The following is a 144,179-nucleotide window of genomic DNA, read 5'->3' on the forward strand; positions in this document are numbered from 1 at the left end:
GCTTTATGATAAAATATTAATTTTGAACATTAATCCTAATTTCGAATTTTGAAGAGATTTACAACATTACTCTATAATTTTAATGTGAACTTGTTCCCTTCTTGCTCATGCTTGTTTCCTTGATGTGCTTGACTCCATTGTGTAGACAACTTGAGCTTGAGACTTCTTTATTCTTTGAATTCATTTGTTATCATCAAAATCCATGTGTAGATTTATAATCACATGAAACTTGAAACCTTGAGTTCAACAACAAGGCCTCCCACCAATGGAACCACCCACTAGTTGAAGCCATTTTTAACAGTGCAGAAGCTGACATCCACAAAAGAATCCCCCTCAGCCCTTACCCTACAGCAGCTAGAATGATTTGGAGATGTACCACCTCTGGTGTATTCACAGTCAATTCAGCATACCACCTAAAATCTGAGATGGATAATCTAGGATAAGATTAGTCCTTTGAAGATACAAATGAAGTGATGCCCTAGACAAAGATTTGGCAACTTAAGACCCCACCTACAAACAAACCTTCCTGTGGAGAGCCTGCTTAAATGCCATCCCTACCAAAGTTAAATTCTATCAGAGGAAGGCTACCGAGGAAGAAGTCTACCCTATATGTAAGCTCCACCCTGAAATAACTGAGCACGCTTTATGGGAATGTCCCTCTGCCCAAGATGTCTAGAGTCAGTGTGGGAAGAAGATACAAAAAACTAGCTTCTTTTTTCAGTCTTTCAAAGCCCTGATGGAATTTCTACTCGAGACCCTGAAGAACAGGAGCTGATGGAATTTGCTCTTACTACCTGGCAGATCTGGAAAAGAAGGAATGAGCTTGTTTTCAATAACAATTTCTCACATCCAAACTCTATCATTCAAGCTGTCAAAATACTCATTGAAGAGATCCACCAAACTCAACAGCCAGCTCAGGAAGGCTCCACTAATTCCAATGCTTACTCCCAATGGGAAGATTCTCCACAAGGAAAACGAAACTAAATTGGGATGCTAGACTTGACAAACCAACTGCAAGTTGAGAGTTGGGGCTATTATACGTGACTAGGAAGGGAAGGTGTGTGCCACCCTGAGAATGAACCACAGCCTCTTCCGAGAACCCCTACTAGCTAAAGATTTTGCTGCCTATCAAGCTTCCATGTTTCTAAAATCACTAGGGTGGCAAGACGTGATCATAGAAGGAGACTCCTTACAAGTTGTTAATGCTCTCAAGTCCCCAACAGAAACAAACTCATATGTAGGCGTTTGGATCAGGGATACCAAGACTACTTTAAACTCTTTCACTAACTGGACAGCCAGGCAAACTAGGAGAAATTGTAACACTTTAGCACACGCATTATGTAATGATGCTCTAAGCATCAATAATAGCATCATGATTGTGGATGCTATTCCCTCTTGTATCCTGTTGTTGGTTTAATTTTAATGACAACTCAGTTTCAAAAAAAAGAAGAAAACCTACGTTCATATATTTTAACTATATGAAATAATACTTACGAGTCATCAACTCATTTTACTTTTATATGTGCCCTCCCAGGGACAAGATGAGCATGACGTGTCAGGATGGGCACAACCCAAGAGGAAGAGCACAAAAGCCTAGGCATGTTATTTGTACAAGAGATTTTAATTATGAAATTTAATGTTTTTCACTGTAACCTTTTTAATTAAGAAAACAAGTTTTATTTATAAAATATGGAGTCTTTTGTATCCTGGCATGAAAGGAAAAGAAATTTTTAAAAGGAACTGTAATTCCCGTTTATTTTTATAAAAATCATTTTCTAAAAGGTCCACCACAAGGACGGGCGTTAAAAGAATAGTGACCTAAAGTGTCATTATTTCATCATGGCCAGCAGCTAGAAGATGTCCATAGGTACAAGAGTTGTTTGATTTAGATTTTTGAAATAAAAATTCACAAGACAAGCAAGCCATAGCCCAAGGTTTTGGGTTTCCTTGAAAGCTGTCCAGATTTTGCTCTCTCTTTTGTCCCATCCTCTTGGTTTGGTTTGTGGGCATAATTACCATCATTGAGTGCCTTTCTCATGTGGGTAAAGAGGCATGAGTGGTGGCATGGGGAGGGTGGTTGATTTGGTGCAGAAAAAATCTTTGAAGAGCCAAGGGTACCTAGTTTGAGTCCAACTACACTTCCTAGGGAAATAGTTGGGTTTTTGTTTTTTTTTTTTTTCAATTTCTTGGAGGTACTTCGCCCATTGCCCGGTCTGTCCCATAAGTGATGAGATGGTGTGTGTTTGATGCAATTACAAATAAAAATATGATGAAAAAGGCATGAGCTAGGGAGTGATTTGGTACAATGCACATGAAGGTACGTCTAGGTGCTGATTGGTGATGACTCGGGTATTGACATGGCTTTGCTTCTATTGACATGTATTGGGTCTAAATTAAACTTCTAAATTAGTCTAAGAATAATCTAAATCAACAATAAAAACTAAAAATTTCAGATCAATAATGCGGGAAACAAATTAAAGAAAGATTAAGCTTAAAACATAGTTTAGATGTTACTAATCATGTGTGAGATGAGCAGTGATTCTTAACTCAAGTTAGAAGCTTAACCATGATTAGGTGGGAGCATTAATGGCATGTGGCACTTCTTGGACTTAAGAGAAACCAATGGTATGGTATATGTGGGTTCTAATTAAAAAAATGAAATAAAAGACAAGGCGTTAGGTTTTGGTTGGGCCAAAAGTGCAAGCCTTGGTTATGGGCTTTGGAGTGGACTTTATTTCCAGATTTGTGGGGCCTATCCATGGACTCAAAGACCTATTAGGTTGGATCCTAATCTTTGGGTCTTTCCTCAATTGGACCAAAGTACTCTTGAATCTTACCATGTTAAGCCCAATGGTCTTATGCTTACTAAGTTGTGCCTAATATCTTGGGTCTAATAAGTTTGACCAATTGTCTTGTGTCCAACAAGTGAGGCCTAAAATCTTATGTCTTCAAGTTAGGTCTAAGTCCTTCACTGATTCTAAGTTACGCCCAATAGCTTTATATCCTTTACAATGGACTTATTTTGTAGTATCCTCGAAGAAATGTTTAAAACTTTATATTTTCCAAGTTTAGCCTAAAGTCTTATTGTCTCTCATAAGTCTTTATACCCAAAAAGCTTGGGCCTTAATAAACCAATCTCTTAGACCTTCCTTAAATCCATCAACTATTTAACCCAAGTTATTTAGCCCAATAACATGGTAAAATCTCTAATATGCCTCTTGTCATTCTACCATTGATGTCTTGGCACCTTTTCTCGAAATTAATTAAACACTAAAATTTCTCTAAAATAATACTACTAAACCAATCAAAATTTAAAAATCTCATTTTCCTCAAAATCAATATTGCACTAGAACCTTGATAATTCTAAGTAAATCCAAAGTATATGATCTTTTTGCCAACTTAAAAAATTTAAAAATGTTCTTATTCTTAAATAGCTCAACTCCTAATTAACTAGAATTAAAGCTAGTAAGGTCAAGGTCTAAGAACTTTTTAGTCGGAGTGTTATAACATTTGATACCTAATTGGATGATGTGGCAGTATAATCTACGTGGCATTCCTACGTCAACGCATAAATGGGCACGTGGACTTATTAGCCATTCCCATTTTTCAATACACAACTGGTATTAAATGGAGTATATTGGAATCTTATAAATAAACCTTGATGTTATGTGCAAGATTGCAATAGTTTTGTCCAAACACCTGGGAAGCGAACGACCGGCTGGGAATTAATAAATAATGGGAGCTGCTACCCTGATCCTGGAATGGCCACTAGTGTAAAGAACTTTTTTTTTATAATTAAAAAAAAAAATTACTTTTTTATATTGGTGACAAAATGATCGATTAACTTGAAAGGACAAATTAGTATTTTCTATTGTTAATTGTGTGTATGATATGGGTGCGCATGCACTTGGCTCACATGGTAAAACTCTCGCATCTACATGTAGTTCTCACGCCACCTTTTCCACAGCTCAAACTCGTCAAATCACCGGACCCGCAACTATCTGACCTTTGTGATAACAAAGAAACAAGCGTGTTACCTTCACGCTTGTGATTAAAAAAATATAAACGTGTTGTTTTTAATATCTGATCTTTTAATATCTAACATTTGTGATTAAAAAGAAATAAGTACGTTGATTTCACGCATCATTATAATTTTTGACGTCTATTAACGTTAGGCTAAACTGTAATTTATTATTTATTATTTATATTTTATTATTTTTATTTTTTATTTTTTTATTTTTAATTAAAATAAAATAAGAGTTCATCTCTAAAACTTTTGTATGTAGAAGTTTGAGTTTTTTACTTTTATAAAAAATGAGGTTGAATCTTTATTTAAATAAAAAATATTATCTATTAGACGTTTGTCAGTAATAAATACTAAATCAATCATAAAAATAAAATAATATATTAATAAAGCTGTAATTAAATTATTTTAATTTGTGATATTATATTTAACATGGAGATGTCGTTGTAAAATATATACGTTGATGGATAAGTTTCATAAGGAATGATAACGACAATTTCCCTTAAAAACAAATCGGCGTTAGTGGCCTGTTTCTTAATCAATCAAAGCGGGACCCTGTCGCGGCCACGTGATTTTATTGCCGTCCATATATTATATATATATACACATTTATTGTATCTGTTCCGTGACTTCCGTCCTGATGGGGAATAAATATTCTCATCTACTAGTTTCTGAATAGAAGCTGGTCACGAGCTCATCTAACTACTTGCATGCGAAGTTACTAAATTGGCATGAAAAGAACCACAATCATTTCTTCCCTAAGACCACGTGTATATATATACATACAAATATATATATATATATATATATATATATATATATATATATATAGATATTAATGTTAAATATAATTTCAAAATATATAAACCTTACCTATACTCTCTTTTAAAAAAAAAATTAATTTTTTGATTTTAAATTTAATATTTACCTTTTTTAAATACCTTACGCAGAATTTATATAAAAATAATATTTATAATTTTAAAATATGCAAATACAGCCAACTCTTTTATAGAAAAATGGTTAAATTTAATATTCACATGAAATTTTTATTTTTTATTATTTATAGTGAATCCTAATTTTCTCTAAATACAAAAATTGTATCTATTATTATTAAAAAATGAGAGAGAACACAAGAATTTTTTTTTTTTTTATTTAAATTTGGATGTTGATAAGATCCTTCAGATTCATACCTTACAATTGGTATAAGTAGATACATATTATGCAACTCCACCTCCTCACTGGTTCATAGCATATAAATGAAATAGTGAAAAAGTCATAATGCGTACAACTTTAGGTTGGAAGATTTTTATATTTCCCAACAAGTAATTACCTACTCCAATTTAACCATCACTTTCTTAAACTTTCTTTAGTATAATTCTAAATTTCTAACCTTAACAAACATCAATATCATCAATTCATGAAGAAGTTTATAGTACCCGATCGTGTCTATATATATACGAATTATTTTTCTCATTATTTTTCCTTAGAGACGTTAATAAAATTTAGTAACTTCATCAAATTTTTTTTTTTTTTTTTTTTTTTTTTGTCCAAAGAAAAAAATAGAACCTACAAATGATGAAAATGGCAAAGAAGTCAAACCAAGTGTCTCCACTTTGAAGGACACGACAAATGACAATGCTAGTTCGGCGCAGACAAATACATCGTGTGTGAACGAACGAGCTGGATATAGATAATCTTAAAAGTGAGGATATATATAAAATATTTTTGTGTAATTATTTTTACGTGTTATTTATATTTTATTGATATAATTAATTGTATATTAAAAAATATATATAATTAATTATATCAATAAAAAATAGTGTTGCCGATCAGTTTCTTGCACGTTGTTGTACAATCAAAGCTGTTGCAGGCAAAATTCGCTGTGGGATGCTGGATTAGTTTAGCCCTCCACCTGTACCAGAGTCGCCTTTCCAGAGAGATTTGCACAAACAGACAGCCTGGCCCTGCGCGGTCCAACAAATCTCAATTGCCTCGTCTACGTAGCCTCGGTCGATACAGTTTGTATATTTATTTTTTTATAATTATAATATTTTTATTAAAATAAAATTTTTTTATATAGACTTAAATTTATTTCTCTTTTTAAAGAGAGTACACAAGACTGTATAATCAAGTAAGATTTAATTCGTAAAATTCTAATTTGAATTTTCTCTACCAATTAAATCAAATCATTTTACATTTCTCATATTAAAATATGAGTAAATGCAGTAAAGTTCATTTTATATTGCAAACTATGTTAACTTAAAATAAGTATAGTTGAAAAAATTATAATTAATTAACATTTATCTTTATACATACAACGTCATTCTGATAAAATATATATATATATATATTGGATAATCCGAGAATACAAATGGCATAAAATACCTAAATGTATTACAATATATCATGATATTAAAATTATTTATATATGCATTGGTTTTTAATGACACGACATCTTATATATACATAAGCTGAAAGTATCATTTGTCTATGGTCTGAATCTATCTAATCATTAATCACTCCATTCCGACTACCACACATACATACATGTATGTATGTTTTTTTGTAATAATGTATAGTTTTTTCATAAATTAAAGGGGCTTTATGCCCTTAATTAGGCCCGATTTGGTTAGCTAGATGTTTTTATCTCATCTGGAGTTATACGGTACTGAGGTTTCGACTATTCAAACGTAATATTTCATCTTTTAAATTTTTAAAACATTTATTTAAAATGAACAGTAAATTAACAATATAAAATAGTGAAAATTAATAATGAACAAAGCATATAAAGATTACAAAAATGACGTGAACAATGTGTAAACAGTATATGTATAGTACAAAATTTCAAGAATTCGATTAATCTATAATTATCGTGAAACCCATATCTTTTTCAAATCTCAAAAAGTAAAACCTATTTCATTTTATCTCATTATGCAAATACATATTTTTTTTATATAAATTATTTCATATCATCTTAATTTAAAAATTTTATTATTAAAATACATCATTATATTTTATCTGAACTACATAATCAAATGAGTTCTTAATTAATGAGAGGTACTACAGTCACAGCTTCCAGCTCCTACGGGAGCTACCGTTAGTTCATTAGTTTATTCTTTTTTTCTAATTTTTTACATGTACATTTTTAATATTTTAAAAATAATTAAATTCACAATATCAATAAAAAATACTTTCTTAATCAAAAAGTTAAATAAAAAATTAAAAAAAAAAAAAAAAAAAAAAAAAAAAAAACAGCAGCAGTAATTCAAGGGAGCTGGGAGATTTGATTTTAGCATTTTTCTGAATTAATTTGCTCGTGAAACCGTGAAACGTGAAGGCGAGAAGTACCTATGTTTCCAGAAAGCATGTTTTTTTTGTTGTTTATTATTTGGAATGGCTCCAAAAGAGCATTCTTTTTTTTTATAACAAGGCTCCAAAAAAGCATAATGAACTCTGTGAAATTCCTTAAAAAAAAATAAAATAAAATAAAAAATTGTGGAAGGATTCCCACGTGATTCTCCGATCTAAATAGACTTGCGATTTCTTTTTCACTGGAATTTAATTATTTTAAATTGATAGGAATGTCTTGATTTTTATTTTTATAATGGATCCTTCTAGAATATCAATATTACGTCACTACAAGAAACTTGTATTTACGACGAGTTACCACTATTAATATAGGTCATTCTAGAGCCATCGAGAGACTAGCCTTGGAAATTCTTATTGTGTAAAGTGTATTTTTTTTTTTATATATATCTTTTTCTTTTCAATATTTTTTAAATTTTTTTAAACATTTCAAAAAAAAAGTATAAATTCATTTAAAAATACTTTCCAAACAATTAAGTAAAAAAATAAATAAGGTTACGTATAATCATTTTTATGTATTTTTTATATATTTTATTAATTTGATTAACTGTATTATTTTTTTTAATACTCAATTTATTATATTGCATGAAAAAATATACAAAATTAATTGTATATAAAATCTTTATTTTCATAAATATATACCTTTTGACAGTGCAAAATGTTGTTCTTTTGCTGCCGATCGATCTTATTTTGCCTCAAAAAACTAATTTTTACAGGGAAAAAACAAAACAAAACTATATGATGAGGCGCCCCAAATACTCATGTGTTTCAGAAGGTAAAACGACAACAAATATATCATCATATATAATAACCACATTCATTAATTATATATTAACAATATCATGAGTTTACGACAGCATAGAAGACGTCAAACCATTACTAAAATAGTGGTTCTCATAACCTAATGATCATCATGGATTAAGCTGTTTTGGAAGGTAGGCACGTGAAATCATGATAAGCATCGACAATATTAATCCAAACTTCCCCTTTTTTTTTTCAATCTTCTCCTTAATTTTTCAGATAACCAAACACGATTCTGCAAAGGCATCTAATTCATGAACATGGTTTTCTTCTGTCTTCAGGAGCTCTAAGTACTCCTCATAAAGCTTCTCTAGAGACTTGTCTCCTGTAGCTAAATTATTAGAGTATTGGCACTGGTCAAAATCTAAGCCATTCATGTCAACAGTACCATGATCTTGATCTTGATCACCACCATCATTAAGAAGGCCAATTACCCCATTAATATTTTCGCCATTTTTGGAATCAAATGACCAAGGATTATCTTCCACTTTTGAACCAAAGCCAATACATGGTGATGATCCTTCTTTAATATTTTCTTGCTTTGAAGTCCCACTACTAGCAGCAGCAGCAGCAGCATTAAATATTGCATTGCGTTGGAAGCTTTGAATCGGTATCATTGAAAGAGAAGTAACCCGTACTGGTTTTGGGAGATGAACCTTTGGCTTCTGTGGCTGATCTACATCTTGAATATTAATATTTGCGATGCTCTTGTACTTCTTGTTCTTGACCACCAGCTTCCTGATGTTGTTCATGTTGCTTTTGTTGTTGTTTTTGTTCTTCTTGCTGATCTTTGATTGATCTTGGAGTACTGGCTCTTCTATGATCAACTTTTTGTGGGTGTTGGGGTCTGTTCCTTGAGCTCTGAGCTTTTTACGGAGATGGGTGTTCCAATAATTCTTAATCTCATTGTCAGTGCGGCCAGGAAGCCTGCCAGCAATAAGGGACCATCGATTGCCAAGAAGGGAATGTAATCGGATAATGAGGTCATCCTCGTCAGGGGTGATATTCCCTCTCTTTATATTTGGTCTTAGGTAATTCATCCATCTTAGTCTGCAGCTCTTTCCACACCTTAGGAGGCCTTGCAAAAACAGAGTTTTTCAGAACATGAAGATCTAAATTATTAAGATATGTAGTCATATTATATAGTAATAAATAGATTTTTTAGATCAATATTGAGAAAATCTGAGAATGAATAGCAGACTAATTCAGGCCAAAACCTAAAAAATGGTCATTTCCAAACCCTCACCACAAAAAAGAAAAAAGGCCATCGAAAAAGGCACTTGTTGGCTGTTTTGCTGATCAATTGCTTGTGTTTCAGGGGGAAGAAAAACAGAGAAATATATATCATCAAGGTTACTGTTATGAAGTTGGATAATATATATATAAGAGGAATATATAATTAAGACAGAATTTAATTCATGACATAATTATATGAATATATTACCAGCCTTTTTGGGCAAAGATCTCCAATGACCTTCACCATGAGCTTGAATATACTTGGTAAGCAATATGTCTTCTCTAGGAGTCCATGGACCTCTATGCAACCCAACCTTTGAACAACATGGAGCCCTTCCCATGATCTCTCTCTCTCTCTCTCTCTCTCTCTCTCTCTCTCTCTCTCTCTCTCTCTCTCTCAGTAATAATATCCCTGCAGCCGTCGTCGACTGCAACTCAAATCATGGGAGGATTGAGGAAGATATATATATATATATATATATATGCACGGGGCCCGGGGTCAAGGGAGCTGCAAACAGAGTGGAGGGATGCTCTATATATCTGGAGAGCACGAAGACTTCAAATCCTTGATACTGAGTTTTATAACTTCAAATATTTAAGATCGGTAGTTTTGAACATGAATAGAATACCGAGTTTAGTACGTGCATGCGTATGGCCAACAACCCTTCTTCCCTATCCGCCCTTCTCCTGCATGGATTCCACATGTCCACGTACTTTTATTAGTAGGGATTCATGCATGCTATGTTCAACATGAAGTAATAATGAGTACTCGGGGTTCTCAGCTTTTTGGTAGCTCCATCTCTACCCTACGACTTTTTACTGAATATTAAGCAAAAGTCAAATTGCATAAATATCATTCAATTAATCAAATCATGATCGATCGAAGTGCCTAACTTTTCTTTGAGACTTCATATAAATAGCACAAGGAAAAAGAAAAATTGGTCTCTATATGGGGAGATGATAATTTATAATGTTATAAATTAATTAATTAATCAATATTCAATATTACAATTTAAACATAAATAGAATATAGTATTTTTATTTATCATATCTACATAACGCATCATATTTTTTTAATATTTTTTTAAAATTAAATGAATTTTTTTACTCATCATCTATACACTATATATTTAATAAAATATATATATATATATATATATATGTAGTGTATGATGTAGAAATGATGGGTAAAATCTTTCAATAGAATTAGCCAATTATGAGATATGTGTTAAGAGAAAATGAACTGACCTGCCAAGATATATACTCCGAACATCGACAAGACCTCTTTTTTCGTCGGTCCATAGCCCGATAAAAATCGGATCGGGTTGCAGCTAGCCTTACAGTACGATGATTTTCCCATGAATTTCATTTGGTTCAAAAATATAAGCATTATCTATAAAAGTAAATAATAAATGATATTTACACTTTTAGGATGTATAAGTCTCGTGCACTCCTATTAAAAAATAGTTAATAAATATAAGATTTATATAAAAAAATTATTATTTTATAATGAATTTTACTTTTTTATAAATAAGTGTACATGGCTTACACACCGTAAGATTGTATTTAACATTATTCTATATAAATGCGGGGCAAGTCCTATAATAGGAAAAAAAAAATTAAGCAAAATTTTATATACATATATATATATATATATATATATAAACTCAAATTTTAAAGAAAATAGACATTTCACAAAAAATCCTAATAACAAAAAAGTTTATCTAATGTTTTAATTAAAAATCTTCCCAAGCTTTTTAGGGAAAATTAATGACTAAAAATAAAAATACTTTATTTATATTCTCCTATGTTTTAAACTTTAAGAGTAAATATTATTTTTCAAAAAATCTCCCTAAGAATTAAAATTTTCTCTATCAAAATATTATATGAAATTAAATTAAATGAGAAATAATGTACCTAAAATATTGAATTGTAGTAAGAATGGTCAAAAGTTGGATTGAAAGCCCCGTTTGGATATGTAGTTAGTCTCATCATCTCATCTTATATTATCTTATCTCATTTCATCTTATCTCAACATCCAAACACTGCTCAAACACAAATACATTTCAATTTCTTTTTCATACTTTTTTATCTAATCATTATTACTTTTTCCAACTTCCATATAAAAGATAAAAGATAATTTAATTTTTTCAAAATCTAAAACAAGAATAACATTAAAAAATTTTATTCTAATAAAATTTTTATTCAACTTTTTCTCTCTTTTTCCAAAATTTAATAAAAATATTAACTAAAATTATTTTACTATTATTTATAAACTATCTTACTATTATTCACAAATTTTTCATCTCATTTAACTATCCAAACGAAGCTTTTAACTTTGTACTTTAACGAGGCTTTAAGCATACGTTTACTACTATCCAGTACACATTATTACCTTCAACCAAATACTGAGATTTATCTCTCGAGGAAAATATTATGTAAATAAGTGCATAATTTTGTGCACATGGCTTATAAATAAGTGCACATGACTCAATTAAGTTTTGTGGTGGGTGTTGGATAAAGTACAAATCAATACAATGGAGGCCTATTATTCCGACCAAACATATATATATATATTTCCTTTCTGCATTATTTATATCTAATAGCTCATTGAATCCAATAGAAATGAACACCCTACGGCATAATAAAAATTCTATATGTAGTTAATTCTACGTTTTCTTTGTGCATTCTACCACTGTAATTAATTGTATCAATATTTTTAATATAAAATAATTTTTTTTAAAAATCACATCAGTGAAATGTACAAAAATTACATGAAAGTAATTATATGTAATAGAACTCACGACATAATTTGTCATTTGTTGTGACATTCAAGCTATCATAAAGAGTAATATTAAATATAATCATAAAATATATAAACACCGTACAGTCTTTTTAAAAAAGAGTAGAATCTACTATTAAAAAACTAATTTTCTTATATGAATTCTATATTTATTCATTTTTTCAAAATAATTACACAATACTTAGACACTCACGATTAAAAATATCATTTCTTTTTATATATACTACTAAAATAATTATTCACTGTCGAATAGGGATGCCAGTTCTATACAATATTATTTTTTAGGGGATGGCATCTTTTTTTATTTTTTAATTTATTTTGTGCTCCAGTATTGTCTAGAGTCTAGACCCAAGATACCTACCAGTCTACTACATGCCTGGCCGGGTTGAGGTATCACAAACCAGTCCAACATATACTGAAGCATAATATAACAACAAATTAAAATTTTGAATTAAATAGTTAGATTTTATTTAAAATTCTATTTTGTGCATTTTCATCCGGCTTTTCTTTTTCCAAGTCAATGTCTCTTTCTTCCCTGTCAGATCTTTTTTGCCAATCTCTTCAGCAATTTCATTGGCCATCATTTTTTGTCCACCTGCAGGACTAAGCTTTATGTCATACGCTAACCTATCTTTTTGTTTTTATCAAATCTTGGAGCCTCTTTCAAGAACCAAAACTGCTGGCATTTATTAGCAAAATAACAACGGCCAAAACAATCACTTTACATTGTAGGTAGTGTTCCACATTTAACGGAAGCATTATTCCCCCTCATTTGAATTTTCACGTTAACATTGCAAATACAGGGTTCTCCCAGCACAACATCTGAATCAAAAAAATTATACTGCACATATCTTTTAACTTAACCGCCTGAGAACAATATTTACAATTCATTCCGGGCTCAGTAGCGGCTCAATTGATAGGGGTATTCCACCTTAGAAACTTCTCTGCAACACAATCTGATTTCTCCTACAAAATCTGCATCAAATGTAACACAGATAGGATTAGTTCACCTTGTTGCTGGACACTATTGCATCCTCACAAACTAGAAAACATGCCAGCATGTCCTGTAAAATCAAAAGGTCTCATCTGTTGTCGGCAGTCATGGCCAAAAATAAATCAATTCCAATGATAGCCAGTTAAACATTTTTTGTTCAGACACAGAGAGAGATGAGCCAGGGACAGGATTCTCCTATCTATACTTCCCTATCCGGACCCTTGGGGAAGTTGAATCCTATCTGTTCAGAGATGAAATCTATACCTTAAACTTATTACAGCAAACAGCAATGTCTAATTGAAACCCATCTATAATCAAGTTGAAAATCTTACACGATCAAAACTATCTTGCAATCCACGGTGCTCCATTTGATGGCCCAGAAGTTTGTGTGAACAGAAAAACAAGTGTAACTACAACCCATGACAACCCCTACAAGTCGAAATATTCCAAATATACTTTTGGCTGTTCATGGCAATTAAACAGAATGACCCGAAAAACCAAATGTTAAACATCCTCTAATTCCTGGCACACACAACTCATCAGGCAATAAGTCAAGGAACATCAAGAACATTCTCATAGGGCATTAATTTAGGAATTCCAGACCATCCCCAGCAAAACTTACAATGCTGAGCCTTTTCCACCCAAACACAACAAATCCAATTTTTTAGGGTATTAAGAATTACGCCTAGTTACTTATCAAAAAAAGAATTACTCCTAGTTAAAAGATACAGAATAGCTCCCATAAATAAGAGTCGAATCTCAACAAAAGCAAATTCAATCAAGTGTTGTCATACCATTGCTGGTTTTTCCTGAACTCTGTAAGAACTGGGTAAATATTCTCAAAAGCCATATATGTCTCTTCTCTCACCTTAAGAATTGAAAATGAAACAATGCTTATTAGGTGACCAACCATAATAGCATACAAAATCAGGAAGGACAACAAAATAAGTCTATTGTCATCACCTTAGCTCCTGTTAAAACAATTTTTCCCGACACGAAGATCAGCAGCACAATCTTTGGTTGTTTCATCCGATAGATCAAACCTGGGAATAGCTCTGGTTCATACTGGCCATCACAATCAAAATACAGTCAGTATGGAAATCACCATTCTCTAAATTTTAAGAAGTTCAAACTACGGTTGAGATTTTGCTAAAGAAAAAGATCTACATAAAACATTTATTTCGAGAAGATCCCGCAATAAGGTAGGTGTGCACAACCCACACTCCAATCATTTATTTAGAGAAGATCCCACAATAAGGTAGGTGTGCACAACCCACAGTACAATGGTCAGGAAGGAGAAGACTCCAATGACTATCTTTCCAGAGAGCACATTCCAAAGATTTATACCTCAAACATAAATAATGACCCAGACATTTCATCAGAAAGAACACAGATGGACACACTGTCATCACTTACACTTGAGAAGGCACCATGGGAATAAGCAAGTCCTTCAAGCCTTATTGGGAATTTAACATCACAAGAACCAACTATGTTCTGAATCTTGAAATCCTACAACAGTGAAAATCATCAGTGTCAAACAAAGAGTAAAGCTTTGTAGCCTAATGAGCTACATATGACGTATCAATCATTTTTATATGAATATAAATGTGTTCATGCTTTGCGTGCATGTGTGTGTGTGTGTGTGTGAGAGAGAGAGAGAGAGAGAGAGAGAGAGAGAGAGAGAGAGAAGTTACACAAAAATTAACACCTTGAACTTAGCTGGAAAACCAAGCTTCTGAATAATTCGAGCATACTGAAAACCAGAGATACCATGTAAGATCGGGGAGAAAAAAAAAAAAAAAGAAAAAAAAAAGGAAAAGAAGAAGAAGAAGAAGAAGGAAGAGATCCTTTAATGTTTAAAAGCAGTATTGATGGCTCCATAAGATCTAGACAATTTTCAGGTTTATGGCGCTGACATTATGAGAAGGCAGTCAATTTTCCTCTCTACGAAGACCAAAATGCAATTGGAGATACTGGTTGGAACTGTCTACCTGTTATGGGTATGGGCATGCATAATTCAACATCCAGTTGTGAAAGAACTTAGGTGGTAATTCGAAGAGCCTAGATATCTGAAAAAGATGGCTGAACTAAAAATTTCAAAGCCAAGCAATGTACAGGGTGCTGGCCAGTCTTCCATATCTTCTAAACATACATCTGAAAAAACCTTGTGCATGTAGCTGGATGCAATTTTAAAGGCTCAATTACCTTCCGTGCTGCCAACTTTGACTGTTGTTCACTCTTAGCTCCAGTACAAACCTAAACATCATGGTAGCATGCCAGTTCTAACAACAGTTAAAACTTTTTATAAAAACAAACTGAAGAAACCAATTATATATTTCTGTTTAAAAGTAGAAAATGCAAATTTTGATTCATTTAATTACAGGAATAGAACCTCATCCATGCACCATAGCTTTACCTCATTTTAAATTCCAATTAAATGGCATACAGAGCTCAACCAACATTATTACTCTGGTACAAATGGATAAGGAAAATGCCTTTCATGATTAGGGAAAATATATACCAAATTTTTGAATTCCGTTTCAGTAACCATTTTGGTTGAGATACTAGAACGAAATATTTCAATACCGGTACGTTTCGAGACAGTCCTTATATGGACAATTATATATATATAGAATGATAAAATAACTACCCCTTTACAATTTTTCCACAACCTTCTAATAAAATAATACTTTTTCAAATATTTATTTTAATTTTCATTTTGATTTGATGTGTTTGCAATTAAAAAACATATATTATTTTATGATAGGTTGTAAATGAATTGTAGTTGGATTGTAAGGCTATCATCTCCCTAAATAATGTTATATATATAAAAATAATTATATATATAAACTATATTCCAAAATACTAAAAAAATTAACAAATTAAATTCTTCAATAATACTTCTTAATCCAAGTCTTTAAAACATACATTTTAGGGAAAAAAAAATGATACGATTATTCATTAAGATGATCTGCTTAATACGCATGTAGGACCCAAGGAAAGAAATTAGGGATTAGATTCATTAAAAAAATTGGGGATAATTTGCCTTCATGAAAGCCTCTGTGGGTAGGTGAAAAAGAAATCAGAAATTATAAGTGTCTCCCTCGTTTGCCTTCATCGTAGCCTGCTAGCTTCTGTGGGTAGTACGTCCCTAACACTTCAAGAAATTTACCAAAATGCCATAACATTCATTCCGGACTGAAATGCATATTCCAGCTGAAATACCAGAATTTGGCCGGAATTGACCGAAATATCCCAAAATGACTGGAATTTGACCCAGAACAGAACACCTAACTAAACTCTACCAGCAACTATTCCGGTGCGGAAAATTCCAGCCATTTCTGCCAGGAATGGAACGAAATTAAAAACCTTGGTATATACAGCAATTGCTATTTTAATCTGATCAATTCATAAAACTAGATTCTAAAGGGTCACAGCTCCAGCTGAATCTCATGAAGTCAAGCTAAAAGATTGTGGCAACCAAAGGAAGCTATAATATCCTATTTAAGTTGCGCCAGCTTTTTTTTTTTTTTTTTTATAGATTCCTTACTTTGGAACCTAGCACTTGACTAATGCAAGTCACTGCCATCCTTTATGCCATAAACACCACCCCCAATTTATACTCAATTCATCCTTCATCAAAGTACCATTGTGGCTTTTTGCATCATTTTTAAGGAATGTAAAGATATTTTTTTATAGGTAAAAATAAAAGGAATGTAAAGAGATTTTAAAAGGAAGGTGGGGGAGAAGTAGAGATGGACAAAAACGAATCCACGGTGGAAGTCTTTCATCAAGAGTTTTTTGTGTGCCAGTTGTGAGTTCGGGGCCTTTATATAAAGTTTATATTGCCCCAAATCTTCATGAATGCAGGATGCTCATTAAATAATACAAAAGTTCCCATGTTCATTTCTACAACTCCAGGCATAGAGATATTGATAATACACAGAGCTAACGGTATGTCAAACTAATAGATAGCAGCTCCTAGACACCTTAAAAGGATCTCTTTAGTTCATCTTAGAGAATGGGTTCAATAATTCTATTTTTGTCTCACTGTAGGTCAGTCATCTGTTCATCTAAAAGGATCCCTTTAGTTCATTAAGGAACCATACTTGTCAAATGTCACGAACAGAGCTAGCAAGAGAACGATATAGAACTAACACCGCACACAAGGCAACAGTAACAACAAAAACGAACCCGGATGGCAATTTAACTTATTAAAAAACAGCGTATGATATAAACTCGAGTTGTAATTTAAAAATGGGTACTATATGCTTTGCTTACCATCTTTCCAGAAGCAAAAATTAAAGCTGTGGTTTTTGGTTCCCTTATCCTCATAATTACAGCAGCAAACCGCTGCAAGAGCATAACAAAACAGAATTTTAAAACCTTTTTTTGATCGGTGATAACAAAATAAAATTTTAAAACTTGCAATACTTCAGGAAACTCATAATTCATTCCCTGCTCCCCCTTGGTTGGGGAAAAAAAGAATCTGCAAGGTAATTTAACAACTCAACCTAAGTGATCAAACAAATGATTAGAGAGACAGAGAGCTACGGCTGCAATGACAAACCTTAGGATTGTATTCAGCATTACGAGCTTGTAATGCAATCAACTTAAGTTCCAACTTGCAGTCCAAATTGACTGTTGACACAATGTTCCTGAAAGGTAAATACCACCTTAATAATCTCTAATGAAATAGTCATAGCAGCACAGTCTCATGTAGTATTCCAGATACTGTGAGGCATTAAATAGGCACAAGCTGATTTCCATATGGAGTGCATCTAGTTGGATTTGAACTATGTACGTGATAACAAGGAACCCAGTTGCGACTAATCCTTTTGGAGTATGGCATGGATGTGGTTAACATCCCCAAATTGTGGTAAATGGTATGAGAACTAACCTATTAACAGCATGTAATGTAGAGGAACTAACCACAACATGAGGACAATTCTAATAAGCCCTACATTTGCACTAGATGGGTGTAAAATACATAGTCAATAAAGAGATCCTAAGTTTGACAAAATCCGAATTATAATGCTAAGGCACAGATCTTAGCTTATCAAAACCTCAATACTACCTCATGCGAGTTTGTGTAAGTGGGTATGTCTTACATGGCTACAGGATCATCTTAAACATACTCCATCTTAAGCAGTCATAGATGATACATTATCAAATAATTCTGATAAAAATACATAAGACGTATGTGCACTCTTTCTTTTTTTTTTTTTTTTTGGTTAAGTATTGAGATTTATCATTTTTTATCAGCACCGGGTGTCCAAAAACAACATCCTGACTAAACCCAGGGGTGCACAGGCCCTCGGCAAAGAGTTAGGGGTTGAAATTTATCATTAAAAGCACAAAAGGTACAATCCCAAGTACACTCTGTAAAAGCTGTCCAGAGGAGTAGAATTTGAGGGAGGGGGGAGAAGAGGGGGGGGGGGGGGGGGGCGGGGGAAGTCTTTAGCTCCTCAATTGTCGCTTGTGGATTCAAAACTACAAGTAATAAAACAATTTTAAGAAAAAAAGGTTCAAATAAATCTGAACTACTGTATTGCAGCAAACCCAGATTTTGTGGACTATGAAGACATTGCATTGTTGTCTTGAATGTCAGACAATGTTCATAGTGGATAGAATTAGAATACACTTAATTATCACAACAATCTGAACAATGACTACCATATCCTCAATTTGTTACACAAGATGCCAATCATAATGACATATAGAAAACATTTCTGGTGTACAAGTGACTGTCATAAAACCTATGAGCCCCATAGCACCATATAGACAGCATCATCCTCTTCGTGGTCTTCCAACACTTGACCTATGTCTGGGTTGTGTTCTCGTGATTACAAGTGAAGCTTAGCCAACTAACCAAACAGAGTAGTCCATATGACCAAAGAATGCATAAAAAATAGGGACTCACTGAAGGGTAGGGATGATCCCAGAAGGATGCTTCTTGAGATCTATGGGTTGGCTCCCTTCCAAGTCTCCTTGTTCCGCCATTCGTTATAGATTTATTTGCTCTATAAAACCACCAAAACAAATTACAAATTGATCACAACCAAAACCCATTTCTAAACCTAGAAAGTTTCACGATAGCAATACATACATCAAACAAGATTTCTATACAATCATCCATACATAAAACAATACTATAAATGAGAGTATTTCATCTTCAAATCAGCTCAGTAAAAGCCATATAACATCTTTTCTGATCCACAAAGTTTTTCCTTAAAAAATTCAAAAGCTTTGTTCAAGTATACAAAATAGTATGAGGTGATGCAGATTTTTAAGGGGAATAAGAAAAAGTATCAAAGCGAAAACTAATTCTGATAAGTAAAAATAATCACGTTGATGTGTGAGTGTGTTGTTGTTTGGGGTTTTTTTTTTTTTTTGGGGGGTGGGGGGGGGGGGGGGGGGGTGGGGGCGGACGACGGGACATGGTAGTCAAGTGGGTATTCATTCTGGGTAGTCAGCATTTAATTTAATAATTAAAAAGAGAATGAAATCTTTAATTAGATGTTATATCATGTCATGGGAGCGAGAAAATCAAAGTAAAGAATCCAGGATCGCCAGTAAAGAAAAGCAGACAATCAGAACCACCAGACCTTCTTCACCTAAACGAGAGAATCCGAAATATTGGACCTTCATTGAAATGGAACTAAACTTGGTTTGGCTTCATCATGTTTGATTATAAGAATCACAGTTCTGTTTTTTTTTTTTTTTTTTTAATAAATATAAGAATCACAGATCTATAGAGGAACCATGTTTAACAAGGTAAAAATTTATCATATTAAAAGTGGGTGTTACTCCAGTACACAAGAAGCATATAAGAGATCCACTCAAGGAGCTGATCAATTGAGGAACACAGAATAGGAGCAGGAAGAATTTTGAAAGATGGTGATTGTAGCGTTTTTTAGAGGCTTCATATGAGACTTGTACTTGAGAGCTAAGAAAGGTGCTCGTTCCAATAGAGAGAGGGGTTGAGAGGTTGTAGAATGATCTGGGAGTTTTTTGGTGCATTATTCATCAGTTGGCTAAGCTCAGTCTTTGTCCTAGTCAAACAATAGATACATAGGAAAATATTTCTAATTTTTTAATAAAAAAATTAGAGTATTTTATAAAATAGAAAATTTTCAGAAACAAGAAACAATTTGATCAAATATGATACAAGTGAAAAGAGAGGAGGCCTCAGAGATCTTGGTGTATAAGAAGCATCACATGTGGATCATTTCCAATCAAGAGTAGCAAATATGATTTCTCACATCACCGGCCTCATACACTTAATCATTCTATCAAAAAAATAAAAAATACAGAAACAATAGGATAGAGTGTTGTCAGAAGTAGCTGCTTATAATATATATCAGGCATTAAAATCAGATAACTCACCACCTTCCAAATAATGTTCACAAATCAAAGTACATTTAAACAAACAAAAAACATGGGAGAGAGCAATAGATGGAAAAAGAATAAGAAAGAATGTATCTGCCTTGTCACCATGAAATCCTACAAACAAGAGAAAGGATAGTCGGAGCTAAAGGCAGAATTACGTGTTTTGTAACAAATACACATAAGAAGGAATCTTCTACATCAATATAGCCTAATGATAGATCCCATGACTCATAGTTCGGACGATCACAGAATTGCAATATTAGGCATACTACCCATTTTTAAATAAACCAAAAGCAAACACACAGGTAAAAGAGAAAAAATCCAGTTATCAAAATAAAAAAAAAAATAAAAATAAAAAAATAAAATAAAAAAAAAAAAGGAAACAATAGTAAATGGTGTTGTCAGACGTAGCTGCTTATGATATCATGTATTACAGATCAGTGGGAATCCGTCTGATTCTTTTCATCATCCAACATCATACAAACACCTCCACCTTCCAAATAATCTTTACAAACCGAAGTATATTCAAATAAAAAGAGAGAATTTATTTGCCTTGTCACCGTGAATTCCTTATGAATGGGAGAAAGGATAGTCGAAGCTAACGGCAGAATTAGATGTTTTGTAACAAATAAATGTAAGAAGAAAAATTATACTTAAATATAGACTAACGATAGATTCTATGACTCATAGTTCTGATGATCACAGAATTGCAATATTAGGCGTACCACCTATCTTCATAAATAAAACACAAAAAGCAAACAAGCAAGTAAAAAAGAAAAACTTCAGTCATAAAAAAATTAAAAAAAAAAAGGGGAAACAACAGGAAATGGTGCCATTTTCTCAAAGTAACTACTTGAGATATTATGTATTAAAAATCAGTTGGAATCCGTCTAATTCTTTTCATCATCAACGTCATATACACCCCTCCGCCTTCCAAATAATAATGAGGTGGGAGAAGAATAAGAAAGAGAATGTATCTGCCTTGTCACCGTGAGATCCTATGAAGGGAGAAAGGATAGTCGGAGCTAAAGGCAGAATTACATGTTTTGGAACAAATACACGTAATTAGAAAAATTCTGCTTCAATATAGCCTAACGATAGATTCTATGATTCATATTTCTGATTATCACAGAATTGCAATATTAGGCATACCACCTATCTTTATAAATAAACCGCAAAAATCAAACAGGCAAGTAAAAAAGAAAAAATTCAGTCATAAAGAAAATGAAACAATAGGAAATGACGTTCTCAGAAGTTGCTACTTAATCGTGTATTAAAAAATCAGTTGGAATCCGTCTAATTCATTTCATCATCCAACATGATATATGCACCTTCACCTTCCAAATAATATTGACAGACCAAAGTATAGTTAAATACACAAAAAAACACAACAGGGATGAAGAGATGGGAGAAGAATAAGAAAGAGAATGTATCTGCCTTGACACCATGATATCCTAGGATCAATAGAAAGGATAGGCAGAATGACGTGTTTCAGAAAGAATACACGTAAGAAGAAAAAGTCTACTTCAATATAATAACCTAACGACAGATTCCATGATTCATACTTCTGTTGATTACACAATTGCAGTATTAGGCGTACCACCTATCTTACAAATAAACCACAAAGAAAACAATTAGGTACAAAATAAAAAATAAAGCGACAAGGATAAAACACTTGGGTGAAAACTTAAGGGGGGTTTCAGAGCCAATCTAAGCATAGGATACACGCAGCGTCAAGAAATAAATGGCAATGTTTTGTGCTCGTTCTATAGAAGCAAAAATCACCCGTAAAGCCTATGAAAACCTATCAACGTAGGGTGTTTTTCAGAGCCAATTCAAGCATAGGACGCGGGCAGCACTAGGGGAAAAAAGGATACCTTGTGCTCCTTTTATGGAAGCACAAGAAATAATCAATAAAGACTCTGAAAACATATCATATTACATTCTTTTCAAATGTACAGATCCATAACCTTTTAAAAAAACAAGTATAGTGCATCATAACTTCGAACGGCACATGCAATTAAGAATAAGTACAAAGGTGAAACATGAAACCCACCAAAGTAATGGGCCTCATGTTGTCTATTATCCCCATAGAGGATAGAAATAACATAACTAAAAGTGCAGATTTCTTTAGTGCCGAACAGAACCTGAAAGCTTGGAAAGAAATACCCTTATATTATAGCGGGCTCTGACAGGCAACAGGACTTGGAGGTCGCCGAAATTTCATAAAGAAAAGAACAAGCGAAGCCAAAATAAAGCCATGACCCGGAGAGTGAAGAAGCATACGATGATTCTTGAAACAAAAGTTACCTTCTTTATATACAAGGAGATCCCTGATTACAACTTGGCGACGGAGGGGCACAAAAGGTATAGAGTGGGAAAGCCAGCGTCGAACGTAAGCGAGACGGTGCCAACGGAGAGCGGGCGGCTGTGAGATGGCGACTTGACGAGAGACGGAAAGAGGGCAACAAAGGAGGAGCGGGGGTTGATAATTTCGGGATTGGGGGACAGACTACAGAGGACTAGGGTTTTTATTGTTTCCAAATTATGAGCAGTGATGGGCTTGCAACCCAATCACAGTCAATTTACAATTTTTTATAAATTAATATTTTCTAAACATTTAAATTTTTAACTAATTATTAGCGAGATTTCCCGGATCTGATCGTTGTGATTCCTTTTTATTTTGCTAACATCCAAGCCGGCCCCATTGCATTCAAAATAACTCTTATTTAGTTCTTCAGTTTAGATTGGATGAGATGAGATGGGATAAAAAAAAAATTTTAATAATAATAAAATTTTTTAATTAAAATGATAAGAAATAATTTATAAAAAAATATTTAAATAATAAAATAAGATGAGATAGTTTTACTTTTTAAGATTTGAAAAATATGTAAATTCCACGATTTGGACAATATCCATTCGTTTGAGATTTTGCATTGTTAGCTTAATGTTCACGTACTATTCCTAGCAGTTTTGTACTATTTACTATCAATTTTACACTATTTTATGAACTATTTATTTTAGTGAATATTTTCAAAATTTAGATATGAAATACACTATTTGGATAGGCAAAACCTCTGTATTGTACTGCTTCATACGAGATAAAAGGCTAACCAAACCGAGCCTAAATCTTTTTTATAAATGTTTTAGTTAGGGAAGGATTCTATAAAAATAAAACTGTAATATGATATAAATGAAATAAAAAAAATTATAGTTACAATCGTTAGTGCGTAAGTGTCACGCAATCATTTCAAAAAAAAGTTAATAAATATGAGACTCACATGAAAAAAATTAATTTTTTAATAGTAGATCTCACTTTTTCAAAATAACTGCACAATATTTATACATTTCATGACTATATATAGCATTACTCAATGATCTATTACGTCGGATTATAAAATTATTTTTATTGTAAAATAGGTTTAATATATTATATAAAGTCATGACATTTGATGAGTTTGATTTTATAGAATGTCTTTATGACTGTAATACTTCTTAATTTTTTTAATATGTTTATAAAAAATAAAATCAATTTTTAACTTAATAAAAAAAATAAGAGGGCTACTCCTGGCGTCTTATCATCAAATACAAATGAATGAAGAGAATTATCATCAATCGATATTGATTGTTTAGTGAAAACAAAGGATACCTTACTTTTTTTTTAAGGGAAATAGTCATCATTCATGAATTATAAAAACTTATATACATGACCGGATACATTATATTATTTCTTTTTGTGATTAGTTTGATCTTCACTATTATTGATAGTCTCTACAAACAAATGTCTAAGAGACAATACTCTTTGCCTAAACAGAAACTTAACCTCACCCTTCATAGAAAGATATGACTCAACCTCTATAGAAAAACGTCCAAGAAACGAACTATTTTTTATTTTAATTAACAATATGGAAACCAAAAAGAAAATCAGTAAGATAGATGCGAAAAATGAGGGATTGCAATTTGGACCAACTCCAGTAAACTTAAGAATCTATGACGGCTCGTGAAGGCAACACACATGTCTCTTTTCAACCATAAATGTCAGATTTAAAAGGTTTAATGGTGGCGAATCGGGTAATCTGGCACATGTGTCAAGAAGAGATGTCGGAAGAGGTGGCGCGTAAGGACAATGAACGGTGATTTTCACAAAACCACCAATTTTTTCCAAACGATTTTCAACTTGTGAATCTGCTTGTATTGCATGTGTCTCTCAGGAGTTGTCGGAAAGCCGTATATCTGTTTTTTTTTTTTTTTTAACTTGAAGAAAGAAAAATAAAACTAAACAATTTTTTTTTAACTTGAAGAAAGAAAAATAAAACTAAACAAAAGAAACCTTGATAGACAATATAACACCACATTCTCATAGGCTAGGAATGTCACGTAATTTCCATAAAATATAGCCCGAAAAGAGATTTCATATTTAAGAAAATAAACATTTACTTCATAAAATTTTTTTTTAATAAAATCATGTCTCCAACAATAATAAATGAAATAACCGGATAAAATTCAAGTCATAACAACAATTTATTCTAGAAGGTTTGGGATTTAATTGATTACTCCATTTAATCATGGCTCGTTTGCTCGTGGTAATCAACTTCACCTTGATGGTTAAAAACATGAAATAAACTAAAATAAGTCAAAGACTCAATAACAAATCCATCACAACATAATGTAATAAATATAGGATTTTTCATATAAAAAAAAATTATGATGAGAGCTTAAATTATGACGATTCATGCTGATGCTTATGCTATACATTATTGATTTATCTTAATTAACTGATTGATCTGATTGGCCAATACACTTAACCCTATATACGAGGTTGTGCACCAATCTCACATCCTGCAATCATAAGAGGAGCTGCTGATAGTATTATGGCATACTATGGTGGACCACGCTTGAGTTCGTAGCTTGTACATCTACCCTGAAACTGTATTGGTACTATATTTGAATGACCATCTGATTAACTGATCTGATCTTATCTTGTACTCAAATTTAAAACAGCTTGCGAGTCTTATGTACATGAGATGCATGACATAATATATACATAATTATAATTTTTGAATCTGAACATGATACGAAATGACATGATCATATTCTATGTTAGATGACCTGTTTACATAAATCGTGACATGCAAGATACTTAAAAGAGGCTATCAAGAATTAGTTTTAATCATAATCTATCTAAACTAACGTGTGATGATCCTAATTTGTGAATCAAATTACATACCTCGTTGCATTACTTCCTAAATCACACTCTGTAGCTCGTCACCTATACGAAATATTAAACGTCACTAAATCTGTCTAGGAAAATGCGTCATAATATTCCACTTAATTAAATTCACACGGTTGGAAATATCAAATAAATATTCTGTTTAACACAAAAATCAATGACTATTAATATCATAAATTATTTAAATTCTAATAACATACTTGCAAATTATAATTTAGTAGAATACTTGGACTGTATTCAATTCTATTAAAATGAATTGTGAAAATCTAAATTCTTAAAATAGGATTACTTTCTTATACTTAACATAATTATTTAATTTTACAATAAATCTATTTAATTATTTATTTTTAATTCACAACTTAGTACATAATTATAATGAAACCTATCAAAGACAATCGCATAATCTCATTTAATAAAATAGACTTAATCTAACTTATCATGTTAAAAATAAATAAATTAGACTATTTACTACTAAAAGTTATTTGTAGCAAAAACAATAGTTAGTAATATATTTAAATAAAAATATAATTTATCGTTTCGGCTTGCTGAGACTCGCTCCCCTACTATTCAATTATCTACTTAAGGTAGCTTGCTCATGAAACTCCCGTTGACACATCGGGCGAGGTTATTTATATGCTCGACCATAGGAAGAGTGTTGTAAAATTATATTTTCTTTCAGTCAAAAACAAAATTCTTTGCCAAGATTGCTAGGAAAGTTGTAGGAAAATAGAAAAAAGGTAATTGAAGAATAAGAAAGAACACAAAGAATTACGTGATTCGATCCTAATGATCTACATCCACGGCAGGAACAGTCTAAAGTCTCTCTCATTTATGATTAGAAAAGTACAGCTTCTAAGATTACAAGAACACTCTTCCACTCTCTTTTAGATTCTTGAAGAATCTTCTCTACAAAAAATATACTCTCTCTAATCTCTCCTGTACTTGGTATCATGTATTACAAAAGAAAAATTACTTCTCAAAGTTATAAAGCCTCATATTTATACAAATGTATAGTTACACAAAATGACCCTGCAGCCCTCCACCTTAAAGTAATCTTTGTTACCCAAGTCTTGATTCTTGGCTACAAGATTTTAATCCATTCTATCATATGCAAGGATCTAATTGGTTGACATTTATTTAACAAATCTCCACCTTGGCAAGCATTTAGTCCTTGCAAGTTGTCTTCTTCCTCTAGTTATTCCTACATGTTCCCCTTAGAGGGTACTTAACAATTTCCCAGGTTATCAAGTTCAAGCAGTGCTTGAATTTGATTATTGGTAAGGACTTTATCATCATGTCTGAGAGATTGTCTTTTGTTGGGATCTTTTCCAACCTAATCTCCCTTGCTAATATGATATCCCTTACAAAATGTAATCTAATATCTAGATGCTTTGATCTCTCATGGTATACTTGATTCTTGGCAAGATGAATGGTACTTTGATTATCACAGTGAACCATGATATTGCCATCATACATGCCTAATTCATGAGATATACCTTGTAACAATATAGCTTCCTTTATTGCCTCACTGATTGCAATGTACTCTGCTTCAATTGTTGGTAAGGCTACTACTGATTGTAAGTTTGCCTTCCAACTAACAGTACCTTCGAAAATAGTAAACACAAAACTAGTCAAGGACTTTCTTGTGTCTAGGTTTCCAGCATAATCTAAGTCAACAAAGTCTTGGAGATCATATCCTAGATGTAAGTTTTCACCAAACTTCAGCCCCAAACTTCTTGTCCCAGAGAGGTATTGAAAAATACATTTAATAGCATGCAAATGTGGCTTACCTGAATTTCCCATAAACTTGCTGACTATGCTGATAGCATAAGTCAAATCTGGCCTAGAGCATACCATAGCATACATGATGCTTCCCAACATGCTTGCATATGGAATTTTATCCATGAATTACCTCTCTTCATCAATTTCTAGTGCTTGAGAAACTGATAATTTAGAATGTTTCCCTATGGGGGTACTAACAGTCTTTATTTGATCCATACCAAATTTATTTAAAATTTTGAAAATCTATGCCTTTTGGGATAGATAGAGAAGCCTTTTATTCCTTTCCCTTACCATCTCTATTCCCAACATTCTTTAGCAAGGCCTAGTTCTTTCATTTCAAATTATGATTTAAATATGCATTTAACTAGATCAATCTGAATTTTATCCTTACAAGCAATTAACATATCATCTACATAAAACAGTAGATAAATTGGAGTTTCTTCAATTTTTTTGTAATATACATAGCTATTCATAATTACTTCTATTGAAACCAATATTAATCATATGTGAGTCAAACCTTTTATACCACTGTCTAGGAGACCATTTAAGTCCATATAATGATTTTTTCAGTAAACACAGTTGACTCTTAGTGCTTTTAGTTGTGAAGCCTTCGAGTGGTTGTATGTATATAACTTCTTCAAGTTCTTTATGCAAAAAAGCTGTCTTCACATCTAGTTGTTCCAAATGCATGTCTTAAGAAGCAACAAATGAAAATGACAGCCTTATTGAACTGTGTTTAACCACATGAGAACAAATCTCATTATAATCCACTCCCTCTCTCTGTGTAAACCCCTTTGCTACTAACCTAACCTTGTACCTAGGTAGCTCAACCCCTGGTATGCCTTCTTTCTTTTTATAAACCCATTTGGATCCAATAAGTTTCTATTTTTCTGGTTTTGGAACCATTTCTCATATTTGGTTTTTGTTTAAAGATTCCATTTTTTCTTGCATTGCAAACATCTACTTTTCAGCCTCTTTACTAGCCATAGCCTTTTTAAAAGACCTTGGCTCTAACTCAATTATTTCATCAGCAACAGTTAATGCAAAAGCTATTAGTTCAGCTTGCCCATACCTCTGAGGTGGTCTTATTACTCTTCTTTCTCTATCTCTTGCCAGATTGTAAGAGTTTTCTCCACCTTGAGTTTTATGCTCTGTGCTTATACTCTCAGTTTTTATTTCTTGATTATCCTAATTACATGGAGAATCTATTGATTTCTCCACCTCAAGTTGCATATGAGTATTGGTAGGTTGTTGTCCTAAATTTTCTGGTTTAGATTTTTGTCTAGTCATTTGCCCCCCATTGAAGGTCACATCTCTACTAATGATAGATTTATGTATCCTAGGTTCATCTATCCATAGTTTATAACCTTTAACACCATCTAGGTAGCCCACAAAAATGTACTTAAGTGCTCTAGGTTCTAACTTGTCAATTTTAGTATGTGCATAAGCTACACATTCAAAAACTCTTAAATAATCATACCTATATGGTTTTCCAAACCACATCTCTTGTGGTGTTTTAAAGTTTAAAGCTAAGGAGGGACATCTATTTATTAAGTGAACTGTTGTGGTGGCAGCCCCAGCCCAAAATGATTTTGGTAATCCTAAGGTTGACAGCATACACCTCACTTTCTCCAAAATGGTTCAGTTCATTCTTTTAGCCAAACCATTTTGCTAAGGGGTTTCCCTCAATGTTTTATGCCTAGTTATGCCCTCTCTTTTACGAAAAATATTAAAATCATTGGATAGATATTCTAAGCCATTATCTGTCCTTAACCTTTTAATTTTCTTGCCAACCTGATTTTCAACTAGAGTTTTCCATTCTTTGAACTTGGCAAAAGTATCACTTTTATTTTTCAGAACATATATAAACATACCTTCCTTGAGTAATCATCAATAATGGATAAGAAATACCTTGCCCCACAAGTGAGTTGATCCTTGCTAGCCCCCAGAGATCTGAGTGAATGTAATCCAAGGTTTGCTTGGTTTGGTGTACTGCTGGTTTGAAGCTGACCCTTGCTGCCTTTCCAAAAATACAATCATTGCAGAGAGGTAGTTCTCCCAACTGTTCTTCCTTGGGCAGACTTTGTTTTCATAGTTCTTGAAAATCCTTTTGACTAATGTGTCCCAATCTCTATTGCCATAGTCTAACCTTGTCTTCTTTTCTGTTTTGCACAAGTGATACCTCACCAATGATAGTTTTACCTACTGGCGTGTATAGCCCATTTTTTATAATCCCCTTCACTTGTTGTAAAATTCTATTTTCTTTATAAGTAAAAAACAGAATTCTTTACCAAGATTGCTAAGACACTTGTAGGAAAATAGAAAAATAGTAATTGAAGAATAAGAAAGAACACAAGAGAATTATGTGGTTCGATCCTCATTGTCTACATCCACGGTAGAAACAATTTAGAGTCTTTCTCAGTCATGATCAGAAAAGTACAACTTCTAAGATTACAAGAACACTCTTCCACTCTCTTTTGGATTCTTGAAGAATCTTCTCTATAGAAAATGTACTCTCTCTAATCTCTCTTGTACTTGGTATCATGTATTACAAAAGAAAAATTACTTCTTAAAGTTATAGAGCCTCATATTTATACAAATGTATAGTTACACAAAATGACCCTACAGCCCTTCACCTCAAAGTAATCGTGGTTACCCAAGTCTTTGATTCTTGGCTGCAAGATTTTAATCCATTCTATCATATGCAAGGATCAAATTGGTTGTCATTTATGTAACAGAGAGGAAAGAGATTTTGGACTTGTGGCAAAAATGGGGGCATAGGTTTCATAATTCATTTCTTTCATTCTAGCTCTAGTGTGCCTAGGTTCCCCCAAATCTCAAGAAGGAGAGGGTCAAAACGAAAGAGTGTGTGTAACAGTTAAACTCACCGAGGGACAACGTGCAGTGGATATGGGTGGAGATCTACGACAACGGAGCACTGTGAGAGGTCTCTGTTCGAAGTGGAGTATTGAGAAGAAAAAAGAATTAATTCCTTTGGTGCTCACCAAGAAACAAAGGAATAGAGGGAGAGGATGAATGCGACGATCGTGGTTTACCTTGAAACGTTTTGCACGGTTGTTTCGAGTGGCTAGGCTGACGATGGCAGTAGCCTCGAACAGGATGAGATACAGAGATGAATGGATGAATTTTAGTTCTGAGTAAGATGGAGGACTAACTGGATTGTGGAAGTAGTTTTGTTGTTGCACGAGGATTTTCTGTGATTGAAATCATGGACTGAGAAGGGATAAATAGATGGGAGGAATTCAAAGTGGTTTAGGGAATTTGCAATAGAAAGACTCGGTAATCACATAAAAAATAGAGGGATAATGAAAGGGGTGGCGTGAAGTGTAGTGTCGTTTATCTATAGTTAATTTTGGCGCAGTTGAAATTGACTTAGGCACATTTTTCACATTTAGAGAGGATTTGGTAATCAAGACTTGATCAGTAGTGTTTACATCCAATAAATTAATATAGATTTTGGGTTAAATATTTATAATAATATTCAATAAATAAAACCTCAATATTATAAAATAATAATATTAATAATAATAGTAACTAAATGATTATATTAATTTTATATGCTCCTAATATATGTTTAGTATGTTACAGACAATGTGAATGAATGGATGAAGAAGGGAAGGAGAGGGAGAAAGAAGAGGAGGAAGCCGATCGAGGTCTCATTCCCCTACAGTGAAAATCAAATTTGGAGCCCTTGATTCTTTCTTTCTTTTTATTTTTTATTTTACAATAGAGGGGAGGGGTACCTTACTTGAGAGTACTATGAAGTTGGCTTTAAATTTTGATATCACCCTCTAATTGACTTCTTAATAATACTTTTAAATAAAGCAACAAAAATTGAAATCAGTTTAATCAGAATTGGGAATGTCAAATTCAATTAAATAGAAATAAATTAAATTGATTGATATATGATAATTTGTAAATTGGTTATTTCAGTGGAAATAAAAGAAATTTAAATATATATATACAATAAATCTATTCGTCATCCATTTTTTTCCATCTTCTTATCATCCCATTATGTGGTATTACATGATTGGTTTACAAGTGAAATATCATAAATAGTCTCCAATAATCTAATTTCATATTATGGGATGATGATAGAATGATAAAAATTAGGATGAAGAGTAGCATTACTCATATGTGATGCCCCCAGATTCAGCTTGGGATCGAACGGATATCTGAAGTTACATGCCCCCGTTCATGACATATAAGATGCAATGTTCCTAACATGCATTTAGCATTATGCAATATTCGCAGTGGATAATTTTTTTTTTCTTTAGCAATACTATGCATCAAACTAAAAATATCCCAAATACTTGAAACATACTTCATACATAAAGGCATACTAAATAACCATGATCACAACACCAGTCTCAAATGGTTGTGATCAAAAGAGTACTAGAGATACAACTCCATAAGTACAAGTAGTAACCTAAGTTAAATACTATGTCATCACCGACGTCGCACTGTAGCTTATTCGATTGTGTTCAGTTGGTCAGATTCCGATTCTCCTTCGTATCCTGTTACAAGATCTACCATTCAGGTGAGAATGGTAGTTGAGACTACCACAATGAGATTTGATTATAAATCTCAGTAAGTTAACAGGAAACTCCCACACAAGTTAATAATGCATGCATGGCAGTAAAAATATGAATGCATAATTAAAGTTGTAAGTAAGCATAGCATAACTTGACATATAGCATGGCATAACTGACGTAACCTGAACTGAAACGTAAACTGAATTTTACTTAACAGGACATGAATTTGAACTTAAAACATAACATGGACTAGGAATATAACATGAACGTGAACTTGAACATAACATGAACTTGAAACATAGTATGAACATGAACATACATAACATAAACATGAACATGAACTTAACATAAACCTGAGTATAACATGACATAAACGTGAACTTGAGATTTAATGTGAACGTGAATATAACATAACATGAACTTGTACTTGAACATAATATGTATGTGAACATAACATGACATGAACGTGAACTTGAATATAACATAAACCTGAACATAGCATGATATGAACATGAACTTGAAACTTAACTTGAAAATGAACATAACAAAACATGAACGTGACCTTGAACATAACATAAACGTGAACATAACATGATATGAACATAGACTTGAAACTTAACGTGAACATGAACATAACATAACATAACATGAACTTGATCTAAAACTTGACTTAACATGCACTTGATCTGAAACTTGACTTAACATAAACTTGGAATCTTGCTTCTTTACTTAACATGAACTTGGACTTGAAGTCTGACAATCAAAATGATTCCACCAGTCGTTTCGTCAGGAATATTGAATAATCAGAATTATTACGCCCAACATATTCCATCAGAGATACTCAGACAATTAGAATGATTCCATCATGAGTATTTTAAAATAGATACCCTAACAATCAGAATGATTACACTAGAAGTACCTAGTAATACTCTGACAATCAGAATAATTACATCACGAGTATTTTAAAACACGTACTATAGCAATCAAAATGATTACACTAGGAGTACCTAGTAATACTCTAACAACTAGAATGATTCTATCACGAGTATTTTAAAACACGTACCCTAGCAATCATAATAATTACACCAGGAGTACCTAATAATACTCTGACAATCAGAATGATTCGATCACGAGTATTTTAAATAAGATACCCTAACAATCAGAATGATTACGCTAGGAGTATCGGCATAACTGAACTTGAACGACATTCTGACAATCAAAATGATTTTGTCAAAAGTAACTTGTGTGAATTACAAGTGAAGATGCTCGGACAATCATAATGATTACATCACGAGTATGCTAGACATTACTGACTTAAACGTAACTCAAATGACATGACTTACTTGAGATGGAAACACTCCGTAACATGACCAAACATGTAACAGTTGTCATACTTGACATGACATACTTGCAATATTGAATATTACACAATATGACATACATGTAACATATGGCATACTTAACTTGGCATACTTATAACATACAGCAATACATGACATAATAAATTGTGTAACAAATAAATATTCATGACAGAATAAATCATGCGTAACAGATAAATATGTAATGACGTGGATGGCATGAAATATATGATAACATACATACATAAATTATAGTTCCCTTACCCATCATACATACACAGTAAATTGATAGTAAGTTAGAAGCTAACTTACCTCGATCGTCGCATTCTACGAGAATAAAGCACGAAACACGATATTCTAAAAGTTAAACATTTAATTAATAACAATTAGAAACATGAGAACAAGCTAACTTAGAGTAAAATTATCATTTTACCCTCTATATGTGAAAAAATGACCATTTTATCCCTAACTTAAGGATTTCACATCTTAATTGGAAAAGTTTTTAAAATTTACATTCTTCATGTCAATTTTGTCCTAAACTCAAATATCAACTCAAAAAAATTTAAAACAAATCAAAACTATAGAAAACACACTATGGCCGAAACATCTATAGGTCATTTCTCTTGATTTTTGTTGCAATTCCTTCAAATTTCAAAACTCTTGCTTAAACCAAAATTTTGCAACAAGGATCTTCCTATCCTGAGTTTAAAACCATACTTAAAACATCCATATAGAAAAAACTAATAATCAACACCAAACATTCTGTAAAAAGATCCAAACACTTGAATCACAAGCTTTGACCCTTAATCAGAACATCTCTAAGAATTCTAAAAAAATCAAATCTTACTTCCAACATATTCATAACGTCATCCTCAGATAAAAAATGCTTTAAACCATCAAACTAAAGTCACAAAAATCACAAAATAAAACTTGAAGTTTTTGGTTTTACACTTAGTCCAAAAACAGAAACTTTTTCCTCAACTAGCTTTGATAAATCTCTTGATCAATAGCTTAAGAAGGTGAGATCTTCGAAATAAAGCATCACATGGTTTTAAAATGTGTCCTAAAGAATATCCAACCATCAAACTTAAAATCACATGGCTAAAAATCAATAAAACATGGATCTAATGCAAGAACATCAAATCTTATGCCTAACCGAAATCCTCTTGCATAGAAAAATCATATCTTTGATACTAATACTAAATATTTTCAAACTAACATCCCAATATAAAAATAACAGACTTAGGATCATCATATAAAAATATCAAAGCCTTTAAAATAAGATCAAACGTCGAAATATTCAAACTTTCTCCAAATAAAAACTGTTTTGCCACATCCAATTTTCAAGTTTTTAGATCTACGAAACTTTATCATAAAAAGCTTTATTCATGCAAAGAAACCTCAATGAAAACTCTTAAAACATGCTAAAAACACTCTATAAAATTTTTGAACCAAGATATGTTCATTAGCTTGGTCAAAAACTCCAAAACATAACATACTCTCCAGTTTCACACCCAAAATGACATTTCTATGGTTAAAAATACTTTAGACCAACCAAATAGCCATGTAATGATATGAATAATACATCTATGAAGGAGTCATCATGTGAAAATACTTACAAATACAATTGTTATGAAAATAGACTCAAATACAAACAACTGTTATGAAGGAGTCATCATGTGAAAATTCTTACAAGGGGTCAAAAAGCTCCACGTAAAAAGACCCAAAAATCTGCTCGAGAAAGCTTTTTTGGGTTTCTCTCTAAGAACGGGGTGAAGAAGTGATGAAAAGGAAAGAAGTGTGTCTTGCACAACTTAAGGCTTCTGTAGGGGGAAGATATGGACCTGAATGACCTTAATTAGAGGTGGCTATGTGACATAAAGTGGAGAATAGTGAGGGGCAAAGGACAGCCTGCATAAGCTATGAGGTATGGAGGTTGATGGGGTGGGTTTCTCCATCTCATCAAGGCACTATTGGGTATAGTCAAGAACAGTGAATGGTCTGCCATGTGGGGGAGGAAACTTCTTCAAGAAGCCTTGCCAAGGTGGCCAAATTCATGGGCCTTGGTGGGCCTCAACCAAGTGGGCTTTAATTTGGGGTTTAAATGGGGTTTGGTTAGGGTTTGAGATGCTATCAAGCCCAAATCTAATTGTTGCCCAGATGACTAACACAAGAGGGGGGGTGAATTGAGTTGTATTAAAAAAAAATAACAATTATAAATCAAATATATAATATAAAATATAAACAAAATATGAAATAACAATAAATATAAGGAGTAAGGGTAAGAGAGAAGCAAACTCAGTATGTTAACGAGGTTCGGCCCCACTGCCTACGTCCTCGCCTCAAGCTACCCCTTGAGGATTCCCAAATTCACTATTCAACCTCCTTCAGGTGGAGATAGAAACCTATTACACCTTTGAACAACACCGCTACAAAGGATCCGTGTAGAACACCCTCTACACTTGCAATCACCTTACACGTGGTGATTCAACTATTCCCTGTGTAGAATACTTTCTACACACACAAGGGTTATACACACCCTTTTTCTGATACAAAAGCTGATAGTGGGTAGGTTATCAGAAAACACTCATCAACGAGTGAAATAAGAACAATACAGCGCAAGCTATATCTCTCAAAATGAACAAGGATTAAGGCTCAATGTTTAGAGAAGAGAGAATGAAAGCTTTGAATGAATGTTGTATGCTCTTGGTGTTGTGAATGTGAAGCTCTCAAATGATCTATTTATAGGCATATGAGACTTCATATTCAAATTTAAAAAGATTCACATGTCAAAGACAACATCATTCACTTTTTCAAAAAATTCAAATAAAAGGTTCTTCTTTTTCAATTGTCAAAGACAACATCATTCACTTTTTCAAAGAATTCAAATAAAAGGTTCTTCTTTCTCAATTGTCAAAGACAACATCATTCACTTTTTCAAAAAAATCAAACCTAATATTTTACTTTTGGCATATGACAAAATGAGCACACTTTCATTTTCAAAAAATTCAAACCTAATCTTTTACTTTTTGTATAAGTCTAAAAAAGCATCAATCACTTTTGAAAATATTCAAATAAAACATGCACATGTGAAAGATGACAATCAATCATCTTTAATATTTTCAAAGTTCAACCCTTTAATCAAGGCATGCACATGCAAAAGATGACAATCAATCATCTTTCAAAATTTTCAAATTTAATTTTCAAAAATATTCATGCACATGTGGAAAATGTATTTTAATGCTTTATGATAAAATATTAATTTTGAGCATTAATCCTAATTTCGAATTTTGAAGAGATTTACAACATTACTCTATAATTTTAATGTGAACTTGTTCCCTTCTTGCTCATGCTTGTTTCCTTGATGTGCTTGACTCCATTATGTAGACAACTTGAGCTTGAGACTTCTTTATTCTTTGAATTCATTTGTTATCATCAAAATCCATGTGTAGATTTATAATCACATGAAACTTGAAATCTTGAGTTCAACACTAATTTTTCTTGACCCAATCAAATTTTCAAGGTTTAAAAGGTTAGATAATGATATCATAACAAGAATTTGAGAAATTAAAAGCATGTGAAAGTGACTTAATCAAGTGATTAAACACAATGCTAGAAATTAGATCAAAAAGGGTTTGAAGGCCAATTTAGGGTTTGGGGAAACCGTTTAGGGTTTCAGTTTCAACCAAACTTTTGGAATTTCAATTGGATTCCAACCATTTAGGGTTTCACTAAGGTTGAAATCCTCTTTGATCTGGCTCAATTTGGCTGATTAGATGAAAAAGATTTTGCTTAGGTGGCATGATCGTACACCTTGATTTCCTTCACAAATCCATCTAATGGTTCTTCTTTGTGCCAATTATCTAATACTATTCACTATGTGTGGTTAAGATCTTGCCAAGTGTTCAAATAAAAGTTCTCTAACCTAATTTGGACATTCCACACTGTGATTTTGAAAACACTGCACTTAGTACACTTATCGAGGTTACTATTCACTTCACAAAAATGTGTAATAAACTTAATACTGAAAAATCCTAAATATTCATATTAACCTACAGTGAAAATCGTTTACCAAAACTCAATCCTGAAGTGCCCCTAAAAATAAATTCACAGTTTCGAACAGCCGTTTCGTCTAGGGGTGTAACTAGTCCAGTTTGGTCCGGTTTTGAACAAAATTTAGAACCGAACCGGTATGTACCGGTTTTGCATTTTTCTAAATAGATTACGCACCGGTTACCCTTCTAAACCGATACTTCAGTTTTACCGATTTTCGGTCCGGTTTTACCAGTTTTAATGTACTATATTATATATTATATAATATATATAATATAGTATATTATAGTATGTAATACTATAGTGATAATATATTGTAGTATATTATAATGTATATTATAATTATATTATAGACTATAATGATATATTATATTATATTATAGTATATAGTGATATAGAATAAGTATAACTATTAATATGCACTATATAATATTAGTATAACTATTAATATAATAAGCAAAATGATATAAGATTTTAAAATTTAATATTATATTAATTAGTAATTTATCATGTAGCACAAAACTATTTTATATATAGTTATATATTATATATAAATATTATATACAATATAAAAAATTAAAATATATATATATAAATCGATCTGGTCAGGTCCGGTCTAGTTTTGGAAAAAGAAAAATTAGAACCGGATGATTTTGACCGGTTTTAAGAAAACTAAAACCGGTACCGGATCGAACCAACCTTGGGACCGGACCGATGCCACTGGTTTGGTCCGATCCGGTCCGGTTTACCAGTTTATCGGTTTTTTTTTTACATCCTTAGTTTCGTCAGAAATTATGAAAATGGGTTATTCTGTCATTAAATCCTAAATAATCAACTGAGTCTAATGGCGCAGACTGTAACATATTCTGACATTTCTAACTACCTCAAATAATTAAAATCTCAATTTTGTCATCATAGTGAGTGATAACACTGACTATGTTGATAGACTAAAACCTATGCGATTGGTCGATTCGTGAAAACTTATGAGATTTTCACGAGATTCCTAAAGTCTATAGAAATTTTATCATTAAATTTTTAGTGGCTGTTACACACACACACACACACACACACACACACACACATATATCTATTATATTATAATAAGTGTGTATCTAACTACTACAGTAATTTTTATTATTTTCTGTTAACTTTTCTTCTTTCCCGTTAAGTCTGTTTGGATTCTATGTTTGTATTCTATTATAACTTTGTTCCTTTGTGTCGGTTTAAAAGTCATATCACTCTTGTCTTTTCGGTGGGATTGTTTCAAAGGGTTTGTAGGTTTAGGTTTAAAAAAGAGGGTATTTTCTTCTTTTTAGTGGGACTATGTAGAGGGTTGGTAGAGGGGTTTTAATCTCGTCTCTTTCTTGGGCCTCTTCATTTTCTCCGCATCTTCTATCTCCTAAACTAGGCTTCTTTCCCTCTTCATCTTTTGCCTTTTCTTCATTTTGGTATTTTCATTTCATTGATGTGTTTTTTTTTTTTTTTTTTTCATTTTGTTATTTACAGATTTTTGAAAAGATATAATTTTTTTGGTTGTTTGATGGTTTTTTTTTTCCCACTCTTTGTGGTTTTTTTGGGTTAGATGTAAGCATTACAAAAGGTGATGTAAGATTCGAGCTCCATGGTGTAAAGGGATGTTAGGTTTGTTAAGTAAGTTTTAATCAAGCAATGTAGTTTTCTTTTTCAAGCTGGTTTAAGCATTGTAGTTTTTTTTTTTTTTTTTTTATTCTTCCAAGTTTTGATCTTAATTTGAGGATTCAAGTAGCTTTTTTTTGTTTTTTTTTTGTTTTTTTTTCATCTTGTGGTAGATGAAAAGGCACCATGAGAGGGAAGGAAGCTCATCGTGTGACAATGAGGAGGCATGCAACGGTCTGGGGTGGCATGAGGTGCCCGACTACCCTTTTTATGTAGGTGGTGACGACTTGGAGGGGCTCAAAACATGGTTCATGGTGGGAAACACTTCCCTTGTTTCGGTGTGGTGCAAACAGAGCACCTTGTCCAAGGCTTTTCAATGTGGTTGGCTTGGCTTCGGGGGAGGCGAGACTCCTAGATGTAACAGACGCTGTGGGCAGTGGGGAGGCCGTGAGGGTGCAACTTCGTGGGTGGTTACGGCATGGACAAACATGGCAGTGGAGTTACTTTCGGTGGGTTTCACTTTATTTTTTTTTCCTTTGGATCCGATTTCTTTGGTTTTGAAAAAAATATATATATATGGAGGGGTCCCTACAGAGAATATATGGACATGCATGCCCAAATCGTACGCACATGTTTATACAAACACCCCATGTGTCGAAAAAGGAGCCATATCTGTTACTTGTGAATTGTTAGGAGATTAGCAGCAATGTCTCTACCAACATAATTTGTTGTTATCTTGCCTCTGTGTTCTTTGGTAATGAGCTAGGGAGTTTATGTATTTCAACCAATGTTGCCTATGTTTTACCAGAGACTGGGGCAAAGTGATAAATAATTTATTTACTTTTTTGACAATGTAAATTTATATTCATTTAATTAAAAAAATAACAACTATTGAGTAGAATACCATAGAATTTCTTAACAAGTCTCATCCCTTCACTCGCGTACGATCATATCAAAGAAGCAATGTCCACCATAGGCACATGATGATGATGAAGTATTTGAGAATTATAACGCAATTAGGCAAACGTGCATTACACGTGCTGATCCTGACATAGCATGCATGTAGTTTAATGCTCAGCAGCTGATCATATGTGAGAAGGTTTGATGAAACCACCAAACTTTGAAGTGGTGAGTAGTTTTCCATTTATAGCAATTTACATATCGTATGCAATAATTACATATCAAATACAATTAATATGAAATGTAAGTAAATGGAAAGTATATACAAAGTAATCTCCTAAAATCAAGGTCTGAATTAAGTCACATATATCAAGCCTTAGATGAAGGCAAAGTATCCTCAACAGCCCCCCGCAAGCTGAGCATCGGATTGGAATAAATGTGAAGCTTAGATCTGAAAAATTCAAAAAGTGGTCAATGAATACTTTTGGTGAAGATGTCGGCAACCTGTAAGTGAGAGGGAACATACCGAGTGCGAAGTTTGCCAGCAACAAGAAGTTCCCGAAGGAAATGGTAGTCTATGACTCACTCAAAAATGAGTAGCACTAATGCTATCCCAAGTGCAGGAGGATGTCGTGTAATAATTAGGAATAAATTCCTAGATTGTCTCCTCAGGGAAAGTTGCTTAAAATTAAACTCGTTGAAAAAAATATGAAAAACTTCACAAAGAGAAAATAAAATGATGGTATATGCAATGGATGGAAAAGGGTACTAGTCATGGACTAGATTCATGTCTTTTGATTTTGATTTTCGGATTGGAATATAAAGGACTAATAAATTAAATTCAGAAATTAATAAAACTAAATTAAGAATTAAACTAAATTAGAAAGTAATTGACAAAACATGAATTGAAAATTGAAAATGCCCAAAATCAAGATTCTAGAATTAAATCACAAATTCTTAAAATAACACATAACAGTTGTAATTACTATTAAATGAAAACTTAAAGAAGTAAGAAAAATAAATAACACGAAATAAGTAAACAGAAACTCAAAAGTATTCTATAAACTTTAAACTGAAGTTAAATAAAATAGGGAACGAAAAGTCTAAACGAAAATTTCTTTTCACTATTCAATTGAAATTCAAAACAAAAAGGAAACAACTTCTCATATATGATGTTTCAGAAAAATTAAAAAAAACAAAAGCTTAAAACCAAACCTTTCTTGCAATAAATTAAGGTTACACAATTAATGAGAACTTCTAAAGCAATTCTTTTTGTTGCATGAAACAAAATAGCAATTTGATTTAAACTTCTAAGACAATTTCTTTTTGGTTGCATGAAACAAACTAGCACACTTGATTAAAATTAAGGTATTACACTTAATGAAATAAAATTCTAGAACAAATCTTAATACACTTAATAAAAATGCTAAAACAACAAAGCTTTTGAAACTAAAAGGAGAACCAAAATTTCTGAAAACAAAAAGAAGCTAATTCTTTCAAGTACATAGCAGAAAATTGTGTGTGTTTTTCTAAGTTTGAGTTGTCCTAGATTGTTGTTTTTTTTAAAGCTTCGGTGTGCACCTCATTTTATAGCCAAACATCTTGGCTACTTCATTTCTCATTCAATTGGTTTTGCATTCACACCCAACAACCAAATCTTCAATCTTGCTTTCACACTCAATTTCGGCCACTTGCATTCCTCTTTCTTTATTTTGTGTCTTGCATTGCATTCCTCTTCAATTGCCGTGTCTTCCATTGCATTCCTCTTTCTTTATTTTATTCAATTGGTTTATTAATTCAAACCAAACAACCAAGTCCAACATGCCTAACTTCTTGCCTAACTTGTTGACTAACTTGATGCCTAACTCTTGCCTAACTCTTGCACGGTTTCTTCATTGCTTCTCCAGCCGATTTCTTCAATTTGTTTCTTCAATTTGTTATTTCAATTTCAGCACATGTTCCTTCATTCACCTACTGCTTTGACTGGTCCAAACTAATTCAATTCATTCCCCCAACTACAATTCACTCTAGCCGACTTCTCTTCAAGATTCAAGCACGGCATCTCTTCAATTTCTCACATGTTTTCTTTCTTTGTTCCTTCATTTCGGTTCTTGTTTAATTCAATGGAAAGGAAGCAGCCTTTTATGACTTTTTCAATGTTAAATTTGGTGGAGAGCAGCAGCCTTTTTCTTCATATAGTTTCGGTGGAGACAGCAGCAGTTGGTGGATTTCCTCTATGTTAATTTCATCACATGTTCCTCATTTCGGTGGGCAGCAGCAGTTGGTGGACAGCAGCTTGGTTCCATGATATCTTCATTAGCAATAATTTGGCTTTCGAGCATGCTTAACACTACAGACATGGTGAGTCTACTGGTCATGGATTAGCACAAAGTGGAGCAACTTTGATCATTGTAATTATTGCCTCCTCCTTGTTGAACTTGGAGCCCAACTTTGGATCCACCTGCTTCATTAAATCACATTTTTATTGTAGAACAAAGGCCTGGAATAGGTATTGTATGAACAAATGGAAATGAAAAGTAGAGAATCAATAGAAGAGAAAGACATAACCAAACATGCAAGATAAACAAAATATACATATATTTGAAGTATGTGAACTCATAACTCATGCACAAAGAGCAAAAATATGTGTCCAATGAACTGTGATCACGAAAATGAAGACATGTGAAGCCATTCCAATATCGACCTAGTTCAGTTTATTTTGTTTCTCAATTCTAGAGGAACAAATCAGAATGCACAGTAATCAATAGTTGGTAGAATTCAAGCAGAAATTCATGCTTTTAATCAATTAAAATCACAACTTTGATTTATTCATTTTAACCATTTTTCCATTTAAAACTAATAATAATGTCATGATGAATTTAAAATACATTGATTTTAAATAGTAAAAATGTGCAATATTTCAGCTCAATCAGTCTAACTCAACATGCTTGGCCAGTTTATGAGAAACGGGGTTAGAACTCAAAAAATGGCACTTTTATTGTCGCATAAAAGAAGAGGCTGCTATGGAATGGAGACCAGTAGATCCTGAAGGAGATGCGTAAGCTAAAGGAGTTCAGCGGCAGTGTGTGCAAGAGCACGATACTCAGATTCACAGTTAGAGCGGGATACAGTAGGTTGCTTCTTGGCACTCCAAGAAACCAAGTTGTCACTAAGATAAATAGAGTAGCTAGAGGTAGAACGACGAGTGTTAAGGCAGCCTGCCCAATCTGCATCAGAGTAAGCAAATAAAGCACCAGGAGTGGCAAAGGGGCGAAAATGAAGACCAAAATGAAAGGTACCCTTGACATAATGAAGAATACGCTTAACAACAAGAAAATGATCCTCAGTTGGAGAATGTAAAAATTGGCTAACAAAATTGACAGCATGAGCAATGTCGGGCCAAGTAATGGTCAAATATTGGAGGGCACCAACGAGAGACCGATAGAGAGTTGGATCCGAAAAAGGTGTACCATCAGCAGACAGGTGTTGTGCAACAACCATGGGGGTGTGAACTGGTTTGCTGTCAAGTAACTAAGCTCGAGTAAGAATATCCCATGCATACTTGAGCTGATTGAGGAAAAGAACATCCGCAATTGTTGAAGCTTCAAGACCAAGAAAGTAACTGAGAGGGCCCAAATCTTTGGTGGCAAACTCAGAATTGAGCTTGCAAGTGAAGCTGTTCAGAAGAGAGGGATTATTGCCAATAATAATAATATCATCAACATAAAGAAGCAAATAGATTATATCAGATTGCTTATGGAAAATAAAGAGAGAAGTGTCAGCACGAATGCAGGAAAATCCAAGTTGAACAAGAAAAGAGCTGAAGCGCTGAAACAGGCACGATGTGCTTGCTTGAGACCATAGAGGGCTTTCTTCAACTGACAGACATGATTTGGAAAGTGAGGATCAATGAACCCAGGAGGTTGCTCCATATAAACATTTTTAGTGAGAGTACCATTGAGAAATGCATTCTTGACATCAAGTTGGCGAAGAGGCCATTTGTTGGTGACAGCAAGAGAAAGCACAACACGAATAGTGGTAGCCTTGATAACAGGGCTAAAAGTGTCAGTATAGTCAAGACCAGGTACTTGTGTATAGCCTTTGGCAACAAGGCGAGCTATGAGACGCTCAATGGATCCATCAGATAGATATTTGGTCTGGAACACCCATTGGAACCCACAATGTTGGTGTTAGCAGGTCGTGGGAGCAAAATCCAAGTGTGGTTATTCTGCAGGGCCCGAACTTCGTCATCCATAGCCACAAGCCAAGCAAGATTTTTAGCGACAGATTTGAATCTTGTAGGTTCAGTAGATACAAGCAAAGCAGAAGAAGACCAAAGGATCCCAAAATACCAATATTAGCTGGATGACGAGTTTTAAAAATACCAACTTTAGCTCATGTGAGCATAGGATGAGATCCCAACGAGAAAGCTGGAGCGAGAGTGAGACCCATAATGTGAGGTTCGGTGTCAGGCTCAACAGGAGGTGGATTCGGTGCCGAGTGTAGCAAAAAAGGACCTGCAAGAGAGTCAGTAGCCTGCAAAGACTCATCCACTGGGTGCACATGGGCTAGATCCAGATGGAGTAATGGGTGGGGAATGGTGCTCGAAAAAAAGGGAGGGGTTTCGCCATGAAGCATATTGGGTTCCAGAAAATTGGAAAAAGTGAGAGAGGATATGGGCTGAGCCTGAGATTTGTCAAGAAGGGGAAAATGATTTTCATCAAATTGTGCATGACGGGTGATATATAGCCTAGAGGTGGTGGGATCAAGACAATGAAAACCTTTATATGAGGGACTATAACCCAGAAAAATGCATGGAATGCTATGCGGGAAAAATTTGTTAGGCATATAATCACGCAAACATGGATAAACACGACAACCAAAGGGATGAAAATTTTCAAAGTTAGGAGATGAACCATAGAGAAGCTCAAAAGGTGACTTACCTCCAAGAAGCGGTGTGGGCAACCGGTTGATGATGTAAGCTGCAGTGCTGAAGGCATTTTGACAATGTTTCCTTTTAGCGCGACCATTTTGAGCAGGTTTGTATGGGCAAGAGAGTTGATGATGGATACCATAAGTGCAAAGGTGAGCTTTGAAATGATGACTAGTGAATTCAGCGCCACCATCACTTTGAAAATTTTTTATACGAGCAGAATGTTGTTTTTCCACAAATGTTTGAAATTGGAGGAAAGCATCATAAAAGTCAGATTTTAATTTCAATGGATATAACCAACTGAAACGAGAAAAATCATCAATAAAGAGAACATAGTAGGTAAACCCTAAGGTAGATTTGACAGGGGAAGGGCCCCATATGACATAATGAATTAAATCCAACACATTAGATGATCGATGTTCATTACGTGAATAAGGCAATCGATGATTTTTCGCAAGTTGGCATGTACCACACAATGTTGGAGAAGGCAACAAAGAAGTAAGAAAAAAATGACAATTTTTATTCAAAAAAGAAATAACAGAATGATTCACATGGCCAAGACGAGCATGCCATAAATCATAAGAAGCATGAAGAGATTTATTTTTAAGAACAGAAATGAAAGCGGAATGACCGCGCTCTAGCACATATAAGTCGCCATCTCTTTTACCGGTTGCCACTACCCTTCCCGTTTGGTGATTCTGGATGGTGAAAAAATTATTAGTAAATGTAACAGATAATGGAAAATCTGATGTTAATTAACTAATTGACAAGAGATTTTTAGTAAGACGAGGAACAACTAAAACATCAAGTAAATGAAGATTTGGATTTGGAGAAAGGGTACCCGTATGAGTCATGGGTAGGGAAGCATCATTCCCTACAATTACACAATCCTTACCCGTGTAAGTATTTGAGTGAGCCAAAATGGATGGGTCGGTGCTCATGTGGGCCGAAGCCCCAGTATCCAAGTACCAATCAGGGGTTTCAGTTTCAGAAACAGAGCAAGCATGGTTGAAGCCTCGGCAAGGTGAGCAGAAGGCTCTTGGCATGCGTACCGCTGGTTGCAGCGATCGGCATAGTGTCCTTCAGTGCGGCAAATTTGTCAGCGGGGGCCGCCGCGAGGGGGGGGGGGGGGTGACGCCCATGACCAAAGGATGTGCGTCCATGGCCACGATTTGAAGAAGAGTAACCATGGATGTTGCTGTGTCTGCAGTGCGTGAGTGAGGAATTTCCTCTCTGGTTTGCACGATCATGGCTCAGTTTGTGGCTGTGAATGTTGTGGTGGGTGGACCCGTGAATTCAAGAGATTTTTGAAAAAGCTCAAAGCTCTCAGCCTTTGAAATCAAGTCAGCAAAACAGGGGAGGGGCATAACAGCCATCTACATAGTGGAGAAGGAAGAAAAATAAGAGCCAAGACCACGGAGAAACTACTGTACCTTATCGGTACCATCGACGAGGCAACCGATCACATGAAGTTTATCACAGAGTGTCTTGAAGGCACGGGCATACGCCGTAACAGACCGAGTACCACGCTTCATCAGCTGAAGATCATCTTTCAGGCGAATTTCTCAAGCTTTGCTGTGGTGGCTGAAGGTGTTTTCCAAGGCTAGCCAGACCTCTCGAGAGGTGGAGAGACCGACTACCTTAGCCATTGCTTCTTCGGTGAGGGAAGAGAGGAGAAGACTGAGTAGTCATTGATCAGTGGCTTTCCACGCCAAGTATTTGGGATTAGGTGTCTGTGAAGTGGCTGGGTCAAACCGTGAGGGAGATGCAAGAGTGCCATCAACATAGCCTATTAATTCTTGGCTTTCAAGAAGGGGAAGAAGTTGGTTTTTCCATAAGAGATAGTTTGTAGAGGAAATCTTGATGGTTACCATGTGAATCATGGTGTTGAAAGGGAGAAGGGTGGACTCGGCAGCCATAAGGGAGGAGAAGGGAGGGATCGAGGGATGCTAATCCTAAAGGGCTCTTGATACCATGAGAAGGTTTGATGAAACCACCACACTTTGAAGTGGTGAGTAGTTTTCCATTTATAGCAATTTACATATCCTATGAAATAATTACATATCAAATACAATTAATATGAAATGTAAGTAAATGGAAAGTACATACAAAGTAATCTCCTAAAATCAAGGTTTGAATTAAGTCACATATATCAAGCCTTAGATGAAGGCAAAGTATCCTCAACAATATGCATGCAGTACTTGAATATTGTCATGTTTGTGTGTAAGCTAGCTAAAAGGGTTCAACTGTAATATTGCAGATCATAAACTTCAGCATGCATGCATCATACTTGAGTTCTCCAAGAAATAAAAAGGGATCAATAGGCTATTCTCGTAATCATCATTATAAAAAGATGGTCATGATCTCTAACAGGATTACTTATAAAAAAAAAAAATGGTCTCCAACAGGATTATTTTTTATTGATAACGTTTGAATCTTATGCTGTTTTTCATCGTCTATGTAAGGAATTACTGTGCTTTGGTCGATAGTTTTGTTTAGTATGTTAATGGGCGGTCTCGGGTCTCGTGATTAGCTTCTACTAGAAAGAGTAATACTACAAAAAGAAATTTAAAAATTGATAGATAATGTCACCTCATTTTATGGAGATTATAAGACTGAAATAATAGTATAGTACTTGAAAAAAAATATAGAAGACATGCAAAAAAATAAATCAGCTTGTACGTAATGCATGCATGGGGTGTTTTCCACCAAGTGAAATTTGTGGTGGATTTCGGAACTAAATGGAAGTTTTGGTGCAAGCTTTATGAAAGATACTACTCATCATCTCACGCTACATATTTTATATATTTTAATATTATTTTTTTTATTTATATTATTTTTTATTTTATTTTATTATTATTAAACTAATTGAGTTGTTTTGCTTATCATCTATGCATATATATTTGTTATAAAAAAAATGAAAAAAAAATTAAAATAGGTATTGTGTGTGGTGTGTAGGGATGATAAGTAGAATTATTCAAACTAAAAACCCATCTTCTTCAATTTCTAGTGTAAATATATACACACACACATAATGTAAGCCAAGCATGTAAAGTCATACATAAAAAAGTTCAAAACACCAACTCATTGAGTATTTTAAACTTGTTGTGCACAGTAACAAATTTAATATAAGATATCCATTCCTCTCCTAATTTATCTTTTATTCAACTAAATAAAGTAAAGAACGATGTTTTCTCTTTCAATTTTCTATCGGCCTTCTTAGTTCTTATTGAATACAAGGATAAAAAAAAAAAATTACTATATGCTTAATTCTGTCATATTTTTGTATAATATTAAAAGAACTATTTCTCAAACATAATCTAAAAAGGAATAATTAATTAACCTTTAATTGGAATAGTTAAAAGAACTATTTCTCAATTATAGGAGCTTACAATTTAATTGGTTTCATCTACTAACCTATGAATTAATTAATTATTATATTCTGCAATTTTATAATATCAAATGCTTTATTCACTATGAAAATGTATACATATATATAAACAAATAACACATTACATAACAACATCTATCAAGATGCAAGAAATGAGAAAATTTGGACATTGATGCTATTGTACAATGTCGTTGATGAATCGGGCATGCAAGCCAATAAATGAGTTGTCTCATTTCATTGTCTTCCAACATAAGTCACTTCATAAGCTATGAGCCTACGAAGGAGAAGTTGAATTTTCGCTACCAAATAATTCTGACTTGAGAAAATAAGGAAAAATTTAGTTACAAACAAAATTGTGTACTAATATATGCACCAATCTAATGTGATTGGTCAAAAAGTAGATTTTATTGAAAACAGTGTTAATTTAAATTTTGAATATGAATGAATCAGTATTAGTACGCAGATTAGTATGCGACTTTGCTTATATATACATCTTCCTTGGATTGCATCAATAACCACTAATTAATCCCCTTTTAAAATCAAATCAGAAAAACCCATATTCAAAACCATCTACAAGCCTCAGAATGCAGCCATAGCCTCTATGTCATCAATTTCAAACACACCAACTTACTTACGACACAAAGCAAACAAAACTTTGCTATTATCATCATGGACAATCACCCCAACTAGTCCCACATGATGACCAGAAGATTAAAACAACACATCATCAAAATTAAGTTTAAGTTTACCTTGCGGTGCAGAATCCATGAAAGAACCCGTTCCTTACTGGCTAATAAGTGATGAGACTTTATACTTACATAACTTGCAACATAGGCAAGACAGTTATCTAGCTACCATATCCATTACCCCACATTCATGTTGCTGAAATAAATAATGGTTTCTATACATCCAAATACCCCAAGCAATAGTGAGTAAAAGTGGAACATTATTCAAATAAGCCAACATCAATTCCAATACCAAATCCTGAAAATCAGTAACTCAACCTTAGGAAATCGATTAATCATATGGTTAAGCATGTTAAATAAATTTATTGAATATCTCTCTAAGTTTAAAAAAGATGGATATATAAAAGCCCATATAAACTATAATCAATCACTCCAATAAAATCATAAAACAATACATTACCTCAAACAATCGAGTGTGGATAAAAAATAGTACACATAGCTTGAAAATCGATCGAGGACTAGGAGGGAACAATCGATGGCGACTAATATAATCATGAGAAGTGATATAAAGGAGGGAGATGAATAAAGACATATATAGAGTGCATTAGTTTTCAAACATATCATAAATAATTAAATCTATCTTTTCAAATGAGCTTAAGCTTTTGATACTCACAGACAATAACTTGATTTATACCTTATTTTCTATTTGAAATATTCACTCTCTTATTATGTAAAATAGTCACTTGTATCACAAGTTTAAATTGACAGGAAAAGATTATAAATTTAATTATTTATTTTATATCTTAACATTTATAATATGTACTATATATTTATATGGTATGAAGTTTCCAAACTAATAAATCTAATCTTAGGGAGTCTTATGTCTCTATTCATGGCCTCTCTCCTATTAGCACAACCCAACAGCTCAACATGATTTTTGGGAATTAGTGGAGTGATAAGGTGATATTATTTGATTTGAATCCAAGATATGCTCATTTTCTATTTTTTGTTGGAGTTTCCTTATTTTGTTGAACTACCATTTTGGATTGAATCTATTGACATTGAAACTTCTTCATCCTCAAACGTCTCTCCACTAATATAGGCAGATTTGTGGGAGTAATCATCCTTATTTCTCTGATAGTTTTGGATCTCCTTATCACTCCACTGATTCCCATAAATCATGTTGAGTTGCTAAGTTGTGCTAATACTCTCCCTCAAACTGTGCCAAGGTTGGAGGCAAAGTTTGGTCTGAAAGTAATTGAAAGCAGCCTTTGACATTGGTTTAGTGAAGAGGTCTGCTATTTAATCATTAGTGGAGATGTGTTGAGTGATGAGAAGCCGAAATGCAACTCATTTGTGCACAAAATGATAATCCAACTCAATATGTTTACTACGAGTATGAAACACCAGATTAACTATCATATGAAGAGCACTATGGTTGTTGTAGTAGAGGATTGGAGGAGAGGCAAGTGGAATGTGAAGATCTTTAGAATAAATGTCATCCACGTGAGTTCGGCTACAATATTGGCCATGGTTCGATACTCCACTTCGATGCTGGATCAAGAGATGGTATTTTGTTTCTTTGCACACCAGGAGATGAGATTTCCTCTGAGAAATGTGCAATATCCAGTGGTGGAGTGCCTTGTGGTGGGACAACTCGTCCAATCTATATCTGAAAAAGCATATAGATCAAGTGTAGTATTGGAAGTAAGGTGTAAGCCTATGTCAATAATGCCTTTGATGTATCTTAAGATACGGTGAACCATTTTTAAATGCAGGATAGTAGGCGCATGCATGAATTGAGATACATAGTTAACACTGTATGAAAGATCCAGACATGTGAGTGTTAGATACTGTAAAGCACCAACAAGTCCTCAAAAGTAACTAATTGGATCTTCCAATAAGATGTCATTTGATGAGGTCTTGGTCTTTGCTTCAAGTGGTGTGCTCATGGGCTTACAGTTGACCATGTTGGCTCGTTCAAGGATGTTAAGGGCATAGTGTGACTGGGACAGGTGAAGGCCATTAGGTGTTTGAGAGATATTGATCCCAAGAAAGTAATGAACTGGTCCCAAGTCCTTCATTGCGAATTCTAAACTTAGAAGCTAAACTCAGATCAGAAACTAGAAATGGATGATGGTTTTTTGGTGGAGGAGAGCTGCAAAAATTAATCAAGCCGGTTGGATTCGTGGAGTGATGCCCATTGTTATTTCTTGGTGCCTTTGGAAGGCTAGGTGCTCGGCAAGGATGGAAGGGGCTACATTTCAGGTAAAGGATATTATTAGACAAGTGAAAATTGTGATTTATAATATGTCCCGAAATTTGAAGAATTTTCAGGTTATGAAGCGAAATGATTTCTTAGTTATGGAAGGGTTACAAGTGCCAATTATTCCTATTAAGAAAAAACAAGTGTCCTTTGTTAAATGGGAGTTGCCGAGGGGGGGTATGATGAAATTGAATATTGATGATGGGGCTCGTGGGAATCCAGGAGATGCAGGGGGTGGGGGTATTATTCAAGATTGTTCTGGGGTTATATTACTGGCTTTGCACATCATTATGGAGTTGCTACAAATACGGTGGCTGAATGCCATGTTTTATTAGATGGATTGAGGATTTGTAAAAATTTGGGTTTGCATAACGTTTTAGTTGAATCTGATTCTAAGGTTATTTTGAATTGGTTGGCCTCCGGGATTTGTCGTCTTTGGTTTTTGTGGGATTTTTAGGAAGAGATAAGGGACATTTCCATAGAGATTAATGCTCGTTTTTGTCATATTTTTCGTGAAACTAATATGGTTGCAGATTTTTTAGCTAAGAAGGGGTCTATGGGAGAAAATATAGATTTTTTTGGGATGGATTTTCAGTATATACAGCTTAGAGGTTTAATTCATCTTGATCGGATGGGGATGGCTTTTATTAGAGAGAAATGATTTTTTTTGTTGGGTGGGATTTGTATTTAAAGGTATTTCTCCGCCATAAGTGAGGGTTTTATTAATAATATTGGAGTAGGGGCTCCTCTCATACATAGGGCCCTGACTCTTATTAAAAAAAAAAAAAGAAGGTTGTAACTAGAGCAGTAGAAGATTTTGTGAGAAGTATATCATCTACATAAAGAAAGAGAATTAGTGTACCAAAATCAAAATGAAAAATGAATAAGGATGGGTCTGCTAGGCTGCAAAATAAACCATATTTAAGAAGAAAAGTACTAAACTGATCAAACCAAGCACGAGGTGCTTGTTTGAGACCATAGAGAGCCTTTTGAAGCTTGCAAACATGTGTTGAATATTGAGGGTCAACCATTCCTGGAGGTTATTCTATATAAATATATATATCTTCCAAAATTAAACTATGGAGGAAAGCATTTTTTATGTCAAGTTGACGTATGGGCCATTTCTAAACAAGTACTATAGTGATGACCATGCAGATAGTTCTAGGTTTGATGACTAGAGAAAAGGTCTCGATGTAGTCCAACCCATCAACTTGATGATACCCCTTTGCTACAACTCGAGCTTTGAGATGATCTAGTGAGCCGTCGAGTTTGAGTTTTGGCTTGAGCATCCATTTAGAGCCAATAACATGTATGTCAGAAGTGTGATGAACAAGTTGCCAAGTCTGATTTTTATGAAGAGCCTCAAGTTCCTCATCCATTGCAACCTTCCAGCCATGATGAGCTAAGGCAGATTGAATATTATAAGGTTCACGAGGGATATTGGCTGAGGATGTTGAGGAAGTCAAGGCATATTTTGGATTGGGTTTAACAATTCCTCTTTGTGAGCGAGTAACAACGGAATGGGAGAGGGATGCTTGGGAGGTTGAGTTTGTTGAATTTGGGGATGTGAGACTGTTTGAGAAGGCTCAAACTCAGGCTATGAAGAATGTGTGGGTCACCTGTTCATCTCAGACTCAAGATGAGATAACTTGTGCTCAAGTTGTGGCAGCTGTATCTCAGACTCAACCTAGAGTGACTCGTGCTCAAGCGGTGCTAGCTGCATTTCAGATTGAGCTATAGGGCTCCATGTCGACTTGTATCTTCAGTTGAGGAGAGAGAACCTGCAGAAGTTTGTGAAGAAAAATGCCAGTACTGTGGCACGGTGGGACATATTGCAAAAATATGATGGTGGGTGCCCAAAAAGCCAACTCAACAAGATGACATACCACAAACTCTTGCAGCCCTTACCTTGGACAACACCATTGAAACAGAGTGGACCTTAGACATAAGAGCCTCCGACCACATGACAGGTAAGCCAAGTATGTTAACCAATATTTGCAACTACTTTGATGCAGATTCAGTTCTTATTGGTGATGGATCTTTTCTATCAATTCTTGGTATTGGAGATTCTAGCATTAAGCAAAAAAATAATACCTTACCTCTTTACAATGTATTGCTAGTTCCTAACTTTAAAAAAATTTGCTCTTTGTAAGTTAGTTAACAACTCAGTTTCTTGTTAATAAGATGGTAACAGATTCAACCCAAGATGGTAGTTCAACATGATAAGGAAACTCCAACAAAAATAGAAAATGAGCATATCTCGGATTCAAATAAAATCAAATCACCTTTGGTGGTGTTTGAAATCAATCAAGATGCAGAGCATATCATCGAGAATATTGCCCACGAATTTCATGCAAGCTATTACTATGTTTTTGTGTTTAAATAGAAGTCCTCTGTATTAGTTTAAAACTATTGCCTAGTGTTAGGTCTGTCATATATGGAGAAGTCTTAGGTCTGTAATCCAATTGGTCAAAGAAGGTGCAGTTTGGAGGGTAGGGAATGGCAAGAGGATCCGAGTCTGGCATAAAAAATGGCTCCCACAACCTTCTTCTTATAAAGTTCAAACTCCTATCAATAGGTTGGTGTCAAACTCAAAAGTTGCAGTACTAATTGATGAAGTTAGTAGCAAGTGGAACATTGATCTAATCAAGGAAGTGTTTAGTATCGAGGAGGCACATCTTATTTGTAGTATTCCTATTAGTTTGAGGGATGCTAGTGAAAAATTGATCTGGGCCAAGAGTGATAAAGGTGTTTTTTTAGTTAAAAGTGCATATTTCCTTGATTGCTCTTTGAACAAACAGATTGTTGGAGAAGCTTCGAATGAAGGGAGAGGTGATGTGCTTTGGAGGAAATTATGGCAGTTAAAAGTACCAGGGAAGATTAAACAATTTATTTGGAAGGCTCTTAATGATATTTTACCAACCAAGCAGCTATTAAAGAAAAAACAGATTATAGATGATGAGTTGTGTCCTATTTTCCAGAGGTGGGGGGAGTCTATTAGCCATGTACTATGGAGTTGTCCTGCTTCCATGGATGTATGGGTTTTGGGGGGGGGGGGGGGGGAAGGAAGAAAGTCCTTTCAAAAAATGGAGTTCTAATTATCAGGACTTTAGTTTACTATGGGCGAATCTGATTGACAAATTGGATACTGGGTTTGTGGATCAAGTGGTTGTCATAAGCTCTAGGCTAGAAGAAACGGCTTTGTGTTTCATAATAAATTTCTTAGTCCTCCAGTTTTAATTCGAATAGCAGTGGATGATATTGATGTCTATAAAGAAATACATTTGAATTTATCGGTTGAAGCAGGTAATATTTCAATGCAGACTTATGATATTCAATGGATACCTCCATTTGATCCTTTCTTTAAGCTAAATTTCGATGTAGCCTATGACTCTAAAAAGAGAATGATGAGTATTGGCATTGTGGTTAGGAATAGTAGGAGTGAGGCGATGATTGTGGTTTCTGCATCGAGAAATTATGTTAGTTTTGTGTTTTCTGCAAAATGTTATGCTTTGTTAAGAAGTCTGAATCTGTGTCAAGAATTGGGTCTACAACATGTGATTATCGAGGGTGATGCTAAGACAATTATAGAAGGTGGTATAGGGATTAATTCTAATTGTTCATGTTAAAGACAGTTACTGGATGATATTCAACACCTAATGTCGGGACATGCTGATTGGAAGCTAAATTTTGTTAAGAGAAGTGGTAATAAAGCTGGTCACATTGCTGCAAAGTTAAGCATGTATTCAGAAAATGAGGCTGTGTGGATTGACGATGGCCCTCTAGAGATTATGTCAGCTATTTTAATTGAGAAACAATGTACTCAGGTTTTGAGTTAAAGAAATGATATTCCTTTAAAAAAAACAAAAAACTATTGCCAATGTTCACCTTTTTTTTAAAAAAATAAGAAAGCAGTTTTTTATTCAAACATCTCCATCGTTTCCAATTTTTCTTCTTCTCCATCTTGATATCTCCTACATATATATACCATTTTTGTATTGAATCTCATGAATGGCGTGCGTGGGGGACTGATGATCACGAGGAGGGATTCCATGAAAATGAAAAAGACGAGAAATAAAGGTAGAAACATATGAAATTGGCAGTCATGAGATTCCGGCCCCTTGGCTTATACGAAGAGTTCAAAGAATTATTTATTAATAGATCATGTCAGAGTCATAAAAAAGAAACAAACACCCAGCACAATTATTTCTTTACCCTGATGATGATTGATCATAAGATCAATATAAATCTGCGTGGGCTCCACAGCTCTCTCTTTTGTCACTTCCACTGATCGATCATGGAAAAAAAATAAATTAATTAATTTAATGCGCTTTTTGTTTAAATTTTTGTGAAAGTGGCTATGAGTTTTGTTCAGGTACATATTTTCTGCTGATCTACGTACGTACCTTCATCTGTTCACGTACGTCCATTTCAATTCTTATTAAATAATTACTTAAATATATTAACTAATCATGCATGCACTACCATACACATGATTACACACACACATATGTGTATATGCACACATATGAAACCTAGCTACGGATCTACCGCACGTCGACCTTAAAGTACTACACATTTTATATTGTTTTATTATACATTATCCTACACTACATGCATACTATATATATTTTATGTTTATATTTTATTTTATTTATATTAAACTAATTAATTTCTTTTATTTATTATCCATACACCATATATTAAGTAAATAAAAAATAAAAAAGATAATGTATGGTGTAGAAATCATGATGAGGGAATTTTTCTATATATCTCATATATGAAAACTTTCCACACGTGAATTACCTTATTCTCTCTTTACACGCATGGCGGCCCGTATATATATATATATATTATAATTCTGGCCATTATCTGTTTCTTTTTGAAAGAAAAAAAAAAAGAGAGAGAGAAAAAAACTCCAACAGATCATTCCACCAAAAGCATATTTTAAATGAAAAAGGTGTGGGGGAAGAATTATAAGACAAAATAAGACAAAAGTTTCCACGTAAAACAACATGAATAATTAATGAAATGATACATTAAAGTGTTGTCCAAACTCGTCTGCTTTAAGTTTCATCGTTCATAAAGTAGTGTGCCATCACATGCATACAGCCAGCTTACAAAAAAACCTTAAAACATTCTTTTCTTGCACTAGAGACCAGCAGCTGCAGACAAATTAAGGAGGTGAGATTCTCTCTAGATCTCTCTCTCTCTCTCTCTCTCTCTGAAGTCATCCGTTGCTTTTCTTGATCTTCTGAATCATGGATCGTACTGCTCAATGGCCAAAGGTTGGTTGATTGCTTCGTTTCCTTTACTTTTGTGTGTACATGATGAACTGTGTGAACCATTTATTATAGGCCAACGATCAAGTTTCAACTAAGGCCAACGATCGAAGATCAAGTACTTCCACACTAAATTTCGAAACGCTGTTTTTGAGCTTTAATATTCATCGATCGATCATCACTTCTCTACCAGATGACCGATCTCCAAGAGATCATATATAAACCTACTTTTCTTAATTTGTTTGTGTTATCATCAGCTAGCCTTTAATACATAGACTCGTAGATTTATACGCTTTAATCCTCTTTGTCTTGATATGGAAAGGCCATCTAGCTCTTTACACCTATCATAGATAGCTAGCTTCTTGATTTATTATACAAATTCACAATGATATAATATATAATATCCTTTAGATTTTGTAGTTAAAAGACCATAATTATGGGTATGCTTTTGCTCTCTCTCTCTCTACTTTTATGGGGGTTTCAGGAAGAAAGCTTTGGAAAACCCATGGAAGGGATCAACACACGTACAAGGCTTTTGTCTGAAGAGAAAAGGGCAATAAGATCACCTCAGGAGCACTTGAATTGTCCGAGGTGCAACTCAACCAACACCAAGTTCTGTTACTATAACAACTACAGCCTCACTCAACCAAGATACTTATGCAAGACTTGTAAAAGATATTGGACTGAAGGTGGGTCTCTCAGGAACGTTCCTGTTGGCGGATGTTCAAGAAAGAACAAGAAATCTGCAGCAGCGCCTTCTACTTCGTCAAAGATTCCTGATCTTAATCCAGTACTTAGCCTTTCACAATTTTCATCTCAAAACCCTAGGGCCGCCAGGGAAGCCCAAGTTCTTAATCTGGCTTTCCCAACTATGGACAAAAAATATCATGGTTTATCCCAAGGAAACTCTAGCAGTTCTGCTTCCTCTGTTCCTCTTCCAGCTTTTGAGCTCCTAAGGACTGGAAATATTGCTTCAAGGGGTTTGAATACTTATATCCCATCACCTATGCTGGATACAAGTACGTTATACTACTCATCTGCAGGCTTCCATTTACAAGAACCCAAATCAACCCCTGGTTTCTCTGTTGATCGTCTTGGAACTAGGTATGAAATTCAAGAGAATAGTGCAAAGCTTTTGTTTCCTTTCAGAGAATCAAAGCAGATTTCAAGCACAAATGAAGTGGAACCGAGTAAGGGACAAGGGATTTCGACAGGAAATTGGAGCCATGCAATGTTAAACGGAGGATATTGGTAAATAAAATGGACAACGAAAGCAAAAAATCGCCTTTAATTTCCTCTCTTCATTTTTTCCTTGTCTGTTTTACCCGGCTGGTTACTTGCTTTAAAGTTGTCAGAACTAGGGCGCTTATGTCAAAACTAGGGCAGTGCAATTTTTGTGTGTGCGTGGGTTTTTTTTTTTTTCCATAGTTTTTCAGCTGCTTTGTAATGCCCCATTCCGCAGCGGTCGGAGAATTACTTCTTATCACATAAATCATATTTGACAATACGAGACATAGACTCTAAATTCTCAATGACGCATAGGACTCTTTGTTTCAAATCAACTACACAAATATAATCATTCTAAACACTACAAAACCTTAAATAAATATCAACTTTCCAATATACTAATTCAACAAAGCAAAACAAAACTACTGAATAAAACTCTTTAATAACCAAAGTATCATCTTTGTACTTAATCCACTATTCTTAAATCATCTCATCCAATACTTCATAATCTGATCCTCAGTTGAAATATCCAAAATCATTTGAAAAATATTGTGAAGATAAGGGATGGGTTATTAACAACTCAGTAAGCAAAGCACATATCCTAGTGTGTATAACATGAGCCATTTCATAAAGTTTCATATGCAAGAAACAAAAACATTTCATTTTCATATGCAGATCTCAAAACATATTATCAGGAAAACAGAGCGACATTTCAATCTTTTAATATTCAAAAAACCAACTGTTCAAATTTAAAAACACTTTGGCATAACATAACTGAACATTATCATCTTATCATATCATATATATCGTATCATAAAATATACCATATTTAACCATCGTGATAGGGCTGTGTTATCCTCGATGGCCAAATCAGATAGTATTATATTGTGAAATTTTTCATTTTTCAATCTCGAAATCCCAAGTATACACACAAGAAAGAACACATAAAAGACCACTTTGCTTCCAAAGTGGATGCACCCCTATCATATTATATCATGTTGACACTAAACATATCACGTGAACCGATATCATTATATCAGAACCATATTCAAAAATCAAAATAATAGCATATAAGTATGCCAAAGGTTTTTCATATTCATATCATATCAAATCACGTGTGGAACATATTCCTATCATTTTCAAATGATCAATAACAGATCCAAAACATTTCATATCACATGAACAAAAGCTCTCAAATATCATATTCGCTCTTTTTCACATTTTATAACATGTCAAATATTGCTCATGTCTATACTTTTCATGTCAAAAAGTATTTTCTTTTTTATATAGATTTCACGAGTCAATGCAGAACATATAATTGAGATTATTTTCACATTTTCTTTTCAAAACATAACATGCACATTTTTAAAAACTAACCTCCGTTCTTTTTTTTTTTTAATGCAAATTTAATATAGGAACCTCACTTACCTAAACTTATTAACTTTCTAAATCTTCCTCATAACAGTGCCAACAGAAATCCGATCATCACCTATAAAATAGCCAAACTTAACTTTCTTAAATTTCCAGTCAAAATGTCTTTCAATACCTAAATCCGAAATGCCAACATTAACCTATTTTAATCTCTCAAAGAAATCTAAAATCCTCTTATCTCTAAAATACCATCACTTTCTAAATTTATCGAATCTGGTAAAACAACATAAATTCATTTAAAAAATTAACTTAATAATATTTAAAACTCATATCTTTATAAACTATTATTGAAATCAAAATTTAATACTACTAACATATAATGTAGTAGGAAATCGTAATTCTCTTAAACAATAGTAGCTCATAAAATATCCTTAATAATACTTATATTAAAAATCAATGTAAACTATTAATCAATATCTAATTTAGAACTACCAAATATTTATTTCTATATAATAGGCTTAAAGTGTTTCAAACAAAAGATTAAATGCTTACAATTTACTACCAAATCTAGTTGTAAAATTTAATACTAGATCATGTAATTAAAGCTTTTAAATATTTTCTATGAAATCAACTTTAAATATTTTGTATGAAATCAACTCATCTAAAATATTTCAACAGTTTCTAAAATATAATAGCCAATCTATACTTTTAATTTACAACCTAATAAAATAATTATATCAAATTTAAATAATATAAATAGCTGAAAATGCATTTAGTAAGATACACTTAAACCGGTTTTAAAGCATTTAGAATTAAAATCTTATTATTTACTACTGCATGTGAGCCCTCTTAACCGCTGGAAACAACAAATACGTGAAACAAATAAAACAAATCTTGAACCAAAACTGTGTAGCGCAGGAGACAAACTCACCAACAGAGGATGAGAGGCGCGATGGGACATGAGCTAGGCAGAGGTCGACGGTGGTGAACTCGGCAGCATGGCACTAGAGAGAGAGAGAGAGAGAGAGATGAGCGAGAGAAAACAGAGAGAGAGAGGGAGGGAATGATGAGCAAGAGAGAACACGGCGTGATGGAGAGTGAGATGTTACCAAAAGAGTAGTGGCTTGGGGTGGCGGCAGATCATGGAGTGGCACGTGGGTGGCAGAAGGGTTGCTGGTTGGCATCGTTAAGCTTCACTGACATGTCACGGGGCTACAGAACTAAGTCGGGGAAAAGTGGTTTTATTGCTCTATTTCGGGGGGTCAAAAACAGGGAACATGCAATGGCTTGAATGGTGGCTTGATGGTGTAGGAGTAGTGTGGTGGAGGAGTTCTTTGTTGCACCAAGACTAAGCGAAAACTTCTGTGGTGATCTTGCAGGCCGTTGGGTTGTGGGGAAGAAACCGAGAGATGGAGGAGGCATGAAGGAGGCTCACGGTGTCACATCGTGGGGTGGTTCAATGGTGAGTGGTTGACGGTGCTTGAACACGGTTGGGCTTTGTGGCTATATTGGTGGCTTTCGTCGAGAAGGTTGGTGTGTATCTCGGGTTCACATCGGCAGCAACTGGTTCGTGGTGGTTGGATGGTGGCATTTCCAAGTGCCTTGTGACTTGGTGCTGAGAAGATAGATAAATAGAGATAGAGGGCATCGATCGATCTACAAGGTGAAGTATATTGAGAAATCGAAATGCTTGGCATCGAAGGAGTGCACAGGTAAGGAAACAATAAAAAGGAAGGTGGTTACGTGCATGGGGCAGCGGCTACCATGCAGTTGCCATGCTTGATGCGGGAAACTTCTTGTACGTAGGGAGGAGCGGACGAGTGGGAAAGAAAAAAGTAAAAAATTGGATGTGAGTGACGGGAATGAGTAACCGTTGGGTGGTTGTGAGGTGATTAGCAGTTGCACAAAAATAAAACTGTGTAAGGTCGTGAGACGTGGGTCTCCTGCATGGTGAGAGAAACTGTTGTGTGAAGTGTGATCTAAGTGTATAGTTACCTAAGCATACATGCTGGTTGAAGCCTAATGAAAGATCCCGATGATGGATCTGTGCATTTCTCCCGATCTTATTTTTTTGTATTTTATTACTTAGTGATTAAGTAAATATTTTTTTATTAATATTATAAATTTTATTTTATTTTTTAAAATATTTAAAAGTATTTTATAAATACATAAAAAAATAGTAAAAAACCTTGTTAATGCTTGTCGGGATCCAAATTTAGATCCCGAGTCAGTAACTGCAGAGCCACTCTTTGACTCAACGTGAATGGTTAGCGTCGAAAACATCCCCTCAAGAGTCAAGTTGGTATTCTCGTGTGGTAAAGAAATAAACAAAAAGTAAGCTCAACAATATTACTAATTGTTTTATGTAATCCAAATTATTTGTACAAACAGTAATAAATATTAATATAGAATCCAATTTATTTATTTATCTCTATGCTATTGAAGATTCTAAAATTCATGTAAGAATTTAAAAATATTTTGATCTGAATTAAGTTAAAATCTAAAATAATTAACAAGAAAAATAAATATCTGCCATGACCCCAAACATCAGCCCATTTCCATGAATGATTATAATTAATATGAATAATATGGCATAGAGTCATAGAATGTGTAAATGTCATGCAATCGTTTAGAAAAATAGTGGGGTCTACGATTAAAAAGTTAGTTTTTTTTTTATGTAGGTCTCATATTAATTTACTCTTTTCAAAAAGACTACAGAGTACTTGCACAACCACGACTGTAAATATCATCTATATATATATAACTTTCCTAAAACGTCCCATCTTTTTTTTTTTATTTGAAGTCTTGAGAGGACAACCCAACATTCCTCCTTGGCCGACATTTATGAAGAAATATTTCTCCTCCAAAGCGATAATCGATTTTTTTTTTTTTTATTAAAGTTACTTCTTATATAAGTGAGAAATGTTTTAATGAAGAAGGAATTTCATAAAAATAAATTTATAAATTGTCGTAGTTATGTAATATTTAGATTTTTTTTTTAATAAAAATAAATTTATAATCTAATATATATATCACATCAAAACACATCAGATTATAAATTTATTTTTGTGAATTCTTTTTATAGCTAAAGTAATTTTCTAAATAAAATGAATCATATAATATTTATTGTTTTCATTATAGATTTTTTAGTCAATAATATTAAATACTTAATAAATATCGCAAGATTCACTTCATATGTTTATTTATATTTCATTGAAGTCTAAGTTCAGACATAAACATGTGAAAATATTATGGTCTCCTCGTTGCCGTCTCACCATGATCTTAAGCAGTACGTAGTAACTGCACAAAATTCCTCTTTCCTAATTCATTAGTCCACCCTGTTTCCCTTCAACACGAGTCTTCTTTTCTTGAACTGTTACATAATTATCTCAGATTAATCATTTTAATCCAAAGCATATAGGGTTGGCTCTCGGTCTTAATTAATGAGGGATTCTAATTCTAGATAATTTCTAAGGGAATTAAGAAAAAAAAAAAGATTAAGAAGTAGTGTATGATTTAATTAGAGTCGAGAACAAGTTTGTATGCTAATGTCGATGAAATTTTTGGTGATGCTAGTTTTGTGAGTTTGGAAGAGCTTTGTTTGAGTTTTAGAAGCAAGCAATTTTTTCTTTTTGAAGTAAATGGTAGTATTAATAAGGATAGGCAAAAATCAAGTACACAAGATGGTATATAAGAGATAAAACCTATACAGGTCGTAATAGAGGAAACAAGAAAATCATGCAAATTTAGGCTATTAAAATTAATCTACAGCTATAGCCCAAAGAAATAAAGTACAGAAAAATAAAGATCGAAGCTCCTCTAATGACTGCTCCTTATCTTCAAATATCCTCTCATTACGTTCTCGCCATAAGCCCACACAATGCAAGTGTGGACCATCTTCTACACAACTTTGATTTGTGGAGCACCGCCTGGAATTATCCAACTGGCCAATAACTCGACCACTGTAGTAGGCATCACCCAGTTTAATTCTATTTGACCGAATACTTCTCTCAACTTGGCTCTACCTGTATCACAATGTAGCAAGAGATGGTACACTGTTTTGCCAGGTTTCTTATACATATAGTTATCGCAAATTTGATGTGTTTGGGCCATAGGGACAGGACCCACCAGCGAAGTACCCACCACTGGATAATTGTCGTTGATGGAGTAGGTCTCCCTCCTTACGAGTTCTCCAAACGAAAGGCTGAGGCCTTCGAGTTACAAGCTGGGCCTTGTAACTAATGGGCTCCCTATGGCCCACAGTTTTCCCCACAAGCTGAGGCCTCGTGTTTGTGGGCTCACGCTCGTTACTTGTTTTTGCAAGCATTGAGGCCCTTATAACCCTACATTGATCAGTATTCACCCCCGACCAATGCAAGGCCCTTGCTTACCAAGTTCATCTCCTTACTTATTAACCAATTTATTTTGGTTTGCATAACATTCAGTTGAACCTTAGTTTCCAACAGGATTTCTATCGTCTCCCCCTCTGTCACACCACCTTCTTGTCTGCTATCACCACCTTGCCATTGTACAGGACGCACCACTCTTATCAGAAAGAAGCCCCCTAGACACGCTTCTTTGATCCCCTATGACTGAAACTTGGTAACCTCCCTGAAGTTGTTTCTCCTGTCAAATAAAAAATTCCCTCGGGGCCTCACCCATCCTCTTTCAGCCACTGCCCTCTTCCTCAGGAACAAAAATAAAATTCATCCTCCATCCACCACCATATTCCACCACCGCCATAAAACAGCCTAGATCATTCGCACAACGTTGTGCTATAAAGCTGCAGTTACCTTCCCAGATTGTGGTGTAAAAATCCTTTTTTTCTTCACTTGAACACGCATCCATGGCCTTGTTTAGCCACTGCACCGATGAAGGTCCCACAACCACCTTAGCCACCACCCTCCAACACCTCTCTATAATAACCAAATTGCCCCTCACTTTCACAAGAGTAAAACGTTTAGAGTACTAAGTGCATGTTTGGGATTGTGGTGGAAAATATAGCTTATAACTTTAGGACTTATAGCTTATAATTTAAGTAATAAGTTCTACTATTAAAAAGTTATTTACTGTTTAGTAACCATATGTTTAAAGCACTTTCAAATATGTTACATTTGTTTAGAAACAAATTAACAAAGTACTTTTTGAGATAGAAATGACAATTATTTGAATTTCTAAAAATTATGATCATATCCTTGAAAGTTTGAAAGTTGTAATTATCTTAAAGTTATATGAATATTTTCGTCCATTGATAGTCTTTTTAAAATTTGAATTATGTTCCGCATTATCCGAATGAGCACGTTTGAGAAAAAATATCAAAACGATATTTTTTCTCAAATGTACTTTTTAGCTTATTTGAGATTAAAAATGCTTTAATATGTAAAATCCAAATGACTCAATTTTTTCATTAAATAGTTTTTAAGTATATTTTAAACATTTTTTAAGACTCCTACCGCAACCCCAATAGGCCCTAACTCCTTAGAGAGACCCATTTTGTTCACTTCCATCAAACACCCATCACCTTCCATCTTAATAACTTGTAAACTGAAATAGAAAAAAAGGAAGAAAAGAAACAAAGGAGGGAATCAGCTCCGGCAAGAAGCACCAGAGATGGGTTTATGTGTGTGCATGAGAACAGAAAAGACAAAAGGGAAAAAGTGTACGAAGAGAAAAGGGTCATCCCAAAATAGAATAATTAGAAGCAAGTAATTGTAAGCATATTATAAGTTGTGATCTTTAGATGAAGTTGAGAGTAAGTATCATATGTTAATTAAGATGGATATGTGTTGATAGGTTTGTGTACCATTTGTATTTGAGTATTGTATATATGTTATCATGTTTAGCTAAAATTGTGTATGAAGTATGAGGGGTCTTATATATTAGGGGTGTACAGGAACCGTCCAAATCGGTCGTAACTAATGGAAACTGGAGGCTGGAGTCAGGAATTGGTCGATTGAAGGTAGAAATTTGCTCAAACCGACGTTGGTCGATTTGTCTCGGTTTGAACCAATGTCAAACTGTCGAACCAGCCGTTGGTTTATATATGTTTATTTGTTATATATGAAACGACACTGTGCTTCACTTGCTTAAGTGAAATGACATTGTTTTAAGTCCAAAATTTTGAGAAAAAAAATATATGGAATGGCGCCGTTTGGTTTAATGCATCAAACGACACCGTTTTGGGTTAGGGCTGAAGTGAACCCCACCTTCCCCCCTCATTTTTTCTTGCACCATTTATTCTTCATTTCAGCTTTCCCTCTCCTCGTTCTCATATCTCTCAACCCTCGAGTTCAAGCTCTCTCTCTCTCTGATGCAATCTGTCAATCTTCATCACAGATCTCTCATCTCCCTCTCAGTCTCAACTCTATCGCTCATCTCCCTCTCGAATCTCTCATGATTCTCATCTCCCTTTTAGCTCTAATAGGGCTTTTGACACATGCACTCCTCAACAACAGTCTCAACTCTCTGATTCTTTTTTCTATTTTTTGGTTGTTTGATTATTTGTAATTTTGTTATGAGATTTACTTGAGTTGTGAGATCTTCGATTTGTGAGATTTTTTTGTCAATGAGTGAAACTGACGAGAACACCGATGAACCGAGGGTAACCAACTGGAACTACTCCGACCGGTTTTACCCTCCTTCATCAGCTGGTTTCGATCGAGATAACTCCCTGAAAAACATATTAATGAGGTTTCAATTTTAGACCAAAACCACACAAATATGGTCAGTGTTCACCCCTATTATATATCATGATAATATTTGTTAAAGAGTAATTTTAGATACAGTCTCCACGCATTCATTTGAAAAACAAATAAGATCTACCATTAAAAATTAATTTTTTTTACATGGATTCTAAATTTCTTCATTTTTTTTTCAAAATGAGTGTACTGAGAACTTATACACTCTAAAGCTACAAAGATCATTTCTCTTTGATAAATAGTAAAGTTAAAACAATGCAATTTCTCCATAAGTAATGTTATATACAAGTCTATATTGAGACCCCAGATCTCTCTTATTAAAGACCTTCCTGATATGATACCAACTCCACTTCTGTAAAGTTCTAAAATGATGACAATCACAACATCAAAATATGCGATAAGTTAACATCGCCGGGATAATCCATACACATCAAATTTCTCCGCTGTACAAAGATCACCGATACAATAATTTTTTCAATATCCAAGAGAGCTTGAAAAAACAGTCAGGCACAAAACATTATATATTTGGATATCCATCCGGTTCTCACTTCTATACAAAGATACAAGTTTTTATCACAACAAGGTAAGGATAAGAGTCATATGCAGATAAAACCAACATTTTCCTGATTCAAACTGTACTTCACTTATCTGCATTGATTCCAAAAATCCGGACCTTGTGCATATTGGGGAACTTGGCAATAACCAGGACGATCACTGCCAGGGTATTAAAGAAGAGCATAGGGTGCTGGTAGTCAGTCGTGTGTGAGGCTATCAAGTACCTGTCAAAACAAAAGGAAAGAAGAATCCATGTGATTCTAATTGCAAAAATCAGAAACAAATCCAAGCAATCAGCATACATGTACTACGACTTTGACTGTGAGGGCCTCTAACCAAATTACACACAAATATCACAGGTTAAGATACAATACTGACAGAATATTTCACAAGGAAGTCGCATCTTGATTAAACAACCTTGAGACAAACACAGATGCCACTATCAGCAAGAACAAATTTGGGACTCTGTTCGGAGACTGAACTCCAATAAAAACTTTTGATTTTCAGTTTCTGCCTTGCCTTGATAAAAATTTGAGAAAAGAAAAATTCTAAACCCAGGCATACAGACAGAAGGCCCCACGGACGACATCTTACGTGGAGTAAAAAGCATTGTTTTTGGTTAAATAAAACTGTGCGTTTAGTTGAAGCCGAACTGCTGATGAATTCCTCCATCCACATTGAAACGGTGCATTTCACATTTTGCTCTAGATTGCTCTAATTCCCCCAGCCCTCTCTCTGCCCTGCCCTCTCTCTGTGTGACTCCCCTTCCCATTACAGAACTCTTAACCCTATCTACCCTTTCTGTCTGTCTGAGGATTTTTCTCCAAGTTTGATTTGGTCCTAGGTAACTCACTACTCCAATCTCAGTCAAGAAATAGATGAATCCTATTCGAATTGGGACTTTTAGAGAAATAAAGGTCAAGACTGAAGATTGATGAGAACCCCTTCTCAATTTCTTTTCCAAAACCACAATTCCAAGACCAAAACTTAGACACCAGACAAAACTGCAAAACTCACCTTATAGGAGTAGGAAAAGAATTGGGGGATAGAAGGGGAGGAACGAGTGCTGTGGTTGGAGGACAATAGAAGACATATCTTTCTTTTCTTCCTCCCCTCCTTCCAATTCTATCTTTCTTTTCTTTTCTGTTTTTTTCTTTTTTCCTTCTTTACAAATTTTGGCCCAATCATTCTTAAAGAGAGAGGGTCTGTTTGTGTGTAGTGTAAAAAGACTCTAATGTAGCCTGTTTGGAATGTTTGGGTATGGCATGAGAGAGAGAGAGAGAGAGAGAGAGAGAGAGTGGGGTGGTGAAGAAAGACAGGAGATCATGAATGGTGGTTGTTGGCTGCTGGGTTGCAGTTTTTACCCAGGACTACTTTACTTGCTTTGGAAGTTGAAACGGTAATTAGAGGAGAGTTGATTCTACCAAAATACAATATACATCCCGTTACATATTTTTTTAAAATAAAATAAATACACGATGCCACGTAGTGAGGGTGTGCGTACAGGCACAATTTTGTGCCTGTATGTAGCAGTACTGTTGAGAAAATATATTCAGAATATTGAGGTTTTGCTAAGGAGTCCTCTTAGTAAAATTTACGAAACTGGGGTAAGCTGGTTTCTCATGATTGCCAATGGGCATCTTGCCAGCAATTGTTTTAGACCTTGATATCCTAATTTTAGGAAAAAAATCAGGGTTGGTCATGTTACTGATACCATCACACTGCACCGGCCAACCTCACTTGGTTTTTAAAGCCACATCCATATTTTATAGAACAGAAGATTTGATAACACATGCTATGGAAATGGGAAAGTTTTGCCAACCTGCATCACCAGAGTGTGCAATGAACACAGATAAGTTTGGTTTGGAGACTGATGATAATATTATAAACTTTCTTGTCTAAGATTTCTGTGTAGACCAAGAATTTCTCTATATTATTTTATGATCAGATAAATGTAATTTCATCATCTATTTATCAAAACTATCTTTAGATTTTTCAGAATCCAGAATTTTAGACTGATTTAAGGGACACTCTCATAGCCATATAATTATTTTACTATCAATAAATATAATAATATCACCTGATCAAACACGTTGAAATTTTTTCTTTAAATTTAAAATTTTATATAATTAATCTTCATTTAAGACTGGATTATTACAAGAGATTATGTAAAATGAGAAAGTTAAAAGGAAGAGAGGGAGAAGAAGAATAATAAGACGAGTGACTGGGAAGGACCAAAAGCTGAAAAGAAATCTTAAAAATCTGGCCTTATGGTTCAGCACACGATTTTCAGTGACTGGCAACTTGGTTCAATAGTTAAAATAGTTAAAACATCCCCAAAACCAACCACACTGAACCGTCAACATACCTAGCTAAAATTATCAAGTAAAAAATTCTTATAACAACAAAGCCATTATATATTTGGGATCCATTACAACATTTAACACTAAGAAAGTTTTGAACACACACACACACACACACAGATGAAACATGGAGACAAGCAGCAAAAAAACTGGCTTGATAACAACAATTTGTTCCTACTTATACAATTTAGCCCTTCAACGCATACATACATACATACCAAAAGATATGCTGGAAGTTCGAAACAATAAACTGCTCAACGTACATATATTACACATCAATAGATATGCTATAAGTTCACAAGCATTAACTGCTTGATGCAAATGGAAATAGATATACTAGAAGATCACAATAGGTTAATAAATATGATACCAAAAAAAAATAAAAAAAATCTCAGAAAGGTTGAATGACAAATAAAATGACTTTCATAATTTGATCATGTTGGTTAATACCATAGAAGTAAACTTACAGCACAACAGGGACAACAGTTAAGAACTTTCTGTTGCGTGTGAGCTGCTTTCCATCATCTATTTGCTCCCACCAAGTCAACCTATTGTAGATACCCTGGTCTTCAGCAAATGGAGTTCCTTTCTTCCAGTGGAAGAAGTGATAAGTAACCTGAAGGAGATATAATCAATCATATTACTCACAGAAGCAAAGCAACTTAATGTATCAGTGAAGGGCATAAACTCAAAAGGCAGAACAAACATTTTTAGTTTTAGTTTTTATAGGTAGAAGAATAAAAAGATAAATTATCCCTTTCAATAATTTATCAACACAACGGTTTCTGGTTGGCCAGGTGGGCCTTGTCTAAAATGGAATTTATTTTTATAACAATAAAATTCAAGCACACCTACAGGATTGAATGCATTGACTCAACCTCCACATATAGAAGGGAGGGTGGGTGTGTGAGAGAGAGAAAAGAAGGAAGAGAGAAGGGGCGGGGGGCTGAGATTCCACTTGGTCCAAGGACCAGAGGTAAAGGGGTGGATCACAGTAAGGCATGTTTTACTTCCAATCTTGCTAAGGGATGGGAATTCTTTTGCTTTGCAATGCTCTGGGGATGGGAGTGGCAGCGTGCAAGGGGTTGCTTGAATTGATTATTCATTGATAAGTTAAGCTTGAATTGATTATTCTCACAATATTGAAATTGAAAGAAGGTAGAAATTAAGCTAGTATAAAAGAAGAAGTCATTAAGTTTCATTTTTGTATAATACAAATCCAGTCTCTAATTCCAAAGAGCTCAACATATACATGACTAACTTTGAAGCCCCAGTACGAGTCCCAGGAATGGTATTTCTTGTAAAAACCAAAAAAACCTTGTCTGAAACTCTGACCGTCTATATTCCAATGTATGATTCGTCATTATTTCAATAAAGCTTTCATAAGACTGATTTCATATTCTCCCACATCAATACAATCCAAAATCTAACATTCACGCACTTCTCCACAGAAAACAATCAAAGCCGATTCTACCTTCAAAGAAGAAAATTTACAACGTGGGTCTGCACTCTTCGTCAACAAATCAGCACAAGAGACAAAACAGCAAATATCTTATACCCTAAAATCCTAAAACCCAAAACAAACTCCAATCCAACAATCAAGAACATTAGACACGCAAAATAATCAAAATCCAAACACGTGCACAAATTAACAACACAAGAAAAAGGCAAATCAAACAGTGTAATACAAGCACAAACTCTAAGACCTAACCTACATGCAACCAATTTGAACCCCTAAAATTTAAAAACAAAACACGCACAAAGAATAACCTTCAAAATCCGAAAACATGACAAACACGAATAAAGAGCAGAGAGAGAGAGAGAGAGAGAGAGAGAGAGAGAGGGTCTTAACGTACAGCGAAGTGGCCGAGATTAACAATGGTCCAGGCCATCCCAGGAGCGCAGCCAAAGATTGAGAGGACAAGCAGCCAAGAGAAGAAAAGAATAAGGATGTAGGTGGTCCATACCCCTGGGTACATGAACCACTCTGTGTTCCTATTCAGATCCGTCGGCTGCACCGCCGTCACGTACAGACTCGCCATTCCGACTTTTCGATAACTTACTAATTTTTTGCCTGTCTCGAATCCTTCGATTGGAAAATAAATTTTTGAGCCCGAATAGGTGATGGAATTGAACAAAAACCTCGAAAATCAATGACCAAAACAATAACTCAGACCTCTCTCTGTCTCTGTCTCTGCCTCTTCGTCGGGTGGATTGAGAATGAGCCAACGACTACCCGGATAGAGATTAGAGCACAATGGGACCCAAAAAAATCTATGGACACGACGTCGTTTCGAGTGGTCTTTTACTTTTATATTTAATATTCAATATACATATTTTTCCTTGTCCTATGTTTTAGGACAAAGTCGGGACAAATTTGAAGAAGCACACAACCTCGGCATAAATATATCTAGTCCTTTCTTTTTCCTCTCATCCTTATCATCATCATCATTATTATTATTGAAAAAATATATATAATTTTGATATTAATCACAATGCTGGCCATAAGCCATTATGATAAATTGAATATAATCGACAACACAATCAATATCTATTAGTCCATCCTTCGAGAGAATAACTTTCTTTGCTAGTTGGTGAGCAACACCATTGAAGTCCCTCTTCACATACTTAATTTTTCAATAAGAATTAGAAAGTAGAGTTCTTATGTTTGAACAAAGACAGTTAAGCTTCCTTGCACAGGCATCCGGTAATGAAGTTGCTTGAATCACCTGACTAGAATCACCTTTAAAAGATTAGGTAATCTAAGTCAAGATCTTGACAAAATAACACAGTAGCAGTTAGGCTCCTGGCTTAAGCAATTCTTGGATCTACACAATAAAACATAGGTTGCATCAAATTTGCAAGATTAGAACTAGAACAATCTCTAATAATTACTCCAATGCCAATCTTATTATACTCATTTTTGATAGCCACATCCCAATTCACTTTAACCCAAGTAGGTGGAGGAGCTTCCTAATGTAATGCAATAGGTTGTGTAATAAGTCTAGCGACAAGTTGGTGCTGCATTGCATCCTTAAAATCCACAAATATCTTGCTTACTAACAGAAGAAGGTGAATGAAAACAACCATAATAAATGGAAGTACTCATTCTAAACCATATAAATTGAGCCAGTATAGCAAAGAACACCAAGTCCTGCTACATTAGTCTGTCATACATTTGTTCAAATATGCTAAAAAAATTAACTGTTGTGATGGCAACTTTTTGGATAGCTGGTGAGCCTATAAGCCACACATCCTTGCTGAGGCTCATGTCCATAAAATATGGTCTAGGAATCACATTTTTATTGTATAAATTGACTCTAGTAGGCAAGGCATCAATGCATGTATGGCATAGGAACATCCAGGCAGCATTAGTGGTTTGCAAAGACCATAGCTTATTCCACAAACTCCCATGCTTCCCTTAATTAGAAGATTCTCCAATAAACCATGTTGAGATTTGTCTATATAAATGATAAGCACCCCTAACTGAAAACATGTCATTAGCAGTTCCCCTCCATATCAACTTATCTGTAGAAAGCATGACACTGTCTACAAAATGAGGATTCCTCGGACCATTCTTGCAATACATTGCCATGAGTTTTATATGGAAATGAGAATCCCTTGTGATGATTGGAGCAGTGAGTTACCTAGGACCAAATCGAACTTGGAGCAAAATCCTTAGGCACAAAGAGAAAGGGTAGTTAGGGTTAGGGTTCTATAATTGGAAGGGGAGTCGCACAGAGAGAGGGCAGGGGAGAGAGAGGGCTGGGGTAGTTTGAGCAATCTAGAACAAAATGTGAAATGCACCGTTTCAACACCGGTGGAAGAATTCTTCAGTAGTTCAGCTTCAACTAAACGCGCAGTTTTATTTAATAAAAAACAGTGCATTTTACTCCACATAAGATGCTATCCATGGGGCCTTCGTCCGTATGCTTGGGTTTAGAATTTTTCTATTTTTATTATTATAGACAATGTCAGTGATTTAGTATTATCCTTTCCAACATAACTTCTTGGAAGACTTTTAACAAAATATAGGTTTTTATATAAATAAAATAAAATTATGCTTTTTAACATCATTTTTTTTCTTGAAAAAAATTTAATAAAATATAAGATGTTATATAAAAATAATAATAATCCATGTACAACTCGGTACTCTAATTTTCAGATATCTAAAACTTGGTTTCACCAGGGTACCAGCCTGGGTTTTGAAACCCAGTTCCAGACATGGGTATACCTGGGTACCTAAATTGAAAACTCAATGACCTCCCCTAGTTATCATGATAGTAAATAGAAAATATAATAGAAATAGGAATGGAGAAGATGAGGAGGAGAATGTAGGGGAAAGGAAAACTCTGAAAGCTACATCTTTATTTTCAGTTGTGATTTAATATAAATCAAATGCTCCTATTTATAGAAAAATTATATAGAGATGTGATAAGATAAATATCTTAATCTTGATCAACCATTTTGATTTGATAATTATGAAAATTAAATGATTTTATAAAGATAATCAAATAAAATTCTTATTGAGTGAGAGTTTGATCAACACGTGAGGGGAATGTTAAGCATATAATCTAAATAATTAAATCCATAGTATCAGAGTAGAGGTCCTGAGTACCAGAGTAGAGGTATTGAGTTTGAACCCTCACTTTACAATTCAACAATTTAATTAAATATTCCATGTGCAAGAGATTTTACAAAAGGAAATTCACATTAGATCTATTTTATAAGTGAAATTATTATTAGAAGTTTGAAAAAGTTGTATTCGGTTTTGCATTTGGAATTATAATTAGATAAAAAAGTTAAAAATTAAAAATTAAAAAGTATTTTATACTTGAATGATATTTAGAAAAGAAATATCTGAGATTACCTTATTACATAAACAATGCATAAATTATCAGCCACAAAACTCACTTTAGTATACTATTGGTTCGTCTCGTATTGAAACACTAAGTACCAATGTACTATTCATGTTAGAATGACCAGTGTAGACAATTGTCTGCATCTGAGTTTAGATCTTGTTTAGTTATACAGATGAGATGTGATGAGAAATCTGTGAATAGTAGTGAAATAATTTGAGTTAAAATTTTTATACAATTTTGGAAAGTAAGAGAAAAAATTGAATAAAAAATTATATTAAGTTAAAAGATGGTTAGAATATAATTTTTATTTTGAGATTTGAAAAAGTTAAATTATTTTTTGTATTTTATTTAGAAGTTTGAAAAAATTATAATGATTAGGTGCTGATTGGATAAAAAAAAGTTAAAATTTTTGAAATTAAAAAATATTTGTATTTGAATGGTGCTTGAATGTTGGTATGAGTTTGTTTTAAAATGTTTGTAAAACCAAACCAAACCTAATTACAATGACATAATCACATTGTGATATGGTGGGTTAGGGCAAGTAAGTTTCCTTTGAAAGTCGGTTTTCCAATCGTTTTACACATATTTTACTTTTTCAGTTTAATAAAATTTTCTTGTACACAATTTATTTTAATAATCAAGGATGTGCTTAAATTAAATCAGAGATACAAGAGGAAGGGGTGGGATGCCCGGTGCCCCATATAAAAAAGGACGGTGCTACAAGGACCGTTGCCACCGTTAGGCAAAAATAATTTTTTGTCTTTTTAATTTTTTTTAAATTATTTTTTAATACTTTTAAACATTTTAAAAAAATATAAAAAAATTATAATAATATTAAAAAAATTTCTTAATTATTAAAAAAAAAAATTAAAAAAAAATAAAATAAAGCCAACAGTAACCGCCAGCGGGAGCCACCAGCGGTGGCCTATCATTTTCCTATAAAAAATCCCATTACATTGACTGTAGTGCTGTGAGAGGAGTGTAAATTATAAATAAATGGGCAATAAACAATTGGTTCATACTCATGTTCCTCGTCAGAACTGAGGAGGGGACCACCATAGACGGTTTATTTTGATCCAATAGGTTGATAGATCGATCGTGGCTTGAAGTCCCAATCGATGGCAAAACACTCTGATAATTTATTTTTTGGTGCATTTTCTTAGAGTTCTCCACTTCTACTACCTCCAGGTTCTCAATCGAGGAAAGTAGGAACATAATTTGATAGATAGAGTAGAAAACACTCAATTCTTGACAACACTCAAAGAAGACCGACCCAATGCATGAGGTCCACCTATCGACATAATTGGAGTGGGGTGAGGTGCATCTTGAAGATTTGTGGCCAAGGAATCCATTGGTGCCGCTCGTGTAATCGCAAAAGTGGCAAAATCGCGGCGGTAAGTGAAGCTCGCACGCGGCGTTAGCAGCACGTGAGCCTCACACACTGGTCAGATGGTGGCAGTTCTAGGCTATTTTCATAGATCGGTGGAGTTTTTTTTTTTTTTTTTCCTTCTGTAGCGTGAATCATCTTTAGGTGGCTGGAGGGCAATAGATAGAGCATTTTCCATACTAAAAGAGAAAAAAACCAAAGAAAAATAAGCAAAAAACAGTACCTTCAAGTAGGAGAGAAGGATAGGCGTAATATAAGTTGGGCCTTTTGGTTTTTTTAGTGAGAAGGAGGAGAGAGATTTTTTGAGGGAAGGGAGTTCTTATTTTTCAAATGGACATTTATTAATCTTCGTTGGACACCTATACAATGCAAGTCTCGCACCCCCCAACATCTATAAAATTCAGGTGAACTCTCACTGAAATGGCAACAGACCAGCAAGTACAAGCTGACTCTGAGAGGTAATATTAAGCGTTATTCTAGTCCTTACTACATAGAGCACTCTACTACCAAGGAGGAATACTTGCTAAGATTGCATTTAAGGTATTTGTGCAACATTTATCTCCCGCTGTGCATGATCTATGCACTCTACAATCGATTCCTTAGAATGTCGAGGATTAAAGGGAAAAAAAAACCAAAAGAGAGGGAAAACTTCACTCGACTCTTCATCGGCTAAAACCTGGATAACCAAGAAGTGAGGAGTAGATTCTTAAAAAAATTTCGACCAAAACAACATTTGAGACAAAGCATCAGCAGCTACACCGCTGAAATTTATTGAGCTTAAACTTTCATTCCGTAGCTTTCATCTGGTCTTCAGTTATACAGAATTTACATGAATGACACCACAACAATTTCTTAATCTCAAATAAAGAAAGGACAATTTCAGTATAAAAAATATAATATGCTACCTTTTCATAACCTCTTCACAATTAATATTGTAAAAATACCTTCCAATCATAGATTTTCACATCAAAACTCGAATCTGCCTCTAGCGATTGCCTCAGTTCCTTGGCACAGTCAGCATCCTTGGCTAGTAACAATGCAAAACCTCCACCACCAGCACCCACAAGCTTGTAGCCACTACAATACGGGTCAGCAAATGAAAAGAGCCTGTCGACAAATTTGTTGCTGCAGTGAGGATCAAGTTCCTGATGCAACCTCCAAGCCTCCAACATTATTTCACCCATCTCATTAATCTCACAGTTCATTAATGCTTCCCTCCCAATCTTTGCCAGTTCCGCAAGACGCTTGATACTGGATACAAGAAGGTTATCTCGTTGAAGATATCTGGTTACCACCTTGTGCAAAACTTGGTGTGCAAGTCGAACCTGCAAGACATTTGCAGCATATAATCCTGTTAACAAAACAAATCTGAAGCATGGACCACAAACCTGCAAGACATTTGCAGCATAATCCAGTTAACAAAAAAAATCTCAAACATGGACCTAGTCAAACCTGCAAGACATTCACAGCATATAATATAGCTAACAAAAAAAAAAAAAAAAAAAAATCTCACACATGTACCGAGTATAAATTTTTTTTTTAGAGAATTGTGACTTGAGCTTTTGTAATTTCTCAAAATCCACCTTGAAATATTGACAATTAATATATTTGGCAGGTATTATATATCAACATTAAAAAAGGAAAAAAAAAAAGGATGACAAACGTGCATTAACTACTTCCCACTCAAGTAAGGTGTATTAACAATCAGTTGCAGAAGCACTTATCAACAAAAAAAAAAAAAAAAAAAAAAAAAAAAAAAAAGAACAATCAGTCGCAGAAGCCTCCAAGCAAAAAACTCAAACCTCAATAAGTTTGGAACTTTCTTCAAAAACTTGTCTGCCCTTTCTTTCTTTATATTTTTGTCAATTCAAGTGAAAAAGAAGATTGAGATATAGTTATAGAAGTAATTGCCAAAAGAAACTATCAATGCTTTAAATGCACTTCATTCAGGCTCCAACCAGATCATGCCCTTATCTTGATTACTTGGCTAAGTGACAAAGAAAAGTTCAGTTCTGCAAACTTACCACTGGACTGGCTGCACAATAGCATGATGACCATTTGTGTCAAAGTCAGCCATACCACCACTGTCTGTTGCTGTAACTAGGGATCTTGATTTGCAAAGTTTTCTACACTCAGAAGATATTACAGCTGTTGCCGACCTAAAATAAGGATCCTGCAGGATATTATTGACCCTTGGGGACCTAAAAGTAGAGATCCTAATTGATAGTGTTGACCCATGATTGGACCTTGATTCATGTATCTTTCCAGGAAGAACGCTATTTAAGGGAATAGCTCTCATAATAAGGGCATCCAGAATATCCAGAAAATCTTGTCTTTTTTGACAACATGCTTTTGATCAAGGTAAACTGGCCACACTTACAAAAGTATACTTGATTCCATCCAGCCAACCGATGCTCCATCTTTTCAAGAATACCATCCCAAACTGGTTTGGCTTTGAAGGGTTAAGGAAGACCGAGATATGTTATAGGCAAGGAAGAAACCTTGCGTCAAAGAATACTCATTAAACTATCCACATTCTGAATATTACCTACAGGAGGAAATTCAGACTAAGCCAAATTAATTTTCAACCAGATACTGCTTCAAAACATATGACAGAGGTGATCTAGGTTTGCTTCACAAAAAAAATAAAAATAAAAAGGAAATAAAATAAAATAAAAAACTCTCATTCACTGTAGCAAACATCATTTTACTCAAGCCCTCCAACATTACGAAAAGAAGTAGAGACAATTCCCATGCCAAGCCACGAGAGCATTTGAAAACATGTGGAAGTACCATATACCAGCTCTGAAAACCGCAATGAGGCAACACAATTAACCATTCAGCAAAATCATCTCTCTCTAAAGCCAAACAATGTACAGAAAGAAACTCCAATTCACACTACACTATCCTATCTCAACTTCAGCTGAGACATTTGTTAATGATGAGGACCAAATCTAGAATTTGACTTCTTCTAACAAATGCATTTTGATTTTTAGAAATAACCTTCTCCAACATCACTTTCAACTTGTTTTCTAGAATGTTGGCAAGAACTTTGTAAACTCCACTCACAAGACAAATAAGTAAGAAATCCTTGATATCAACAGCCCCTGATTTCTTTGGAATAACCGCAACAAACATTGCATTAAAACTTTTTTCAAAATAGCCTTTAGCATGGAAATCATGGAAAAAATTCAGTCTTCTTTGACTACATCCCATCAAGCTTGGAATAATGCAATGAAGTAACCATCTGGGGCCAAGGTTTACCACCGTTCAATGCTTTCACTACTTCCAACACCCCACTCTCCTCCTGCAGTCTCACCAATATAATAGCCTTGGTTTCATATAGGGAATTGAAAGAAAGTTCATCCATCTTAGTCCTCCAGTTGAACTGCTCCATATACAGACTCTGATAGAAGCAGACAATATGATTGCTAATCTCAGGAAGACTGGAAGATGTTTTTTTTTCCACGTCAACGATGAAAGAATCAATATATAGTATTCTCCCTTCCACTCGAGTTAGCCACATAGTGGTAACTTTGTCTACTTGTCACTCGCTCTCTCAGCCACAAAGCTCACAAATTGTCTCCCCAAGTCACCTCTTCCATGAGACTTATCATCTCCAATTCATTCAAAGCCACACCCTTCCACGTTGTCCCTTCATCACCCAACGCTATATCTTCTTTGATACATCCAAACCCTGTAATTGTTCAAGATTCAGCCTTCTGTCTTTCAACACTGCTGAACACCTCTTTATTCAAACACTAAATAAGCTCTTAAGGATTTGAGTTTTTGCACCAGAATAAAACTTGGGGAGCCTTGAATACAATAAAATTGTTTCACCTTCTAGGCTAACAAAACCTTTTGATTTTAACAACCTATTCTCAAACTTAAATTACCATTTACCGCCTCGAAAGTCCTCACAACAATTTGTAAGAATAGGAAGATGATCTGAACAAAACCTCAAAAGCCTCTTTTTGGGATACTCCAACAACTTCTACCTCCCATCCAAAGAGATGAGAAATCTGTATATTCTAGACCAAGAAGGGGGTATCTTGATTGTTTGACCATGTAAAGTTACCAGCTCCCAAGTGGAAGATCAATGAGATTCTGCTCAAATAAAATATGAAAACTCCACCACAGATGGACAATAATGTGCATCACTTGATCTACCATTTAGAAGAGGTTGACACTGAAGTCTACCCCAATTCATCCTGTAAGACTCTTCCAGCAAAAATCTAAGCTTGGACCATAAAAACCAGCAAAAGCCCATGTAAAATGATCTTCTGCATTTCGAAATTCAAACCTCAGACCATAGAAACAGAAAAAGGCATACATGAAACAGGTTTATAACCAACATAATGGTGCTTGAAGATTTCCGTTGGAACTTGATACTACCAACTACACACAAGGCAGCCTGCCCACTCAAGAATATTAGCAGGTCATATTTATCTGTAGAACATATATTATAACATTGTGCACACAAAACCTCGAGCTTTCCTCCTCATCTTCTATACCTTTGTACATAATCTTTTTAATGACCCTTCTCCACCCCTTGCCACTGCACCTACGGTAAAGTTCAAACCAACTTTTGCGCATGAAAGGCATTGTCCACATGTCTCTAGATGGGCCACTTTGGAATCTCATTTCTACCCCTACCTCAAGCGCTGTTTGTAATGACCTGAGGAAAGCAAAAGCCACATCTAGGCTTATACTCCAAATGGACTGATCATTGATACAATTTCAAGTCCCTTGGAATCATTAAATTTTAAAAACTTATCCCTCCTAAGCAATATAGGTCCTATTTAACATCCTCCTATGCTCAATTTGGGGTATCACAGTCTTGTTCATAAGTCCCTAACGCCCTTCTATGGCCATTCAATTGTAACTTGTAGGTGTAATGTCCCACACTTTTGGCTAGGGATTGACCCTATAACATTTGTAATGATCCAAGGAAAGTCTATGCACATCTAAGCTTATACTCCAAAAGGACAGATCAATGTTAAAAAAATAAATAAATAATTCTAACGGAACCTCTCTCCCCTAAGTTATGTGGGATCCTATTCACTATCCTCTTATACATGATCCAAAGTATTAAATTGTAACACAAGCTCACTGCAAAGTCATCTCGTCCCTAGAATGCTCTAGATCAACATGGATGTTCTCTTAATGGTTATTTTTTTCCACCTAAATGTTCATTTACTACATTGTCCTCAGTTATATGCCTAGTTCTACTTATTAAAAAATAAATAAAATGAAAAAAATAAAAAATAAATAAAATAAAAAAAAGGTTTCTACACCTAGTTAAACCCATGCAAAAAACATGAGTATTGTAAGAGGAACAAAATGCTCCATGGGAAATCGTTCCTTGCCCATATTTCTAGTGCCCATTGGTTGTAAAGGGATGTATTTCTTATGTCAAGCAATAATCTGAAGGCTCCTTGGAACCTTATGAAGCAGAAGTTGTAACTCTTGGCAACCACCACGAATATGACCTTGACTATGGCGAGACATCTGCTAGGGCCAAAATGACAACAGATCATGCAATTCTAGCAGTACCTGCTTCACAGGCTTGCCCTCCCCATTAATTGGATATGAAAATGCATCCATCCATATATTGAGGCCTCAAAGAAGAGATTTGCACAGACCTTTCTCTTGGTGTATCAGACTCTTCCAATAATAATGTAGGTGAATTAAAAACAATCTTTCTGTGGGCTAAAACAAGCACCTCAGGCTTGGCCTTGGTTTGAAATTTTCCAACAAACATGTAAGCTTCAACTTTCCTAAGCCAATACAATTCTTCAATATTGCTTCACTGGAGTATTGTTGTCCTATCATCTATATGGATCATAGAATTATCACTGGCACTGATTCTGCTTTGATTGACCCAATTTCAAAGTCTTTGCATACCTCCTTTCATATGAACATATTGTTGGGTCTAGAATTGCACAGATCTACTGAAGACCTCATCCTAAATCAACACAAGCATGTTAAAGGCCTTTTTTTGGTGGCTCAATGATAATGTTCTACCCCTGCTGATACGCCTTCGGAGGTTAATGTTAAATATTGACAAGACAAAAACGAACATTTTCCCAATTCTACATTGTATCAAAAACTTTTTTGTACTCTGGTAAACTTCATTATTACTCAGCCTAGCATTTTGTATGCTTTCACCAAGTGTCTTGTTCCGGCATCTTCAAATATCTGCTGTTTGTCAAATCATTGGAAATCTTGTTCTCATGCACATGAATTACTACCAGATCTCTTAAGCTTGTTGGCTATAATGATGCCAACTGGGTTGAATGTTCAGATATTCACCATTATATGATTACTAGGTACATGTATCTCAGTTATACTTTAACTTCATGGAAAGAAGTAAGAAAAAACAAGAATGGTTCTCTAAATCTTCCAGAAAAGGTGTGGTGCAATGTCATCATTTTGCTCTGAAATTATCTGGTTGAATGGCTTGCTTTTTGTACTTAGATTTGCCCAACCCCTTCCCATTTATCTACATTCTGATAATACTTGATCATATATTTACCAAAGCTTGAACTCCACAAGGACGACACTTTTCATGAACAAATTGCTAGAGATTTGACATCAATTTGAGAAGGGTGCTAAAGTCAGCTTATAGGGATCTTGACTTGTAATGCTCTTTCTATGATTTGGGAAAAGATATTATAGTGATAGTATTCCTACAATAACAATATTAATTGACATGTTGACCCTATAATTGGAGACCTAAGAAAGAGATCCTAATGGATATTCTTGACCCATGATTGGGACCTAGATTGGTGTAATTTCCTTTGTAGAATTTTATTTAAAGGGGATATTTCCAGGATGGGGACATCGAGAATTTTCCGAACTCTCTTTTGTCTATATTTTGACATTGAGGGGTCAATCCAACATCTAACCGTAGTGGAAAGGAAAAACAAGCACTTGACAGGTGGATTGTAGAATCTTATAATGTTAGATCCATCTATTTATAGTCAAGTAAATGAAGACTAAGCCAATCTTGACATATAGTACTTAACCGAGCATATAAAAAGCAGGGCCGTAGTTGAAAAATACAGTTTATACAAAAAAAACTGTATATATATATATATATTTAAAAAAAACTCCTAACAAATATCTTTTACTTATTAAAAAAAAAAAAAAAGTTTATACAAAAAACTCCTTCGAAAGTCATATTTTGTGGAAATGAGATTTAAATGGAGAATACTTACTTGGCCAGTAAATATAACAAGCAAGCGTTGCTGCAATTCTAGAATCAACTGAGGAGAAGCTAGGAGGGGGATGACTTGAAGCCGCAATGGAATTCCAGGAAAACTTGCCGTAAATTTTATTCCAGGGTATAGACCTCCAATTTGATCTTGCCAGCCGCCTCCTGTTCCCATTAGCTGCTCTAATACCAAAACAAGTCTGGCAACATTTTCATTACTTTCATCTCCTTTAGTTATCTGGAGAAGTCCTTTCACAACAGCGGCAGCTAAGATGCTTGAAGTACCCAAACCACTTCCACGAGGGACATTGGCCCATGTCCTGATTAGCAAACCAATAGACTCAAGGCTGTTATCATGAACAATTCCAGTCACAAGCAATGCAGATTTGACGAGCCGAAATGGATCATTGCTGTCAAATGGAGTTGCAATAGAGGTAACATCTTCAATGTGTAACTGGTTTCCAGCATCATCACTAATCAATACTCCAGCTGTTTTTGTTGTCTCTATGATAGTGCCAATAGGAAGAGAACCTTCCAGATTTATTGCCATATTCAGAACACAACCAGCACGTTCTAAGCTCCATGGAGGGGTATCACTCCAACCCCCAACAAAATCTACACGAACAGGTAACTCAACTTTTACACTTCTAGGGTGGAAGAATCGATCAACACAGCCATCAAACTTGTTCTGATATGTTGAAGCAGACATCTTGCTAGGGGACTCCAAGAGATATTCTGTAGATCACAAAGTAAGATATGTAAATCACTGGATAAAAGAATCAAGAGTGTATATAATAGCTCCACAGACTATTCTAATAATAATAAACCTCTCTTGACAGGTAATCAAATATCAAAAGTACAAATATATTGGTATCTTAACGGAATGAAATAAATACTAATTGAGGAAGTAAACACAACTTTTACCATAGCTTATTGATTATTCAGTAATGTACTAATATTGCTCACTTTTGTTATTAACAGTTCATCCACATTACCTATCATTCAGTATAATTTCATATTATCTATGACATGGATATTTACTTCTACCTTTAAAACCATATTTTACTGCTGAAGCCGTTTCATCTGCAACTGCAGCCCATACCTTGTGCTCCAACTCACATGCTTTTGCTTCATCATTGCATGCTCGGAGCAGATCAACATGCACCTGGTATGCCCGACTCTTAGGAAGAATCTTAGAATTCTGCTCCTGAAGTTTGGGACACAGATCCAGAAAGTCCTTGCACATGTCAACTCCTGAAACATCATTTTGAAGAATCTCTTCACACAATTGAGATAAGTTACGTCCAAGCATGCCATAATTAATGCATGCCTTAGCAATTCCAGCTGCAAGATCGGCTTGATGATTACTAGAGCCTATACACATTTTTGTAAAGTCGATCGATTGATGCAACTCCTCCAAACTGACACGACGTGCATTTTTCCATAAGGGAAGCAGGTAGTTGGTTTTTTGGTCACTCAAGCCCGTCAACCATGTTGCCAATGTAAGCATTTCAAAGTAAGGAAGAATGGCAAATATGTTTGCATTCCATAAGCATTTGTCCTGCATAACTGTTGAGCTCCACAGGTCAGTTTCCTGAATTCCTAGATCATGCAAAACCTTCTTCCATGGTCTCCCACAAAAAGTCCCATCCCTAGAAAGTGAGTTTTTTGGGTTATCATGGAGACCACAATACACGATAACTCTTTCAATGCATCCTACTAGGGGAACTTCCCAAAGACAATGACGATCAGGAAGCATGAACCTAAATGAATCTTCCACTGTCTCTTCCACTGTCTTCCCATTGTCTCCTGGGACATTGATACCAACAACTATACATTGGGAACCAATTTGTACACCACTAAAAATGGATGAATCATATATAAGAGAATCTTCCCCAACTGACACCCCTGGTGCAATTTTGCTTGAAAGAACAACTGCAGATGCTGCTATGTCAGATACAGTTGTTGCTGGAATAGAACACAAGTGTCTTCGGCCAACAAGTCCAGAACTAGCCCCACTTAGATGATCCAAAACTTCACTTGAGGTTCCAAAATGTAAGAACAACAAATCAACTGCAGAAGAAAATAGAGAAAGATCAAAATCAATATAGCTATCATATCAATGGTGACAATGATGAGAACATTATTAAAAGTTAGAAACTTGCATCAATGTTTAACATACAAGCAAAATAGCTAAACATCTTAGTCTTTCCCAATCCGCTGACCAGTTCTTGACCCAAAGGGCGCTGTTGCAACCACTCATGTTTTGCAGGTACCCATGCTGCCACCAAATCTTCATATAAACTCATCTGCAGAAAATATAAAGAATATATATTAGAGTAAAAAATTGAACACTGCTTCAAATTATAAGCAATTACAGAACTTACAAAACTGAGTAAAGGATTTTACAATTAGAAGTTAGAAGTTATCCCAAAAAGTTGAAGAGATGATAGAATCATCCAGTTTGAAAGTTAACAAGACTCAGAAAATAAAATTTAGCTTTTGTAAGTCGAAAAGTAAAATAAAGGAAATGATAATGATTGATGACCAAGAGATGACTAGATATAGGTAAGATTCTGTTAGAAAAACCACCCAAAGGAGGGGAGAAAACTGGGGCCTTTCCCCATAAAATGAAAACAAAATGGCGAAGCATAATTGTGCTTTTGCAGTAAACTGTGTATAAAATAAGTGCAATTTTGGGAAAGCAGAGGTAGACAACACAATACAGATTTGGCTAGATGGTTTTGGCCTAGATTAATGAGGATAATTGACTTCAAAAGTAAGAAGCATTGTGAGCAATCACAGGCACTATCAATTTCCCCAACTAAAGCAGTTTTTAGAAACATTGAATGCCTTCAAACTTAGTTGTCTGAGACATATCTGCAGAATCTCTAAGGGAAAGAAACAGTACTGTAAAGATTGAAACAGAAGTCAATAACAATCGATGAAAAATGCAAAAACAGGTATCATATAGGAAGACAGAGGTGACAAAATAATCAAAACAGATATTAAATGGACTTAAAAAACAAGAGAAAGCATTAAACAATTTCAAACAACAGAGTTCCATTTTCCATAGGCATTTTTTCTTTCACTGCAACTAAAAAATCTGCAACTATAGTCTGTATGTTAACAATGAATTAAGGCATCTGGTTTACTTTTTGCACTTAAATGTAACTCATCATTATAGATCTCGGACAAGAATAGACATGCATCCTGTGAGCATTTAAATGTAGTCCCATAAAAAGAGACATCACAGGCAAACTTAAGCCAGCGTTTCCTTTTATCTTATGTTTTTCCTTTTCCCTGAGAAGATACAAACAATACAAGGGAAATGTAATTTTTTTTCTTCCTGGTAAAAGTATAAAATATTTGATGGATAAAACATCAGTGCTTGCCTCTTTTCTGCTCTTAAGAAGCTCCAAAATCAGTGGTTCACAGGAACATGAAAGCTTAACAAGCTCCACCCAGGCTTGACCTCTAGCAGCTATTATGCCAGTGTCAAGTAGTGTTCTACCATCATCTAGGATTGCGTTGTACTTGACAAGCTCCTGCATGCTGGGTTTTTGTAAAAGATTATCAACTAAACTGACTGAATAACTTTTGGCCATGATTTCCCTTTGAGATGCCACAATAACACCATGGTTAGAAGCAATATCTAGAGTGATTGGAACAGTTATGATGCAGGATGCATCCTCTGGAAGTATCATGGTGGAGGCATCAAAACAAGGAAGAACATCTCCCGTCATAATAAATAATCCACCTGCAAATATAAAATTTTATAAATATATTGGAGGTAAAGTTCAACGGCACTATAAAAGATGCTATTTTTTAAAGCAAATAACACTCCGAGCATGTAAACAATGTACTTTTTGGATACATAACACGCACATTCAATCAGCTTAGCAAGGATGAGACAAATTATAACATCAAATGTTATGATTAATCATTAATATGAAACTAATACTGACGAAACTATTCAATAATATATTTGTATTCTTGATCATATACATGCACATACACATATTATATAATGTTAAGGTTTGAATGCGTAGGAGAGTCAGGCTTAAGTAATAGAGTTTGTGGAAACAATAACACCAAGTTTGACTCAGATGTCAAAGACAGAACAAATAACCTTCATTTTTGAAGGCTTGTCTTGCACACGAAGCAATGGCAAGTACATGCTCAAAAAGCAGCGGAACTGGCCCGTCAGGGTCATCTGCTCCCATATATGGAAGCGGCAGGAAAACTTTTCCCATAGGATTTGCCCATGGTACCCTTTTAGAGTCACCTCCAGCATGAAGCAATAGTATATGCTTTTTGGCCAAGAAGCTAACCATTGGCATATGAGAGGCGTCGTTGTTTGTACTGTTATTGCCTGCGGTTGCCACCTGCTGATCATAAACATACTATTAAAGCCAGCAGCTGAAAAAAATTACCAAAATGGCAACCAAGATTCCTATGTTTTTCATTTCTCATTCCCTCGTACCCAAAAGAAAATTTTAGATTCTTATGTAATACAACAGCACAAAAGATAACCAGAAAAAAAAAAAAAAAGGATTTCCTTTAATTCCCAACACAGAAAACATAAGATAAACATCACATGCTTACACATTTTGGGTCCGTTTGACAACATAACTATTCTCAAGTATTCTCAGATATTCTCAAATATTACATTCTCAAACATCACTCAAACACAAACACTTTTCAATTTCAAATCTTCAACATTTTCATCTAATCCTTACAACTTTCCCAAACTCCTAAACAAAACACAAAAAACAAAAATATTACTTTTTCAAATTTCAAAATAAAAATAATACTAAAAAAATTATATTCAAACAAATTTTTAACTTTATAATATTTTTATTCAACTTTTTCTCTCTTCTTTCCCAAAATTCAATTAAAGATTTTAACTCAAACCATTTCACTACCATTCATAGATATATTGAGATATTCTAAGTGTCTAAACGGGCCCTTAAGCATCATTGTTTCTTCCTCAAAAATCATCATAAAAATTACTTAAGCATTTTGATTAATAATTTTATCACCTAAGTGTCCAAACGGGCCCTTAGTATTGACAGCTATATGATATTATGAACTACCACTACTTCACAGTTCCTTTTTCTCACCACGCTTACGTTACTAGCTCCTGATTTTTATTTCTTATTTTTCCTTTTACATTCCGGGAGTTTAAGATAAATGAATGTGAACTAAATTAAAAAATAAATGCACATTATGACAATGAAGCAATACAATCTCCCCTGAGCATTCATAGGCGCGCCCTTTACAAAACAACATCAAATGGATCCCAAAGAAAAACTGAAAAAATGGGGAAAAAATGAAATTTAAGTATTTCCTGGGGCATTTCAATATTAAACAAGTTATAAGAATAAAATCAGATCAATGGGAGCCAAAAAATGAACTATACTATAAATTTGAAGTGAATTACCTCCGGGTCAAGAGGGAGGCCGAGTTTGTGGTAATGCGCAGCAAGCGCGAGGATGGCGTGGAGAGTGGCCGCTCCAGAGCCGATCCGCTGGCCATCAGGGTCTGGCACGGCGAGGGTGATGGTTGAAGCGGAAATACGGCCAATGCGCTTGGCGCGGCTCAGCTGCCAATCGTAGAGTTGGGCTTGCTGAGGACTGGCGGCCGTGAGCACGATGGCATCCCAGGTGGGAACCCTATCGGAGTGTCTAACCGAAAGCCTCAAATGGTACCAGGATTTCCTGAGCACGGCGGCAAGGTCAGCCTTCCTCCGATTCGGCCTCTGTTTGGTCGTCGAGAATCGTTTGTCTGCTGAAGGGGTCTCCATCTCCATCAGTTTTTGTTATAAAGAAAGTGTGGGAAAATTGGAGAGCTTTTCTCTGCGTTGAGTCAATGAGTGAGAAATGAGGAAGAAATGGAAAACAGCGAAGAAAGAGCATAGCGTGGCTGAGTGAAGAAATGGTCCATGGATCTACCCAACTTTTTTTAACTGTCAAGTTCACAACAGTTCCAACGTAATCTGTATCGTTTGGCCTTATATAATTATATTATTATCCTAAATGTGGAAAGTAAGTTGTTTTTCAATTTTTTTTTTAAATTACATCTCATTTTCCTATTATTATGTTTATTATTATTATTGAAATGTTGTTTAGTACGTCGGACCTAAGTTATTGCAACTCGGGTGGGAATGTTTTTACCTCTAGTCATAAAGATAAAGATGGACTCAATAGTGGTTCGAAGAGTCCCTGATATCGAAGTCAATACTTTCTCTAAAAGAATTGTTAGAGAATCATAGAGTTTAAAGAGATTCATTCGTACCTAAAGCATGATTTTTATACGAGGTGTCAGGGGGACATTCTCATGCCTTGTGTCAGGAGTTGTGGTGTGCCCATATTTACCCTAGTTATTGTCTTTAACGTGGCATGGCGTCTAAATTGACACCAGTAATGCAGCATGGCTTTTAAAGTAATGTCTCAACCATTAGCGATCGATGCAGTTACTTCTTGTCTCTATCTTTAGAGGATTAAAAGTTGCTCGTACTTTCCATTCACTTGTTGGCATAGATCCTTTAATGCTAGTCATTACATGCAAGTGTCAGGATCAACATGTCCCGTCTATCCCCTTTGAGTTGGTTCCCAGGTGGTACATTCTTTTTCTGTTAACACAACTCGCGGGTTGGACCCCTTTGATGATCCCCTGTAAGAGGGTTGTGACGCCCCCAAATTCCGTTTGGGATCGGACGGACATTTGAAGCGTCGAGACATGCAACACAAGGTTACCTGCCCACGTTCATGACATATAAGATGCAATAATCCTAACATGCATCTAACATTATGCAATATTCGCAGCGGATAATTTTTTTCTTTAGCAATACTATGCACCAAACTGAAAATATCCCAATACTTAAAACATACTTCATACATAAAGATCCATTGAATAACTAAGATCACAACACTATTCCAAAATAGTTATGATCCAAAAGTACTGGAGATGCAACTCCATCGTACAAGTAGTAATTTAACTACTATATTAACATTAACGACGCACCGTCGTTCAGTCGACTGTGTCTAGTTGGTCAGCTCCTGATCCTCCTTCAGGTCCTGTAACAAGATCTACCATTCGGAAGGAATGGTAGTTGGGACTACCACAGTGAGATTTGATTACAAATCTCAGCAAGTTAACAAAAAACTTCCACACATGCTAATGATGCATGTATGACAGTAAAAGTATAAATGCATAATCAAATTCATAAGTAATTAAAGCATAACTTAGCGTACAACATAACATAATTGGCATAGCTTAAATTGAATCATGAACTGAACTTGACTTGACATGAACTTGATCTGAAACTTGACTTAGCATGAACTTGCTCTGAAACTTGAATTAACATGAAAAATACATACTCCACAGTTGTTGTGGCCCCATGTATTCTACGTGTAAATACATACTCCACAGTTGTTGTGGCCCTATATATTCTACACAAACTTGACTTAACATTGAAAATACATACTCCACAGTTGTTGTGGCCCTATGTATTCTATGTGTAAATACATACTCTATAGTTGTTGTGACCCCATGTATTCTACACATCACTATGCAGTTAAATACATACTCCACAGTTGTTGTGGCCCCATGTATTCTATATGTAAATACATACTCCACAGTTGTTGTGGCCCCATGTATTCTACATAAACTGAATGTACTCAAGATGAAACGTGACTGGAATATGAAAGGACTGAAAACCTGACGTAACATAACGTGACTTGAACATAATTTGAAATACATAACCAACTTGAGATAGTAACATTTCGTAACATGGCATAACATATAACAGACAACATATTTAACATGACATATTTGTAATGTATAGTAATACATGACAGAATATATTGTGTAACAGATAAAAATTGATGACAGAATAAATTCTGTATAATAGACAATTACATGATAACTTGGCATGGCATGACATATATGATAACATACATACATACACTGTAATTCTTTTACTTAGCACACATACACAGTAGACTGTTAGTAAGTTAAAAGCTAACTTACCTCGATCTCCGCGTTTCTTATAAAACTTCAAGTGCGATCACGAGGAACTGTAATTAGTGATTCTAAAAGTTAGAACTAAATCACTAATAATTTGAAATATGAAAAATACTAACTTCAAGAGTAAAATTTTCATTTTACTCTCTACATGTGGGAAATTGACCGTTTTACCCATAACTTAAGGATTTTGCATACTAACTTCAAAAGTTTCCAAAATTTACATTCTTCATGTAAATTTTGTCCTAAACTTAAATATCAACTCAGAAAAATTTAAAACAAAACACAACTATGAAGAACACACTATGGTCGAAACATCCATAGGCCATTTCCCTTTATTTTTGTTGCAATTCCTTCCAACTTCAAAACTCATGCTTAAACCAAAATTTTGCAACAAACATCTTCCAATCCTAAGTTCAAAACCATACTTAAAACAGCCATTTAGAAAAAGCTAATAATCAACACCAAACTTTTTTGTAAAAAGATCCAAGCACTTGAATTACAAGTTTTGACCTTAAATCAAAACATCTCCAAAAATTTCAAAAATCAAATCTTACTTTTAACATATTCATAATATCATCCTAACATCAACCATGCTTTAAATCATCAAACTAAAGTCACCAAAATCACAAAATAACATTTGGAGTTTTTGGTTTTACACTTAGTCCAAAAACAGAAACTTTTTCCTCAACTAGTTTTGATAAATCTCTTGATCTATGACTTATAAATATATGATCTTCAAACCAAACCATTACATGGTTTAAAAAGATGTCCTAAAAACATATACAAGCTTCTAATTCAAGATCACGTGGTTAGAAATTAACCAAAACATAAATTTAGCCAAGAATATCCACACTTTGGCTTATCTGAATATCTCTTTGCATAAAATTTCATATCTTTGAAACTAACATCAAATATCTTCAAAATAATAATATAACATGTATATAAGATGTTTACAATCCTCTAATAAAATTATCAAAGTCATTAGAATAGGTTTAGACCACCAAAGAGTTAAACTTTCTCAAAACAGAAACTGTTTTTCCTCTTCCAGTTTCTAAGTTTCTAAATCTAAGAAAATCTTTCATCAAAACCTTTAATCATGCAAAAATCCTCAACCAATAGTCATATATACATGTTAAAAATACTCCATAAAAATTTCGGACCAATATCTATCCATTAGCTTGGTCAAAAACTCCAAACTATAACATATTCTCCAGTTTATCTCCCAGAATGACCTTTCTATAGTTTACACAATATTTTACTGACCAAATGATCTTCAAATGGGGCAAATAAGATATACATGTAAACTAGACTAAAAAAGGAACAACTTATATGAAGGAGACTTTATGATAAAACACTTATAACAGCTTCGAAATTGGCGTGCAAAATACCTCCTAAAAGCTGTCCGAGAGAGAGTGTTTGATATTCTTTCAATGGAAAGTGTAAATGAAGATAATTTCGTGGGGAGAGGTGGCTGGAGATAATTATGGATGAGATATGGAAGAGATGAGGCTGGAGTTGAGAGTTGAGTGTAGTTTTCTCCTACCCAAAATATCTATAAAAGATTATCTCATAATATTCTATTCAATAGTATCTACAAAAATCAACTTAAGATATTTTTATCTAATAATATCTATAAAAATCAACTCAAAATATTTTTACCCAATAATATTCATGAAAATTACCTCAAGATATTTCTTTTTATCCAATAATATCTACAGTTTTGAACAGACGTTTTGTCCGAAAATATGAAAAAATGTTATTGCGCCATAAGACTTTAAATAACCCTCCGAGTCTAATGGCACAAACCATAATACATTTTGACACTTCTAACTATCTCCAATAATCAAAAGCACACTTCTGATACCATTGTAAATAATAACATTAACTATATAGTCAGACAAAAACCTATACGATTAATGGATTCGTGAAAACTTATGGGGTTTTCACGAGGTTCCTAAAGTTAATAGAAATTTCACAATTGAATTTCTAGCGGGCTGTTACAATCTCCCCTCCTAAAAAAAAAAAATTCGTCCTCGAAATCGAAGTAAGTAAGAAATAACAAGTTAAGAAATATGTGTTGCTTATCAACCTGGTGTCTATCCCGTATATATTTACATTTGAGATTATGTCATTCCTTAACTCTCTTATTTTAATCAACAATTATATTATACTTCTTTCCACAAGGTTGGCCAAGTTGTATCGACACACTCTCCAAACTTAAAATTTCAAGTAAATAATCTTCCGAAACTTTTCTTTAGAAAAACATAGGCGATATACTTTAAGTGTTCTTGTAAATACCAAAGTTAGTAGAGAATTCATCAAAATTAAGCCGTTATCCTCTCTCTCTCTGTTTTTTTTTTTAAATCGGTGGCCCTCTGTTTTAGACCAGACAACTCTGATGCGCATGATTTTTATAGGTCTTCTGTAGTTGTCAGGCGCTGCATAGCTATGACACTACTTTATTCTTCTGTAATTGTCAGGCACCGCAGCTATGATACTACATTGCTCTTGTCTCTTGTAGAGAAATGATTCACGAGAGATGATTCTTCATAATTTTCTCTATAAAAGAATTATTCAGTTCATCTTCTTTCTCATCTCATCTTCTTCACTTTTCTGAAATTAGTCTGCATTCTTACTCTGCAATCTCTTTCTGCTTACTCACTTTGCAATGGCTCAGCAATCTTCTCATTGCCAAAACATGAGGTATTCTGCACCTCGTTCACCAGTTGTTTATGCTTCTTCCGTAGGTGCTATAATGCAATCCAATAATGATCTGACTAATAAGTCAGATAATGAACTTATCTACGAGCTTGTGAGTCTCGGTACTCGATACTCATCAGCCATTGTCGCATATTCTCAGCGACTGCAATACAGGACTGGTGGGGTTGACAAACTCCATGAGAAAATTTCTATCCTTCAGAGGCTTCTTATGGAATCCAACATGAAGATAGAAGCAGTAAAGCGAGAGAACAGAGATTTAAAATCTTTGCTTAACTCTTCTTTTCGAGTGGCTACTCCTTTAGATAGGAGAGGCATGCAGATTTTTGAACAGTAAGAACGTTTAAAGATTGAGGTAAAGAGCCTCAAATTTCTGTAATTTTGCTTTATGATAATAAAATAATACTTCACAAATATTCATATTTGTGTTTCTATCTTCTGGTATATGTTTTATGTTTTCCATTTTATTTCTTTCAGGGATTTTCATATATATGACATGATCCAATGACTCATATAAATATGCATTTAATCATGCATATCCAAACTCTCAGTAATCTTCAAGTTAATAAAAACCTCAATGAGTTCTACTGGTCTAGGACTAACTTACTTCTTTATAATTGCAACAATCAGTCATCTCTCTAGGTGGTACTTCGATAACTGACCAGTTAATAACTTAAACTTGAGACTTTCTCTCTTATGATTGTCATAACTCTTTTATCCATCATAAGTTATCAATTATTCTAACTCTAAATGATTTGTTCCTAATGTTCACATAAATCCTCAAGACCAAGATTTTACTCTCCATATAATAGTCTTCAAAAGAAGATCGATCTATGTATCCATAAAGATAGTGCTTTGCCAGAAATCATTTACTGGCGGCGTGGTAATACTATTATCATAAATGAATCCTACTAAGGCTAAAGCTTCTCCTAATCAAATTACTCTTCCAAACACAATTTCTATCGTATTCTCAGAATCAAAACAATTCTCCAAATATGTGGAATACCATTCATCAATCCTACATATCCTTTTTCATATTACTAAAAGGTATTCTATATCTACATTGGTATGAACAATAATACTTCTAATGAAAATTGTTACTCTTACCACTAGGGTAACAATTTAGCTTCCAAGCTGAATTCTCAAGCACCACAATTAATAGAAACAATGACTCATTTGAATCAAACAATATACAATTTACCAATCCCAATGACTTGACCTACTCCAAAATAACAATAATGCAATACTACCACCAATTGCAATCAGATCAACGTTAACTATGTTTACCTCAACTAATTCTTCATCCATCGGGAAATTCTGATCCTCTTGATTGTTATCTCCCTTAGGATTCCGAGGTATTCTATCACGAGTCATGTGTCCCTTCTTGAAATACACGAGTATATGTATTAAAACCACATACTACCTTTCATACCTTAAGAAATTCAAGCCTACTGATGACTAAAATTTCAAGCCTAATGTTTGGTACATTTCCTAAGGACATGTGGATTTACTACCCAGAGACGTATTGCTCTGATACCACCCTGTGACGCCCTCAAATTCCGTTTGGGATCGGACGGACATTTGAAGCGTCGAGACATGCAACACAAGGTTACCTGCCCCCCGTTCATGACATATAAGATGCAATAATCCTAATATGCATCTAACATTATGCAATATTCGCAGCGGATAATTTTTTTCTTTAGCAATACTATGCACCAAACTGAAAATATCCCAATACTTAAAACATACTTCATACATAAAGATCCATTGAATAACTAAGATCACAGCACTATTCCAAAATAGTTATGATCCAAAAGTACTGGAGATGCAACTCCATCGTACAAGTAGTAATTTAACTACTATATTAACATTAACGCCGCACCGTCGTTCAGTCGACTGTGTCTAGTTGGTCAGCTCCTGATCCTCCTTCAGGTCCTGTAACAAGATCTACCATTCGGAGGGAATGGTAGTTGGGACTACCACAGTGAGATTTGATTACAAATCTCAGCAAGTTAACAAAAAACTTCCACACATGCTAATGATGCATGTATGACAGTAAAAGTATAAATGCATAATCAAATTCATAAGTAATTAAAGCATAACTTAGCGTACAACATAGCATAATTGACATAGCTTAAATTGAATCATGAACTGAACTTGACTTGACATGAACTTGATCTGAAACTTGACTTAGCATGAACTTGTTCTGAAACTTGAATTAACATGAAAAATACATACTCCACAGTTGTTGTGGCCCCATGTATTCTACACAAACTTGACTTAACATTGAGAATACATACTCCACAGTTGTTGTGGCCCTATGTATTCTATGTGTAAATACATACTCCACAGTTGTTGTGGCCCCATGTATTCTACACATCACTATGCAGTTAAATACATACTCCACAGTTGTTGTGGCCTCATGTATTCTACATAAACTTGACTTAACATGAAAAATACATACTCCACAGTTGTTGTGGCCCCATGTATTCTATATGTAAATACATACTCCACAGTTGTTGTGGCCCCATGTATTCTACATAAACTGAATGTACTCAAGATGAAACGTGACTGGAATATGAAAGGACTGAAAACCTGACGTAACATAACGTGACTTGAACATAATTTGAAATACATAACCAACTTGAGATAGTAACATTTCGTAACATGGCATAACATATAACAGACAACATATTTAACATGACATATTTGTAATGTATAGTAATACATGACAGAATATATTGTGTAACAGATAAAAATTGATGACAGAATAAATTCTGTATAATAGACAATTACATGATAACTTGGCATGGCATGACATATATGATAACATACATACATACACTGTAATTCTTTTACTTAGCACACATACACAGTAGACTGTTAGTAAGTTAAAAGCTAACTTACCTCGATCTCCGCGTTTCTTATAAAACTTCAAGTGCGATCACGAGGAACTGTAATTAGTGATTCTAAAAGTTAGAACTAAATCACTAATAATTTGAAATATGGAAAATACTAACTTAAAGAGTAAAATTTTCATTTTACTCTCTACATGTGGGAAATTGACCGTTTTACCCATAACTTAAGGATTTTGCATACTAACTTCAAAAGTTTCCAAAATTTACATTCTTCATGTAAATTTTGTCCTAAACTTAAATATCAACTCAGAAAAATTTAAAACAAAACACAACTATGAAGAACACACTATGGTCGAAACATCCATAGGCCATTTCCCTTTATTTTTGTTGCAATTCCTTCCAACTTCAAAACTCATGCTTAAACCAAAATTTTGCAACAAACATCTTCCAATCCTAAGTTCAAAACCATACTTAAAACAGCCATTTAGAAAAAGCTAATAATCAACACCAAACTTTTTTGTAAAAAGATCCAAGCACTTGAATTACAAGTTTTGACCTTAAATCAAAACATCTCCAAAAATTTCAAAAATCAAATCTTACTTCTAACATATTCATAATATCATCCTAACATCAACCATGCTTTAAATCATCAAACTAAAGTCACCAAAATCACAAAATAACATTTGGAGTTTTTGGTTTTACACTTAGTCCAAAAACAGAAACTTTTTCCTCAACTAGTTTTGATAAATCTCTTGATCTATGACTTATAAATATATGATCTTCAAACCAAACCATTACATGGTTTAAAAAGATGTCCTAAAACATATACAAGCTTCTAATTCAAGATCACGTGGTTAGAAATTAACCAAAACATAAATTTAGCCAAGAATATCCACACTTTGGCTTATCTGAATATCTCTTTGCATAAAATTTCATATCTTTGAAACTAACATCAAATATCTTCAAAATAATAATATAACATGTATATAAGATGTTTACAATCCTCCAATAAAATTATCAAAGTCATTAGAATAGGTTTAGACCACCAAAGAGTTAAACTTTCTCAAAACAGAAACTGTTTTTCCTCTTCCAGTTTCTAAGTTTCTAAATCTAAGAAAATCTTTCATCAAAACCTTTAATCATACAAAAATCCTCAACCAATAGTCATATATACATGTTAACAATACTCCATAAAAATTTCGGACCAATATCTATCCATTAGCTTGGTCAAAAACTCCAAACTATAACATATTCTCCAGTTTATCTCCCAGAATGACCTTTCTATAGTTTACATAATATTTTACTGACCAAATGATCTTCAAATAGGGCAAATAAGATATCCATGTAAACTAGACTCAAAAAGGAACAACTTATATGAAGGAGACTTTATGATAAAACACTTATAACAGCTTCGAAATTGGCGTGCAAAATACCTCCTAAAAGCTGTCCGAGAGAGAGTGTTTGATATTCTTTCAATGGAAAGTGTAAATGAAGATAATTTCGTGGGAAGAGGTGGCTGGAGATAATTATGGATGAGATATGGAAGAGATGAGGCTGGAGTTGAGAGTTGAGTGTAGTTTTCTCCTACCCAAAATATCTATAAAAGATTATCTCATAATATTCTATTCAATAGTATCTACAAAAATCAACTTAAGATATTTTTATCTAATAATATCTATAAAAATCAACTCAAAATATTTTTACCCAATAATATTCATGAAAATTACCTCAAGATATTTCTTTTTATCCAATAATATCTACAGTTTTGAACAGACGTTTTGTCCGAAAATATGAAAAAATGTTATTGCGCCATAAGACTTTAAATAACCCTCCGAATCTAATGGCACAAACCATAATACATTTTGACACTTCTAACTATCTCCAATAATCAAAAACACACTTCTGATACCATTGTAAATAATAACACTAACTATATAGTTAGACAAAAATCTATACGATTAATGGATTCGTGAAAACTTATGGGGTTTTCACGAGGTTCCTAAAGTTAATGGAAATTTCACAATTGAATTTCTAGTAGGCTGTTACAAGGGTGGACTCCAATCTGAAGGGGGCCTTAGTATCTGGTTCAGGCTCAACCCATTGGGCTGAGAGGGAAATATCCCTTATAATTATCTTTTTTTGTTTTTTTATAAATTCCTAAACTTAGAGCATTCATAGTGAGCTCAATTTTAGCCGATTCTCTTTAAAAAAAATTCTACAACGAACTAGTTAAATGAATAGTAAAAATAGCTAGAATTTATTTGGATGTCAAATCTGTTGAGCCAAATATGCTAGCCATTCAATTTTTTGTTTATTTTATTTTTTTTCATGTCTTTCTAAGCTCTCCATGGTAGAATTGGAACTCTTTAGGTACTGTATCTTCTATTGTTATTAGAGAAAAAAGAAAATCAATGGAAAAATTATCATATTACATTTAGGTATAGTTTGGATTTAGAGATTAAATGAGATGAGTTAAAATAATTTTAGATGAAAAATAAAAATTGAATAAAATATTGTTATTATTATTTTGAAATTTGAAAATGTTGAATTGGGACTTGTAGAAGTTGAATTGTTTATTATATTTTATTTAGAAATTTAGAAAATTTGTAATGATAAGATGAGATGAGATAAATTGAGATGGTTTTTGAACCCAAACGAGGCCTTAGTTGGTATATGTTTGCTAAGTACTATATGTTATGTTGTTAACTTTTATTGTGTAACATATATGCATTTCATTTCATTCAACCCGATTCAAATTAAAATTGTGTACGTTTATAAGTAGTTTATGTTGAATTAAAAATATATTTGTTAAATTTTTTTTTATGTTCATCCGTTTTTTAAATGATTGGCTTAGATAAACTTTCCAAATCCAACTACCATAAGATTAAAATTTGTAAAGAAAGAACGGAAATAAATATTTAAATGGAACAGAGATAGATTTAGAGAGTTTGTTATTTGGTATTGTTAAAAAATAGCGAGCTAATTTTTTTTTTTATATAAAAAAAAGGTTTTCTAGTCAAATTTTGGCCAAAATATAACCAGTTCACTACTATTGCTCTTAGGTTTAGATACGAGGTTTAGATACGGTATCTTTCTAATCTATTATGTGTATAAAAGAGTTTCTTTTTAATATAATAGTTACGGATATTGGGTATTAATTCAAAATCTGCATTATACAACCGTATATAAACAACTATGACAAAACTATTAATGAGAGACAATGCACATGTATATGTAATGCATAGTTTCATGTAAAACATCTGTGACCATATATTTATGTGTGGCAAGGAATCACCCTCTAGGAAAGAACACATGTATTCATAGTTAAGGCTAGGAGCCATCCTCAAAATAAAACACTAGTATTTACGCACGGCAAGCGATCACCCTTTATGAAATTACCCTTTGTGCAAATCTCCAGAATACATATTTATCATAGAGGCAAGGAATAACCCTCTTTTCAAGCACATAAAACTCATTATATATCATAATATAAAATCCCTTAGGGAATCACTTCACCATTCAACTTGGGGGCTCACTCCTACCCAACCAACATGCAAGCTAATTCATCTGTTTCAAATCATTCAACACACATCAAGGTATACATGATTGACTTGAGAACACTTTCTACCTGATTAACCGACTCGAAGACACCACACATGATACGCCCATGGAATCTCTCGACTCGTCTATCAAGTGAAGCCAATACGAAAGCGTTTCATCTCGATTGTCACGATGAACCTTATTCCCTGCATGAAACTCATGGAAACGTGTCGTGGAAATGATGAGGACACTCTTCTACCCGTCCATGATGATTGACATGAAATAAGACTCACATACTCGAAAATCCACAACATCATCAAGTTGAAGCATTCAAACTCAGCATCTCAAAATCACTGTGTAAAGATAATCTATAAACATAATAAAAATGTATATTGTTTTCATGAAAATAAAGGAGAAAGTTACAGAATGTGCAAGATTAAATCTCACAACATTTACCTCACATTCTTGGTACTATTTTAGAAGCTAACCTACCTCAACAGTATTTAAAATACTATGGCAGCGTTGACACTACTCCTCTCGTTGCTCCCTTTGAAGTCACTTGCTTTCTTTTAAGACTCCAACTCAAAGAAGCTCAAATACTTACGATTTCAAAAATGAGATTTTGTCTCTTGTCCAATCCCTTTTTATAGAGCTAGACCGTCAGGTGTCTTTCTAATGTACTTCTAATTCCGAGCATGCTTGAATCATAGCCCTTTAGTCTCAATCGTCCATCTACATGATGACAAAAAAATTGATAGGATACAGCAGACAAGTTCATGTGGTTTGCCTTACGTCTAATCCATAGTCCCTCCCAAAATAAAGATCTCCCACCTAGTGCTGGACCATACCTTTGGGTTTATATGAGATGACCTGTAGGGTCGTAATATTTATCCACAAACTCACTCCAAATGTGACCTTTTAGATGTAGTATGGGTTTCTACGTACAACACTACTGCCTTCTGAGTCTTTCGTGTTATCCTAGAAAGCCCTTACGTATGTATGAGTCTTGTTCTTCATCGTTGCTCGTCTTAGACTTGTAACTCGGACTCTATACCATCTATTATTGCTTTCATACAGTCAGCACCTCTTCTTGCTTAACTGGTTTTAGATGACAAATCCTTTACTTCAATCTATGCTAAGGTGTTTCAGTTCGGCCTTCCACATAGTGCTGCTATCCCTATTTGGACTAGCTGCATTCTGCAAGTAACCGCTGCCTCATCTTTCTCCTTTCTAAGAAAATACTCTTTTCTTTGCCTTTCACTTGTCCTCAGAATGTGGTCTATTCCTTTGCATTGGCACGATCTTCACATCACTTTTACTCTGAGATGCCTTCATAGTTTGTGCACGATGACATTTATGAGATGAGAGAGATGAAGAATAGAGAAAAAGAAATAAGGAGAATAAGAGAGAAGGAAAAAATGAGAGGACACATGTGGTTAAGATAGGAAGATAAGAGAAATGAAGAGATGAGTGTCTTTTTCCCATGAGATTTGACTATGACACAATATGGTATTCGAGATTTGCATTATGTGCATATATCATTTGTGAGTATTGTTACTTTTTTCACATTAATAACTTGGCAAGGGGGTTTTTACCAGGTGGGTCCATCTAGTTAAAAATTTTGTCTCCCGCCCCACTCAGCCCCACACTCTCTCTAGAGGTTGTACGGCCACCTTCGAATGTTGAAAAATTCATTGATTCCCGATGCTAAACTAGTATTGGTAGAGTTTCTATGGTGCACGTGGGCTTAGAGAAGTTGGACAATGCCACAAAGCCGCCCCCATTGTTCGTGGTGTTGCAATGACTCCATTGGATAATCCCCATGGAGGAGGTGATGGCGATGCAGAATAATGACTTCAAAAGTTCTCCTACAAAATCACTGTTGTATATTCAGGGAAAACTATAAGTTATGTCAAATAAATGGGCATGTAATGAATATTAAAGTGATCCTCTTAGGGTTGTAAAGGAATCGAATCAAGTCAAATTCAAATAAGAGTACTTGACTTCGACTCTAGCTAGACTAAAAATAAACAAACGACTCGAACTTGATTTTTTATTTTAAAATTTCTAATCTTATCTTTTGATTAATAAAAAAAAATTAATTTTACAAAATTAAAAAAAACATCAAACCATTTAACTATTAAACCAAATAATTTTTATTCAAAGTTCTTATGATATAACCTTTTTTATAAAAATAACTTATAGTTATAAATTAAAAAAATAATACACAAGATAAATGTAATAAACTAAACTATTTAATACATATGGATAATATAATAAATCAATAGTTGTAGTTGTATGATAAATTATTATACAAATTATCCTACACATTTTGGGAACATAACATATCTATATTAAATAAGGTAAACTATAAATAAATTAATAATATATAATTAACTATATAAAATATAACTGTTAAACTTAAAGAAAAAAAAAAACTGTTGAACAATTATATAATCCTTTCTGTTAGTCAAAGTAGAATTCCTTGCCAAGATTGCCAAGAAACTTATAGGAAATAGAAAAAAAATATATGCATAATGTCAAAGACACAAGAGAATTACGTGATTTGATCGTAATGATCTACATCCACAGAAAAAATAGTCTAGAGTCTTTTTAATTTATGATCAAAATGTACAGTTTTGGAAATTACAAGAACACTCTTTCTTTCTCTCTCAGGTTCTTGAAGAATCCTCTCTTCAAAAATATATTCTCTCTAATCTCTCATGAACTCACTCACGTATTACAATCCATTATACAATAGATGACCCTTCCTTTTGTAGCCTTCACATGTGATCAGCAAAGGATGAATATTTCAGCCTTATGTTTCCACCTCGGCAATCTGTTAAAACCCGAGCCTTTATCTCATGTGACAGCCATGTGCCTTAAAAGCCATATGTATAACTCTAAATGATTGACATCCCTTATGACAATAACTAACATGTAATATATATATAACACATACATATATAAAATATAATATGAACTTTAAAATGAGCTCAAACGAGTGAAGCTAAGCTTATATGAGTTTTGTTCACGAGTCTAAACTGAGTCGAGCCGAATTTATATGAGTTTTGCTTGTTTAATATTCGAATATATATTAATATTTACAAACATTTCATTTATTAAATGAACTAAGTTCAAACCGAGTATACATGAGTTGAGCTTAAATGGTTCATGAGCTACTCTGTTCATTTACAGTCATAAATCCTCTCAGTTCACTTTGTAGTTTTTAGTAGAAGCTCGTCTCTTGGTTTTTGCACAAGATGTAAACCCAACTTCAAATGTGCCAATTCTCTCATATTTCTTTCATATTATTTATTGGCTGGTTTTATCTTCCAGGCACATGGGACACCATTCGTCTTTGCCAACAGAAAAGTGGTTCAAATACTAATAATATCGACTATTTATAATTAATTGATGTTATTATGAAAAATTGAAAATTAATTGAAGACTAACATCAAGAGACATAATGTTATCGTACGAAATTTAAAATTATAGATGAATTTAAAAAAGAAAAGTAGAAAAAAGGTTAAAGAAATTTACCACACAAAAACTACTATAATTATAAAGTGGGGTAACCGTTCGAAGAGTTAAAAAAAAATACATATATAAGGCTCAACAATAATTGATTTATTGTATTTTGAAAAGGAAAAGACATGAATTTAGAGAGCTCATTGTACAGCCTAGAAGGAACAGATGAAGTATGGGCATGAGAAAGAATTTAATCGTCCCTCCATTTGTTTCTGCAAGTCTCATTCAAGCATGTATAAAATGTGGTTGCTGGCTCATCAGCTGATCTAGTCTGAAATTGTACGTAAGCTGCCCTTCCATGACCGCATCTTGGGCATGTTGCTGCATAAGAAGGAAAAAGTTAATAAGGGGAAAAAGAAGAGGCAGGTTAAAAAGAAGGGTGGATGAAAAACAAGACCAAGCAGCCAAAATAGCAGTATTACCCCTTTTCTCTTGAAAATATTAAATACGTAAAGAAAACATCTTTGTAAGGAAATAGCATTGATTACTTATCAAAAAAATAAGAAGGAAACAGCACTGAGAAAAGCATCAAGCAGGAAATTTAACAACAACAACAGAATCATTATCTTATTTACTAATGCTGTTGTTGTTAATGAGTGGAGATAACAACAACAACAACAGCATTAGCAAATAAGATAATGATTCATGCTTCACCTTCAAGCTTTGAGCACCAAATAAGACTGATAAACAAAAAAATCAGTGAAGATCAATAACTCTAAAGATATTTAACAACAACGGAATGTCTCCAATACCCATGAGTGGGGAAAGGTCTTAACTTTATCAAGCTCAACTTAACCTAATACGACTGGCCAATGCAACAAATCCTTTGCCCCTGCTACTTTAAGTCAATTGTGTATCCCTTTCTTTTATCAGTCCTTTGACCATCACTAACTACCATCACAATCCCATTCCACTCATTAACCACCTAAGCCTAAGGAGCAGGGGCTGATATCCATATAAACTATAATCCTATATTTCAAAACTGTTGCCTATGTTCTTTCTGGGAATCCTCAAGCCCACAGAACATATTCAAATCAATCTGTATAGAAGATGAAAGAGTGATTGGTTTTGCAGCACCAGGGCAAACTATCCCAACAGACTCATTGTCTCCACCAGACACTTATCGGTAAATCTAACCTTATCTTCTTGCCACTAATCAATCTCAATAAATGGGATCCAAACCATCAGCAAACAACTCACATACAAAAGAGATGACAACGTCGGACACAAACCAACAGGTCAATTAAAGTTTCTTTCATTTGGTGGAATGGGGTGTAGAAACAAGAATAATTTTTTCAATGTTTTGAAGCATGAAAACTACCTGCTATAATTATTAATGTTCACCACCTTGTTGCTTTACCAACAAAAGCTATACATCCAACTACTAAATTTATCAAGATTTGAATAGACTTATGGATCATCAACATTGGCTCAATTCATTCTCCAAAGGAGTTTATAGCTAGGAGCAGAAGGCATACAGAACGTTGAATCCTATAGACACAAAACAGTACAGAGCGTTTATTCAACATCAAGTTTCCCGAATTTTCAGTGAATAACTACAATATCCAAAAGGGTAGGCATTAATTTATGACTCATAAATCCTATACAATCCCACATCTAGAAGCATACGGGGTTATTAGTGGTCTAAGCAGCATGTCTTCACCTTTCATGCAAATATAAGAAGCATCCTATAAAAATGGGCAGTCAAGTTGGTTCAGCATCTAAGGCCTCAATTAAGCCCTAGGGATTGGCCCAAGTGGTAAGGGTTTAGGTCTTGGTGGTATGCTCCATCCAAGTCTAAGGTTTGAATCCTCTTGGCTGCAAACAATTTCTATGGGCCATCAGAATAGGGGAGACTTTCCCTTGAATTACCTAAGGTGCACTTGCGGGAAAATCCTTACCAAGGGCATGTGCACCCCGACTGGGATTAGTCATGACTTTGTTCTAAGACACCCAGTGCCAATAAAAATAAAAATCTAAGGCCTCAACCCCTCCGCACAGAAAAAGGGGAAAAAAGCTTTTCTCAAGACAGCGTGAAAAATAAGCAGTAAAATCAATAAAAACAAACAATGAAGTAAAAAAGAATGTAGCAGAATGAAAAGTTACTGTCAGCCTATGACACCCGTGACACATATGCAATAATTCAGCACCAGATTGCTGGACATGACTCCCACACACAAGTAACAAATTTAACAGCAGCGGCAAGAATTATAAGCAGAAAGAGGCAGAACCAAATGATTGAATAAAGAAGAAGAAGTAGAAACTATCTCCAATTCTATGAGGCAAAGAGAACCAGTTCACCAACTAAAAAGGGAACCGTTGTGAATTTATTGATTTCGATCAGACAATATTGGCATACCAGTACAATCAATATTGACTGTATTATTATTATTATTATTATTTTATTTTGAATTAGGTAGATGCTTTAACAGATAAAACAAGATAATTATAGCCATTTACAGGCATCATTACCAGACATCAAGCGGAAAAAGAAACTAATAATTATGTATAGATTCAAACATGAATTGTTACTCCCTCAGATTTTTCCTCGTCCCCTCATATCACATTCTATTTCCATTTCAATGGAATTTTAATTGATAACTAATTAGCTTATTGAAAGAAACTTCTGCCCACTTTTCACCGATGTTCCCTGCAAATTCTTAATTTGCTGACAATGAGTTCATTACCCAAAACTAAAAAGACTGAAAGAAAAGGAAAAACTAATCCACCCAACAGAAAGTTGGCATGAAGCACACCGTCAGTATGAGACGCATTCTTCATGTCATCCTCGGTGATGACGGGTTCTAATTCTTTCTTAACCAGACGTTGCTTTTTCTTTATCTTAACCTGCAATTATGAAACCACGTATATATGCACACAAAGTCATATAGTGATTATATGCATAACGCTCAAAAGTAGCACAAGAGATCTTTGTATATCAATCAGTCAACTAAAATAGCTTATTCAACGGACCACACCTTGGTCTCTATGTGGCACACATAGGGGCATGTCGGGCAGAAGAATCGAGAAGGGCGGCCCATATGAGGTAACTCATACTGCAGCATGTTTCCACAAGTTGGACAGAATTCCATTTGCTATCAGATTCTTACACAATCCCTCTCTGTGCATTTTGTTTTTACAAAATATGTTAAACCCTTGTGCTTATGAAAGGTTGAGAGAGAGGAGAACGGGGCTGAGAAGAAAGAGGATTACCGGCGCTGGTTGTCGTGGTTGGGCGGCGAACCAGGATTGTGGTGGTGGCTGGGGTGGAGATCGCAGTGCCGGAGCTTGGGAGACGACGGCAAAGTAGGGCAACACGTACGGCGAGATGAGAGAGAAGCAGACGTGGAGAGAGAAAGAGAGAATGGTGGCGTCAGGGGATGAAGACTGTGGCGCCGCCTCACGTCCACGGTGAAGGCTCGGGCAGCGGCTATTTTCCGTAAGTGAGAGGGAGAGCGGGACAGAAGGACGATAAAAGGTTTTTAGGTAGGGGTAGCAATATGTCATACGACCCGTTAACCCAACACGAACACGACACGATAATAACGGGTTAGGGTTTAGCCTTAATGGGTTTGGGTCAAAACGAGTTGACCCGTTAAGACACGATTGCTTAACGGGTTGATAACAGGTTAACCCGTTTTAACCCGTTATAACCTGTTATGACACGTTAAGAAAGTTAAAGTTACAATTATACCCTTATATCTAAAAATAAAATTGTTAGAATTTCAATTTCGATATTTTTATTATTTGGATTGTAGTTTTGGACTTATAATTAGTTTTATAATTTTCATAGATATTGTAATTTTAACATTTATATAAAATTATGCTAAATTTAATCAGGTTAAAAAGGTTAATTTCAAGCCTATTCAACCCATTTATATAAATAGTTTAAAATGAGTTGTATTGTGAATATTAACCTATTTCGTAATATTTTTTTAATTTATTTGTTTACTTATAAAAAAACCATATTTCGTAATATTTATTAATGGATCAAAACGGGTTGACACGACACGACCCGTTATGTTAATGGGTCGTGTTAGGGTTTGAGATTTTGACACGATAAGCTTAACGGGTCGTGTTAGGGTTGACCTATATGACCTGTTAACACGATTTGACACGACACGAACACGACCCGTTAACACGATTTGACACCCCTATTTTTAGGGGTCTCATTTTTTTTTTTTTTTTCTCTCTCTCTCTGTGTCTCAGGTAGGCTGGATTATTGGCCTTTGACTTGGAGCCTAAAAAATAGAGTGGGCTTGGGTTGGTAAAAATTTCTTCATGGTACATACTCGTTACCTGAGTTGGATTTGAGTTTGAGCCGAAAAGAAAGATTTTATTTTGAAGGTTTTTTTTTTTTTTTTTTTGTAGGAATACATATTGTTCATTCATTATAAATGAAGGTACACAAGAAGAAAAAATCTGATAACAAGTATATTAATATGTATATTAATTTAATATGATTGATCAAAAAGAAAATTTTATTAAAAATATTATTAATTTAAATTTTGAATATGAAAAAATTAATATTGATATGCAGATTAGTACACGACTTTATTTATTCGTAGAAAAACTAAAGTCTGATACACAAACACATGCAAGTAGATAAACATTGCAAAGCAGAAAAGCCAGCAACATCCACTACAAGGCTACTTAAGATAAAATTTGGTGGGCTGTGCCAGCATTGAAGTGTATCAACCACAAAGCGTACATGTCACGCTAATAGATGCACTACCTTATTACCTTATCTACTAACTTGAAGAAGATCAAATAAAGGTGAATGAAATAACAATGTATGAATCTCTTCAATCAAAGGACTATAAGTGGACTCTTATTTTTTAGATGAACGAATGGCTTCCACAATAATAAGTGAATCTCCCTCAAGAATCAAGTGAGAAATCCCTATAGGACGGACCATCTACAGGCCCCGCAAGGCAGCAAGCGTCTCAATATCCTCCACCACATAAATGCCTTCTTCCTTTCTTGACATAGCCATGATTATACTACCATTTTCATCCCTCAAAATTGCACTCACCCCTGAATAATGAAGTTGATTGAAAACAACACTCTCAAAGTTCAATTTCCACTTCCCACATGGTGGAGGCTTCCAACACAATGAAGATAAATGTTTATAGGCTTGCTGGCATTTACGAACCACCTCGTAACTTTCAACATAGGCAAAACAATTCGCAACAACATAAAAAACAGAAACATCACTTTGCTGGAAAATTCTTAGATTTCAAAACTTCCATAAATCCCAAGCAATGAGCACAAACCGAGAGAGTGTATTGGGATCATGAAGTTGCATTACTGTCCAAACAGTTGTATCAAACTGAGAATGTGAGTCCAATAGAACCATACCCTTATCAAAATATTGCTACCAAATTTTAGAAATGCAAGGACATTTACATAAAGCATGGAGAATTTCCTCAGCAACATTATAGAAATCACATAGACTAGAAGCTAGTATATTACGATGAGAAAGGTGGCTCTTGGTAAACCATCATTACACTTGAACACTTGAGTCTTGACACATGAACACTTTTGGGGTAAGGCCCTGCAGACATCTCTCAAAATTGGAAGGATTAGAAGTGGTAAAGAGAGTAGAGAAGAAACCTGTGAAAACATCTCCAATCATTTTACATAAATAATTAGACTATCTTACCCACTATTCAAATTCCAAACCCAATTTAAAATATAACAAACTATAGATAAAATTTTACTCACTCTCTAAAACATAATCCCAACAAATTAGAGATAATCTCATCTATTGTATTACCCTCTCTCTAAAGTTTGATCCCAAAAATTTGTTACACGCCCAGAAATATTTAGTAAAGTGGTGTTAAGTAAGCTAGGGAATTATTTTATTTGTTAAGGGGTATTTTCGGTTATGCATGTTTTATTTTATTTTGTTCGGTCTAGACTAAGTCAATGGGTTGTTTCCGTAGTGGGTCTATCTTTTACATGGGTTGTTGTTTGTTATGCACTAGTCCATGCATAGTGGTTCTGTTATTTCCTATTTCCTTGCAATCCTGTACGCCTATTAAAGGCCAGAGAATTATGAATGAAGATTATTACTTTGAATCTCAATATTGCCGTGTGTATCTGTAGAGGTCTTCTGGCTCCTAAAGCTGCTAGAGTTCAACTAAATACATTTCCTAAGTCATAACAAGTTGATCTCAGAGCCACGTTCCTACGACATGGCTAAGGGAACACGACTATCACAATTATCTGAAACAGTAAACAGTTTACAAGGGGTAACCACTATCCTGAAGGAAGAACAATCTAGACATGGAATGCTAATAGAAGGTGTGCTGCAGCAACTCAACAATTTGGCATCAAGTTATGATAGTTTGGTACAAATCACAACTAAGCTCAACTTAGGGGAAGGGACTTTTAATAATGTCAAGGTAAATGCTAATCCTCTGTTTGATGGACAAGGGGGAATTCAAGCTCGATCTCTTCGGTTGGATTTTCCTCGTTTTGATGGAGGAGATCCTAGCGAATGGATCTTGAAGACACAACAGTTCTTTAATTATTTTGAGACTCCGGAGGACCACAAGCTGTTAATTGCTTCCTTTCACATGGAAGGGAAGGCGCTGACTTGGTACTATTGGCTGAAAGAATCAAGTCCAGTAACAAAATGGGGTGATTTCTTGGAGGCTCTCCGCACCAGATTTGGGCCTTCATCATACGAGGATCCAGTGGGTGCATTTACCAAATTGAGGTAGATAGGGAGTGTAGAGGATTACCAAACAGTTTTTGAAATTCTGTCCAACAAAATAAGTGGGGTAAGTGAAGAGTTTCGTATAAGTACTTTTTTAAGTGGTTTAAAAAATGAATTGCGAATTACTGATACCATGTTCAAACCAAATACTCTTGCTGCTGCTTTTGGTTTGGCTCGGCTACAAGAAGAAGAAGTAATAAGAAAACAGTACCCTTACCGAAACACTCAAGCCCAAAACAGCCCATATACACCCTCCATCAAGCCCACTCATCTCAGATTATCTGGACAAAATCCCATACCCAGATTACCAGCCCCAAATCCAGTACTTAGACTCCCAGCCCCCCAAAACCCGAGACCTAACCCCCCATTCCAGAGAAGGAATCCATATCTCATAAAGCGTATAAGTCCCAACCAAATGCAAGAGAGAAGAGAAAAAGGTCTGTGCTATTTTTGTGATGAAAAGTACCATCAAGGACATAAATGCAACAGGCCCAAATTATACTTACTGGAAGGAATGGAATTTGAAGGGGAAGGAGAAGAAGAATTGGAGGAAGAAGAGACCTTTAACCAACCTGATACAGAGACTTTATCTGCAGTCCAGCAAGCTGAACTCTTGGGCATATCCTTGCATGCCATTGTAGGGGCACCTTCTCCCAAAACCATGAGGTTAGTTGAGAAAATTGGTACATGTTCAGTTATTGTTCTCATTGATACCGGTAGTACACATAGTTTTATTGATATGAATGTAGCAAGGAGGGTAAAACTACCAGTGGAGGAAAGCCACTTGGCAGTCCAAGTTGCTAATGGGGACACCCTTCCTTGCCTTGGTTGCTATAGGGCAGTTCTTTTAAAGATGCAAATCTGTAACATTTTAGCAAATCTATTCTTATTAACCCTAGGAGGGTGTGATATTGTGTTTGGGGTAGATTGGTTAAGAAGTTTGGGGACTATTCAATGGAACTTTGCTGATTTAAGTATGAGTTTCTTTATGGAATGAGAGAATTTATTTCTGCAGGGCTTGAGGTTACCTAAGAAGGCTACAGAGGAAGAGCATAGTTTGAGCAAGGCTGCCCTTGTAGAAGGAAGAGGAATATGGCTGCAGTTAATGGAGATCAGTGACAACCCAAGAAGAGCACCAGTAGAGCCTGCCATACAAGCTGTTTTGAATGAATTCAAAACAGTGTTTGCTGAACCCAATGGACTCCCACCCCCTAGGAGTCACGGCCACCAGATCCAACTCCAAGAAGCAGCTAAGCCGACATGTGTTAGGCCCTATCGATACCCCTATTATCAGAAAGAAGAAATTGAGAAGTTGGTCAGGGAAATGCTTAAGGCTGGGATCATCCAACCTAGTCAAAGTCCATACTCATCACCAGTTCTCTTGGTGAGGAAGGCGGATGGGAGTTGGCGCATGTGCGTTGATTATCGAACTCTCAACAAAGATACCATCAAAGCTAAGTTTCCCATTCCTAATATAGATGAGTTATTGGATGAGCTTAATGGTGCTGAGTTGTTTTCTAAACTTGACTTGCGATCAGGCTACGATCAAATTAGGATGAAGCCTGAAGATGTGCCCAAAACTGCCTTTCGTACACATGAGGGGCATTATGAGTTTTTAGTGATGCCCTTTGGGCTCACCAATGCGCCATCAATCTTTTAAGGGTTGATGAATGGGATATTCAGGCCATATCTCAGGAAATTTGTACTAGTTTTTTTTATGACATACTTGTGTACAGTAAATCTGTTGTAGAACATGTAGGGCATCTAAAAGCTATCTTAGAAGTTTTGAGACAATACCAGCTGCATGCTAAGGCCTCAAAATGTGTTTTTGGCTGTCGTGAAGTGGAGTATTTGGGCCATGTTATTTCTAAAGAGGGAGTCAAAGCAGATCCATAAAAAATTTCAACCATAATGGAATGGCCTGAACCAAAGAATCCTAAGGCTCTAAGGGGATTTTTGGGTTTAACAGGTTATTATAGAAAGTTTGTAAAGGGATATGGAAGTATTGCAGCCCCTCTAACTGCTTTACTTAAAAAAAATTCCTTTAAGTGGAGTGAGGAGGCCAGCCAAGCATTTGCAGCATTAAAGGCAGCCATGGTGACCCCTCCTGTTTTAGCCTTACCAGATTTTTTCAAAATATTTGTGGTGGAGTGTGATGCTTCTGGAAATGCTTTGGGAGCTGCTTTAATGCAGGAAGGGAGGCCTCTAGCTTATTTAAGCTAAGCATTAAAAGGTAAAAATTTGTTCTTATCCACTTGAAAAAGAATTTTTGGCTCTTGTATTGGCAGTTAAAAAATGGAGGCATTATCTGCTGGGGCATAAATTTAAAGTAAGGACTGACCAGCAAGCACTGAAGCACCTTTTGGAGCAAAAGGTTGGAACCCCTTTTCAACAAAAGGTTGGAACCCCTTTTCAACAAAAGCGGATAACAAAGTTATTAGGCTTTGATTTTAGTGTGGAATATCATAGTGGCAAAGGAAATAAGGCAGCAGATGCTCTCTCCTGGTTACCAGACCAAGGGAACAGTTCAAAACCAGATGTGACCATGACTAATTATGGAGAAGCCAAGGCCATCAGCATGGTTACTGTTAATTGGTGGGAAGGGCTCCATCAAGTATACTACCAAGACCCCCAGTTGCAGCAGTTACTCAACCACTACCATCAAGGAGATCTTGATCCCCTCAAGTACCAGCTTAGAGGAGGATTCTTATTCTACAAAGGGAGGCTACACTTGGGAACCCTTAGGGTGCAACAGGAGCAAATCATGCAGCAATTATATAGCAGCCCCATGGGAGGGCATACTGGTTCACAGAAGACTCACTCCAGGCTCAAAAGGGAATTCTTTTGGCATCGCATGAGAAAGGACATTAGAAAATTTATTAGAGAGTGCGAGGTATGCCAAAGGAACAAAACAGAGAACCTCAAACCAATTGGAACATTGCAGCCTCTGCCAATACCAAGTAAAGTATGGGTGGATATTAGTATGGACTTCATAGAGGGATTGTCTATGTCTAAGGGATACAATGTAATCATGGTGATAATAGACAGGTTCAGCAAGTACAGTCATTTCATACCAATGGCACACCCATATATAGCAGCAACAGTAGCAAAAGCATTCATGGACAATATATTCAAATTACACGGCATACAGCAGAGCATAGTCAGTGATCGAGATGCAATATTCACAAGCAACTTTTGGAAAGAAATCTTTCATTTAAGTGGAACCAAGCTGCTAATGAGTTCGGCTTATCACCCTCAAACGGACAGGCAGACAGAGATAATGAACAAATGGTTAGAAGGATACCTTAGGTGCTTTACTAGTGATAGACCCAAAGATTGGGCTAGTTGGCTAGCCTTAGCCGAGTGGACATACAATACCTCAGAGCAATCCTCCACAGGGTTTACCCCCTTTGAGATAGTGTACGGACAAGAGCCACCAAAACTCCTTCCATATGAGCCTGGGACTACAGCAGTGCAAGCAGTTGAAGATGAGATGAGGAGCCGAGATTTCATCCTTACTTTGGCATGAGAAAACCTGCAAGAAAAGCTCAAACAAGAATGAAATTGTATGCAAATAAAAAGAGAACAGAGAGGGAATATAGCGTGGGGGATTGGGTCTATTTGAGATTAAGACCCTATAGGCAGATGACCGTTGCAGTGAGGAAAAGCTTGAAGCTTTCTCCAAGGTATTCTGGGCCCTTTTAGATCATTCAAAAAATTGGAAAAGTTGCATACAAGCTTGATCTATCCAAGGAATCTAAGATTTACCCAATATTCCATTTCTCCTGCCTCAAGAAGAAGATTGGAACCCAAATAAGCCCTAACCCAAGACTGCCGACAGTAATGGAAAATGGCACCATGGCCCCTGCACCAGAAAAAATACAAAAAAGAAGGCTCAAGAAAAAAGGAAATCGTGCAGGAATTGATTTCTTGGTTCAGTGGAAAGGAGCTAACAAGGAAGATGCTACCTGGGTTGATTCAGATGAGCAGCGCAGGACATATCCCGAACTCATGGGCGAGTTCTTCTGAAGGGAAGATTATGTTACACGCCCAGAAATATTTAGTAAAGTGGGGTTAAGTAAGCTAGAGAGTTATTTTATTTGTTAAGGGGTATTTTCGGTTATGCATGTTTTATTTTATTCTGTTGGGTCTAGACTAAGTCAATGGGTTGTTTCCGTAGTGGGTAAAGATATTTTACGTGGGTTGTTGTTTGTTTTGCACTAGCCCGTGCATAGTGGTTCTGTTATTTCCTATTTCCTTGCAATCATGTACGCCTATTAAAGGCCAGAGAATTATGAATGAAGATTATCACTTTGAATCTCAATATTGCCGTGTGCATCTGTGGAGGTCTTCTGGCTCCTAAAACTGCTAGAGTTCAATTAAATAAATTTCTTGATTCATAACAAAATTTAGAGATACTCTTATAGATTATTTTGAACATCGAATTTGGCTAACACACAAAAAATTAAAAAAATAAAAACAAAACCAAACAAAAACAATCTTCATCTTTGGGAATTCGGTGACAAAGCAGACAATCTCAACTCTGCACCTATGAAACTACCAAATTAGGCGAATGAGAGATCATGTACTTGAAATAACTGCCTATTCTTTGAAATCAGCAACCACCTTATTACACATAATATAGAGGGGAAAGAAGGAAAATGATACTCTTCCCGTTGAAGGCTACCGCTGTGATTTTTACGTTTTTATTATTATTATTTTTTTTTTTTATTTAATGATTAAGTAAATATTTTTTAATAATGTTGTAAAATGTTTTATTTTTTTTAAATATTTAAAAATACGTAAAAAAATACATAAAATCAACTAGTTGGAACCCAACAGGTAGAGCCACCCGGGAAAAGAATATGTCAAAATGGACCTCTCAACATAATGAAAAATTATATTTGAAAGTTAGTTTGTAAAGCAGACTCTCTATTTAATTGACATGATAAGACTTGATTTGATAAGAAAATTGAAAATTGAAATCTCTAACAAATCAAATCTTGACATGTCAATTAAATAGAGAGTAACTTCCTTTAAAAGCAATTTTTCGAAGCTCTCTTCATCAAACGTTGAACTCTCCTTTAATAATCTCCTCTCCCTTTTTGGCACAATTGACAAAGGAAACCGAAAATGGAGAAAATGAATCCAAGTAGCTCTATCATTGCCATTAGCGGAAACGTTGGCCCAAACATGACGTATTTATGTCAAACATGCATAATCAATTACAGAATGATGAAGCCAGACACCACTTGACAAAGGCTCAAAATGCTTGTGAATGTGGTAGTCATGAACAGTTATGACGTGGACCCATGATGAATGAAGAGAAACATATGTACTCATGCCTGGATAGTGACCTTTAAAATAAAATGTCAGCACCTAAGCTGAGTCTAAAAATGTCGGAGAAATACAGAGACGAGAATGGTTAAAAAGGACAAGTGCAAAACAACAAAGAACACCATAGGCAAGTGATGAGGGATCCCATGCATCACGGAGACACGACCTACTAAGGAAACAAAGTGCTTTTTATGTGTTGGTAAGGTGAGGTATTTACCGTACATACATATATATAGAGAGACAGAAACAGAGATACCAAGTAGCAAAACTCATTGAGTACGAGTTATAAAGAAAAATGTTTGGTTTACTAAAAAAAAATCTTATAAAAATAAAGATCACAAACATAACACGACACTCTCCACGTTGTTAATATGATATAATTCAATTTGTAAAAGAAATCTAAAATTAAATTTCATCAAAGCTCAAGTCCTATCAAATCAGTAGTGTTAATGGTGTTTCCTCTACACCGACTCGTAAATATAATTTTTTATTAAGTACTTTCACAGTTCTATATTCACCCAAAAAATTTGAAGGGTAATAAATACTTCAGCATATTGATATTAGTTTGGAGGAACACATAAAAATTACTCACACTTTTCTTTCAACGGCTTTATTTGGAAGGACTCATGCTGCTTGCTTGTAAAGGACATAGTAGTTAGGGCCAACAGTTAACAAATAATTAAAAAATGAAATCTAACATCTATGCCTGCCTGCCTCTCCTCAAGATTTCCCAGTTCAAGTTGAGAAGAGAGTCGATAAATGTATGCAAGGCGACTGATCTTTCTCAAGTTGCTGTGTTGATCTGCTACTATCTATTACATCATATGGCATAACTCTTTGTAAAATGGACTTGACTTGAATCCACTTTATGTTAGAATTGAGGCCGTTCGAAACTTCGATGGGGAAGATAATTTCATGCTAAAATAAGAAATGCATGTGAAGTATTTGTGCTAGATCTTTCCTTCAAGCAATGCTATTCTTCCTTGAAAATATATATATATATATATATATATATATGATATCCCTAATCAAGAATGCTAATGTGGTGCAGTACTTCATGTAATTTCATTGTTTACAATTTTAAAAAATAGTATTTGTTCTCGTAAAAACAACTCCTCTTTGAAACTGGACACCAGCCATATCCAATGCTATGGCAAATGGGTCTTAAAAATTATTCCCGTTTTAATCAATTGAACCATCCACTACAATAGTGCACACAGTTGCTTCATTACCATATAAAAATACATCAATCTCATTGTCCTTCAAATTCGGGTTCACAATCTGCTTCCTCTCTTTGAAGCCTCATCTCCGCAAAAACTCCATCCAGTAACACATATATTTCATCACACCTCGGATGTGACCTATCCTCCACAATGAACTTATGAATTTGGCCTCCCTCTTCAATGAAACTGTACCCTGCTGCCTTTGTAATCAGGCCACCCTTCATCAACTTCCTTAACTTTGCAACTCCAGCCCACTGACCGGCTGATGCATAAATATTGGACAGAATTACATAGTTCCCTGGATTCCGGGGTTCAAGCTGAAAGAGGGACTCAGCTGCTATTTCAGCCAGTTCAATATTACCATGGAAACTGCAAGCCCCCAGAAGTGCACCCCATACTACAGAATCTGGTTTCATTGGCATACTTTTTATTAGTTCATAAGCTTCTTGCAGATCTCCAGAACGACCTAAGAGATCAACCATGCATCCATAGTGTTCTAACTTGGGAGTGATATGAAAGTTAGCCTCCATCGAATGAAAGAGTTGTCGACCTTTAATGACCAAGCCTCCATGAGTACATGCTAAGAGAAGTCCCACAAATGTAACATCATCAGGTGCAATTCCTTCTCTCTGGTATAAGGCCACAAACACAAATGTGAGAGTAAGAACCTGAAAAAAGCTTTACTTTTGCAACTATATTACTTGCCAATACTTGTCATAGGTAAGAGCCACAAGCAAAGAGACTGCATACCAGCATTTGATCATAAAGCTCAAGGGCCTCATTGCATCGTCCATGGACAGCCAAACCTAGGATCATTGAGTTCCAAGAGCACAAACTTCTGCGGCTACCAATCTCATCAAACACCTGCCAAGCAATATCAATTTTACCACACCTCGCATACATCTCCAATACAGCATTGCTTACATACAAATTCTTGAAGAAACCATTTTTTCTTGCATATGCTTCAATCCTCTCCCCAACCTCCAATGCCCCGAGATTTGCACAAGCCGGAAGAACACTTGCTATCGTCACTTCATTTGGTCTCATATCTTTCGCCTTCTCCATCATCAAAAACATCCTCAAGGCCCTCGCATACTGTCCATTTTGTGAGTACCCAGATATCATTGCCGTCCATGAAACCACATTTCTACAAGGCATCGAACCAAACAATTCTAATGCACCCTCCATATCCCCAGCCCTGGCATAGCCCGCAATGATTGAATTCCAAGTGGGTATATCTCTTACTTTTATTTCATCAAATTTTTGGCGTGCTGAGGCCAACATGCCTAGTTTAGTATACATGTCAACCAAAGCAGTCAGAGCAAAAACGTCAGACTCAAAACCCGACTTGACAAAATGTGTGTGGAGCATTTGGCCATGGCAAGGGGAGGAGAGGGCAGCACAAGTGGCAAAAACAAACGTGAAGGTGTGTTGATTTGGCAGACAGCCTTGAAGGCACATTTGGGAGTAGAGGGACACGCACTGGTAGCATTGCCCGTGACTCGAATAGGCTTGAATGAGCTTGTTATAGAGAAGGACAGTTGGCTTTGGAATAAGGTCGAACAGCTTTCGGGCATAGGAAAGGTTTGGGATGTTAAGGACCCCAACAATCAGTGTTTTGACGTGGTCTATGCCACTTCTTAGAGTATAGGCGTGGATTTGCTTCAGTTGGTTCATAACAACCCTCTTCTATGTGATGTTCCAACAATCGAATAGTGAAATTTTCGACAACCAGGGTTGGAGATGCAGGGATTTGACATTTACGTATTCTCTCTCTCTCTCTCTCTCTCTCTCTCTCTCTCTCGTTTGAACACAATTTTGAAGACTATAAAAGCGTAGAGATCTAGAGCCAATATCGTCCTCTCCGTTTGTCACTATGATGTATGCTGCTTACAGAGAGAGAATGTAGTACGGCAGTTTATGTGTTGGTGTGTATACTGTATGTTCCACGGGAAGCCAGTCTATAGAATTTTGCTACATACAAATATAATTGTGCATTAATCTATGTATCAATACTGATTTATTCATACTTAAAATTTAAATTAACACTGTTTTCAATAAAATCTACTTTTTGACCAATCACATCACATTAGTATACAGATTAATATACAATTATGTTTGCAACTATATTTTTCTTAGAATTTATTACGATTGAAAAAGAGTTGATGCATCCGATAAAAGTTATCCATTTTTTTTTTCCTTAATTGTTAAGGGAAGAAGGAAGTGTGTCTAAATAAGTTTATCATTTTTTTCCTTTTTTTTTTCTAAAAAAAATATTTAAATTAATTTAAAAAATATTAAAAAATTACAAAATAAAAAAATACATATTGCACTTCACTGTAGAAACTCTCGGGACCACCTCTCGGTGGCTCTAGCAGTACATTAAGATTTAACATGACAATATTTGATTTACAAACTTCACATGTTAGTAAAATTTGATTTATAGAATTTAAATTTTTAGCCAATTTATAAATAGAATTTCAGGTCCATATATAAACTAAAGCTTAATTTATTATGGTCTTTTGCAAAATTTTGAATCCATGAGGCATGAACACAATAAAAAGGGCTAGCATTTAGCATTTTCAAATTTAATTATATGTCCTTTTAGCATTTACCATATGTAGCCGATTGAATTAACCTCTAAAAGTGAAATAAAGTGCTAATATGACAAAACAAAAATACTCTTTTTATTGAATTTGGAAACAATAGTTAAGATCCAAACAAAAAATTATTTAGAAAATTTTTTCCAGACCATGACACCATAGCATTATTCGGTCCAATATGTTTTGATGTGGTAAGTCCCAAACTACTTACTTGTAATGAAATATGAATGACTCTGAGATAGGGGAGGGCAGTGGGACCTTGCCCCTCTCTACCCTGCCTCGCCTGCATTTGGACAGACTTGCGGGAGCAAGATGGGGTTGGGCCCCATCAGCTTTTCCCCCACCCCAGATGTATGTTAAAAAAGAAAATTATATTTCTAGTAAAACGACGTCATTTTAGGAATACCTAAAATGATGTCGTTTCACTATAAGACTAAAATTTCCCCCTGACTCCCACTCTCCCAAAACTCTTCCACTCTAAAATTTTTCTCTCGCCACCCCTCTCTCTCAACCAAAATACCCTCAGTTGTCACACCCTCTTGCTCATGGAGCACCTGTTGGAGACCTCGGTCAAGCCTCTAAACACTTAGGGTCCGATCCTCTCCTTGTTGCTCCTCTAGTGACCGATAGGACTCCTTTGCTTGGTGTAGGTCACGTGTAGCCCAAAAGAAGCTTGGGTGAGATGAGGCTAGGGTTCAATGGTGGGAAGTATGGATGATGTTTAGACTACGTGATCACGGGTTGTGTGATGATGGTGCACGGCTAAGTGATCCTTGGTATGCTAGGTGCCACTTGTGTGCTAGGATTGGATGAAAGCCAATCTTGGCTAGGGTTTGGTGTAGGATTCAGCCAAGGCAAGAGTGGAAGGTGGCTAGGGCTTAGGTGGCAATTAGATTTCCTACAAGTTAGGAATTGCGCAATTCTTAAAAGTAGGAATTGAGATCTAGAGATCTAAACTGACAAGGGCTGGCCGAAAATGAGTGGGATGGATAAGGGTGATATGTTTTGGTGGGAAGATGGAATTTAAGTGAGCCAATCAAGAGAAATTGACCAATCAAATTATAGATGGAAAAGGGAAGTGAGAATATTTAGGATCTACGGTTTCGGCCAAGTCAAGGAGGCTATGGCCAAATGGTGTATTGTGAGTTCTAGGGTTTTGTAGCTTGTTTGGTTGTGGGAATTTGAGAGTGGCGTGTAGGGCTTGATGAGAGGTTAGGATTTTGTGGTTTGAGGCAATTGAAGGTGGCGAGAAAGGCAAAAGATAGGGTTGGCCGAAATATGTGCTTGGGAAGAGGAATTCTTCAAGAAACTTCAAGGAAATCTTATGAACATGTGAGAATACACATGAACACAAGAGATCTTGCAATCCACCACACAAACTGAAATCACAATGGAGGATTCGGCCTCTTCACTCCAATCAATCAACAAAACTCCAACAAAAACACAAAGAAAGAAAATGAAAAGAATGATTGAACTGAAATATTGCATATTTTATATATTTAAAACCAATGTATTTTAACTGCTTCGTGACATTATTATTGGTTTTAGTTGAAAAAATAGTTAATAGTATAAATTTGAGTTGTGATTTAAATTGGTTAATATCATGGTTTATACTTAAATCTATAACCTCTGATTTAATTGAGCGACATTTCTTCACATGAGCAATGTTTTTCTTTGATATTATATTTATACTTTTTAATTTTTTTTTTTTTTTGGTTTTCTATATATATATATATATTTGTTGCTTCTTTTCCTTATTTTTATTCTTCATTTGATTTTATAGTTTCTAAGTTCCTGTCTTTAGGTAAAATGCATGCAATTTTAGCACATGACCGACTTTATTTTGGATAGGAAGCCAAAGGAAAAACACATGCATATAGTTCCATGGGACCCACTCATTATTTTATAGAAACACATGGATTTGGAAAACACAAATACATGGCAACTACAATTCAACCATCATGCAATAGACTTTAAAACAAAAAATGAAAAAAGCTGACATCTTCATGCGTTAAAGATGGACTTACAGGGTGTTACATAGTAAGAATTAGAGAGATTAGAGAAGTGATTCACGGAGAGGGCAGCACAGGAAATGAAAACAAAAAAAAAGGAAAGTTTGTAAGTGCTGGCTTTTGTGGACTTTGAACGTTAAAGAACTTTCGGTAGTGACTTTTCTGCTTTAGTTGTTCATGGACGCACGCAGAAGAAAAATATTTTTTTTCTTTAGAAGAACATGGGTCTCCTTACGGTTTTAACGAAAATCACGGAGGCACGTTGAAAAGAGAGGTTTTTACGTAAAGAGGAGAACGGACGTTTGGAAGGGACTTACGTTTGGGGTTTACAGAAAAAAATAAAATAAAAGAGGCTGATATTTAGAGAGTGGGACATGGAGAAAGAGAAAACACAGAAGTGGAGAAACATAAAGGGAGCTTTTGAGTTACGTAGAGATAACACAAGAAGGAAGAGCTGAAACAGAGAAAGGACATTGCTAAGGTCAAAGGGGATTCAATTTTTTCGTCTGGGGTGGTTGTTTTTGGTCTGGGGGAGTTTTGCGGAATGCTGAAGGGACTTACGGGAAAAAAAAAAAAAAAAAGGAGAAGAAGAAAGGGGCAGACGCTTAGGAGATTACAGAAGGGGATCACGTAGGAGCTGGTTTTTTGGAGGGGGAAGGAACGTAAACAAGAAAAAAAGAAAAGAAACGTGAACAGCGAAAGGGGAGTCAGTTGTTCATACAGGGGGATTGTTTTCTTTTTCGTCTGAAATGGAGACTGAATGAAGAGTATACAAAAGAGACTGACCAAGGAGCTTTTGGAATAGAAAATTGGACTAAGGTGCTCTGTTTTTAGAAAAAAAAAATAGAGAACCAGCAGAGACTGTGTATTTATAGATGTTCAATAGTTTCAGCATGGTCTAGTGGCATAGTTTAAGTTTGTAGACAGAGGAGGAAGCCGAACGGGGCACTAAGAGTTTTCCTCTGGTTTTTAACGGACTGAAAGTGAGAGAGTTATGTTTTGTTTGGGCTAAAGAGATGGACATGAACAAGACTTAGAGTGGACGGGAATTTTTTTGACAGCACATGAAATGACCTGGAGTTTGACACTGGAAGAAAAGCTAAGGAGACAAAACACAAGCAGAAGCTTCAGAATGGAGTTTCTCGGCAGCTGGACCTAAGCTACTTGCTTAACAGAATATGCAATGGAAGAGGCAGCTAGCACATGGAATAGATAGGGTGAAAACTTGTTTGTCTAACGCTAGGACCCACGTTTGAATGCACTTCATTTGGAGAGTTATATTTTAGCTCAATCTTCTCTCCATTTTTACTTTATTATAGTTTTTTTCATTTATTTTATTTTAGTATTATCATGGAGAATATTTATTTAATTTCTAGAGCACTTGTGATAAAAATGGTTGGCTAGATTTTCATACTAAGGTTCGAGGTAAAGTTTAATGATTTTGATATTGTTTTCGGATTGATGTTGAAATTCTTATTGTAAGCTTGATCGATTGAAGGATTTTATTATTGGATATTTTGATTATTTATATATTTATCTTGATTCATTGTGATTTCTGAATACAGTGAATGCTTGAATAATTCTTGTGATATTCAAATGGATTTGTGAATGTTTTAATTATCAATTATTCATGCTTAATCATTAGTGACTATTTTTCTTCACCTTAAATGCTAAATCTTCCAATTAAATGGAATCATTATTTTAGTTTAATTGAAGTAAATCGATTGGAAAAAATATTCTAAATTATTAGACGGATCCTCGAAATCTTAGTCTTTCTTCATATCAATTTATTTTATCATTTTAATTTTATTCTATTACTTTAAAATCGTCATCTTAGTAATTTCCTCTTCTATTCGATTGCACGTTTCTTTTAGTGAATTCTTTTTATTGTCTAAGTTTATTTTCGTTATCACATAAGTCAATTCCTGTGAATTCGACCCTGTTAGATACTACAGTACTTGTATACTTGCAGGTAAAACTGCACTAAATTTTTAGTTCGCTAGTTTGAGTCAAAGTTTAGGCGCAACAAAGAACAAAGGACCCAAACAATCTTTGATTCACAAATTGTACAAATAATTGAATGTAAACCTCAATTATATTAAAGGATAAATTAAATCACACATATTTACGAACTGTAAGGTATGATCCTCTCCTTGGGGATTCACGAATTGCACCCTAAAAGAGCCCAAGTGTATGAAGCACCGAAAATGAAGAACTCCAAGCCCTATGGCCGGCCCTTAAAGTTCAAAATGCCAAAAGATCCTAATGAAATGTCTAAGGGTCCTATTTATAGAGTTTACAAAGTAGAAATCTCCAAAAAATCCCTAGGCAAATTAAAATAAATAAATAAAGCAAATGAAATAATAATTAACAAGTCTTTAAATAAAATAAATAAAAATAACAAAATGGATAAATTAGCCATGGTGGCTGTGGCATGCAATGCCCATGGTGGGCTATGGTGGTGCATGGCTCACGGCTAGGCCAGTTATGGTTCGGTCCGAGACTCACTGCATAGCATGGCATGGTGTCATGCGTTGGTCAGGTGGTGGGCATGACATGACGCTGTGCATGGTCTGCTAATGGTGGGCCCAGTGTGATGCTGTGATGCTGTTGTAGTGCCTAGTCAAGTGGCTTGGGCGATGGTCCTGCATGGCTCGGGCTGATGGCCTAGGCAATGAGCATGCATGGCCCAAGCTGACGGTTTGGGCTATGGGACTGCAAGGCACGAGCTGGAGCCATGAGTTGGTTGACATGTCTGGTGGGCACGCCACTCGCCTCGCTAAGCGGTGCTAAGGCACGCATGCATGCGTGCAAGTGCACACTCAAGGGCACGCGCAAGCCTGCACACATGGTTTGCATGCAGCCAGTAGCCTGCATGGTTGCCAGCTACATGTCATGGTCTGAGCCAAGGCATGCAAGCAGACTAGCCATGTGATTGTCCTGGCCTTCCATGAGTCATGTCGAGGTGTGGTCCCTGGCAATTCTCCTGGGGTTGTGATATTCTCCCTCCCTTCAAGTGCATCCTTGCCCTCAAGGACTAAATGTGGAACCCTTGACACCCTCTCATCATCTTCATGATCTACCTCCAGTAACGAACTCCCCTCATGCCTACTTAAGGCGTATGCCACTTTGTTCTCCTTGCCCGGTTGTTAGATGATATCATATCCAAAACCAGGCAACTTCACCAAGAACTTTTGTTGCTCGGGTGTCACTATTTTTTGCTTAATCAAATGCCTCAATGCTTGTTGATCTGTGACAATGGTAAACTTTCTTCTCAACAAATAAAGTCTCCACACCACGGCATGCACAACCATTAGCATCTCCCTAGTATAAGTACTCCAAACCTTTTTCATAGGTCCAAGTGCTTTAGAAATAAAGGCTATTGGTCTTTTTTCTTGAACCAAAACAACCCCTATCCCCTCACCACTAGCATCAATGTATACCTCAAAAGGTTTCTCAAAGTTAGGTAGTGCAAGCACGGGAGTGGTTGTCATAGCTCTCTTCCACTCATCAAAGGCCTCTCTTGCCTCTTGGGTCTATACAAAATTGTCCTTCTTCAACATATCATCTACTTGCCTCTCTGTCTCCCCTTTTTAAAAATGGGTATAACGATAAGATAGAACATTCACCGGCTTCTTTTCATCAACAAGCACAATCCGGTGATCAAAGAGTCTAGATGGTGGCAAAGTAGAAGGCACCTCTAGAACTCCTTGATGGTCTTCCAAAACTTCTCTTACTTCACGGGCAACCCCTCTAATTCATCTTTGTTGCCTTCTCTTTCACTCTTTTCTACATTATACAAGTAAACTTCATTGGCCACCATAATGGCAAAACAATAAGCTCTACCCTTGCACAACTTCTCAAACATAATGGCCTCACAAGACTTAATTTCCTTTGGTGTCAACGCTGTCCATACTCTTTTCTTTGACCCGATCTTGAACTCCATGGTCATCTTTCCATAATCATTTATCACTTTTTCAACGCTTCTAGGCCAAGCTTTGCCCAACACAACATCAAGACTCCCAAGTGCCAAGACATGAAGATCGGCTACAATCCTCACGCCTTGTATGTTCATCTTCATTTCTTTGATAAGTTCTTCACATCTCAACTTGTCCTCATTGGCTACTTTCACCTCAAATGGCTCTATGACACACGGCCTCAACCCAATTTTGGTGACGATGTTGGCGTTGATGAAGTTATAGGTGGATCCACTATCCACCAATAGAGTCACCTCAAATTTCCCTACCCATGCCATAACTCTGATAGATGTGGGTCTAGGTACACCCGAAATGGTATTCAAGGATAATTCGGCCTCCTCTAGTGGCTCACTAGATTTGGCCTCTTCTTGTTTCGACTCTTCACTAGTTGTCTCAACATATCCATCATCTTCGACTTCATTAGTTTCATCTTCAAGCAACACATATGCTTGTCTGGCCTTACACTTGTGTTCTTTGCTACATTTGTCATCACATTTGAAGCAAAGACCTTTCTTTATCCTCTTTTGGACATCTTCTCTAGATAACTTCTTCATTTCATATGGCTTTGATTTTGATGCACTCACTTCCCCCTCCTTGCTTTTCCAAGGAACTTTGGTTTGCAAAGGTATAGAAACTTTGCTCTCCATGTCCTTAGATTGACGTTTTATTAATGTGAGTGCTCTCCTCTAATATTTTCATCATTCTCATAACTTCTTGCAAACTCCTTAGTTGCTTCAACTTTATCTCCTTGGCAAGCCAAGGTTTTAACCCCTACACAAAAGTACCAATTAGTGCTTCTTCGGACCAACCTCTTACCAAGGTTTGGAGTTGCCGAAACTCATCAATAAAGTGGTGTACTTTTCCCTCTTGTTTCAACTTTGCCAATTGCCCATGATGGTTGACAATTGGTGAAGGTCCAAATTGCATCAAAAATCCATTTTCAAAGGTTGTCCACCCTAGGCGCTTCCTCTCTTTATCATATTGATCATGAAGCCAACACCACCACTTACTTGCTCTTCCTTCAAGATGAAAATATGTCGTAGAAACTTTCTCTTCTTGGAACGTCATACACACAAAAATAATGGTCTACCTTGTCTAACCATTCATATGGATCCCCCCATTGAACTTAGAGAAGTCCACCTTTGGTCTCTTAGGTCCCCGGTCATAATCCCGGTTTTCAACTCTATCATTATAGTGGTGACCATTACCATTTCTTCTACCATGATGTCTTCTATCTCCCTCATGGTCATGGTGTCTTCTCTCAAACCGATTGTCATGGCCCAAAGGCCTCTCTTCTTTATGCTCATACACAGCCTATTGGTTATCATCATGCCTTGGAATCTCATATCTCACCCCTTGGTATTCTCCTCTCATGCTTGAGGTTCTAGTGCGATTCCCCTCATTATAGATCCATCTCTATATGGCCACATGGTCATTCTCAACATGACCTCCTCTTCTCAATTCAACTCTAGGTGGCTCATGCATAAACTCGGTCACACTTGTTTCTACACCATCGACAAAAGCATCATGCCTTTGTCCATTAGTTTCATGGCGTTGCCCTTGGCCTTCAACAAGTCTCATCTCCAATCTTTCTATCCTCTCATGTGGCTCTCTCTGCATGGTATCCATGGCTCTTCTATTTTCAATAATTTCCCAAGTAGTGGCATTCAAGGCCATCCTTAGTTCGGCCATGTTAGTGTTGACCTCACCAAGAATGTCCATGATTTTGGAAGTATGCCCTTCAAGCATCTTTAGGCATTCCCAATTGGATCTCCTCTCTCCTTCGGTTTCTATATTGATCTCGAACATGGTGCTTGAAAACTAGCTTCTCAAACAACTTGCAAATTGAAAATTTCTATTTGGTGAAGCTTGGACAGCAACTTGGACTCTCTTTGGACGGTAGAATAGTCCTCAAAGGTCCAATCTTGAGTTGCCCACCTTTGTAGATGGACAACACCTCTTGCACAAACACAAGTCCTACCACAGGTCCTCCACCTTCAATGGTGGCCGGCCTCTTCAAGAAACACTATTCCAACCTCCTCTTCAACCCTCAAACTACAATTTTCATATTCACAACCAATAAGAAAATAAACAATATCAAGGTCCTCCGTGGACCTCCCAAATCAAATTCACAAGGTTTGAGTTAACGCGTCGTTTACCTTTTGGAGAAGTGAGAACTTCTCAAAAATTCCACCAAGCAAAAGTCTCATGATGAGACTCTCAATAAAAGCATCAATTTAGTGTTGGGGACATCGATCAAGCCTCCAAATACTAAGGGTCCGATCCTCTCCTTGTTGCTCCTCTAGTGACCGATAGGACTCCTTTGCTTGGTGTAGATCACCTGTACCCCAAAGAGAGCTTGGATAAGATAAGGCTAGGGTTCAATGGTAGGAAGTATGAATGGTATTTGGGCTTGGTGATCACGGGTTAGGTGATGATGGTGCACGGCTAAGTGACCTTGGTATGCTAGGCGCCACTTGCGTGCTAGGGTTGGATGAAAGCCAATCTTGGCTAGGGTTTGGTGTAGGATTCGGCCAAGGCAAGAGTGAAAGGTGGCTAGGACTTAGGTAGCAATTAGATCTCCTATAAGTTAGGAATTGTGCAATTCTTAAAAAGTAAGATTTGTGATCTAGAGATCTAGGATGACAAGGGCTGGTCGAAAATGAGTGGGATGGATAAGGTGATGTGTTTTGGTGGAAAGATGGAATTTGAGTGAGCCAATCAAGGGAAATTGACCAATCAAATTATATATGGAAAATGGAAGTGAGAATATTTAGGATCTAGGATTTCAGCCAAGCCAAGGAGGCTATGGCCGAATGGTGTATTGTGAGATCTAGGGTTTTGTGGCTTGTTTGGTTGTGGGAATTTGAGGGTGGCGTGTAGGAATTTGAGAGGCTTGTTTTGTGATTTGAGGCAATTGAAGGTGGTGGGAAAGGCAAAAGATAGGGCTTGCCGAAATATGTGTTTGGGAAGAGGGATTCTTCAAGAAACTTCAAGGAAATCTTATGAATATGTGAGAAACACAAGAGATCTTGTAATCCACCACACAAATCGAAATCCCAATTGAGGATTCGGCCTCTTCACTCCAATCAATCAACAAAACTCCAAAAAAAACACAGAGAGAAAATGAAAAGAACAAAGGATCCAAAAAATCTTTGATTCACGAATTGCACAAAAAATTGAATGGAAACCTCAAATATATTAAAGGATAAATTGAATCACACATATTCACGAATTGCATCTCAAAAGAGCCCAAGTGCATGAAACACCGAAAATGAAGAACTCCAAGCCCTATGGCCGACCAATCAATGTTCAAAATGCCAAAAGATCCTAATGAAATGTCTAAGGGTCCTATTTATAGAGTTTACAAAGTAGAAACCCCCAAAAGGTCCCTAAGCAAATTAAAATAAATAAATAAAATAAATGAAATAATAATTAACAAGTCTTTAAATAAAATAAATAAAAATAATAAAATGGATAAATTAGCCATGGTGGTTGTGGCATGCAAGGCCTATGGTGGGCTATGGTGGTGCATGGCTCACAGCTAGATTAGTCATGGTTCGGTCCGCGGCTCGCTGCATGGCATGGCATGGTGTCATACGTTGGTCAGGTGGTGGGCACAACATGGCGATGTGCATGGCCTGCTGATGGTGGGCATGGCATGATGCCAAGCCTAGGCTTGATGGTTGGCACAAGGTGATGCCGTGCTACTACTGTGGTGCCCAATCAAGTGGCTTGGGCAGTGGTCCTGTATGGCCCGGGCCAGTGGCCGGGCAATAAGCATGCATGGCCCAAGCTGACGGTCTGGGCTATGGCATATTACTAATATATATATAATAGTATACTATATGTATATATATTAAATATATCACAATATAATTATATAAGTATTAAACAAAATGCCATAGGATTTAAAAAAAAAAAAAAGGTTCAAGGGTGGACCGAACGGACTGTCCTGACCCTTAGGGAGCTCGGTCCGGTCCAGGGTGGGAAAACCCTAGACCGAATAGGTCTGGTCCGATCCACAAAACCTCCTCGAACCAGACTGAACTCACCCCTAGCTGGAGTGACCAAACACAGCTGCGAGAAATGACAATGAGCATGCAGGCTAAGTATGACAAGTATTGGGGGATTGAGTAGCTTAAATATTTTCCTATATATGACTATTGTTCTTGACCCCCAGTACAAAATTGATGGTATAGTGTATGAATTGGCATTGGTGAACAGGAAGGCATGGGTGTATTATATTATAGTAAAGGTTAGGGAAACCCTTAAACAATTGTTTGATGAGTTTGCCACACTCAGGGGTGGTAATATTCCGACACCAACACCACAATATCGACTCCTCTCAAAGTGGGAATTAAGAAAAAGTGTTCATTAGAGTGCGGTGAGAGGTTGGGGCAGGTTGCCAAGCTTCATCAGCCTTCAAACACACAGTCAAAGTTGGATAAGTACTTAGTAACGTAGATGAACATTTACGAAAGGGTTTGATATATTGTCTCAGTCAAATGTCAATCTCATCGAGTATCTCATCCTTAAAGACATAGCCCGTAGTATTTTGGTCATCTTTATTACCATCATAACCTCAGAGTCAACCTTTAGCACCAAGGGATGCATATTGAATCCATTTTCCAGAGTTCATTGTCTCCTACCACTATGAAGGCATTAATTTGCATTCAAAATTTGATCAAAGGGAAGCCAATTCATATTCTGGATATAATAAACTATGTGAAGACCGAGGAGGATACAGATAGTGATCAACCTGCATCCAATAATCGCTCTTACCTTTGATATTGCTATAATATTGCTTTTACTTATAATATATTTTGTTATTACTTATATTCAAATTTAATTGTTGTAGGGACAACTTTGACAAATGCCCCTAAATCTACATCAACTACAATATGACTTCGTGGTTTGATTCACTATTACCATTGGTTTGTATAATGATTCTCTTATTTATTCGTAGTATGTATATGATGTTTATTGTTTATGATTCTAATTGGTTTTCTTGTTATTTTTTAGTTTTTATAGTCTCATTGTCACATGCCCAATCTCAATGATTTCATTTTGATCTCAATCTCATCTTGGTTTGTAATTTTAATTTTTTTTAATTTTTTCACATATCTATACAATGTTTGTATTTATGATTTTTTTTTCTTATATCATTTTTCAGGTTTTATAGTCTCACACCCACTTGCTCAAGTTCCAACCCTAATCTCATATCCTCAATCCTTTAATTTGCAATATTTAATAGTCTCACTTGGTTTGTACTTGTAGTTTTATGTTTTTAATTTTTTTTATATATGTATATATCATTATTATATTTTTTTAATTCTAATTTTTTTTCTTATTAATATTTTAGGTTTTATAATCTCAGTCTCGCTTGCCCACCACCCCCAAATTCCAATTTCAAGACTCAAAGTCGTCTTACTAGTCTACTAGATACAATTTGTAATATTGTAATATTATTCATTTCAATATTTTTGACAATTTGTAATATTTTTAGATTAATTTGTATTATTTTAATAGCTTAGAATACTTTATTTTTATTTTTAATGTTTTCACAACCTTTTGTTTGATTATATGCTATATGTAAATTGTAAAGGAAAATTCTATACACTATACTACCATCACACTTGCATCATATTAAGTAAGATATGACACATTTACCACCATCGAATGATCATTTATTACATGTTTTTTTATCATCAAATAATGATAAATGCACCACATCATATATAGTGAGATGCAAGTGAGATAATGGTATGATGTAGACCATTACTCAATTGTAAATAATAATGCTATACACCACCATCAAATAATGATAAATGTACAAAGAGTAATGATATACATCACACCACTATCTCACTTATATCCCACTATATATGATAGGCTTAACCTCTCCCCCACTTCCCCCCCCCCCCCCCAAAAAAAAAACCAAACTAGGGGCTGCCCTTAGGGTGTTAGGCCAGATCTAGCTCCCGCGCGCTTGGGGGGGGGGGGGGGGGGGGGGGGTTACAGATGTGGGAAGAGGTATCCCCTGCCCATGGGGTGCGGATAACACTCTACTTTGAAATACATGTAATCATCTAAACATATTTCTGTCTCTGCCATCGGATTACTATGATTACAAACCTCTCAACCAAGGGTTTTGGAGCTAACAAAAATAGAATGCAAAACATTAGGCTTATCAAGAACACAGGCTATAAATGAGCAAATCAGAAAGCCTCTCTCTCAGCTATGGATGCAAGAAGCCATTTATTGAGGGGTGCAGATAAGTAACACGTCTAAAGTTGGTCTGTAGCATTGGCCCAAACCACAAAGAAACTACCTTTTTTGTTTAACCAAAACCAAAAATCTCATCTTATCTCATCTCAACTCATCATTACAATTTTTTCAAATCCCCATACAAATATAATAAACAATCTAACTTTTTCAAATCCCAATACAAAATTAATATTCAAAAATTATATTATAACAATATTTTATTCATTACTATTTAAAACATCTCATCTCATTTTATCTCATCTGTATAACCAAACGGGACCGTAATGTGCATCTTGGCTTGCCACACAAAACCATAACCCAATTTAGGTCGAGTTTCATCCTCAAAGCGCTATTAACCTGGACACCCCAAGTCCAAATAATAGGGTTTTAATTTAGGTAGAAGAAAATAAAAGACAATCTAAAAATTCAAGATAAGACCTTATCCTTTACTATCTTACACCTGTTTTCCTTGTACACAAGAATCAAAGAATTCAATTCTGATAAAAATAGTCTCACTTCGACTCAAATCATCAGAAGTTGGAAGCATATATTGGCTTTTCTTCTTCCTCTGCTGAACCAATCAAGTATTGATTTACAGATAGAAGATATCCTGTGCTGTTAGACATAAGCCACTGTTGCTTTGCTACCCCTCCAAAGGCCAGGTTTCTGGGAAATAAAAGCAACTATCAGATTTAGACTACCTTGGGTGCATCAAGCTCTAACTCCCTATGTACGAACCAAACTCTGTACTTTGGATCACATGGTCAATCTGGTTTGTCTTAGCTGCAATATAGCGTGCCTAGTAACAACAGGAAGGAAAAGAGGTATGCTCTGCCCTCTGTGCGAGGGTTCCCATGCCTAGCCGTGCTCATCTACCTGCCTGCATCTTTGTGATGATTCTTGTTCACTTAAATATACTTCATGATCGATCTTCATATTTCTAGGGGATTTAGCGTAAAATCCCGATCTTCAACTCCTTGATCCCCTAGAAATATGAAGATTGATCATGAAGTACATTTAAGTGAGCAAGTATTCTTGCTGCCAGAGATTTTACGCTGCCACTTCCTCTCTGTGTTAAGTCAACTAAGGGCATCTGAGCTGAGGCTCCATATTTCAATTTCAACTCCACCAGCCGAAAAATCCTTTCTAAAGCATGTAGAGCCTTCTCCTGCAAACTGGGGGAAGGCGAACCAAGGAATTTTATCATTGGTGGTATAGCATTTGCTTCTGCAAGCACCTTACTGCCACTCTGCAGCCTCTCACCTTCAATTAAAGTTAACAGTGCATCCAAACAAGCCTCACAAGCTCCAGGATCTGGTTCTGAAAGAATTCTCACTAGAGGCCTCACAGCATCAGCCTCTACAAGACAAAATGATGATTCAACGCTACAGATTCCTCCATGAACCATGCAGACAGTTTCTAGCGGAGCAGAGAAGCACCAGAACCCCTTTTGCTTTGAAATTGACCTGCTCAGCTGAAGAGAACTCTTTGAAAATTGATAAAGACAGATCGCAGCACGTTTCTTGGTCAAGGTGGTTCCCAACTCTAGCATTTGTACCAACAAGGGTATAATGCCAGTTTGAGCTGAAATCTTTTGCCATTCTAAATTTGTTGGGACTGTGAAACGACGTATCGCTCCAACAGCATTTTCCATCAACTTATTTTTATGGGGATTTTTCTGCTTGGCATTTTGAATATGACAGAAAATTACTGGAAGTGCCCCGGCGTCTAGAAGCCACTGAGTGATCTGTGGGATTTCTGGCAGGTTGGAGATAATGCCCATTGCAGAAGCAATCTCTTCTTCATCTTCAGAAGATTTGATGATCCTGAGTAAAGTCTCAATGCTTTTCTGATTTACATGCTCTAGGATAGTGGCTTCATCTTCACCTTCTGCCAAAAAATTGAATAGCTTTACAGCATCTGCCCGTACACTTGGGTTATCAAGCTGACACAACTGAACCAAAACTTGCACAGCTGAGCACTGTAAATGTAATTGAACCAGTTAATGTTTATATAATGTATCCCACAGAAAGATTACACCAAGAATAAGTTAGCACTTGAAATGATATACAACTGGAAGACGCACCACATCCCCCATCTTCATATGGGGAGAGGAAGTAATGTGGCCTATGTCAGAAAAAGGAAAATAAACAAGAAATAAACCCAGGTGACAATGTCAACAAAAGGGTTAAAATTGGTGCTTATATCACTAGGAAAAATATCTTCTAGCTCTTCTTTTTGAAGATTCATTTCATAATCCTAAAAAGTACAATGCCCCAAAGCAAGTAGTTCAAACTTTTTGGAAGCTGTGGTCCCATGGTTCAAAAAGGCCATGAAGGAAATGACCTACCTTAAAGCTTTCCTGTGATGAGAGAGAGATGGTTCTATAAATCAATAAAATGAACCAACATAATGATGAGACCAAGTATATGAACACCAGATCTGTTTAATATTCTGGGAGTCAAGTCCAATTGTAAGTGCATGCAGTCAACTGTCAGCAATGGCTTTGATGCTTCATAAGGTGATATTACATTAATTGAATCTTTCACTCATTTTTATTCTCTGCTCCCCACCCTTCTGTGTGTGCGCACGAGCTCACAATGAAATGCACAATTTGTTTTTGTTTGTACAAATGACAATTGCTGTTGGAAAGCATTCGCCAAGCTTTCCTTAGACTAGCCAACCTTCGGCAGTATCTCACTATTGATTTTTCTAGAACACATCTACCTTTTGTTTGGCAAGTTGTTCTGGCCAGAAACCATTTCTCATTGTAAAATAAAAGCATGTTTGCAACATATATGTATACCTGTGTTAATTTAGTCTTGATGTTTGTGGCAGAAGGGGATTGGCACAGGGCCTGGAAGGTTTGCATAATGCTTTGTTGTATATCAGGTCCCGTCAAGTTGATTAAAGAGAATAGTCTGAAAATATCGTCATCTGAATCCAACAATGAAACTGGAATCTGGCTAGATTCTTGAGACATGGTTGATACAGCTAGATGCATAATTGTGCCGGCTGCATGTTCACGCAGACTAGGTGATGAACCATGATGGAAGAGAACATCAAGTAATGGGCGCACTGCACCTTCTCTAATCATCTGCAGACCATTTTTTGATAAGCTTGAGAGGTTCCGAAGAGCTTTAAAAGCTACTTCTCGCAACTGAGTGTTGCCCTGCAAGGCAGAGCGAAGAAGTGGACCTAGAGCATCTGCTTCAAGCAAAGATTCTTTATTGTGGTCTGTCAACTCCATTTCTGCCAAAGTTGTTGCCATAATCATTTTTACGTCTTCTGGCCCTGCATAATAGAAGGAAACAAGTTACAGCGCAGCTGCATATCTTTATACATAAGCATAAGCCTTCAACACAATTGAATCAAAATTAACACTAGATTTCCAATCGACAAACAAGAGGAGGCCAAATATCTTTCCAGCTATTCCTTTCATTATGTCATGGAAACCATCCAGATGAAAGATCCACTTGATGATTCTTTTGGTTGATCAGCTATTCATCCAGGATAACTATCTTTTATGCTCTTCTGATCAAGACACTCTGTTGGAACGGAATGACTAAGACAGAATGAGCTTTAAATAACTGAAAACTTTATATTAACATGAAAAGGGCCCGTGATTCGTAGTCGACTTACTCGAGTATCCAGAATAGAACTGTTGTATTCATAAATTCATATTGTGAAAACTTCAAAATACAGTACGAGGAATTTCCTATTATACAAAAAGGGGTATAAATAAACGTTCTTTCACAAGAACATTCATGACAAACTAAAGTGACAGTTTATTGAAATAATAACCTGTGGAGAGGCGCTGCAGTAAATGCTTAAAATGATTTGCCTTTGCCATCTGTATAACATTCTGATCGGAGAATGAGAGATTATTCAACAGCATCTGGGCATCTCGAGCAGCTTGATTGTCATCGCTGCTTGACATGGTCACCAAGAGCAATATGCAACCTTGAACCTTTCCTATACAATCTCTTACCAAATTACATTTTGATAACTCCAACAGTAATGCCACTGCTAACTTTCTCTCAGCAGCACGACGACCAAGTGATCGAACAATAAATTCAATAGCATTATCAACTCCTGCAATTCTTTCCTGCATATATATAAATATATATATTGTGGTTGAGAAAATTGAAATCTACGAAAATAATCAGCATTTGTCATTAAATTAATCATATTGCAGGTTTTTACCGAAGGAACCATACTGCACAAGCGGATATCTAGAGTAGTATTGGAGTGAATTAGATTTGCCACTTTAAGGGGTACCAATTCAAAAACAGAAATGTTGGCAATCATTTATCGATAGCTACCTATCATGTACCAGTATTTACTACAATGAATAACTGTTGGGCACAATTTGCACATGTATAAATTTAAACGGTTAGTTCCATCCTTAACTCCTCTAGACTAAACTTTTCACTCTTTCAACCAACTAATATGATAAAATTAATTCCAGGATTATATGGAGATAAGAGGCAATAGTTTTGTTATCTGAGAACCCCATATGCTAATATAATATATTCTTAGCACTTATGTACTCTTGCCCATAGCTACCTATTATGTACCAATATTTACTACGATGAATAACTGTTGGGCCTAATTTGCACATGTATAAATTCAAATGGTTAGTTCCATCCTTAACTCCTCTAGACTAAACTTTTCACTCTTTCAACCAACTAATATGATAAAATTAATTCCAGGATTATATGGAGATAAGAGGCAATAGTTTTGTTATCTGAGAACCCCATATGCTAATATAATATATTCTTAGCACACATGTACTCTTGCCCATGTCCAACATCAATCCAGTTCTATAACAGGGCTAAACAAGTGGCTGCATTTCAATGAAAAAATTCTACAGAACTTAGTCCCAGTGAGAATAAAGCAAACTATTGTATATTAGTAAAAGATAAGGGAGATGAAGTAATAGTGATGATATCATCAGACACACCTTAGCATCATCACTATCTTTTGCCAGAATGCAGAGGATGACAAGAGCATGATTCCTGACATCAGGATTTTTGGCGCCAACACATTGAATGAGAACAGGTATATAGTTCTCCAATATTACCCATTCCCTGTGCAGGTCTCTTTGTTCACAGAGATCCTGTAACTGTTCCAGGCTATCAAGTACTTCCTCCTCTTCTTCAGACTTGAGTTTTGGCTTGATGGAAGCAATTGTAATCATAGTGTTTCTATCCTTCCATTCTTCTATTGATTGCCGCAGAGTTTTGTTTGGCCGTAGAACTGATGTGTCCAAAGAGGTCATGGTCAGAGGACACAATCTGTTCCCATCTGCAAACCACTTTTCAATTGCATATCTCTCAAATGTCTGTCCTGAAGAAGTTTCCACAGGGTCCACCATAACATCACGTGTGATCGGACAATAAAATGACTGAAGAGCTTCCAGTCGTTGACTACCCAGACTTTTCCGCTTGGTGTAATATTTAATTTCTTTTTCTTCTGGGGACGAAGTAGCATCAGCCCTTTCTAATAAAGCAATTATCTGATCCATTTGTATGGCTTCAGCCTCATTCTTCCTCAGCCGAGCATTTTCTATCTCATTCTTGAATTCTTCAAATTCCTTCTTCAATGCTGACCTATCAGTCGAGATGCCAACAACATTTGCTATGAGAACTAATAATTTGTTTGCATAAGAACGATCAACATTCCTCTCCTGTATACCTGACTCAATTTTCTCCAAAATCTCTTCTTCTGCTATAGCTGCTTTGAACTCAGCTCTCTTCATATTATCACAGAGTACCCCAACCTCTTCACTAATCCCAGATGAAAGATCCAGAGTGGCCAAAGGAAGGAGACTCAGTGCCCTACTGATCTCTTGCACAGTGTCCTCCAAGCGCTTAACTACTGTCCGGCAATTCATTAACAGATATACCTTATTTCTCTTGCTGCACTCCAGTGTAAGTTGCTTTGCAGCTCTTATTTGTTGATTGAGAATCTCCAGAGCATTGTTTAAGCTCTCAGAATCACTAACATTTTTCCTATTCAACTCTTTTAAGATAGGAACAATCCTTTCCAAGTAAGTCGCAAGTTCCTTAAAACTATCCTTCTTAACAAGGACATCATTGGCAGCAATCACAAGCTCAAGAATGGCTTCTACTGCCTGAGAAAGGACCTCCGAAGCCGGAACAGAAGAAGCACTAGTGATCACATCTACTGCCATTATATTGCAACCCGAAACCAACTAGGGAGTAATCCTCTTATCCCATGTGACAAAACACCAACTAAAGATGGCCAAACCCTGATTGTTGGGAAACAAACTGGAACTTTTGATCAAGAACGGCTTCAATGCCCAGATCACCCTTCGGACATATTCTTATTAACCTACCTTCGATATCAATGGAATGAGCGAGTCAGTAATTAGCTTATCATTTTCTATGCTAGATTGCCTATAAATTTGATAGGTAACTTATTTAAAGATACACCCAGGCCTCCACTAAGTTACTACGCATTCAAAGTAGGAAGCAAGAGCACAACAATTTAGATCACATGTTATCGCTCCATTTGATCGCTGAGATAAACAAATCAAAACTTAAGTCCTGGATTGTACATTATTTTGAAGTATAAAATCTTCCACTTAACGTATAATTCTTAGGAAAGCCCCAAAAATATATTATATTCATGCTACTGTTTTCTTCTCTATTCTTCAGTTCTGGTACCCAGAGGAGGGCCATGTTATCTTCATTTCCACGAAATGGAAATCCTTAGAAGCCAAAATGTTTGTATGAAGCACAAGAGAGCAAAACTGTCCGATTTCCCATATGACCAGCAAAGAAAAATCCATGAAACAATTATAATTACTCTTATCTCCTACATGTTCTTGGCAACCAAAGAGTCTTGACAGAACCATTACAAATATCAAGTGCCAATTAAGCCCGAAAAATTCATTCGGTAGAGCGGCAATGACGAAAAATAAAGATAGATGGGGTTAGCATATGTGAACTCTAATACCAACTCAACGTGGTAAGACCAAACGAGTTTCAGTTTGAAGCTAAAAGTAAAAATCAGAAAGGAATCCTTGAAAAGCTTTCAGGAACCAAACGTAAGACTTCTATAGTCAACGAAGTCTTCTCTGATACTAGAAGATAAACAGAGAGAAAGAGACAGACCTGAGAAGGAGTTAAATCCCATGAAAATTCACGAAAGCAGGGATTGTTTCACCCGATTTTTCAAGAAAATGAGCCGAGAACTTTCTGGGAAAATAACGATCGTGCCTCTGGAAGATACTAGCAGCGGGACAACGAAGAAAGAAAGACACAGGGAGGGACCTCTGAAAAAATCTGGAAAAAATAAAATTAAATATATAGAATTATTAGAGAAGTAGCAAAAATCTCTCTTCTTCAACCCTTTGAACTTTCCCTTCTCATAGAAAAACAATCTTCTTGTTATCTCTTAAGTCCTCGCCCTGCTTGCGTTCCAGGACTTTATGCTTTCCCAGCCCTTCGCTGAAAATGTCAATTTCGAAGTCCCTGATCTCTGGCCAGCAGGCCTCTGCAAATAAATAAATAAATGCACCAACAAAAATTGCCACACTGTCCATTAAGAATATAAAATTTTAAAAAAATATAGATATATTAACTAGATTTTATAACATTTATTAGAATTTAGGTAAATATTTTAGATATTATTTTAATAAATAATATAAAGTTCATGTCTATTTCTCTGAGCCCTCAAATTTAAATGAGAAATTGAGCTATTTTTCACTATTTTGAGTGGTTGGTGCTCTTCTCATATATTATTTGGATAATGAATTGAGACATGATAAAAGTTAAAATTTTATTATTATTTTAAAATTTAAAAAAATTAAATTATTTATTATATTTTATATAAAATTTAAAATTATTATAATAATGAGATGAAATAAAATAAAATATTTTCACTGTCCAAACGAGACATTAATACATGTTTTATAACTATTAATCTTGCAATTTATGAGTTAGTGTATAAATACGTTACTTATTACCGAATCTATTATAATTGTAAAAAATTTAAAAGAAAATTTATTTTTTTTATCATCCATTAATATAATATTTATTTATTATGCTTTACCTTTTTTGCTATTCATTTGATGGGAGAATAGGAAATAATTAAAAATATGATTAAAAAGTTTATAAGTGGGTTTTTTTAAAAATAAATACATTTTTGCTACAATAGTTGTGTTTGGCATATTAATAAATAGATTTTTTTTTCTTTATTTTGTAGATATTAGATATGTATCCTCAGTGGCAGAACCACGACCACCCCAGAATTATTTTAAAATTCAAAATTTCTCCTTTTTTTTTTATAATTCTATATATATAAGAAATGAACCCCAAAATAATTTATAATTCCCATATGCTCTTTAATAGGGAATTAATGTTAATTCCTAGAGTCAGGGAGACAATAACTGGGAATTGAGTATCCAATTGGCAACAAAATAGAGTCCCATTTTATTTTCATCTAAAAAGACAACCGAATGAAACCATATACAGCTAAAAACATTCAAGAATCAATAATCCTTTGAGCTTTCTTTTGTTTGCATATAATAAGGAATCAGCTACAACTATAAGGAAATTATACAAAAGTAATTCTACGAATTGATGTGGTTTCATTTGATCCATTAGATGTACTTTATAATAAAAATAACTTTATAATATGACAAATCGCATTAAACTACATTATTTTGTGATGTTATTTTTGTATAATTTTTTTTATAGCTACCACTAATTTTATAGTTTTCCCGATAATAAAATATTTTTTTATTATAAGAATTTATTTATTTTAATTTAAATTGACATGTAGTTATTTGTAAAACTACCGTGTGGTTTTTTGTTAACATTAATCGGTGAGATATTTTTTTAAAACGATGATCATTTCTAATTAACTCATATTAGAGGGGGTTATATTAAAAAATAAAAAAAGGTTTGACCTAAGTCTCTTATCTTTTGTGACTATATTCTCTTAGTGTTGGAAATCAATTAGTTATTGAAAATTCAAACTGGAAAGTGATGCATCGAACCTTTACTTTTTCTCGTCGGTTTTTAGATACGTCCAACGAGAGCCCACAGTTAAAGTACAGCTGTTGGTTAGCATTGAGCATTGAGGGCTTATTTGGGAGATATGATGGTTTCATTTTATCTAATTTTATTTCATCTTATTTTTATTTATAAATATTAATTTAAATATAAATATTTTTTAATTTTAATTTTTAATTTTTTTATTTAATCAATTTTTAATTATTATAATTTTTCTAAACTTTAAAACTGTTAAGACAATCACACATGATGACTTGAATCATTGCAATACGACCTCTTCATCAACTAAAACATTCACTAAAGGTGACCTAGATGGGCATACAACCCCTAGTGCATCCACAGAATCTTCTCACAGGCCAGAAGACTCTAGAATAATTTTCTTCTGACAATAGTCATGACGTGTACCAATCATCTCTTCTAGGTTGTTATTTATTCTGTGTATAAATATGTAACAAATTGGACTGTGATGTATGTAAAGAAATATACCGAAATTCAATACCTCTAATGAGAGGGAATTTCATTTTGACATTATGTCAAATAGCTTGACTTTCTCTTTTATTCTTTAGAAATAAAATATAAAAAATAATTTAATTTTTTTAAATCTCAAAATAAAAATTATATTAAAAACTTATAAAGAACAAGGTCTTCAACAACTTATCTTTTAAACAAGTTTAGTCTCGTGGGGAGTAAGTCATGACTAGCTTTTCAAAGAAAATGGTTCAGAGATCCTAGTACATTTAGTTTCTACAAAATTTTCCACGTTGTCTCATCGGATAATCCTACTAAGGTTTCTCCTTGTAATTTCTCGTTTCTATCCAATTCAAGTTGATAGGCAGTTATCACTTTAAAGATTCCATCTTTTAAGGGCTTTCATACCATCTTATCCTCAGCGCCTAGCCTATTTAAAGGTATACTACAGATTGATTGGCTTCGTTCTAGATAAAATTTTGAAAAAAAAAAAAATCTATTAATCATCTATTTTCTCATAATCTCATGATGTGATATTAAATGATAGATTTACAAGTAAAATATAATAAATAATCTTCAAACATCTAATATTATATTATGAGATGATGAATAGCATTATTCTATAATAAATTAGACTTCTATCCCAATCACCAGTGTCTTTATTTACTAATGCTCTTACTATAGCCTCTTTGTCCAATACATTGTATGACCAACCACTCCCTTTTCCTCTCGAGTTGGTCATAAGCAAAGTCTAAAATTATTTAAATTTAGTATTTTTAGTGTTATTGGACCAAACCTAAATTTTTAAGTTAGTCTCTTTAATGTTTGGAGCCCCGAAAATATTATAGTTCTAAAAAATTTTATTTGAATGATTTTATTTCTCTTGGAGATATTATTATGATTAATTATTTATTTATGTCAAAAACTCCATTTATTTAGATGAACTTATTTCTCTTAGAAATATTTATAAAAACTCATAATTTTATTTTATGATAAAAAAATATTATTTATTTGGATCAAGAATGAAAGAGCTAGTTTTAACACTTAGTGTATTTCCTTTCCATTTACTTTATACTCTTTATTTTCTATTAGTCCTCTTTTATTTCCCTTGAGTTTGTCTATGGAGGTTTGGAGGTAGAGATGAGAATTTTGAGTTTGAGATGAAAGTTTAAAATATTATTTTTAGTATTATTATTGTTTTGAGATTTAAAAAAATTGTATTGAGATTTAAAAAAGTTAAATTGTTTATTATATTTTGTATGAGAATTTGAAAAAGTAGTAATGATGAGATGATAATTTTGAGTTGAGATGAGAATTTTGGGATAAAACATGTTTACCAAAGCTCCGAACTTAGGGACCCCCACCCAAAGGGAAAAAGATGCAGGGAAAAGATTAATTCCCCAAAAATCTAACTCTTTTTCTCTTTATTTGTTGAAAAAAGATACACAATCCCTTACTATGCACACAACTTCCACACATCACATTTTTTTCATTATTTTTTTCTTTTATCAAATATTTAATATATGGATAATGAATAGAAGAATTCAATTATTTTAAAAAAAATAAAATCTAAAAAAAATTTAAATTTTAAAAAAATTTGGTGCGTGGAGGTTGAGTAACATTGCTCTTCTTTCTTTCCTTCCCCCCCCCCCCCCCCCCAAGTTGTCCCCCAACCTATCACCCCTTACACCATCTCCCTCCCTCCTCTCGCATCTACCACCACCAGTAGCCACAGAGCTGTCGTGAACAACACCACTACAAGGCTCACGCACAGTCGACCACCCACAATGTAGTCACCATCAAACATTGCCCAATGCCTCTCTCTCTCTCTCTTCCTCTCTATTTTCTCATTTCTCGGCTGCCACCTATGGTGTTCCACCACCGGCCAAGCCACCTTGCGCTGGTAAGTCTCTCTTTAGATCTCTCTCTCCGACAACCACCCTCCCTCTCCTCTTAGTATCTCACTCTATTACTTTCTCTCTCTTGCTGCCCTAGTGAAATTGTGCGCTGCATCCAGCCATTGCAAGTTGCCAAAACACCACGAGCGTCGCACCATTCAATCCTTGCCACCACTACTTTGTGCCATTACTAGCTGCTCCGAAACAAGCCTCTTCTGTCAGACGCCTATCACACGTCACTGTCCATAGCCCATGTAATTCACCGTAGCTTCACCCAAGACCGCCTAGTTTGCCTTAGCCATGCCTAGCCACAAATTTGTGCCCAGTTGTGAGCCGCACCTTGAAGCTCTCTTTTATTTCTTGGTATAGCTCTCTCTCTTTCTCTCCCTTTTATGGGATGTTAAATTTATTTGGTTTTTTTTATTATTTTGGAATGATGTACATGGACAGTATACATGATTAGTAGGTTTTATAATTTAGGTAAATGGGAGTGTGAAGTGGAGTGTTGTGAATGGGTGTACTAAGTGTTGAAGTGTTATGTATTGAATTGACTAATGAAGATTGGAAACCATGTATATGTTGATGATTATATTGGTTGAGATTTGTAAAGTTTTGTGATTATTTGTATTGCCCAGATGACTAACACAAGAGGGGAGGTAAATTGAGTTGTATTAAAAAAATAACAATTATAAATCAAATATATAATATAAAATATAAACAAAATATGAAATAACAATAAATATAAAGAGTAAGGGTAAGAGAAGCAAACTCAGTATGTTAACGAGGTTCGGCCCCACTGCCTACGTCCTCGCCTCAAGCTACTCCTTGAGGATTCCCAAATTCACTATTCAACCTCCTTCAGGTGGAGATAGAAACCTATTACACCTTTGAACAACACCACTACAAAGGATCCGTGTAGAACACCCTCTACACTTGCAATCACCTTACAAGTGGTGATTCAACTATTCCCCGTATAGAATACTTTCTACACGTACAAGGGTTATACACACCCTTTTTCTGATACAAAAGCTGATAGTGGGTAGGTTATCAGAAAACACTCCTCAATGAGTGAAATAAGAACAATACAGCACAAACTATATCTCTCAAAATGAATAAGGATTAAGGCTCAATACTTAAAGAAGAGAGAATGAAAGCTTTGAATGAATGTTGTATGCTCTGGATGTTGTAAATGTGAAGCTCTCAAATGATCTATTTATAGGCATATGAGACTTTATATTCAAATTTAAAAAGATTCACATGTCAAAGACAACATCATTCACTTTTTCAAAAAAATCAAACATAATCTTTTACTTTTGGCATATGACAAAATGAGCACACTTTCCTTTTCAAAAAATTCAAACCTAATCTTTTACTTTTTGTATATGACAAAATGAGCACGCTTTACTTTTCAAAATTTTCAAACAAAATCATCTACCTTTTGTATAAGTCTAAAAAAGTATCAATCACTTTTGAAAATATTCAAATAAAACATGCACATGTGAAAAATGACAATCAATCATCTTTAATATTTTCAAAATTCAACCCTTTAATCAAGGCATGCAC

The 144,179-nt window shown here is 35.1% G+C and overlaps 9 protein-coding genes and 3 non-coding genes across 21 annotated transcripts; 1 reads left to right on the forward strand and 11 right to left on the reverse strand.

Moving 5' to 3' along the window:
• Positions 1 to 8,183: 8,183 nt before the first annotated feature.
• Positions 8,184 to 9,989, reverse strand: LOC122299927 (myb-related protein 308-like). The gene is made up of 2 exons (XM_043110414.1): positions 9,636 to 9,989; positions 8,184 to 9,269 (listed from the first exon to the last, which is right to left on the reverse strand). The coding sequence occupies exons 1-2, from the start codon at positions 9,766 to 9,768 to the stop codon at positions 8,407 to 8,409; spliced, it is 996 nt and encodes a 331-aa protein (XP_042966348.1). The 5' UTR covers positions 9,769 to 9,989; the 3' UTR covers positions 8,184 to 8,406.
• Positions 9,990 to 12,891: 2,902 nt separating this feature from the next.
• Positions 12,892 to 23,176, reverse strand: LOC122299929 (TATA-box-binding protein-like). Of its 2 annotated transcripts, XM_043110425.1 has the most exons (11): positions 22,927 to 23,176; positions 22,786 to 22,820; positions 19,148 to 19,247; positions 17,795 to 17,882; positions 17,506 to 17,577; positions 15,430 to 15,480; positions 14,933 to 14,977; positions 14,641 to 14,733; positions 14,188 to 14,289; positions 14,019 to 14,092; positions 12,892 to 13,205 (listed from the first exon to the last, which is right to left on the reverse strand). In XM_043110425.1, coding segments are annotated over exons 3-11 (606 nt in total). In that variant the 5' UTR covers positions 19,228 to 19,247; positions 22,786 to 22,820; positions 22,927 to 23,176; the 3' UTR covers positions 12,892 to 13,204. The 2 variants fall into 2 exon arrangements, with proteins under 2 accessions (XP_042966359.1, XP_042966352.1); XM_043110418.1 differs by lacking the exon at positions 22,786 to 22,820 and having other exon boundaries at positions 22,927 to 23,175.
• On the reverse strand, positions 20,412 to 20,499 carry LOC122302110. The gene has a single exon (XR_006240353.1). It is a non-coding gene; the product is annotated as a small nucleolar RNA SNORD24 (small nucleolar RNA).
• Positions 21,013 to 21,091, reverse strand: LOC122302069. Its single transcript, XR_006240317.1, has one exon. It is a non-coding gene; the product is annotated as a small nucleolar RNA R12 (small nucleolar RNA).
• On the reverse strand, positions 21,860 to 21,935 carry LOC122302070. Its single transcript, XR_006240318.1, has one exon. It is a non-coding gene; the product is annotated as a small nucleolar RNA R12 (small nucleolar RNA).
• A 20,017-nt stretch (positions 23,177 to 43,193) lies between the features above and the next one.
• LOC122301679 (uncharacterized mitochondrial protein AtMg00810-like) lies at positions 43,194 to 43,631 on the reverse strand. The gene has a single exon (XM_043113074.1). It carries the CDS (start codon positions 43,629 to 43,631, stop codon positions 43,194 to 43,196), a length of 438 nt encoding a protein of 145 aa, XP_042969008.1.
• A 12,910-nt stretch (positions 43,632 to 56,541) lies between these two features.
• On the forward strand, positions 56,542 to 58,092 carry LOC122301995 (dof zinc finger protein DOF3.7-like). The gene is made up of 2 exons (XM_043113328.1): positions 56,542 to 56,694; positions 57,173 to 58,092. Exons 1-2 carry the CDS (start codon positions 56,668 to 56,670, stop codon positions 57,941 to 57,943), a joined length of 798 nt encoding a protein of 265 aa, XP_042969262.1. The 5' UTR covers positions 56,542 to 56,667; the 3' UTR covers positions 57,944 to 58,092.
• An 8,277-nt stretch (positions 58,093 to 66,369) lies between these two features.
• Positions 66,370 to 71,202, reverse strand: LOC122299946 (ORM1-like protein 2). 2 transcript variants are annotated; one of them, XM_043110433.1, is made up of 4 exons: positions 71,079 to 71,202; positions 70,759 to 70,988; positions 69,370 to 69,518; positions 66,370 to 66,763 (listed from the first exon to the last, which is right to left on the reverse strand). In XM_043110433.1, exons 2-4 carry the CDS (start codon positions 70,942 to 70,944, stop codon positions 66,625 to 66,627), a joined length of 474 nt encoding a protein of 157 aa, XP_042966367.1. In that variant the 5' UTR covers positions 70,945 to 70,988; positions 71,079 to 71,202; the 3' UTR covers positions 66,370 to 66,624. The 2 variants fall into 2 exon arrangements, with proteins under 2 accessions (XP_042966367.1, XP_042966366.1); XM_043110432.1 differs by having other exon boundaries at positions 70,759 to 71,136.
• A 4,681-nt stretch (positions 71,203 to 75,883) lies between these two features.
• Positions 75,884 to 88,349, reverse strand: LOC122299972 (bifunctional fucokinase/fucose pyrophosphorylase). Of its 5 annotated transcripts, none has more exons than XM_043110437.1 (7): positions 87,817 to 88,349; positions 86,503 to 86,758; positions 85,766 to 86,130; positions 84,553 to 84,679; positions 83,418 to 84,443; positions 82,375 to 83,105; positions 75,884 to 76,476 (listed from the first exon to the last, which is right to left on the reverse strand). In XM_043110437.1, the coding sequence occupies exons 1-7, from the start codon at positions 88,183 to 88,185 to the stop codon at positions 76,078 to 76,080; spliced, it is 3,273 nt and encodes a 1,090-aa protein (XP_042966371.1). In that variant the 5' UTR covers positions 88,186 to 88,349; the 3' UTR covers positions 75,884 to 76,077. The 5 variants fall into 5 exon arrangements, with proteins under 5 accessions (XP_042966371.1, XP_042966369.1, XP_042966370.1 ...); XM_043110435.1 differs by having other exon boundaries at positions 75,884 to 76,539; XM_043110436.1 differs by having other exon boundaries at positions 86,503 to 86,761.
• A 14,700-nt stretch (positions 88,350 to 103,049) lies between these two features.
• LOC122300028 (DNA-directed RNA polymerase III subunit RPC10-like) lies at positions 103,050 to 113,872 on the reverse strand. 3 transcript variants are annotated; one of them, XM_043110441.1, is made up of 4 exons: positions 106,265 to 106,504; positions 106,030 to 106,172; positions 105,808 to 105,898; positions 103,050 to 103,372 (listed from the first exon to the last, which is right to left on the reverse strand). In XM_043110441.1, exons 2-4 carry the CDS (start codon positions 106,141 to 106,143, stop codon positions 103,242 to 103,244), a joined length of 336 nt encoding a protein of 111 aa, XP_042966375.1. In that variant the 5' UTR covers positions 106,144 to 106,172; positions 106,265 to 106,504; the 3' UTR covers positions 103,050 to 103,241. The 3 variants fall into 3 exon arrangements, with proteins under 3 accessions (XP_042966375.1, XP_042966374.1, XP_042966373.1); XM_043110440.1 differs by lacking the exons at positions 105,808 to 105,898; positions 106,030 to 106,172; positions 106,265 to 106,504 and adding exons at positions 113,083 to 113,313; positions 113,547 to 113,643; positions 113,747 to 113,872 and having other exon boundaries at positions 103,234 to 103,372; XM_043110439.1 differs by lacking the exons at positions 103,050 to 103,372; positions 105,808 to 105,898; positions 106,030 to 106,172; positions 106,265 to 106,504 and adding exons at positions 108,269 to 108,608; positions 113,083 to 113,313; positions 113,547 to 113,643; positions 113,747 to 113,872.
• Positions 113,873 to 116,143: 2,271 nt separating this feature from the next.
• Positions 116,144 to 118,294, reverse strand: LOC122300064 (pentatricopeptide repeat-containing protein At5g08510). The gene is made up of 2 exons (XM_043110442.1): positions 117,089 to 118,294; positions 116,144 to 116,967 (listed from the first exon to the last, which is right to left on the reverse strand). Exons 1-2 carry the CDS (start codon positions 118,013 to 118,015, stop codon positions 116,368 to 116,370), a joined length of 1,527 nt encoding a protein of 508 aa, XP_042966376.1. The 5' UTR covers positions 118,016 to 118,294; the 3' UTR covers positions 116,144 to 116,367.
• A 13,331-nt stretch (positions 118,295 to 131,625) lies between these two features.
• LOC122300066 (U-box domain-containing protein 24-like) lies at positions 131,626 to 138,728 on the reverse strand. Of its 2 annotated transcripts, none has more exons than XM_043110444.1 (5): positions 138,346 to 138,728; positions 136,167 to 137,560; positions 135,005 to 135,308; positions 134,007 to 134,494; positions 131,626 to 133,181 (listed from the first exon to the last, which is right to left on the reverse strand). In XM_043110444.1, the coding sequence occupies exons 2-5, from the start codon at positions 137,397 to 137,399 to the stop codon at positions 132,186 to 132,188; spliced, it is 3,021 nt and encodes a 1,006-aa protein (XP_042966378.1). In that variant the 5' UTR covers positions 137,400 to 137,560; positions 138,346 to 138,728; the 3' UTR covers positions 131,626 to 132,185. The 2 variants fall into 2 exon arrangements, with proteins under 2 accessions (XP_042966378.1, XP_042966377.1); XM_043110443.1 differs by having other exon boundaries at positions 136,167 to 137,564.
• Positions 138,729 to 144,179: the final 5,451 nt, after the last annotated feature.

The sequence above is a fragment of the Carya illinoinensis genome, chromosome 2 (genome assembly GCF_018687715.1).
Source record: "Carya illinoinensis cultivar Pawnee chromosome 2, C.illinoinensisPawnee_v1, whole genome shotgun sequence".
In the NCBI taxonomy this organism is placed as follows: Eukaryota; Viridiplantae; Streptophyta; class Magnoliopsida; order Fagales; family Juglandaceae; genus Carya; species Carya illinoinensis.

Excerpts from the sequence above, each read along its gene's own strand:
- LOC122299927 (XM_043110414.1), bottom strand. The coding sequence starts at position 9,768 with ATGGGAAGGGCTCCATGTTGTTCAAAGGTTGGGTTGCATAGAGGTCCA. Across the intron at positions 9,270-9,635 it reads ATCTTTGCCCAAAAAGGCTG|GCCTCCTAAGGTGTGGAAAG; the intron begins GTAATATATTCA and ends TGTTTTTGCAAG.
- LOC122299929 (XM_043110425.1), bottom strand. The coding sequence starts at position 19,227 with ATGGCGGAACAAGGAGACTTGGAAGGGAGCCAACCCATAGATCTCAAG. Across the intron at positions 17,578-17,794 it reads ATGCTGAATACAATCCTAAG|CGGTTTGCTGCTGTAATTAT; the intron begins GTTTGTCATTGC and ends ATGCTCTTGCAG. Across the intron at positions 14,093-14,187 it reads TTGTTTTAACAGGAGCTAAG|GTGAGAGAAGAGACATATAT; the intron begins GTGATGACAATA and ends TCAATTCTTAAG.
- LOC122301679 (XM_043113074.1), bottom strand. The coding sequence starts at position 43,631 with ATGGTTGTTGCACAACACCTGTCTGCTGATGGTACACCTTTTTCGGAT.
- LOC122301995 (XM_043113328.1), top strand. The coding sequence starts at position 56,668 with ATGGATCGTACTGCTCAATGGCCAAAG. Across the intron at positions 56,695-57,172 it reads GTACTGCTCAATGGCCAAAG|GAAGAAAGCTTTGGAAAACC; the intron begins GTTGGTTGATTG and ends TGGGGGTTTCAG.
- LOC122299946 (XM_043110433.1), bottom strand. The coding sequence starts at position 70,944 with ATGGCGAGTCTGTACGTGACGGCGGTGCAGCCGACGGATCTGAATAGG. Across the intron at positions 69,519-70,758 it reads TTAATCTCGGCCACTTCGCT|GTTACTTATCACTTCTTCCA; the intron begins GTACGTTAAGAC and ends TATCTCCTTCAG. Across the intron at positions 66,764-69,369 it reads ACTGTTGTCCCTGTTGTGCT|GTACTTGATAGCCTCACACA; the intron begins GTAAGTTTACTT and ends TTGTTTTGACAG.
- LOC122299972 (XM_043110434.1), bottom strand. The coding sequence starts at position 88,185 with ATGGAGATGGAGACCCCTTCAGCAGACAAACGATTCTCGACGACCAAA. Across the intron at positions 84,680-85,765 it reads TTCTTAAGAGCAGAAAAGAG|ATGAGTTTATATGAAGATTT; the intron begins GCAAGCACTGAT and ends TATTTTCTGCAG. Across the intron at positions 84,444-84,552 it reads GATGTTTAGCTATTTTGCTT|TTGATTTGTTGTTCTTACAT; the intron begins GTATGTTAAACA and ends TTTCTTCTGCAG.
- LOC122300028 (XM_043110439.1), bottom strand. The coding sequence starts at position 113,638 with ATGGTGCCATTTTCCATTACTGTCGGCAGTCTTGGGTTAGGGCTTATT. Across the intron at positions 113,314-113,546 it reads CAGGAGAAATGGAATATTGG|GTTTTCTCATGCCAAAGTAA; the intron begins GTAAATCTTAGA and ends CTTTTCTTGCAG. Across the intron at positions 108,609-113,082 it reads TCACTAGTAAAGCACCTAAG|GGCCTTACCCCAAAAGTGTT; the intron begins GTATCCTTCTAA and ends AGATGTCTGCAG.
- LOC122300064 (XM_043110442.1), bottom strand. The coding sequence starts at position 118,015 with ATGAACCAACTGAAGCAAATCCACGCCTATACTCTAAGAAGTGGCATA. Across the intron at positions 116,968-117,088 it reads AGCTTTATGATCAAATGCTG|AGAGAAGGAATTGCACCTGA; the intron begins GTATGCAGTCTC and ends GCCTTATACCAG.
- LOC122300066 (XM_043110444.1), bottom strand. The coding sequence starts at position 137,399 with ATGGCAGTAGATGTGATCACTAGTGCTTCTTCTGTTCCGGCTTCGGAG. Across the intron at positions 134,495-135,004 it reads ACTGCAGCGCCTCTCCACAG|GGCCAGAAGACGTAAAAATG; the intron begins GTTATTATTTCA and ends TCTATTATGCAG. Across the intron at positions 133,182-134,006 it reads TCAAGACTAAATTAACACAG|TGCTCAGCTGTGCAAGTTTT; the intron begins GTATACATATAT and ends TTACATTTACAG.